The sequence below is a fragment of the Adelges cooleyi genome, unplaced genomic scaffold (genome assembly GCF_023614345.1).
Source record: "Adelges cooleyi isolate 19-005CV unplaced genomic scaffold, UGA_ACOO_1.1 ACOO_flye_CR_arks_rails_tigmint_CR_PRNA_108, whole genome shotgun sequence".
NCBI lineage: Eukaryota > Metazoa > Arthropoda > Insecta > Hemiptera > Adelgidae > Adelges > Adelges cooleyi.
In genome coordinates, this window is record NW_026095761.1 from 1,078,788 (window position 1) to 1,222,966 (window position 144,179).

General features: G+C 32.6%; 8 protein-coding genes across 9 annotated transcripts; 6 read left to right on the forward strand and 2 right to left on the reverse strand.

Moving 5' to 3' along the window:
- Positions 1-976: 976 nt before the first annotated feature.
- Positions 977-8,290, reverse strand: LOC126837983 (probable protein phosphatase 2C 6). Its single transcript, XM_050572039.1, has 9 exons — positions 7,867-8,290; positions 6,528-6,786; positions 6,130-6,336; positions 6,012-6,065; positions 4,949-5,267; positions 4,608-4,701; positions 3,149-3,383; positions 2,831-3,051; positions 977-1,389 (listed from the first exon to the last, which is right to left on the reverse strand). Exons 1-9 carry the CDS (start codon positions 7,975-7,977, stop codon positions 1,198-1,200), a joined length of 1,692 nt encoding a protein of 563 aa, XP_050427996.1. The 5' UTR covers positions 7,978-8,290; the 3' UTR covers positions 977-1,197.
- Positions 8,291-9,745: 1,455 nt separating this feature from the next.
- Positions 9,746-12,423, reverse strand: LOC126837998 (syntenin-1-like). The gene is made up of 5 exons (XM_050572062.1): positions 12,192-12,423; positions 11,818-12,036; positions 11,510-11,745; positions 11,180-11,443; positions 9,746-10,204 (listed from the first exon to the last, which is right to left on the reverse strand). The coding sequence occupies exons 1-5, from the start codon at positions 12,240-12,242 to the stop codon at positions 10,156-10,158; spliced, it is 819 nt and encodes a 272-aa protein (XP_050428019.1). The 5' UTR covers positions 12,243-12,423; the 3' UTR covers positions 9,746-10,155.
- A 57-nt stretch (positions 12,424-12,480) lies between these two features.
- LOC126837993 (xaa-Pro aminopeptidase 3-like) lies at positions 12,481-16,218 on the forward strand. The gene is given in 9 exon segments (XM_050572050.1): positions 12,481-12,945; positions 13,020-13,153; positions 13,581-13,881; positions 13,959-14,143; positions 14,259-14,562; positions 14,660-14,904; positions 15,621-15,696; positions 15,699-15,740; positions 15,825-16,218. Coding segments are annotated over 9 exon segments (1,503 nt in total). The 5' UTR covers positions 12,481-12,899; the 3' UTR covers positions 15,995-16,218.
- Positions 16,219-20,554: 4,336 nt separating this feature from the next.
- LOC126844095 (organic cation transporter protein-like) lies at positions 20,555-66,023 on the forward strand. 2 transcript variants are annotated; one of them, XM_050581968.1, is made up of 13 exons: positions 20,555-20,812; positions 24,145-24,351; positions 60,024-60,298; positions 61,797-61,964; positions 62,078-62,181; positions 62,889-63,043; positions 63,108-63,276; positions 63,368-63,497; positions 63,591-63,780; positions 64,032-64,160; positions 64,274-64,458; positions 64,956-65,089; positions 65,201-66,023. In XM_050581968.1, the coding sequence occupies exons 2-13, from the start codon at positions 24,252-24,254 to the stop codon at positions 65,277-65,279; spliced, it is 1,818 nt and encodes a 605-aa protein (XP_050437925.1). In that variant the 5' UTR covers positions 20,555-20,812; positions 24,145-24,251; the 3' UTR covers positions 65,280-66,023. The 2 variants fall into 2 exon arrangements, with proteins under 2 accessions (XP_050437925.1, XP_050437931.1); XM_050581974.1 differs by lacking the exons at positions 20,555-20,812; positions 24,145-24,351 and adding an exon at positions 48,683-48,946 and having other exon boundaries at positions 65,201-66,018.
- Positions 66,024-78,683: 12,660 nt separating this feature from the next.
- LOC126847537 (uncharacterized) lies at positions 78,684-86,528 on the forward strand. Its single transcript, XM_050587847.1, has 2 exons — positions 78,684-79,804; positions 84,427-86,528. Exons 1-2 carry the CDS (start codon positions 79,335-79,337, stop codon positions 85,196-85,198), a joined length of 1,242 nt encoding a protein of 413 aa, XP_050443804.1. The 5' UTR covers positions 78,684-79,334; the 3' UTR covers positions 85,199-86,528.
- Positions 86,529-87,682: 1,154 nt separating this feature from the next.
- Positions 87,683-93,355, forward strand: LOC126847538 (uncharacterized). Its single transcript, XM_050587848.1, has 2 exons — positions 87,683-88,636; positions 92,326-93,355. Exons 1-2 carry the CDS (start codon positions 88,158-88,160, stop codon positions 93,083-93,085), a joined length of 1,239 nt encoding a protein of 412 aa, XP_050443805.1. The 5' UTR covers positions 87,683-88,157; the 3' UTR covers positions 93,086-93,355.
- A 2,600-nt stretch (positions 93,356-95,955) lies between these two features.
- Positions 95,956-98,704, forward strand: LOC126847539 (uncharacterized). The gene is made up of 3 exons (XM_050587849.1): positions 95,956-96,660; positions 96,974-97,479; positions 97,840-98,704. Exons 2-3 carry the CDS (start codon positions 96,998-97,000, stop codon positions 98,594-98,596), a joined length of 1,239 nt encoding a protein of 412 aa, XP_050443806.1. The 5' UTR covers positions 95,956-96,660; positions 96,974-96,997; the 3' UTR covers positions 98,597-98,704.
- Positions 98,705-102,125: 3,421 nt separating this feature from the next.
- LOC126846531 (uncharacterized) lies at positions 102,126-108,781 on the forward strand. Its single transcript, XM_050586032.1, has 2 exons — positions 102,126-103,197; positions 108,229-108,781. Exons 1-2 carry the CDS (start codon positions 102,314-102,316, stop codon positions 108,632-108,634), a joined length of 1,290 nt encoding a protein of 429 aa, XP_050441989.1. The 5' UTR covers positions 102,126-102,313; the 3' UTR covers positions 108,635-108,781.
- The last annotated feature ends 35,398 nt before the right edge of the window (positions 108,782-144,179 follow it).

Genomic DNA, 144,179 nt, shown 5'->3' on the forward strand with positions numbered 1-144,179 from the left:
ATTTTCGTCACTTTAACACCTTCCCAACTTCGCTGTAGATTAAAAAATAAATGATATAAAACAGGCATGACTCAAAATAGAACTTCATAAAAAGGTGCATTAATTTTATAATTGTTCATCGCCATACTTTTTTTATACCATACAACAACTAACATAAGTGTATCGTCATAATTTTTATTGTACAGTAGCATTTATTATTTTGCAAACAAATCATACATCGTCACGGCATATATTTTCTGCTCGTCAATTAGTCTTCAACAATAATAAATATAAAAAGAATAAAATTAACATTTAAACATGTGTGGATTATTATGGACCTATAATACTTAAAAAAACTTTCTCTTGTACTGTTTAGGAGCTATTTTTTTATGCAAGTTGAAGAAGTTTAAATTTTTAAAAAACGTCAGAGAGTATTTTCATGATTTAAAAATTTGGTGTTTTATGCACAATTTATTTAAATTATGTAATTGATAAATTACAGTACAATAACTTTATCGTCGGAGAATATTTGTTTTAATCAATATGAAACATCATAACTTGATATGATATAAAAAATTACACTTTTTTTACAGACATTAATTTTGTTAGTTATAATATTAAAGCTACAAGCTTACCTTTTAAAAAAGAAAAATGTTGGGACGACAAATATTTTGGTCATAAAGTAAACTAACAATCCAATTGTTTTTTTCATACAGTATTATGTACATAATTTATTAATTTCTTTACATTTTTTTTTTAATTTCTCATAGTTGGGAAGGGTTTAGATAGGTCTCTTGAGATGATGCGAATTGAAAACTTATTCGCATTTTTTTTGTTGGCAAATAATTTAATAGTACATAGGCATGATGTTAACTTGATATATTGGTTTTACAATACGGCACGCCCTGTGCACTTTTTTAAGTATATGTTTTTGTATAAATATAAATCAAAGAGTTGTTCATGTCTAACTGTTAAAATTAATTATAAACTACATTAATATTAATAAAATAACTTTTATTACCATAAGAATTATGAAAAATATAATAGTAAACCTACACTACAATAATCTTACTGTTATGAGTCATTAAGACATGTTTTTTCTTCAATTTTAACTTAAAAAAATAAAAGTTTATCCATAAATCAGTCGTAGGTATTTGTGTATAATTCAGAAACAAATACAAACAGCTCGTCATACGTTCGAGATGAGAAGGAGGAACATTAGTGTACTGATTCGGATTCAGTCGAATCCAATTTGGGTCGTTTACATTCGGCCACGTCTTCAGCCGATTCCTCTTCGTCATCAGATCGTGAACGCTTCTGATTTTGTTTTAACTTCACTATGATACACGTCATGTTGTCACAGCCAGTTCCGTCGCCGAATGTGTTGGGAGCCAAACATTCATCAAATAACTTTAAAAAAAATATATAAACATCATTTTAATTTTTATCTTTATTCAAACATTCAAGTACAAGTTTTGTTTAAGTTAGTTTTAAAAAATGTCATCTCTGTCACACAAAAACTGCCAGACTAACCTCTATTTACCTTTGAAGCTGGAAAAGGTATTAATTTTACGATGTAATAAGTTTTTTTTTTAGTGTGTATCTGAAGTTTGAACCCACTCAAATATTTACTTGATCAGCAACTCAATTGATCAGAAATCATACCCGTTTGTCACTCCCAAGGGTTAAGTTAAAGAACTTGACCCTTAAAATGGGAATAACCACCTTCAAAAAATTGCAATTTGTCCATCTTTTAACTTAAACTAAGAATTTGAACAGTGAAAAAAGGTTTTTTATTGAATCAAGATTTGGTATGGAACTATTATAAATTATTGTTTGATTGAGAAAAATGTTCAAAAGGGACTTGTCAAATTTGAATTTTCCATACAAATTTCAATTTATTCTGACCATTATCTGTTACATAAAGTAATTTAAATTTAAAAATGATTGTTTTTAGTGGTTTTAAAATTCCTAAATTAAGGATAAGTTAACTTTTTCAACTTTAACTCCTCTTCCCCCACCCAAGCATCAACTAGATACAATTTCTGATCGATAGAGTTGCTGAACAAGTTAAAGTTAACCAATATCAATTAAAAGTTACAGGAAAATTAACAAAAATACAGCTTCAAAATTATTATTTTCTTATAAATCAGTTATTCGAATTCAAAAAAATTATCTTTAACATTAATATAGTTTTATTCAAATTGTTTTTCATTTTTTATTAGACTTTTGTTTCTCAAACATTATCTAAATAACAATTATTCCTACAAATGGAACATCTTACGACTTTACGGCAGGCACTGCATTTGTATTTTAGCTACGAAAAATAAAACTCAATTCACATTGGCGGTCTTAGTCAGTCCAATCACGGTCAAGGATTATGATGTATCATTCACATTCACGGTCACAAACAATCAAATCTAGACCAAAATCTGGTGGTCGGCTCCACCAGTTGCCACCAGCTGTTGTGTCGAATCCCTGTCATGATGGCATTTTCAATGCGAACTGATGAAAATCGCATTAATTTTTTATGAAGAGGAAGAAATAAGAGACAGGAAACGGAGTAGACGGTTTTGGTTTCACCCATTGATACAGACTAACGCGTTGATTGATTCACACTAGGCAATCTCGATCAAAAAGTTTGTGACCGCCGGGGTCTGGATCATGTGTTGACTGATCATGACCAAACCCGACTGGTCCATGATCTGATTGCGACCAATATTGTGAACTGTTCCATTAGATTATGCACTACCGATTTTGACCGGATAGTTACCTTGATCGGACCAAACCGAGACCGCCAAATGTGAATAATTGAGCTTAAGTGTAACCAAACAATCAACAAGTTCCTTACTTCTTCACAAATCGACGACAGCTTTATATCTGGCTTATTGATACGTTTGTCCACAAATTCAATGACCTCTTGGCTAGTCAGCGAATTCCAAATACCATCACATGCAATAACCAAGAAGTTCTCACATTCTGACTTCAAATTCAAAACTTTTACGTCGGGCAACGCGGTGATCATTTGTTCTGTATTTGGCAATTCTTTATTTTTCTTATAGTTATGATCGCCTGTTAATAAAAATGAGTAATGTCGATAAATTTTCAAAAAACACAGTGAGCAAAAAAGTCCTAACCCAAACCCTAAAGTATGAAAAAATTGTATTACCGAGAGCTCTTGACAAATTTAATCCTCCGTTAACTCGTCCATCGTTCGATACAGTGCCTCCAGCAGCAAGAATCCTCTTAAGTTCTGGCTCGTCTTCGGGTTTATGATCTTCAGACATATCTTCAGCTCTACTGTTTACAGAAACAACGCACCTCGAATCGCCTGCGTTGGCCACGTAAAGTTTGTTGTTTACCAATAGAGCCAAAACTGCCGTACATCCACTGTCCTTGCCGGGCTAAAAAATATTACATGATTATATAAAAATATTTTATTCCAACAATTAATAACATTTGAGAAAATATTCCAAAGATATAAAAAAAATAAAATAAAGGGATTTAAATAAATAATGTGTTATCACTTGTCACCTAACATTAAGTTCCAAATGATTTTTAAAAATAAGATTTGCAAATAATTACTGCCATATTACAAAAACATGTTTAAAATTAAATTAATATTTAACACTTAACTAACCGGCACTGAATCCGGGAAAAACATTTTACTGAAATATAAAAATTTAAGTTTTTAATGTTTACTTTATAAAATCAAGTAAATGAACTAAGCCCCCATAGAAATGACTACACATAATCATTCATTGACAAACACATGTTTAAACCTAGCTATTTAAACATTTAAATGATGTTAACAGTTAGTGAATTATAATTACATAAAATTATGATGTAGTACATTAACAAAATACTCAAATTTACTTAAGAAGTAGATTATTAGATATATGATATAAATAAAATTGTATTTAATTTAAAAAATTCTAATTTAATTTAAACAAAAAGCTAGCTTGGTCACGTAATAAGGGCCAAATCAATAACAAACAATGTTCTAAACTGACCCCACGGGGAAAGAGACCAATTAGAAGGCCAAAGCAAAAGTATTGATAAAAGCAAGAAGGAATGAAAACTGTTAGGGATAGACCATTTTAGTGAAGCAGCACAAAACAGAGAGAAATGGAGGGACGTTTGTTGTTTTGCAGCGATGGGCCTCAATGACCTCTAAAGCAGTATAAAGAAGAAAAAATATATACCAAAAATAAGTTATTAATTACAAGTTTTTTGTAAAGATTTATTTAAAGAACTTTTTTTTTTTGTGTAACTAATAATTAATAAAAATTATCATAGAGTGTGACTGAATACGAAACACTTTTCGTTCTTAAATATTTCTCAAAAATGTTGTATACATATTTTTTATACATTTTATATTAATTACAAATGGACAGTGTTTCAGTTCGTTGCAAAAACAGCCAAGTCAAGTTAAGTAATCCAATTGATACAACTTCACAATAGTTAGTCTTTAAAAGATTATAATATGTTATCTTATCTTAATTTGCAGAGTTTTAAATTATTTTATTCAACTAAAACTTGATGCCCCCCCCACTCATCTTTAATGATGTGTTCCCCCCTCATTAACAATAAATAATAAATATATACTAATATGTAAAAAAAATTACTTCTTCTTCTTCATCTTCATCATCACAAACTATTGAATCATCTTCTTCGTCATTTAAATCTTCTTCTTCACTTTCATCTGAATCTGATTCATCGCTATAAAATAAAACACATATTATTTTTTCTTAATTCGACAACACACATTGATAAAAATTAACTTAAAGGCCATGCAAAAAATTTAGTTTTTTTTTACAACCTTAAGAAAGCATCATATTTATGATGCTTTCTTAATATATAAAAAAAAAATATATATATATAAAAAGAGTCATAGGCTGCTCTTATTTAAAACCTATTCAAATTTTTTTTCCTATAAAAAATGTCACCGGGTAATATTGTTATTTACTTTGTGTTGATGGACGCTTCAAATATTTCATCATCTGAATCACTGTCTTCCGAATCTTCGGTATTTAATAATGTGGAAGTTCCGCCACTACTGCTACCACTGCCATTTTGACCTTTACTGCTGCTAGGACAACACTCAGCAACACTACTTTTTGGTGCAGATTCTTCAGCTCCGTTTTTGTTTTCACTGGTTTCATCTTTAGAATTACCATTAACAACCTTAGTGGTATCTGAAGAATCTGCAACTTGGCTGCTTTCTTCCGATTCCTTCTCACTACTAATTCCATTGGTGACAACGGCATCTGTAGAATCTGCGGTAGCTGGAAATTAAATGCAAATTTTAGAACTAAAATATTAGAACCATTTTAATAAATATCATTGGCCTAATTTGCAATTGTCCTAACACCAGTAGTGTAATCATTGAGGTACACCTTGTGTGTCGAGACTTCCTACTTTTCTTCTATGTATGCTTATACTACTGGTACAACACTGACTGTCAAATGTTGGGCAAAGTATTAATTAAATGGATATGGTTATTACATTACAGATGAAAAAATTATTTAAAGTTATTATCAGTGATTTATTCATTCAAAAATAAACAATAATAACTTTATTTGAACCTATGAAATAATTGTTCTTATATTTTGTTTGATAATTAAAAAAATTAGAATTGGAAAATTGCAATTTTCATCTTTTAATTTTAACATGCTATGACTTTGTGAGAAATTGTTATGGAGTTTATATTTGGTGATCCCTTTTTGAAAAATAACTTCAGATACAAATTTCACTACTCTCCTTTCATACAACTTTATTAAAAAAAATTTAGGTTCAAAAATTGTTTTAAAAGGTGTATGTAAAATTTTAATATCTATGTTCAATACAAATTTCAATTAGATCAGATAATTTTTCAACATAATGTAGTTTTTTCGGGGGTAGTTATTTCCATTTTAAGGGTGAAGGAGTGAAGTTATTCAACTTTTACCCAATTAGACAAGTTTGGAACTGAAACATTACGCAGAAGATTGGACAACTGCAAGTTATGATGACCAAATAATAAATTATACCTGTAACATTAGTACTATCGGCAGAATCACTTTCTTTGTTCGAATCGTCCTCACCTACAATTATTTTAAGAAAAAAAATGTATTAGATGAAAAAAAATGATATTTACAAAGAACTTACTACTGGATTTTGGTCTAGGTCTTAGTGGGGCTTTTAAGAAAGGTGACGCTGGTAGTTTGGACGACCCAGGTTGATCTATAGCATTTTCAACATCCAATTTTGACATAATTTTATTCTTGTATTTCAATATTATGTCTTCAATTGGCATATCGGCTTCTTTGTACAATTCATTCAACTCTTCTCCTTCTTCTTCTTCCCCATCATTATCTAAAAAATTGTTATCAAGAATGATTAATACATTATACTGAGATTCCAACAATATTTATTGTTACATTAAAATATGTTAACATAAGAAAACTGTTAATGAAAAAAAAACATAACTCTTTTTATAAGATTAAAGAAATTGATAAAATTAAAAAAAAAAAAATTAATTATTTATAAAATCAGTTCATTGTTACCATCTTCTTCGGTTTGATTGTTTTCTTCTCGGATGGCATTTAACGTTTCGACTACGGATGGTTCGATTAGGCTGTCATCGAATTCCAAATAAGCTTTGATCAAAGCTTTTTCATATTCTCCTTTCTCGAACCATTCGTTTTTAATAAGACCGGGCAATTTGTCCGCTGCGTACTGGGCAACTTCTGCACCGCCATGACCATCGAACACGGCAAAGAGTGATATGTTTTTATCAAAGTCTAGCAGGCAACAATGTGCGTCCTGTAAAATTCCACAAGCAATTATTTTAAACATCAATTAGATATTAAAATTAGGAAATGGTTGAAGATGGCAGCGCAATTCTAGTATAAGTAAAATTTTTACTGCGGTTTTAAATAATATTAAATTTAAGTCCAAAAATGGCTCTAACTTAGATTTTGCTTTATACCAGTTTTTTTTCTGCCAAAAAATTTGTTTAAGAAAACAACTGGGCACAAATGCACTTTACCAGATCTCTTTAGCCATCATGTAGTATTTTTACGCTGGTTCCAAATCTGAAATTTACGGACTTCTCAAGATCACAAGTTGTAGCTAGGTACTTTAACTGAGAATTACTGTTACACGAGAACCTGGTTCACCGTAGCAAGCTGTGGGAGTTGGTCACATCAGTGCTTCAATAGGGGTACATGCACTCGCTACTATAGTATAACCACTATTTTAAAGTACTCCTTACGCTTGATGGCTTTGAAAGCAGACTCGAGCCCTTATGAAGGCTCTTGGGACCTTCAGTGGACAAAAAAACCTTACCTAAAGGAAATAAATAAAGCTAACCTGTCACTGCTCTGTAAGCGGTAACCAACGTAACAGTCTAAATCGACCCAAACATAAAAAAAAAAAAAAGAAAGGACAAAAATTAGAGATCAACACAGGTCACAGAACATAAATCATTATAATATAATTACTATATTGTGTTATCAAACAAACTGCTGTGTTTTTCTATGTGATTCAAGCAGCACACGCGCTGTGGGCATTGCTAGCGACTCACACAACAACTAATATTCTCAAATTTCAACTATATATAAATCTTGAACAAGAGGAGCCAGCGGATATCGGATGGAAAAACACGGCAAGATGGAAAAAAAAGAAAAGTGCATTTGCTCCCAAAATTAATTTTCTGTTAAAAATAACAGCTTATAACTCGAAAAATACATTGGGAAAACGTCAAAACGCGTCGTTTTGCCTAGGAATCGTCAATGTTATACTTGAATGGTACGTATCGGGAGTAACAATTTTGAAAAGTGGACCGCTGTCACATTTGGAGGGAAAAACGCCGGTCGGTTTTTTTTGTTTACAAAATATTACCTCTTGACTCTCGCGCCATCCTTGCATGGAACTGGCGCCGCACGCCAACACGCCGTTTTCAAAGTCCTTGGACTCCTTGTCGGTTTTTGGTTTGCTCAAATAAGTCCCCATTTCTGACACCTAGATGATGGCGTTCACCCTGTAACTGCAACACGAGTTCGGATGGATATATTTCGACGGTGCGACGGGAGGTAAACAAAAGTATATAATGGCAACGGCGCGAATTCACGTCAAAAACAATAAAAACAGCAGATACGATTTGCGGTGCGGTGTCATTTATTTGACGCAATGCAAATCTAAACTAGAAAATAATAAAAACAAAATATCAACGACAAACCAGCACGCGAACCGACATGGACGGCGGCATCAATTATTATTTAACAATAAGAATCGAGAAAAACCCGTCGGACGCGGCTCCGCGCAATTGGTGGCGGCGGCGAATAAAAAAATTGACAATAAAATTATATATTCGACCGTGCAGTGTTACCAACTTGCGGCAACGTCGTCCGTTTGCCAAAGAGATTCGCGATGGTCTCGTTGCCGTAAATCCCTTTACCAACACTGACCACTGACCACCATTACAAACTTGAATTTTCTTTACATTACAAATGTTATCGATTATTTGGTATAATGGGTATTATATTAGTATTTAGTAGTGTACTTTCCATTTTCCATAAAATTATCTTGGTATAACAACTATAACTACACTTTTTGAAAGGGGCCAAGTGCCAACACAGTTTACCATGTTTTATTTAATTTGAAAATACAATTTAAATATTCAATATTCTTATACTTATTTAAGAGTATTAGAGTACCTACTTATTAAATTATTATTGTTATTATATTATACACTTTATATAAAATTATAAATAAATGTAGAATACACAACAACAGCTGTTACAATATGCAGTTCAGTTTAGCTGCCAATATTATAAATCATGTATTTCAGTACATTATATCAGTTTAGAATATATTTACATTTATATATTTTAATTAAGTATTTAGATACTATTTTATAATTAAATCTATATGTATTTTTTAAATACATAAGAGGCAAAAACATTAAAATTTGTAATAATTGAAGAGTGGAATCAATAAAGGCTTTAAGTGCCATTTTTTTCAGCCAAGTAGGATGTATGTTCCAATGCCAATGTAACACAATAAGGCAGAAATTTCCTCGTTGATTGGCACTTGCAGCTTTTTTTGATTCCACTCTTCAATTTAGTTAATTATAATAATCTAATCAATATTTTTTACTATACAATTATTATTCGAAAAGATATATATGACCAATGTCTAGTGGCTCAGCATGTCATTTCTTAATTGAAGTATTGGAAAAAGTTAATAGTTTAAAGAAGACTAAATATCAATGTAATTGATCGCAAATAATAGACAAATAACTTTTATAAATAGACTTTACAGGAAAAGAACAGTATTCGTTTTGTATTATGTCAAGTATTTGTAATTTTTTGAAAAGCATTTTAAAAATTGTTTATAGGAATGTATTTCTTTTAAATCTTTATTTAAAAATACTATTTTAAAATTATTTTTAATAGATTGCTATATATATTTGGAATAAGTACAAGCTGTGAAATATACTAAGTATGTAATTAAAAAATTAATTTTTTGTTTTTTTATCACTAATTCATTTTGTTCATATTTTAAATGGATCTTAATTTTTTAACATTATTGTAAATACTAATACAATTTGACTTTCAATCTTTTTTCATATTTTCCTAGGCGAGGAAATTTTACCAATAATAAAAAGGACAAGTAATGCACATATTTATTTCCTATAACATATAATTTTCAAATAAGTTTTTCAAATACACATAAAACATTATTGAAAATAATCTACAACATCTAAATAGTGATAGTTGTTTAGGCTACATAAAATATTAGAATATGAAAAAAAACTAAAAAGCATAAACAAATAATATTATACATAAAATCTTTTTTTAATATCTTAAATCAATTTAGCATACACCTTAACTAACAATAAAATTGCACAGCTATTGCAATAATTTGTTGTACTGTAATCGTAATACAAACAACAAAAGATAAAATAAAAAATATTAAATTTAAAAAAAAATTTGGCTTTTCAAAGATACTATTCGTAGTAAAAAAAATGTATATATATATTATGTAAAAATTACTAATAAGTAGGAATGGGTTTTTTGAGAACAGTTAGTAATACTTTTTTTCGTATAGATATTACTTTTACATGGAAATACAAACTATAAATAAACAAAATTTGTTCTCGTTTGTTTTTTCTGTTTTTTTTTTTTTTTAAATTGAAGAATGGTCCATAATATTTTTGATCAAGGACGGCGCAATTCTGAAAAACGACAAAACATTGTAAATTTAGTATTTATCTATACTTAACATAAGACGTAATATTATATTTTACAAATATTTAACCTCCAAGCACATACATGGTACATCGCTTTTAATACAGAAAAAACATGGGGGTGTAATCGCACCTCCATGTTATTAGTAGTACAATAGCTAACAAGATGCTTTAAGATGCAACTGCTTGGAAGTTAAAATAGAAATAGCTATAATATATATATTTCATCGTAGCTTGGTATAAATACGAAAAATAAACTCATTTATTCAAATTTTTTAAAGACCTTGAAAAAATACAAAGTATAGTTTAAACACATTTTTATTTGATAATATATTTTCTGAAAAATTCATCAAATAATTTGTTTGATTTAACTTTCATTATTATTTTTTTAATAACTACAAATAATCTACTTGTATACTTCTATTATAATACACAGCGTATTATAACTTTTTTTTAATTTTAAAAAATGTTTAAGTCGATTAATAAATATTTATTTTGATTTTGTTATTTGAACTTTTAATCACAAAAAAAAAAAAATGATTTATTATACATTTTAGCTTTAATGCGAAGCAGCGATACTATTTCTCATTTAAATTTGTTCAAATAAAAATTCAAAATTAATTTATTTTTGAAATGTTATAGTATATTTTATTTTTTTTTATAATTATTTTTATTTAAATAAAAACCAGATTTAGTAAAATCTACTTTATAATTTATGTGTTTTTGAATAAGTTATGAGAAGTAATTTTGGTTTCCTCAAGACAATTATTTTTCTAGCTTGTATTTCACCGGTTAATTGACACATTTTGAAATAAATGTGTTTAATTTAATAGACTTCAAGAATGTTATAAAAAATGTTATTGTTTATAAGAGTTTTTTTTTAATAGTTTATGTAAAATATTTTTTTAAATCTCTGTTTTGTTTTTTACATTTCCTTTTAACTGTCTCTTATATGTCACATACTTTTTGATCATGTGTTCGTAAATTGAAACTGGAATAATTGTTATGGTTATCTTTTCAGGAATGTTTGATATAATTTCTAGTATATGTTTGTCTTTCATGCCAACAACATTTTGTCCGTTGATTTCCAACAGCTGATGATCTGTAAGTACACCGTTTCGAGCAGCGGATGAATCTTTGACAATTGCGTTGATCTTGCCATTTTTGAATTGAAATCCCACTCTGCCAGCACGATCTTTGTACAAGTTAATAGATCGTTCCAAAGGTCTAGACAAAAATATCACGCTATAATAATAATAAAAATAATAAATACAGCCAACATTTTTTCCATACCTGTCTCGGACAATCACGTTAATGTCGTTCAGTGGACATTCTTTGAATATTTTGTTGACTTTGTCAACGCTCATACCGGCGACAAAGGTTTCATTAATTTGCAATACCTGGTCACCAAATCTTAATCCGCCTAACGCAGCAGGGCTGTCTTTGACCACGACGCTTACAAATATACCATTATTTATAGCTGACAATTTCAGTCCCACTTGGCCTTTAGCGTCTTTGCACAATACCAACTGAGGAAATCGTGGTTTATAGGCACATCAAAATAATTCGACCAGTAGGTATAAAAATATATAGCACTTTACCTTGCGAACCCCGTTTGTCACTTGAATAGAAGGACTTTGAAACGGTATAGCTACGGTGCCCATTTGAGCTATGCTGTCCAATTCCATTCCCGAAAAATCGTTCAGCAACGGGTATAGAGATTTCAACGACTGTTGATCCATAGCCGAAGGATGTGGCGGACATATAGCCAAATGGTATGGCGGCGGATTATCATTTTCTTGGATGGCGTTGAACTGGGCCTAAAATTAACCACACCGTCAATTAAACTATAAACAATTTAAACTATTCCTAGTAGATAACCATTGATTAATTTCAAAAAACTCATTATTGTTGTTGTGAACTAATTATTATTTTTTATTACTATAGTCATAGTTAATTTTGCAAAAACACTCACTTTGGCCAATTCGTTCAGTTTTAGTTCTTCCAAAGACGGATACAACGACATGATGTTCAAACAGACTAGTGTAATATGAAATATTTGTTATAACTTGAACGGATTACGATCGATTCTTAATTCACAAAATAAAACAATAGTAGCAGTAATAATAATGGACGACAATTATTATTCTAATGTATTAAAAGTTCAAATTGATAAGGTATTTTGATCAGTAGTTATCAGTAACAATATTTATGAGCCACTAAACTCGGTAATGATAAACGTATGGGTTTTTTTATCTGTAGACGGTGACTCACGTCCAGTCACCTTAGTCACCAGATTAGAAAATTAAATTGATGTAAAACCGGACTGATGCGATTTACCGGTCAAACAAGAGTAATGATACCTATCCGTTTTCAATTTTTATCAGTTTAGCAATCAATCAATAATTCTTTGTGCCAACTAGTTTTTGGAAGATGACATGTCGAAAGCACGATAAACTTTGTTGTGCTTCTTCTGTAAGCATTTTATGACTTATGAGGTCCGCAATTTCTTTAAGTTGCTTTATCAAGAAATAAATCACCTAAACCGACACGATTGCAATATTGTCTCTAATAATTGGACATAAACCAATATGTTTTTTTAAAAATAATTAAACACTTAACGCGATATAATTATACTCAGGATTCTTTTGATCAACTTTTTGACATTTCTTTATGAAAGACGATGACGTATCCCTATGGAAATTTATCAACTTTAGGCCGTTGCACAGGTGACCATAATTTATCCAGTTTTGTATGCAAGTTATTATATCCTAACATTTATTTGATTATTTTTATGACACAGGAAAGTTGACCAATGTTTGGTTAAAATATAGTAAAAGATGCAATCATCTAGCTAGTGCCAGAAAACTGGTGAGAACAATGACTTGTGGCCAACCTACTTATGATTCTCATCCCCATTTATTGTGTGAAGGCGAAGTAAGTGTAGAATTGATTAGCGTAATTATTTTTTCACACATTAGATATGTTTTTTTCTCTACCCAAAATTATCTGTAATAATAATAATGTTTTAAGTAAAATGTGTGTTATTATTTTTAAAATAAGATTAAAAAAAATACACTATACAGATAAGTGATTAAAAACGTCTCTGTGTTGTGACATGAGGTCCCTAGTATTTTGCCTACTAGCATAACAATAATTCCTAAAATTCAAATAGTTATAACTTTTAAAGTAGATTTCTGATGTGTAATCATTTGTAGAAAGCATTATAATTCAGTAAATAAAAAGTGAATTCATACCAAAAACTCATAAATCTAGTAACATATATAATTAAAAATAAAATATTTAATGCAAGTTTTTTTTTACAAACAGTAATTTTGTATACACACATTTTTTTTTTTTGCAGCTTGTTTCTGGAATAAAAAGGGAAGAATTTTTAGTCAGGCGACGAAAACTAATGAAGTCTGTGACAAGCACTAGAAGTGATTATTATCATATTATCGTAATACCATCAGCTGTTAGAAAATACATGTCCGATCATATCCCATATCCATTTCGTCAAAATTCGGATTTTCTTTATTTAAGCGGTTGTCAAGAAACAGATTGCGCATTAGTATTATTTGGTAATTCCGATGAAAATTTTTCTTCAACTCTATTTTTGAAACCGCATGACCCACAATTTGAGTTGTGGAATGGACCTAGTACAAGTAAGTTAATATTATTTAAATTTAAATTTTTTCAAAATTATTTTATGGTTTTTGTTATAAGTAGAAATGTATTTTAGGAGCTGATCAAGCACCTCATATATTCGGTGTGGATGACGGCAAAGTTTTGCCACAACTATCGGAATTCCTAACAGATAAAATCGGAACTCAAAAAAAATGTGTGCTATGGTACAATCAGAAACAAAAAGTTCAAAATTTTGTTGATAAAACTGTAAACAATGCGGCTGCCGAAAGTAAAATTTATGTAAGTTAAATATTTCGGAGTATTATAATGTATAATAAATTTGATTTTTTAATGAATAGATTATACAGTTTTTTTAGTTGTTCTCAGTCTAATGCATTTATATTTAATACTGTAGATTGACGACACTTTAGACAATCATTGTCATGAATTACGTTTGTATAAATCACCTGCGGAACAAACACTGATGCGTGAGAGTTGTCAAATAGCGTCCAAAGCATTTATTAGCGCTATGGCTTCTACAAAACCCGGGTCGACGGAACATGAGGTGTACGCTAGGTTAGACTTTGAATGTCGAATGGGAGGAGCCGAATATCTCGCCTATCCACCTGTGGTTGCTTGCGGCAACAATGCCATTACATTGCATTATATCGATAACAAACAAAAAATTTTAGATGGAGAATTGATTCTGGTAGATGCGGGTATAAAAAAAATATTGTGTTTTGTTTTTATTTTTATAATATTATTTGATGATTAATTGTACAATGTTCCGTTATTAATTGAAAATATTTTAATAAGGTTGCGAATATCATGGCTACTCGAGTGACATATCCCGTACGTGGCCAGCAAATGGAAAGTTTTCTGATGCTCAGAAAACATTGTACGAAGCCACTTTGACTGTACAAAAAGAATTGATCGACATGTGTCAAGCATATCCTTCGTTGGACGCTTTATACGAAGCTATGTGTTTTAAACTAGGACGAGTGCTATCTGATGCACACATATTTAAAAAGAATACCAAAGAATCTAAAGACTTGTCAATGGTAACTTATGATTATCTTTTCTTGAATAATTTCAACACCTTGAATTATTTGGCTTTATTTTTTACTGTTTTTGACCTGTCCGTTTACGTTTTCACGCAGATTTGGGCAACATTTTATTAATAATACATTTTTTTTTTTTTTGATAAATAATATTACTTGTAACTTGATAAATAATAGCTAATCTGTTTATTTACTATTTATAAAAAACATTAACATCTTAGTCAATTTGAAATACATTTTCATAAATAATTAGTATTTTTCTGAAATAACTTAATATTTTTAAACAAAAACTAACTTAAGTAACTTTTAAAACAGAAGACATTGTTCATTTTAAATATTTTAAAACTGTATTTATTATTTATAAATGTGTTTAAAATCGCTTCATTCATTCAAAAAATTAAATCAATAACCATAATGTTAATGAATTTTTATGAACCATTTTTATTTCATTCGGCAAGACTGTAATCTCAAAGTCAAACAATAATAATAAATAACAAAAAAAAAATGTATTTGAAATACATAAATAAATTGTTTGATCGGTTAATAAATAAAAAATAATTCGAAACAAAATAACGATTAGCAAGTAATTTTGTCTAAAGACAGGTATTTATCGTAACTGGATGTAGAATAATAGACTCTTATAACAACGTTTTCAATTGGTTCGTTTAACATATTTTTTTAAATATTGTATAAATATTAAGTTTTTGTATTTTCAGTTATCTCGAACATTATGCCCTCACCACGTGAGTCATTATTTAGGCATGGACGTGCACGATATCGGCACTATTAAAAAAATATCAAGGCTGAATCCGGGTTTATTTTCACTATAGAACCGGGTGAGTAGTTTTTATTGTAAATTAAAATTGGTTTTCAAATGAATTTGTTTGTTAACTTTTTTTTGCAATTTTCGATTTTTTAAGGTGTTTATATTAATCAAAACAACAATTTGGTACACGACGAATTTTTGGGCCTTGGTATACGAATTGAAGACGATATATTAGTGACGGACAAAGGCATTGAAGTGTTGAGTGCAAACTGTCCCAAAGAAATAGCAGATATTGAACGAATTATGATGGGTAAAATTGAGTGATTATTGATTTAGTAATATTAGTTAAATTGTTTTCGACCATGTCAAAATAATTTAATTAGTAAGTTTATTTAAAATTTTTAATATTGTTATTTTATGAAATTGATCACGAATTCTTATTGAAATTTGTTGGCTGTGCTCTTGTTACTAACAGTACATAATTATGTTTAACGATTTTTTTTGTTTTTTTAATAAATGTTATTAATAAACTTGTTGTTTGTGCATAAGTGTTTGATACTTGTTTTTTTTTTAATTATGACGTATTAAATGAATCTCTTTATTATTTTTACTACATATTATCATCATTGCCGCGAAAAAACCTCCTATGTTTGTGCCTATTTTACGATAGTGAGGTTTTGGTATCCCTGGATACAGAAAAAATAAGCTATCGTATGATGAAATCTCCAACGTGCTATCTCCATTGTAGAATAAATGAAAAATAAAACCTAAGTATTACTTACTATAAATCGTTTTAGTGTTTCCTGAACACTTGGGTTTTAGCACATAGGAGGGTTTTTCACGGCAATGACGATATGTGTCTTGTATCATTTCTACATTTGGAGTCTACGCATAGTGACAGTATGAGGTTCATTGTCCCACAACTGATGTGCTGTAACTCAAAATTGTAAATACAAACTGTGCAAACGGTCCAGATGTTAAAGCCTTATAAATACAGAAAAAACTGAATTTAATAAACGAATAGAAAAAAATACAGTTTTCCAATTTTTATTCTTTTGTTTTTTAAATAACGTTTTTATAAAATATTTTTAATTTTTAATTTGTATACAGAATAACTACATTGTGTATTTTTGAAGTTAATGGGATAATTCTCGTAAACAAATTTAAATGTATATTTGGTTTTTATAGAAAAAAATCAATAACAATTGCCTTTAGTTTAATTGTCCAGTACATTAATATATAATAGTTAAAAGCCTTAGTCAAATGTGAAGACTTTTGATTTTACATATTTCTTCAACTAATGTATAAATGTATATATATTTTTATTATACGTGTATGTTTTAAAAATTAAAGACTCCAAAACATGAATCAGTTTTTCGCGAATGATATATTTAATTATCTTCGGGAGCTTAAAAAAGGTATCGTTTTTACAATTATTAAAAGGTTTACTCTTTTCCCTTCGAAATCGAGTAAAACCCACAAATAATTTACATATTTTTCAACTTGAAATTACGGCGCGCTAAACCTTTTTTAAAACTGGAGTAGGATTTCACAGCCGTTAGCAGCAGTAAGCCCATACTTGCTTTCTGCAGTAATGGATGAACTTACAAGGTATATCTGAATGGCGTTATGCAGAAAGCAATTATCCATCAAAGTTGTGAAAAACGAGAGTTTAGTAGAACGAGATAGACAATTTTAGATTACTTATTTTACAAAATACAACCAAACCAACATTAAAGTGCAGCGCTATCTATCATTGTTTTAAAATTATACCCAAAAAGTACATTGTGGGATGGTTGCTTTCTGCATAACGCCATTCAATTAATACTTTTAATATAAATAAATAACAATTGTAACGTAAGTAATAACAAATATTATTATTTTAAGCACATAGCTGGTACATGTTATAATATTCCTCAATTGTTATACAGGGTGAATGTCTTATCATGGGCCAGACAATATCTTACTGAGTTTAATACATAATTTAATTTTTTTTTTCATAGTGTTTTTATATAATGTGATCTCAATTTTCCAAAAATTATTATGTTTCTACCCCCTCCCAAACTAGCCTTTTTAATAGCAACGTTTGAAACTTAAATGGTAACGTATGTATTTTTAAACTTATTAAATTAAGAATATTCTACTAAAAATGTTGACTGGTCGATAACCAGTTTTGGATAACTACTTTTAAAGTTATTGAAGTTTCAAGCTTAGGGCAGGAGGGGGAAGAAACATAATCATTTGTGGAAAATTGAGATCACATTATATGAACAATACTATGAAAAAAAAAATTAATTATTAATTAAACCCAGTGAGATAATGAGTGGCCCATGATAAAGAAATCACCTATATGTATAGATATCATCTAAAATCGATTTACCGATTTATCAATTGACTTAACTAGGTACCATGTAAGTATACAAATAAGAACATTTATATACATCCATTGTAGTACCATTAGGTTGCCTATAAGCTTTGCAAAATATTTTCCCTCAATGTCAAATCTACCTACACATACTTTTTTATAAATATAAATTAGGTTTACACAAAACCAGCAAACAATTAGACGATAGTACATCCTTGGGAATAATAATTAACATCATGAGTAAACAATTGCGGGGTGAGCAGCGGGAGCAATACAGTTAGATTCTTCGTAATGAAATTCCATAACATAAAAAACAAAAATCATTTATTACGATTATATAAAAAATAAATATTATATTGAAACAATGACAATAGTATCCTTGACCTTGTCGATAAAAAAAAATGTACATAAATTAGGTTAATGGTGGTCTTGTCTTAGAAAAAATGAATCACCCGAGAAAACAGGTGTTAATTATGTAAACATCTAAGGTACGATAAGTTTTTAAAATAATATTACATAGCACTTATTCCCTTCTCAAAATCGAGAAAATTTTGGGGAAAAGCGTGGTGTAGATTTGGCCATTCATACAATTTATATAGTTAAAATATAAATATAAAAATAGGTTTGTACATAAAAACTTAAGGACAGGTACGGACATTTATGCAGTTCGATCAATACAAATAATTACAAACTAAGTAATGTACTAGAAAGCACCAACGGAGTTCCTCAAGGCACTGTGCTATCTTCTATCTTATACATATCATACCTATCGGCATTAGGCAATCTAAATACACATGGTAAACTATTCTCATAATATACAGATGACACGGCATTAATTATATCCGAAACAAATTGGGCCAATACGCCGTCTGATATGTGTTTAATAAATGGATGGTTTCTTAAACACGATTTAAGACTAAATTTCAATAAAACAAAATGTGTAGCTTTTACGCAAAGCAAAAGAACTCGGCCACATTTTTACGAAATAAAAATACACAAACTAAACTGCAAGTCTAAAATTTATTTATGTGATGTAATTAAAAAAACTGAGAATATTTTGGTGTCACATTAGAAAACGCCCCAAATGGAAAACCACCCAAACAGAATACTCACATAACAAACCTAATTAATAAAATGCGAAAATTAAACTATTCTTATATAAATGCTAGGAAAGTAGTCGATAAATCAATGTTAGGTACATATGATTTATTTTGCCATGATTCAATGAATTCTCCAATACGGTGTTACAGCTTGGGGTGGTGTAGGAATAGTTGCAAGTAATAACCTACTAATAGCGCAAAGAAGTATTATAAAAATAATTACAAAAAAAACCTAGACATTAGAGAATTTATTTAAAGACTTCAAGGTCCTTAATGTTCAACAATTATTGTTTTATCGAAACGCCCTCTATTATACTTATAAGATACATTTATTAGATTTTAAGCCAATAACCTAAGCTAATAATAATTGTTTTAAACTTGTTTTTACAAACCATTCGGCCTTTAATTAATATAAATTTGTTTTTATTTATATCTCTATTTATTTTTATATATCTGTGGTAGGGTGGCATAATGTATTATGTAAAATCAGTTTTTACTAATTTTCAGGATATTAAAAGCTAATTGACACTAACATTTTAAAATCGTTTTGTGTTTTCTAAAAATATTAAACATGTATTTGTTACATGATTAAGTCAGCAATTTAAATCTGTTATAAATATTTATGTTTGGACAGTAATAATTCAATATAGTGTGTTGGGAGGTGAAGTATAAAATAATTGATTAAATGTGACGTTTTTTGTCAACTTTTGCCATTCTACCGCGGATATTTATTATACTTAAATTATTCGGTGACGTCACGCCGTTATTATAACAATATTTTGCACGATATCGATGAGGTATTTCATTATAATATTCTATTATTATTAAACATCGTCATATTATTTTATTTTTTTCCGTCGCAGATGAACGACGATTTGCTCTGCACGTAGGGTATCGTTATTTCTTATGTATAGTAACAAATTATTTTTATTTGTTCTTTATTCATCCGACGGTTTGTCGTAAACACAGTAGCGTAATACTAATATTATATTATTTATTAATTAACGCGACAACGGGTTTGAACCGGTAGTTGACAAGAAAAAAATGTATTTATTAGATGAAAAACAAAATTATATATTTATAATTAATTAATAATTATTAATTATTATTATTCTTATACAATTATTCTGTTTGGCTTGGTACATTTATTTAATCCTCTTTCCCCTCGAATGGGTTGGTTCGCGACTACTTGTCGTTTTGGTGGTGGCAGTGAAACGCAACGCGGCGCCATGTCACATATTATTACCCATGTGTATTTTTTTCCATTACCATTAACAATAATATAACCATGTATAAATAATTTTTTTTTTTTAAATTAGGTATACATGTATTAATATTATTATTATTTTACTCACCGCGCTTCTCAATGACCCTATGGCGCCGCACAAAACCGGTGTGAGCGCGTGTACACCGCCCAAGTCGGGTTTCTGATACGGTACGCACCGCATGTCCTCGCTCGACTCGCTCTCGCCCAGTGCGTAGAATTCTTATTTTCAAATATAATTGTGACTTTTTTCCCAGTGTTTCTCTTTTGTTTTTTTTTGTTAAAATAAAAAAATCCATAGACAAAAAAAATTAAAATTCCACAATCTATTTGGTCGCGATAGTGCGTCCGCCCGTCTGTTAGTGTTATTACTTTGTTGGACGTTTTCGGTGCTGGTAACGTCAATCAGTTAAGTAAGTCTACAATTTTGAAACGACACCAAAAGGGGTGGTTTTTATTTATTTTTTTAACCACTAAAAAGCATTCGGGTTTCGCATAAAGGTCTCTTACACAACGCGTCCCGTGCCCCCAGTGACCGTTTATTCACGTGTGAGCTGTGTCATTGGTCATTTTACTAGAACATTCTTTTCTTTTAAATATTTATAATAATTAAGAACATAGTTTTTGAGATGAACTGGTTTAAAAATCACACCGTCGTAGGGGCTGTATTTTTCAAGATTGTCCCTGACAAGTTGGACAAATTGGACGCAAGGAATTGGAAAAATCAGAGGAGCTAATTTGAGTCAGTCATGTAAAATCGAAGTATATTATCCGATAGATCCGATATAATTTTCACACTCTTCCGTTCAATTAATAGTGCTAAAAATAAAATTATGCATTTTTTTAACAAAATGGTATGAAGTCTTTTAGCCATCCATGGACATAAAAATAATTCTCATAACCAATTACATATTATGTAAAGACTAAATTATTTAAACGTGCTAAGACACAAAGAAATAAATTGGCATTTATTTAAAGCACAAAGAGGTATACATATATAAATCGCTATTTATGTTTTCAAATTGTCACTCAAGAATTTAAACATAAGATTTAAGAATTTAAACATCATTTTTTAATTTAATTATTATTTTTGACTATTTCGAGTGTGAAATGTAATTTTCTCCTGTACTAAAAATGACTCTGCATAAACCAACATATGTATTTACTGACAATTTATATGAGTAATTGGAAAAAAAACAATTTGACCGAATATATATATGAACTGACTAAGTAGGTGTTCCTATTAAAAATAGACCGTAAAAAATAGAGATTGCTATTAATGATTATTATAATTGACTTGCTACGTTTTCTGTTGATTCTGTTTTTTACATAGTTGTTTTGTCAGACAGCTTACGATTCCGAGAGACTTTAATAGTTAAAATGATCAATATCTCTGCAAATAGATCTAGAAAAAATTGTTTATTACACATACAAATAGACAATAGTATATTGTTAATTGTTATTAAGTTAATTACCAGTAGGTAATACTTATAAATGGTTGAACTCAGAATAATAATAATACAAATTACACAAAAAAAGTTAATATAGTTAAATTTTGGCTGTATAAGTATGGAATTTAGTCATCTATGTCACCAATTGTGTAATACTTGGACTAATGACTATTAAAACGACCATTATCTCTAGTTCTTGTAATTCTTATAATTCTGGCTGTTTATCTAACTGTCCCAGCTTTCGTTTTTTTGGTTACGAATGTTGATACAAATCTGATTAAAATATTAGCTCAAGAACATATTGAATCCCTAGACAAACACTATTTTTTAACGTTAAACAATTTGGCGAAAACATTAAAATTTTTCACCCGGAACAGATTTTTCGGGAGAGAGTAAACTGATAAAATGTGTCACGATGGTCTTTAAAGTTTAAACCTAATCTAACCTAAACTGAAAAAGGGTTGATAAAACGCGTTGATAATATTTAGTTACAACCAATAGAAACAACCGATTTCACTTATGATGTCATGGTTTTTTTAGCCCAATTGTACTAATTATAATTTATAAATAGACTTAATTATAGATTTATTAAATTATACTTCAGAGCTATCGACGACAAAACAGCTGTCCATGTTAGCAGTCTCCAAGTTTAATAGGCAGCAGCAACTGAAGGAAATTTTTGCCTTGTGTATTTTTTAAAGAATAAATATGTATACTCTATTAACTTGATACATAACTCTGTATAATATTTCATAAATGTATATACGAACTATTGTGATTAAGGTAATTAGAGGAAAGAAACCCCCGGAAGAAATTAAAACAATAACACTATTAAATCCATTAAAGCGTTTACCAAGCTCATTAACAAATATAAACCAAAAGTTAGGCCAAATAAATCGCACAAAAAATATTTGGACGATAAAATCACTTTCAAAGAAACACTTCGATGGGTCATAAAAACTGTCATAAAACTATCTACATAAAATCGGCGATAAAAAATATCGGTAAATCTTCTCTCGGTGGGATTTTGGCGCGTACGCACCGCGAGTGGGTAGGTCGTTTTCGCCGGACTCTGTGATGAACTTATCTCGAGTTAACCTTAATATACCACAGTAAAATGATAATAATATTGTAGCGGGACTTCATTACAACTGTTTTGACTGCACCCTGGAAGTATGCCGCGCTCAGCTGACGTCGGTTCGCGCGGTTACGGCGACGGCTATAATGGTAGACAATCAATGACACCCGAAACAATAGCGTAATCCGTGTGAAGGGTACTTAACACTGGGCGGTCGACGGAACGACGGCTACCGTGTGTATTTTATATTATGTTAATTGATTCGTTTCGGACGGTTGACGTGACCCCGTGTTTGTTCTTATGTAGTCGATTATTTATTTTGTTTCGTTGACATCTCCTCGGAGCGACGGGTCGTTTGTTTAGCCAAATTTGTATTATCCGAGTGGATATGTTCTAGAGGAACTGCGCCGAAGAGCCGGGACACAGCCCATGTGTGCAAAAAGAGCGAGCCAGGATTACACATATACCTACACGGCGAATCCACGACGCATTACAACAATAATGATTATTGTTTAATACCTTCCAAGTCCTTGGTATTTATACTCAGGTCGACCCGCGTACGCGATGTTCGACCGGCAATACTAATCATATTATTCATACCTGTTATATAACGTTATAGTATTGTTATAGCAGCATAGCTACTTGCGCAGGCGACGAGTAAGCGGTTCACCGAGGTACCCGATAAAAAAAAATGTATATATATAAATATATATATGAAGACGTTATAAATATCATACACATACAAAATAAAGGTATATAATATTGTATTATGGCCGAAACGGTCGCGCGCCATTCCTTGAACTAAATTTTATACACATTACACATGTTTCGCCGATTAAGTATACGCACAATTAAAACACGAATAATAATTTTTAAAAACAATAATATTATTATAATAATACAACGTGTAATTATTATCACTTGAGCGTATGTGTTTTGGCCCCGTTACATCGCCTACCAACGCAAGTGCGCGGCTCATTGTAGGTATTATTATATTATATTATTATAACGGCGATGGTGTGTGGATATAAACGATCTAATTAAAAGCCGCACGCTTAATGATAAACAGTATAGGTACGCTCATCGGAGGCGCAGTGTCGGACTTTGTCGTTTTGAAACTCATCGACATTTCCCCACCCTCTTCCCCTACGAACCCGTCTTCCGGGCAGTAGTATTGTACCCTTTTTCGATAACGCTGCGTTTTTGTCTTTTGCAGAGAGCTTCGGCGACGACGATAAAAATTACTGAATGGAGTGCGAGACATACGCTTAAGAACAGGCGGAAAGAAATTGGAAAACAAGAAGAAAACCCACGTAGGATAACATGACCGAAAGGTGGACCGAAGAAGAGCTGGACGCGTTCCTTTTGGGCAACGGACAGAGGGCGCCGCCCGGACTGGTCAGACAGAACCGACGGCTATCCGGTAAGTGTTCACATTAACACAGACTTAAACGCCGTGCAGACATAATAACAACAATATAATGTGTCGAAAATTGCAAGATCCTCCTTCCGGGAGCCGAAGTAGTTTATTCCGAGTAGTCCAAGTGTAAGCTTGGTAGGTGCTCAAAGAATGAAATACTAATGACTAATGAGTTTTTGCGTTGTAACAGCAAAAGCTTCAACCAAACAACATAATTCGTGTACATTTTAATAGTTACAAACTGTATCTTTATATAAAAATCAGAACAACCGAATAGACTTTAATAGTCGGGCCTATGTTCGCCGTGTAGAAGGTTCGATTTCTCGTCAGCTACGCGACAATACAACTTTCTGGTTTTTAACCTTATGCATAGCCGTTTGAAAACGTCTGCTCGGCCTGGAAATAAATGAAGTTATAATTGAAGTAATTTTAAAAAAAAAATCATAAGTATAAAATATCGTGTTACTATTTTTGCAAGACGCCTTCAGCGATCCACTTTTCCGAAATTGTAGAACTTTATGATTTACAATGCAACCGTCTCTCTGCATTTCGCTTTTCTGATTTAGATCAACTGCTCGAACATTTATTCAAAATAAAACCACAACCGCAAAGCTAAGATGTGATACCTATTACATTACATTGTCGCTGTAATCGTGGAATTGGATATTATGTGTTAGGTCACGGTTGAATGAATTCTTCTCCGCACTCTTCTGTTGTTGTTATAAGTACAGAGTACTTTTTATTTATATGCTGACAGTCTGACACTATTAACTTTCCCATAGCTACATGAATTTTGTTTACGTTTTTCCAAGTGCGATTCCCAGTAATAAAACCTTGACGGGACTACTTAAAAAAAAACTGCAAAACCTATAACCTTATTTGACTATTGTATACTATTTATATTTGTTTACTACCTGTACACTAACCTTGAGAATTAGTAAATTTGACAAAGTAGGTAACCAATTGTTTACTCTTATGCGAAGCGTTTTTTTTTTTTTTATTAACGATACCAAGCTGAGATGGGTTTAGGGGGCTACTTTTAAGTGAATTGAGTAACAGTTATTATTTTAAGTTGTTTTTATAAATTAGGGGAGACAAATTATCGACTCGAACTGTATTATGTGAATTGCAGTAATTAATTACTATACATTATGTCAGAGCTAGTCGCGTTTGATATAGATGCAGTCATGATCCAAAACGATTTTTTCAAATTTCTTACTATATGTGTATATTATGTATTTTTTTCAATATGTATATTTTTTCCAGAACTATGGTTCATTCGGGTATTGTTATCACTAGAAACGAATTGCCGGGAATAATATATTTTGATTTTTGTCACCGCATCGATGACGGACGACGGTCGTGTTGCAACCGCTTTAACTGTTAATTGCAAACCTGACGTGCATACAATATAATACAGGATAACATAGTATATTATTTTGTATTTTTATTTAAATGATTTCGATCATGCGCTTACTGCGTAACTCGTGCGCTAAGATATTGGGCAAATGCCATTTGAACTCTGCGCTGTTTCGATACATCAGGAAATTCATAGTAAATGGTTGATTTTTTTTAATTGCGATTCTAGTTTTTTACCCGATCGACCACTCGTTGCTTAGGAATGTGCTCATTAACTCGCACCTCCCGCAAACGGATAGAGAGTAGACCGCTTACCACTATACTTTACCACCATAGGTAATACACGGTTAATGCACAACGTCTTGCATAATAATATTTTTTCATGTAGGTTTTATATTATTAAAAAAAAAAAAAAAAATAGTAATAATAAACAAAACGTGCGTTGCAAGACAACGAGACTGTCGTCATTTGGGAATTCGGCATGAGTATCTCTTGGAAATTCGGCTTGTATATATGTCAAACGGTAATAGGTGTTTAGTAACTATTCTACTACTATGTGGTGAGCACATCTGCACTTGATTATGATGCTATAAAACAATAATTTTAAAACATTGTATTCGTTTGAGAATGTCACAACGTATTAAACCAACCGTCCCTTCTTCTTTCTCCTACTATTCCTACGCATAGTACCGCGTGGATTTAATAATGTGATCGTTTTTTCGAGCGTTTGGTTAATAATTATTATTATATTTGTCTGCCGGCTAAACCGGTTTATATGCTGTAAGTAGTTTGGGAAAATTACGGCTAATCATGTTTTAAGTTTTATTAAACACATTTATAACAACAATATTTAGCACGTGGGTGGGTCGACAGTAAAATATTGCCTTTGAATAGAAAGTGCGTGTACTATATATACATAGCTACTGTCAAGCCTGAGTATAAATCTACTGTCAAATAACTGTTGTATATTATACAATATACGTCGTGGAATCAGTGTTTTTGAGATTACTTACTTACACCTCAATCTTGTCTCTCTCGTTTTTCCTGTCATTGGCGCAACTCCTGAACCTCTTCTTATGTACTCATTCCTAATTCTGTTCGACTAAGCCACTCTGTACGTCCATCACAACGTTCCATTTTAGTTACTCCAATTTTCCTTTAATTTCTCTAATTTAACCGTTAAACTCACATGTATCGCATTTCTATCAGTCAACACCTCTGTTGAATCTTTTTAGCACATCCAACAACAATTTATTTTATTCGCCCATCTTCATAAATTCCTCCATACTTTCTTCATACATTATCCCGATTACAAAAGTATTGAATGTACAAATGATGTGTCTTCCTTTTCATTTTGTTCCTGAATCTACTGCAACTCTTTTTATCGCTAACCAATGACTGTTTATACATTGATTTAGATATAAGTTTTCTCAATAATTAATTGTTTTTGTAAAATCTTTGTACACCGGACAAATTTGGAAATATTTCAAATCGGCCAGCAACCTTGGGCATAAATCGAAAATCATTTTAAGACCATTACCTCACAGAATATACGATTATACTGTTGTATAAGACTATTAAAATAAATATACATAACATAGACTGCGGCTGTACAGTCACACGGAGCAAATGACTTGTGTTTTCACCAAAAAACACACAAATGTTGTTCAAAATTACATCACGTGTGTCTGAAACTAGAATCGGTGTCTCCACGCCAAGGTGTCTTGACTTGCGTCTCTTAACACTCGGTCATGGCAAATTAAAGTTAGAATTTTTTTGTATTTTATTTGGGACTTTTGAATTTTGTAAGCAGATAATTCTAACAGCACTAAAAACCAGTATTTTTAAAACTTTTTTTTTTTTTCAAAACCCTCAAATACAAATGATTTTGAACTAAATTAAAAATGGCCCGTTTTATATAAACTGTATCTATACAGAGGTTGAGTAAGTTTGGAGTTTACAATAAGACACTAGTTTTTGGTTAATTTTACTAATAAAAATACCTATAAGATAGAATATTATAGTTATACATTAATGTAGTCCTTAAACGGGTTTTTCGAGAATCGTGTTATGTTAGAGTAAAATCAGTTTTAAATGATTAAAAAATAAATACTATGATTTGTTGAGATTCTTATTTGATTACATTCTTTTCCTGTTTGTGCAAAAACGTTTAGCATAGATGCATTTATGACCCAATACGATTTTTCTAAATTTATTCCTATGAATGTATTTTTGTCAAGTACACAACAACTACGGCGAAGTCAGATTTTATCGGTTGACCTTACTATTTTTGTTCTTTACAAAAACTCCATATATTTCATTTAAAAAAAAAAAAATAGTAAAATCAACTTTTTTATTTTCAACGGAATAATTACAATGGTAAGTGCGTAATATCAAATGTTATGTTTAAATTATGACAAACAACTTTTTTTTTGACGCAATATCTTTGTTTTTCATTCAAACGAAGTGATGAAAAAAAAATACTTAAAAATGTTGAGTATTTTTATTTTATTTATTTGGTACCAATTTGTAGGGATCCAGTATGAAGACAGAAAGAACGACTAACCTAAACGTGTATTAAATAGACTCTTTTAGCATATCAGAAAATATTACATTCTTGTTGTGACAAGATTTAACAAAAGTGTCACTGGCGATAACGGATAACTTGCATTTGCTTACTTTAACAAACCTAATAAATCAGGCCTTTGTTGTAAAAGTCGTGTTACGGCTCTTGTATCATAAATTTCTATTGCAACAATTATTACATTTCCTTTTTAATTATATACTTGTATTTGCGTTTGCTGTCGTTTTGCCTCCTTTAGGGTAAGGAAACATTTTTTTTTTTAATTTTATAATAGCTACACTATACATAGGTTATGGATAGTTAAGAAAACGCACGATACGATATCCTACATAATATTATTAAGATTGTTGCGAACAAAGTAAAAGAATTTTTCTCCAAGGTTAAGCGCGCGATTTATGGGTGTGTGTTACGACAGATAAAATATGATAATGTTCTGAAAAATTGCATTTAATTCGGAGTCGGTACTGTATATTGGCCATGAATGGCCTAAGAATATTATCATTATGGTTTTGTGAGAAAACTCGAACGGAACTGAGCGGGTTTAAAGCCTAGGAATACCGCACGGTTTATACAATTATATTATTATATTATGTTTTAATATGGTACACTGTAAATAAAAACAGCTTAAGTAAGCGCACGCGCAGCGGTGGTGACTATTACACTCGAGAAGATAGGCACATGTAAAAAATTAAAATATAAAACGCAAAAAAAACAAATCGACACCGCAAATTCCGCAGGATGACCTTAATCTGTTCGGCGGCTGTGGTTAAAGTCTCTATAATAAAGTTGTAAAATCTCACCGCACCGGCAAGCGTACTATTATAATAATATGGTAAATAGGAAGTAACACGTAGTATGTACTTTTTCGAGTAAATTAGTACCAATAACAATAGAGACAATACGCGATTATTACGATTGTTTGCATTGTTAATATTCAATATCGACGGTTGGGTGACGATAAATACTTAATATTATAATAATAAAAATTTTGTTTCCAGGACGTCATTGGACACCGTCCGTGTAGGACGCGGTTGAAATAATATAATACTCATTTTTTATAGTATCAATACCGTCTGTGTATGTGATAATCATCATGTTATTGTTGTGCGGTTAATTTCGACGGTGTGACACACACACACACACACACACATATTAATATATATATATATATATATACAGAAGACTATTGTCGATAGGTGTAAAACGAAAATAATAATAACACACGTTTGAATGTCTATTGCGAAAGGCTAACCATACGATAGTCTCTGTGTGTATGTTCCAATTGTACTTTTGCGGGGTTGATCCTCGGTCAGGGGGTGTGTTTAAACTCGGCTGAGGTTTACCAGAGGGGTACACGGGAGGAAAAGTTTATATAAAACATATCTAACGGAAAAAATTACCGCTGGCTTTTTCCCGAGGGCAAAATCTGCGGAATTTTTTTAATAAATACACAATCGAGAGAGCATTTAAATTTGTTTATATGTATATTTTTTTTATTTCCATCTTGCACTGGGCGAAGCACTCTCTAGTGGAACCCGGTCGTCCTTGGCCGGCCGAAGTCACGACCGTCTGTATGAAGAGTGTGCTTGTGTATACACACGACAAGGCGTTTGTGGGCGGATTATTCGTGCACGTGGTTATCCGTGTATTAATTATTACACATTATTACGTTTAAAAAAATTATGCATTCTTTAAGAATGTGCAAAACAGCTGTAGACGATAACAGCTATTTTAGCTTCGGTGCGGGGCCGAGAAGGTATTGTTCTTACACTGATATGTCCGATTGCTTTGTGTCTGGACCCACGATGTCTTCCTGGCCGTTGAACCGATTCCTGCAAGTAACAAGTAGTCAAAGTATAGAATGAAAAATGTATTTGGGCAAACAATTAAAAAGTTCACCCCTTCAAAATCGAGAAATAAACCCAAAAAGTTTACATGTTTTCCCACTTAAAACCACGGAACGCTATAAAGGTTTTAAAAATAGCTAGTCAAATTAGTTCCAAACTTTTATGGAATATTCTTTAGATTTAGTACTATCGATAAACGTTGACAACCAGAAAAAACACCATAAACCAGTTCGCCATAGTTTTAGGACTCAACTTCCGTAAATTAGACCGAAGATGGGTTATAAAAAAAGTAAAAATACACACTTAGCCCGTGTTGAATTTCTAGATTGCTACATGTGAATAAATCAACAGGTATCCGACACATATATATTTTTTCATTGTGTTGTTAATCTGTCTATTGGTAACAAAGACAACGAAATAATAGAAAAGCGGGCGATCAACCCTAGTCTTTTGCACATTTATCCTAAAAATACAATTTTAAGCACATTATTGCTGTCGAAATGATTTTTGTCGATAATTAGATTCGCATCGAATATGTTGTCATCGAATTGTTTAGTGGTTCTTTTACTTTCGGTTACACTTGAAAATTCCTAAAAACCTGTGTCCTCCCCGATCCCATGTTCCGACCCTATTGTGCTGTTTTTTGATATCGAATACTTACTGTTTGCTATAATAATATATTATGACAACGTCGTGTATAAACAATGGCTTAGCCACACAAGCCTCGCGGGGTTTAATTTTCACAAAAAAAATTATTGTCCTCGAGCGTGGCAAAAATTTTTTTAAATATGATCGTATTTGAAATAACTGAAAATTTCCAAACAACTAAATAATAATTGGCCGATTTAGTATTTTTTATCGATTTTACACGACGTCAAGTTAATGGTGTTGAAAAAAAATAGCGGAATTTTCTTATTCGATCCTTGGCTTTCCAAATATAACATGCCGCCAATTGATCCACTTAGTATTTTGGTTTTATTTATAGATTTTTAATATTACATGTTACAACATACCTAGTACGTTCTTTGAAATTCCTTGAAAAAAATGTAATAAAAAAAAAAGAAGCACCTAAATAACTCTGGAGGCTTATTTCCTCGTTTAAAAGTATATGCATAATTATATTAATTATTATGTATTGGTATAGGTAACTGAATTGGTGACTGAATAATGAAAAAACATTTAGGTTTAATGACTGACCGGTTTTCGACCTATTACAATACCTCAATAACATTGTCTATTTCAGGAAAATACTATAATAGGAAAAAAAAAAGCTGTCAACCCATCTAAATAATAGTATTTCCTGTAATATAGCTGCCTCGTTAAAAGATATATCTACAATTAAATTGTTGTATACGTATAAAATTGAGATTTTTCAGAGCATTTTCCTAGTATTTCTGGCTACGATAATGGTTTTGTTATAGAAGATATACTTTGAAAATTGGATCAATTTGTATTTTATTTTATTAAATTTAATTACTGCCGTACCAAAAATCTGTTTACTAAGGTAAAAAAACTACATATTAAAATATTTATGTTATTGAACGTTGAACGGATATATTATTTATTCATATAAGGAGTTAAGATTTTGTTATTTGAATCGGTTTTACGCATAGAACATTTATATTATTTATTGTTCTATTTATTTTTACTGTCTCACAAATCATATATTCGAAATTACAACTAGTTTATTTCTCCTACAGCATTGCAAACCTTGAACTTTAAGACCTTGCAACGATCTGATTTATAGACTTGAACTAAAGAATTGTTGTGATTGAACTTTTATTGTACATGTACACAATTGTGTTTAGAAAATCGTGAAATAATAATTGTTTAGTAAAGCTTACAACTCCTGTTGAGTGTGTGTAATATTGCCTCTGGTTATTTACAAACCCAATTGTTCAACTGAAGTCTTTAAAAATCGAGTTTGGAGATGATGTTATTTTTTTTGAAGATGTTAATTTTCTGATGATTTATGGAGTGTTTTTTTGGACAGTACTATTATTAATTATTCTCTACTTATATTTTATAATTTTTCGGTTATACTACATCAATCTATGATCTACTAAAAATAATAGTTTGTCGGGAGTCGACTTAAATTTTATACCATTAACAAATTCATAAGTTGTGAGGCATGGGTTCTAATGTGTAACTAAGTGGTACCTATTAATATTCACTGAATATGACCATAATATTATGTACTATATAATTGCTTTTAGGGCTATTTTATTTATATTTTTCATGGCTATTTAATGGAAAAGTTACTTATACTCATTTTGCTTAATTGCTTACATATATACGTAGAATATTCTAATTCATACGGTTTGACTCTTGATAAACTTTGATTAAAAAACTTGAGGATTACTTTTTTAACGTTTACTTCTAAGCGTGCTAACTTTTGCAAAGAAAAAATCAATCAAATCGAGTAACCCAGTGAAACTGAACTTTGATTTTTTAAATCCCAAACGGCTACCGACTGTTGTAATTTATGAACCGGGTTAAACTCATGCAGGTTTATAGATCATAATATTGTTTCCATTAGTTCTCTGGCGGTCCATGGAAATCGAAAACTAAGATTGCGCGTCTCGTTAACGAAATTTCGAAATCTCGACAGCCGGTTCATGACAATTTAATGATGGGTTGATTAATCATAGCTTAATGTTTTTTTGTCACTTGTAAATTAACGTTGAGTTTATGCAGATTTCAAGACCGATTAGATCATTTTGCGTTATGAATTATGTATAATATAATTAGAATATTCATTATCCATTGCGAATGCATTAAAGCCATTAATCACTTTCTTCAATGAAAACGTGAAATAATATATACAATTTTTTTATTTTTGTTTAAAAAAAAAATCCACAATATATTGAACAAATCGAACTGGTTAATAGTGTTTGATATGTATTATATGATACTTTTTTAATGAAGTTGAGGCAGTTTCGGTAATTTTTTTTATGTCAAGTCCTTAGAACTGTGTTTCAGGTGAGCTGTAGCTGACTTTGCTGTCCCTGATATGTTTAACATCAAATTACGAAATTATCTATCATTCAACATGGTATGTCGATTCGGCGTATATCATACCTGTGCCTAAATGTAAATTTATTCTAATTCACAGTGAATATAAATTACATTCAACATTTATATTATTGTACATCGTTATTTAAGGTTTATATTTACCAAGAGTTATGATCGTTCATTGTGTTTTATAGTCGATGTTGATAAATTACTATCGATATGGAAAATAGGCGTTTGTATCTATTCTAATGTCATTTACCAATGTTATATTCATAGTTTCATGATTTTTTTTTGTTTGTTATGATTGCAAACAGGTTTTTATTTTATAGTCTTCTGTAATAGTACTAATAAAACCCACTTGGCATATAAATTTAAAATAATAAATCTGAAATAACAAAATAACAGCTGCTAATATTTTGTGGCACTTGATACTACACTGTATTAAGCTTTCATTTATTATTTAAGATGGTCCATGCATAACTAAAATATAAAAAATTGTTATTTACAATTTATATTTTTAAATTAAGGTTTTTTCCATTATATTTTTTAAACCATGCTATACTAAATTTGTATAATATGACTACATATTTATTAAACTAAAAAAATAATGAATATTATCAAACCACTTTAAACGTAAGTATTATTATTACGGCAATATTATTATGATGAATGATTCGTTTATAGTTTGTATTGTTGCCTAACCGTAACAAAATGTTCTTGAGATGTATTTCGACAGTGAAATTATATGTATTGTTTTGTCATTATTTTATTGTGATTTTATGGAATCGGAAACCCATAAAATACATTTGGTTTTATGATTGACTCGTTAAATACTTTATGTGATATATGGAAGGAAGAGAAAAAGTTTTGTTTCAGATTTCTTTTTTCTTTTACCTACTAAAGGAAAACTTTATTTCGCTTAGCCAACAGTTTGATAAACTAAATGGTTAACAATTGTTTACATAATGATATAAAAAAAAAAACAATTGATATAAGCTTAATAACTTCATTTGTTTCCACAACAATTTCGTTAAACAAATAATCAAAGAAAAAATAATTAAAAAATATTTTACTATAGTTTTTCTGTACAGCGTACTTGCAGGCGTACATATGTTTTTAACTGTAATTTGTGCATTCAAAGAGTATATTTTTTATACACTTTTTAAATAATTGAAATCAAATAAAAATATTGATAATAAAGTTAATATTTAAATTACCTCATAATATATAATATTATAATCCTCAATTTATAAATTAATTGTACAATGATGGAGTCATTGTTTTGTTTTCAGATTCTCTATTGCAAATTTAAATGTACTTCAAATTTATTGACCCGACAAGCCTCACAATAAATCGATTTATTATATCTTAATTTGTCAACACAGGGTAATTGATTAAGGATAAAACACTCATTTTCTTAATAATTACTATTTTATAGTTTTTTTTTTTGTAGAAACTTTAGTTTGCGCTACGGAAATTTTCTAAGAAAGGTAAATACTTGGTAGTTTTATAACTATGTACAATAATATAAATAAAAACTTTACTTGTAATTTGTTACAGGTGGGTTCAAATATATTTTTGTTATAATTCATTAAGCCTTCGCTATGAGTTTTTCTATGACAAGACCTTTCAGGACGTTGGTTTTAAACAGTTTCATTAACGATTTGATATTTGTAGACTTTCAACAAAACCCCTTACACAAACATGAATGCAATTTAACATACACTGATGTGTTAATTTGTTGCCTAAACAATAATCATCACTTATTGTTTCTGGTTGATAAGAAAATAAGTTTTTTTATAAAATAAATGAATTGTTTCAGCTACGATGTGATATTTTATAATGGGGTTTTATTTAATTTTTATAACTGATCACTTAGAATATCTTAACATCAGATAATTGGAATGCAATTATAATTTTATATTTTACTTTATGATCCTCAACAAAAATCTAACCGTGAAAAAATGGTCATGTTCCAAAAAAAGCCAGCCCATCAAAGTAGTGATATCTACATGTGACGAAGTCTGTTTTATGCCTCTTTTAGAAACTGTAAGATGCTACAACTGTTGTATGTTATACTTTCAATCGTTAGAGCGGAAGTAACATTTGGTTTGGTTGAGGTAGGATTGCTAATTTTATCTGGTACGTCATTATATAATGCATTATCAATTGATTTAAACATACACTAAACGCCAAAACACCTGAAAATATTATTATTTTATTAATATGTCGATTGGATATGGTAATTTAGTTTAAAAACAACATTTTATAAAAATAGATTTAGACATACCCGATCTTGTAAAAAAGACAGCAACTTGGCTACCAATTCGAAATCTGCTTCACGTGTCATAATTATATGGTCAACTATCCGGTTCTTTTTCTTTTCTCTACTCTAATCTTTTCTTATTCGTCAATTGTAATTATTTAACACCACAAATTATTGTAACTATTAAATGATACTATATAATACCCGTTTAAAGTTGGGTCTAATGGTGTAACTTAAAAAGAACTTTATGAAAATCTTGCGTCGACTCGTCTGCGACTTGTAGTTTCTTTTCATCTTCCTTCGGATATTGTCGATATTTCTTAAGCCGCAAGGCCCTGTTTTAAAAATATTTTTAGCATCTGTTAATTAGCACAACGATGATTAACAACATAATAATATATATCTGACCGTTAGTTGAAACCCCTAAAACAGACACGAATGCAACATATCAAACACTGGTGTGTTACTTTATACACAGTCAAGTGTAATAATTATGTATTTAGTATTACTAAACTAAATTGATAAAAAAAAACTTATAAAAAATAAATAAATTCCTTTTATTGAAATTTTTGAAATTTCGTTTTATTGAATTGTGGAATATAATTATTATAATATATTATACTTGTATAATAATAATATTATTTTGTTATCGGATATATAATTTTCAACTAATAGACACCTTAATCTGTTACGAGTAGACTACATAATATACACAACAACAGTAATTGCTGCATACCTATACTTGCAATGTTGGCATACCAAATACAAAGTTTAATAATTCGCTTGTTGTGATATTAATTAATTATTATAATAAACTATAAGATAAAACTATTTGTTTTCTAAGTAAGAAATGGCCAATAAAAAACAATACATTTTTTACATATTAGCTTTATTTGTTTTTTTCACGACTTCTTACTTGCGTTTGGGAGAATATCAGTTGTTGTATTGGTTCCTAGATGCCGTTGATATTTTCATCGCGATTTTTTGAATTAAACAGTTAAATTTTATTTTTTTTACTTTACGATAAATATTTTTAAATTTTAAGTAAACAAATTATTGTTACATAATGATTTTCAAAGGTAAGATGCAAAATTAGTATCTCAAAATTAAAATTTTATATTAATAAACCGCGTATAACTTTCGCGGTTTCTTCGGAAGTACCAACTATGGATAAAGATGATTTTTGTTAGATATTGATCTTAATGTTTCAATGATTAATAATGTGCCAATACCTTGTCAGCTTTACAGAACATACAAAATATGTTTCAAATGAAACGGGTTAAACCATGTCATTTAATAACGTGGATTGTTTTGATTTTAATAAAAAGAAATTCTTTAAAGTTTTTACTAGAGGGTTTGTCAAATTACAGTTTTACATCTTGTAAATAATAATACAACATTAACATCATCGCTTCTTTGTTAATGAAAGATTTATTGTAAGTTGATTTTCTTTTGAATGTTTGTTGTACAGTGTACTTTGAATAGTTTAGAGTAAAAAAAAACTAAAAGTGTGATTTATGGTTAAAGTTTGCTGGCGACGACACGGGTAACCCGGCGGCTTATATTAAAACCACCGCGGTGGTTTTCCCCCTTTTTAGTATCATTATTGTTATTATTATTGAAAAAGCCTGTCGACTTTTTTGACATGTCCATGACTTTTTTGTAAGCTCCACGATTCGGACTGAGGGTGTAGGCAAGTTAATTTTTTTACAACAAACAAAACGAGGGAAGTCTTATGGCTCGTATTCTCCCCTATCGTTTTGTGATGGTCTTTTTTAAATGGTATTGACCTATGGTCTTTGCCTGTGGATAAAAAGGGGTTAATGTTAATTATTAGATGAACGTTTACCGCCATCGTGTCTATATTTTACATCTATGAAATTATGTTTCTCTTTTTGTGGCCTGTCTTTTGACATAGATACTCATATGGGTAAGAAGAAAGGGGCAGAGACAAGTCTCCTGTCTGGAAAATACAAATACAAATAATGTTTTACTAGTCTTTAATTTTTGAACTCTCTAAATCAAGAGGCTACAAATTTATATAACAAGCCGGATATTCTCGGTTTTATCAAAAGTTTAGATAAGAATGATTAGGCATAGCCCATAGGCCTGGATAGCAGATAGCCAATTGCTAAGAAAAGTTTTTGAAGAAAAAATTTTAAAAAACAAGTCCTCTGGAGAAACTCAATGGATTAATTTAGTTTCCAAAGATGGGCAGTGGCAGCAATGGTCCTTATTGGACCGATTAGCGGAAGAAGAAATACATTTTTCTATGAAATAAATATTTTAGTTAAACATGTTGTATTATATAAAATATTTATTGAACAAAAAAAAAATAAATTTATATTCTTCAAATTAAGTCTATAATTGTTTAATAGGTGTCTAAGAGAGTAACATTTCAAAGCCAAATTTTAACGTACCGCATATGCAAATTAATTCATTTTTGAAGACCTACTAATAATTTCTAACACAAATATTTCGACACGGCTTAGGATTTTTTTCTAAACGATCATCTTCTAAAACATTGTATACAAATAACAGTTTTTGGTTTTTAGTTGTTTATAATTTGTATTTTCTTTGAGTTATAAGTTCCCCGTGTATTGTCCCTGTGGATACCAGACGTCTCTGCACGGACTCAATTGTAGAAGAGAACACTAAACATGACGGTGTAGGTTAACGACGGCAAAATTAAAAATACTACTACTATCGGCTATCATTAATATCATTCGCGTGGAAGAGAAACGCATTAAATCATATTAATATATGCACGTATTACGGTGTTATCTCGCAATAATTAAGGGGTGAACATTAAGTACGTGGGTCTCTTTGGGTTTAATTTCGACAACCATACTTGATTATTATTACTATTTATTAAGATTGATTTATCGTTTTCCATTAAAGCCGAATGGAAATTGCAGTTTATAACGTGAAGAATACTTGGAATTATTATGAATGGCATGTTTAATGAAAAGCAGCGTGTATAGCTGTTTGTTTGGTTGCAGTTGGATTCTTACCTCGAGTCGTCATTTAATAAATACCATATTATTCATCAAGAAATTTACCGATTGGCGGTCTAAAATGTGAAGGGTGCAGTCTGGTCAACAAAAGTTTGTATTTGGCAAGTGGTTACGATAAATTTTGAACCAAGGGTCAAAATCACATTTTACTCGCTAACTATAAAAATAGATTCCTTCATAAATTCCGGGGAGAGTAGTAACTCGGGCTAAAATAAATTATGTTTGAAACTTTAGGGTTGGTCAGCAAATATTAACGGTTGACATGAAAGAATTACTGGTCAAACCTATCATAAACTGGTTAGTAAATTGCCTAACTGTAATGGTATTGTCTTCTTCGTCTACTCTAACCTTATCCGCACTTCTCTAGTAGCATGATTCGTCGACTGCTGTTATTTCATCGACATGTCTATTGTGTACTATCATATTTTACATCGTAACAAATAAAAAGAATACAAATTATGAGTAGTAATAATATATATTTTATAGTCCATTAGGTTAGGTTACTAGCATTGCTATTTGGCTCATTACACATCCTGTACATATTTTGTTATACGCTCTGGAAATTTGGAAGGATACCATTATTGCGGGTTTCCTATAGTCTATAGGATTTAATTTCATAGAAATACGCTAAGCTTATCCCCTTAACGTCAAATCGTTCATGCGCATCTTGAGTGAACGAGGGTAGTACTCGAAAAGTGCTGTGGGCTACTTGAGAAATCGGCCATTAAGTCTATGAAAGGTAGTATACCAGCAACTAGTTTTCGACCCATCAAAGCCAAAGATCAAGAACATTGTTTAGAAGCTTAAATATAGTTCGAGACGGGCTCCGTTTTCAATTTACTGACATTTCCAAGTACATACTAATAAAAAAACGGCATTAAACATTATAAGCCCAATGCCCTATGAACATAGCTTTTGGTCTCGCTAATTATTAAGCATGACTTTTGAACTTGTAAAATAACGTAGCCGTCTTTATAGATACACTGATACACATAGTCAATGTGTTGTAAAATAATTAAAAAATATCATTACAATGTATTGTAATGATAAATGTAAGGTAATGAAAAATGTTAAACTTCGAAGCAGATGTCAAAAGGAAGACAAGAAGACTTAAACAATAATAAAATTGAAACCAGCGGATCTAACAAAGCTTGTTGTTCTTTTTGTTAAAAAATATAATGAAGGATAGTTTTATAAGAAAAAAACTCTGATTAGGTTAAATAGTATTTTTTCAAACTTTTTTTATATATATTTTATAAATTTGGTATTTTTTCCATTACCAGATAAAAACTAAGCTTGAAAATTACAAAGAAATGTTTTTTAGTTAATTTTATTGAATTTTTTACGGCCTTCGAACTGAAAATCGTACATTGCGCTTTCTTGGACAGGATTCCCGGAAGAGACACTTAATAATTCGTCTGTACTCGGCTCACGGGCATTGTCGCCACATATACCGCTTCCGCATAGGTTTATACACACACACATAGATTGTGTTTTGTTCAGTCGAAGCTTTTCTTTTACATCATCGATGAGGACGACAATAATTCGATTAAAAAAACAGATTGTCCTCGACGCACAGGCAAATTTTATATTGTCAGGCGCCAAACCTTTGGGGCCATACAATTTCTAACTACCAACCACACCGCGCTTGTTATCAAACGGCTCGTATCCCATTGACCGGTTATATTTGTATTGATTATCAATAGGAATACGATTATTGTTATCATTATTATTATTATCATTGATTTCAAAATATACAGATGCCATTTACCATCGGTCCGACCATATTTTCTATGACGAAGGTGCCTCCATTGACCGGGAAGAATCCCGCATAAAATCGGTCACCGTTCGGGTTACTAATAATAATATTAATCATAGATAAAAATATAATATGCATCGATGGATAAGATTGATTGTGCGCGGACGTGTGCATGGGTGGAACCGTTTTGCTCGGTATTTCCATGAACGCCAATGTGACGGTGAAACAGTGAAAGGGCTACATTGAAGTGTCCGGGCCTTCGATCATTTGTATCTACTAGATACTATATTTTATATATTATCATTGTACCTACTATTTTGCCGACATCGTGAAAACAATTGGGAAAAATATGGCCAATAGAAATATATGCTCAAATTAGCATTTTCCTCATCGCTGAAAAAACACGGACATTACTGTTATGTAGATGGAAATTGACTACTTTATTTTGCCACCCCAACATTGATATATTATCGATGTGCATATATAAAACTGTTATATTAAATCGAGGAACTCATTTACAAAAGGTATTATAAGAGATTTACTGTAATTAATCTTTAAGAGGGCGCCACACCGGCCATTTCTAAGGAGTAAAGTATAGGCAATTTTTCGAAAAATGTTAATTTAGAGTTTGAACTATAATGTATACTTATTAATACAGTAATGAGGATACTTTGTTGATTGCCATTTTTTTTGTCAGACTATCACAGTCATGACTATAGGATAAATTACAATTTTTTTCCCATCAAAACTGCTTAGCGCGGATTAATTTTTCTCAGGCTTCATATACAGTTAAGGAGAGAAATTCATACATATTATTTATGACAAAATTATCTGTGTTCCATCATCCGTATTTTTTCGATATACCTAATACAACTAACGCTATATCATTTTTAAAAAAGTCAAAAATGTCCTTACTTAATTAATTAATTATTCATTAACTGGTTGAAATATTAAAAAAGGGCCATGGTAGAAGACAGACAATGTTGTTGTCTATACTATGTAAAAATTTGGTTGCTTATTTTTGATTATAGCCTTTGTAAAATAAATTTGCGCAAGGCGGATTTTTTGTAGAAAATAACGGGTGTGTGACGTCCTCTTAACGGCCAATGAAACGTTTTTAAAGATATACTCTGTACATAATGTACTATAATATTTCATTGCGATTTTGCTGTAATACATCAGTTTACTCGTTATGATATTTCAATCGTCTCGAGTGTATGCTGTATACTGTATAAAACATATTATGTATCTATAGTTTTAGCATTGATGTGGCGCTGAGAAAGTATTGGCTGTTTTTAAATATCGTTCATATTGCGAGGATCAGCTCATTAAAAAAACATAACATTCCTCCGCCCTATTCACATCAGAAAAAAATTGGTTAAAAAAACTATGTATATGTAGGTATATATATATATAACGATAATTATTACGTCCTTAGAAAAACCGTTTTAGGTTTGAGCAAATTGGCGTTTACATTGACAACATAACGTAAATATGTTAGAAGGTCGATTTTTGGCGATTATCTTCACATAAATTAGGTAATGTTATACATTTGTTTGCTAAATCTACCTACTTATTTGTTATTTAATAATATGTAAATTAGTATGTTTTAGAAAATTAATTATATGTTTTAAGATTATAATAGTGGAATTGAAATATTATACAATTTTTTTTGCACGAATAATTCATGTAAACATATTTTAAAATATCATTTAGGTTTATCGCGTAAAACAAAAATGAATAATCGTTTGTTATGTCGTATAAAACATAATATATGTATGTATATATATTATTTTTTTTTCAGATCTTTTATTAAAAACATGTTATAGCTGATGTAAAATATTTCATCTAGTATTTTAACTTTAACCTGGTTTCATCGGTCATGCTAACTTTGTGCAGCTAATGATTTTATGCCTTAGTGTTTATTACTGAAAATTATGAGTTTTGTACGGTGTTAATTATTATAATATTGATAAAAAGTATATGTTGTACAAACGAGGAGAGCCTTTCAAAAAAGTAGGTGGATTTTTTCAATTTTGACTCGATGAGGCGCAACTAGATGGGGTGCTGAAAAAGTTCAGACGTTTTTAAAAATCTGAAAGCTCCCTCAGAATTTCAGTAAAAATTATAAACCTTACTTGGGGGATGTGTCAGACACATCCCTCAAGTAAGGTTTATAATTTGTATGTCTGTTTTGTTGCTGACATTATTTTAGAGCCTGAACGAGTTAAGAAGGATTTGACCTTTCTCAGCATCCCCTCTAGTTGCGCCAATGTCAGTCGAACTCGCATGTATTTATTTAAAAATTGAATTTATTCATTCTTTAATTCATGTAATCTCACGAGACCCCAAAATAATATGTTTATAGTTTTCTGGTTTGTTATCAACACTTTGTTTGACGTTTATCGGTTGGTTACGCAGTATGCGTGACCGCATGCATAGCGAATCTTTATGATACCGACGATAATTATATACGATAGCTATTTCAATTCGAATCTAACAAGTTCTAACTATTACATAGTTATTAGTCCTATACTTATACCTTAATTAGATAAATTAAATTACATCCTACTGTGAGATCAATATAATAATTGTATTCACCAAATTTTTCAGTGATATTATTTAAATTTCACTTTGTATTGAATAAAAATAAGCCATGGTTTTTTTTATAAAATTATACATTTTGTTATTATTTAATGCAAAATGTAACTCGCATTTTTATCATATTATAACATTGGTCGATTATAGATTTACAGAAAAGAAATCAGTTTCGATGAACAGTTCATTACATATTGATTTCCACTGTAAGGGTTGAATATTTTCCAGCCTCTGAATTTTTGCCTATGTAGGTTTATTATTTTTCAATAGACTATATTAGTCAATTTAAGACTAAAATTTAAAACTCTCTACGATACTAAAATGTTTGAAAAATGAGATTGTATAATTCACGGCAACCACCAACTCCTAACCTTAACTGACAATTTTAGCACTCTTAGCTGAATTTCACAGGATGAGTGATAAGGAAACATGATAAGATATATGAGTATGAGATAAATGAGTGATGTTAGATAATGACCAAATGCGAGCGGAACGATTAAAACCGTTATTAATCCTTGCCCCGGAGTTCAAAAACTCCATAGAAACGCAATTAATAGGTCGTAGGCGATCGTCGACGATAGTACTCGGCAACGGGAAACCTTGGTCGTTACGAATACTTATACGAACACCCGATCGTACTTACATAGGTAGTACTTGAAAAATCAAAGTAACTAACGCTATTTTCTGACGTGAGCATGGGCTCACATATCCGTGACCCGCTGACAGCCAGAAACTACGTGTTAACGATTAATTATAAAACCTCCAGTCGATATACACCGAAGTCGATAAATGGTACCACGAAACAGTGTAATTTTTTTTTCTTCTATAATTTCATTGAGCCAAAACGATCGGTAATGTGTTGTGTGGCTTGTCAAAACCAATATAGCAAAATCATTGACCCTGGTCACTGAGTAATAAGTAGTACTAAGTATGTGGGCGAACATCAACAACGCGAGAGATTTTGTGTCAATAAATAAATTTTGTTTTATAATAATAAAATTGTATTCATAATTTAAATTATATTCTAATGTTCTATAATACCACATTATGTATTACAATGTATAATTTTTAATCGAGAACCGAAGAACTAGTCTCTACTAAGGTAGTGACCCCGAAGTCTGTTTTAAGTTGTACGAATAGCCTAAGGGAAAATATCTGAAATAAGTGTCGCAACTAATTGTTTATTTTTTGTAATAACCCGTGGGTTCCTTGTCTAGGTCACATGTATTTTCAGTTGTTTTTAAATTTTCAATTACTAAATAATTAAATTCTCATTCCAAGGTAGTTAATGAATCAATTTTATGTTTTTTATTTTTCGCTGTATAATTGATCATAAAAACATAAATAATAGTGAATTAAGACAGTTGGTTAAAACCCAGCAAACTCAGTCATAAATTCAGTGAATATAGTTTTAGGGGTGTAGTTTATGTGGGCCACGTCGATTCTATCTAGACGTAAGTCTTGTTTACTAATATTTTTTGAAACCAATTTTGTAAAACATTTAGTTTTATTGTTTTAGCTCACATATAACACGGAAGTGTGCGGAGTAGATATGGATATATAGCTCATGCTAGGTTCGGTTATTTATTTTAAATTGTTCAAATCACTTCTTTTTTGGTCAACTGAATGTATAACGGATGAAATTAGCTCACATTAAAAAAAAATATCAGACGTTTTGGCTGTAAAGAATAAATACACATCATTGTAATACTAATACATTCTTGGCTCCGACCTCCATATCCAACCAAAATACATATAATATTATGTACGTCTTTTAAGACGTGTTTTTCTTTTATCATTGTTATATTAATAATTGTAATTCGAACAAGTATTAATTATAAATATAATAGTAGTACAACCTATCTATAACGTCACGCTTATTAGCAATATAAAATGTAACTGATAAATAATAATACTGAAATATTGTCGATGTATTGTGATTTTTCATCAGTCGCGCTGTGTCTGTCTAAAAAAACAACTGTAGCAAGATTTTATACTTGGGTCGATCTTAGGGTCTTTTCTAGTAATTCGTTGCCGTTTTATTACTAATAAACAACTATTGATATATAATAGCCAATAGGTACTCTAGCTAAACAATTTTAGCGCGCCGTAGGTTTAAAAAATAATTTAAAAATATCTAAATGTTTTTTTTACTATAGGGTCTAGACGTAATAAAAACTCAAAAAAAAAACACATCAATGTAAAAAGAACATCTTTTGAGCTCCGCATCGTGAAGCTAAAAATCAATCTGACCGACGTAAAAAAATTAACCAAACTGATTAAAGCACATGTAACGCGACAATGAAAAAATAATAATATATTATTGTGCAACTTGCCCGGACGGATATTGTCTTCATCGTTTCTTCGAAAATTCTTATACCCTATAGTTACATATATGTGTGTATAAAAAAACCGAGCAACTTTCACCCTGTGGGAGTCCTGAAATTATATCTACGGTCGTAGTGTGTACCTAATAATAATATTGCATTCAATTCCCATAAGACGGCTCATAACAATAATATGACACTACAAAATAAGATTAATAATAACAATATTATGATACCTATTCGCAATTATCATGATTATGCAGTCCGTTACCGTTATGCGAGGTGTCTGTCTTACACTAATCAATAATTATGCTTATCATTTTATATATTATTATCCTGGTCAACCGGTTTACAACAAAGTATGATGACAGTCATGGCGATGGCAAAAAATGATTTACCACGTCGATTGTAACTATGAAATAATATCATACCTAGTAATAATATTTATGTTCGTAGAGGGAATGCGGCTTGAATAGAAATGTCCATTTTTGGCATCAAACAGGGTTAAGAAATATAATCCAGGAGCGGCGGGTCTTGTGGGTTTCGACGAAAGCAAAAAAATACAATCGGTGTATACTTTGACCCAAAGAGGCGCCTCGGTCTGCCAATTCATGGTCATCGTCTGCAATGATAATATATAATAATACAATACCGCTAATCAAGTAGAGAAAACTACTAGTAAAGGCTTTAAGTGGAGAAAACAATTATTTCCGTTTCGATTATGATTGACAATACCGTTAATGTTTTTTTCGGATTCAAATTAGCTTTTGATTTTATCGGTTCATCGTGGCCAAATGTACAATACAATAATATCGGCTGGTCAGTTTTTGGGTCAAACGCGTTTTTCTTTATTTTTTTAACTCTCAAGTATTCATCAAACCGTATCAGAAAATAATAATTAATGTGTACTTTTGAGTGCAATTCAGTCAAAAGAAAGAAGTTCAACGTAACGCGTGTGATTATTATAACTCTATATTGTCACTGTCAAGGTTTTCCTTTAATATTGTGCATATTAGCGTAAACGTTGAATAAATTACTATTTTTTTTTTTTTAAATAGGCACAACAATAATAATATATATAGTTTTGTAAACAGATAGTCATTTTTAATATCATAACTTTCATGAAATTTAATAATTATCGATAGATAGAGGGGGAGAGATTTTTAGGTTTAAAATTTGTTAGGTAGAAAAATTAAATAATACTTAAAATAATACACAAAATACATATTATTTTAACCGATTATAAACTCAGTGTCGAAAAAGATAATAAATCTAAATTTATCATTTATACGGATAAAACATAAAAAGAAAATATGTTATTTAAATAATATAAAAATTAATTTAAGATAATAATCAATTTTTTTTTGTCTTCCAGGTTCTAGGTAATAGTTATTTGCTAATTCAAATAATATAGTAATTTTTACAAATTTATATTTTTACTTTTAAACTTTTAGCTTTATTGGGAAGAACAACTGCAGGTTATGTTAGTTTTGTAGAGAGAAAGTTTATCTTTTAGATTGTTTCAATATGAAGTGGTCACGAGTGGAGAATATTATAAATATATATATATTTTTTCTTTTTTCGATTTTCAACTCGACATACTTAAATAGTTATTAAAAGATAACGTAATTTTTCCGAGCTACAAGCTAAAATCTTGAACGTTACACGTTAAGACTTAAGAATCCGATAAGGATGCCAAATCAAGGGCGTTATCTTTATTATTTTATGCTCTTTATGGGTCTGCCACCGGCAATTATTCAATAAAGTACAGGCTAACACTGTGCCAACAAACGGTCGCCTATGGGTGTTCTACATAATATTATTATGCGGTGCATTTTCAAAAGTTTAGCGGCCATAACCAAGGTTGTCTTTGGCCAATTCATGATATAGATTGAAAAATTAAACCTCGCCGATGGATTCGATTGTGCGGGAGTGGTGATGACTGATGATAATATCGGATTGACTTTAGAATTGTCTCAAATGCGTCAACGGATAAGGTCATTATCCTGATGGAAGGTTTTTAATTTTTATTTGGTGTATATAATATACTGCGCGTTTCTGTACGTAGCTATTGTGCCAAATAATACAAAAAGAATTACAGGAAAGAAGTTTGTTTATATTTACAGCTGTTGTTAAATATTTGTACCGCCTTAACCAATAGATATAGCAACCCAAATTGTGTTAATTAACTGCGACTTAAAGCTATTTGTATTGATTCTCATCCTCGTTACAAGGAAATAAATTTAGATTGCACTTTAACTCACCTATACTTGTTTAATGTAAGATAATGCAATACAACAAAAAAAATTGCACATTTTTTCATATAACATTGGATTGTTGTACGGAATAAAGATTGAAGGCTGTTGATTTGAAATCAAGTTTTGAAGCAAAAAACTTTTCGTGATTGAATATGTTTTGCAATAAATCAAAGAAGAAAAGTATTAGGCATTTGTAAAAAGTAATATGGCTATAGTTTAATTTGTGAATTGTAGTAATAAACCGACAACATTTTTAAAAATTTTTACATAAAATAATAACAATAGGTATGGTATTAGAATTTACTAGGTTATAATATAACAAAATATATTCTATGAAAATTTATAATTTTCTAGATTGTCTGCCACAGTGCCCATAACGGTGGTTAAAGTCGATGGTTTCAATTCGACTTATTGTAAATGTAATAAGGTACCAATTTGGTGTAAAATAAAAATGTTACCAATTTTAATTGTAAAAAAATAGGGTTTTTGCCAAAATATACTTTCAAAAGGCATTTATTTTAATTCCTTAAAAAAAAACTGAGATCGTGACGATTGACCAATAGTGTGTAGACTAAATTTTTGTGTAAGCCAAAAAAAATGACCTTCATAACAATTATCATACTAATTATGCATGAATTCGCTTTTTATATTTTTTAACAAAACATCTGTTCATCAAAATGTTCAAAACAGTTAGTTATTTATTTATCTAAAATAAGTTTTTTGTCAAATAAAAAAAAATTAAAAGGTAGAAACGTAGCTGTTTTAAAAATGTTAAATGTATTTATATAAAAAAAACAAACAAATTTACAAAAAAGTACGCAAAACGGCAGAATATAAAACGAAAAGTTTTATCGAACTGGTCTTTTTTTTACGTACAATTTGTGCTTTTTTTCATAAGCTCGAATTTTCCAAACGTGTAAAAACACGTTGTTGGCAAAAGTCAAGTGTTTCCACGGCAAGTCCCCGCTGTGACCGGGGTAAAAAGTGCGTTAAGGTGCGGGCACAAGTTGACAATCGTTTCAGGGGCGTACAATATATTACGATAATACAAGACGTGCAATATCGTGTGTGCAAAATGTATATAACGTGCTGAGTTACGAACGCGCGCAATATAGTATTTTGTTTTATTTTAATATTATTATCATTACATACACACACACACACACGAGATGATAAACCGCTGAGTGCACAAACCAATATTGTTATTTCGAACGTACACTCTGTTGCCGTCCCCTCTCTTTGTGGTACCTGTACTCTCGGCGGCGCGTCCTCTTCCCGAGAATAATAATAATTGGTGCACTTGCCGGCCGCTATAATTCAGTCACATGCAACGTGCCTTTGGACTACTGTAAGCCGGGCGTACCGTAACGTCGGCAAATTTAAACGTCGGCGGTTATTAAAAAATAAATAAATAGTTTTTGTTAATATCGCAGTTATATTGTATACTGTCAATTCGAATCGACCGACGGGTGCAAAGCTCGTCGCCATGACGGTAATACCGACGTTCGTCATCGACAAGATATTTTCAAAAATATTCAGGAGACAATCGAAAAACTACACCGTTGAACGTGAGTACTTGCCACCTGTTGAATACACCAACCTGTCGCTGTCCGTATCGTATTGACACTATCGTACCGCGGTTTGGATAGACATCATAAGCATGGCAAATCGCACTCGAGGCTCTTAATGTCAGCTAGCGTTATCTCCGTAATTAGCGTTTGTGCACGAGATCGACCGTTTTGTTTTAATCATCTCCGTGGACCTTTTCTAAAAAAAAAAAACCAGAATATTGTTCGTCCCGCCGAATTACAATGTTTGAATAAGCTAACGATAATTTCGCATTACCGGATAGTCGATACGTATCGCAGGAATTAACGACCAGCTTGTGGGAAGCAAACGAATTAAAAGGGCATTAAGAACAACGGGCCATTATTGATAACACGGTATTAACGATACACAAGTTTAGGAACAAGTACAATTATTGCTTCGCCGAAATAAGATTATATTGTCGTTAACTGTAAACTTAGTATAATATAGGTATTTAAAGAAAATCGTTTAAGAGTTTTACAGTTTTTTCCAATACTCAACCCGGCCTAAGCGACTGAGTTCTTCGCGGTATACCGAATAAAAATATGTAAAAAAAAACACATCAGTTTCGATAGGCTTCAGACCGGTTTAAAAGTTAAAATGCTTTTAGCAAACAATACCTATATTTTTCTGAGGATATCGCGTGGTTTGCGAGATTTTTGACAAGTTTAAAAAGTATCTACTTTTAATATTTTCTATAGGTTGAGTCTAATTTTTTTTTGCTTGATAAAATTATAATAATGCACCCCAAACAATAAAAAAATAATTAAATATTTCGAATTAATCGAATAGTACGATTTATAAAAGAATATTTGGAAGGGCTTGATGGCCCGTAAATCGTATAACAATAATCATTATTTAATTATTAAAAACGTTATAAAAAGTGTTTTTTTGTTGTATTCAAATCTAAAAATGTTACTCTTACTTATTCTGTCAAATTTTTAAATGTGGATTTATTATGTTTTTGCTAATAAGCTTATAAGTTTTTGCAATTTTTGATGATTTATTAAGATCATAGCGAGTAAAGTCACCTGAACACTCTTCTTCTACTTTTTTTATTTATTTATTTTAGTTTTTTTTTTGGGGGGGGGAGGTAATAAAATTGTTTACAAAACACTTATTAATAAACATATAATGAAATGGCCTTTGTAACCGCAGGCTTCCCGGGCGACCGTTCCTGTTACTATGTATTAAATGATTGTTTTTTTATAAATTCCGGGATAGAAGTTCGAGGAAAAGAAAACCAAAGGGAAAATGTCGAAAAAAGTTCAAGAAAAATATTAAAAACCGTAATGAAGGATAACAAAAAAATGTAAGCACCACCTTGGCTTTACGAAGAAACTATTTATAACTACGATTATCCTTAACACTTCGTGGACAAGGTGGGACGTATACGGCCCCAGAAATTAATGGGGGCCGTATTTGCCCCACCTTTTCCACACAGGGTTAACACTTCAGAAAAGTTTTTTTAATATTTTGTGTATATTATTAGTGTAGTGTCGAAACGCCAGCACAGCTTTCGTTACTTTTGTTTTTTTTTTGGTTGTAAGCTTTGGTTTTTACATTAAAAATTTGTGTAGTAAACTTCTAATTGAAATCAATACTACTGCGATACAGCTAGCTTGTAGACGGTTTGACACACTAATAACACTCTTAATTTACATTTGATTATATACGGATAATAAATGATGCGAATTTCCCCTTTGATTTTTTTTCCCGTCCACTAGTTTGCTAATAAAAATATTAGTGTCACGCGTAGGTAGCACTATGGGTATTGGGTACAACAGATATTGAGTTCAAAATAATTATACCTACTATATTTCGAGCGGTTTCCGATCTGTTTGAGCTAAGTGAGATTACCGAGTGTGTCTACGCAGTGTGTCTATTTCGGGTAAAAGGGAATTATAACTTGTTTGATCCGTTTGGAAAAAAAAAAATAACACCTCTAAGATACTTGCGCAATGATACTGGTACACACGAAACAAGCATGTAACCGCTAACCCACTTGCCTCCTTTCTTATTTCTTATATATTTTTTTTTATTATTATTGTTACGCTATCGACAAGATTTCACTTTCCATCGCACACAGGATTGCCGCATGGACAACCGCACGCGGAAAGAAGATACAAATAATAATAATTATCAACACAGTGTACATATACATACTCCACCATAGTGACAAAATTAGTTTGGAAACCGATCTATACATTTTACTGTTTATTTACATAGTTGTTATTGTACTGGTTGTCTGGTAATAACAAAAACCGAAACGGTAACCTTATTTATTTCATAAGCAGGCTCGGTTCCTTCTATTCCATTAGGAAGTTAAGACAGTTTTCTTGAAAGTTACATTTTTAAGGTTAAGTTCAATAATTGTATGACAAATCTTGCATGTCAAAACATTGAACTTAGTTTCAGTCAAATCAAAAGCTTGTTAATGTTTACACGGGGTGATTCATTAAGGATAAGACGCTCGTTTTCTCTTAAACGATTTGCAATTTTAAAGTTTTTCAAATGATACCGTACATATTTAATTAATTGTTTAAAATAACAATAATTTGCTGAAAATGTTGACTGGTCGATAATTAGTTTTTTATAATTAATTTTAAAGTTATTAAACTTGGACTACCAGTAAACATTTTCAGAAAATTATTTTTTATTTAAAAGTTAACTAAATGTATACATTGCCATTTAAGTTTTAAAAGTCGATAGAGCTCTTGCAATAAATAAAAAAGATAACAGTTTTAATAATGTCTAATATTGTAAAACAACATAAACTAAATTGTCTTTAAAAAGATAACTACATAACTACAATTTTTTAAAGAGAGAATAAATGTTTTATCCTTAATGAATCACCCTGTATATAAGTATAATTTAATACTTTTTTAGTTTACAAACAAATATAATTACATTAATTCATACATATATAAATAATAAATATTGGTATTAGTGATGTAGTCAAGTATTACACATATTGTATTTATCAATTACCGGTTTTAATCTATGATAAAAAATAATCAATAATTAGAAGATATTTATTATAGAAAAATATAAAATAACGTCACCAAAATATGATAATTTAACTTGTATCATATTGTGTCGTAATACATGTGCAACAGTCTTGGCTACGTTACCAATTACAATTTGCATATATGTGTAAGTGTAGTGACATTTTATTAAAATGCTATAAACTGTTTAACAAACAAGATCTACTCTCTCGGCTTAAAAACTTTGCCAATCAGCTGGCATAAATTATCAATACCTCCATAAGTATCTCGCCATTAAGACATTTAGATTTACATACACATAAGTTTTCACAACAAATAAAACTGTATTATTCTAAATCGTGTTAGAAATACTAATGCGTTCTAAAATAGACATGCAGTAAACATTATACATCTAACCATCAAATTTTATACATGGATTTCTATACAAGAGCACAGCCTTAAGGCTAACCATGGCCGAAAGACGAACAGCTCGTTAGATTAACACTTGACGTTTGACTTGAATATCTCAAATTCACGGACTGTCTTGGAAATTGTTTCAGTGTCATTGGAATAAGTTGCAATGAGAACAATAGTTAAAAAAAAATTTTTTCTCAACCGTTTAGATTGTGAGGTACCTAACAACAATGCTTGATTTTTATAGAACAAGAAAATTTTCGTTGACTAGAGCGCGACAACGGAGTACTTTGCATTTATTTCAGGGTTTCGAACGACCGCTTAAATTTGAAACATAATCTAAATTATATGTACTGTTTATTTTTGTCACCGTGGTTCAAATGCAAGAAAAATTGTAAAAGAGAACAGTGAAATAAGCGAACATAAGTGGGGAAAAAGTGTTGTAGAGTTTATGGCGAAAGTATGTGCATGTAACAACAATAAAGTATTGTAACACGTTTTACTATATATATATAATATAATATATAGATGTATAATATATTATCTCAGCTGAGATCGAAAAAGTTTTCTTTTATGTTTTTCTCCTTGTTGTTCTATTAAGACAATCGAAAAATGGATCTTAACGCACGTTTAACCGACAGACGCAATATTTTCTTAGTCCGTTATACACCACGTACGATAAATGTGCTCCTACGATTTATTATACACACTGAAGCCGAGCACTTTAGAGACTTTTTTTTTTGTGTGTCCCATTTGGAATCATACACACACACTTACTCGACAGTTGTTCGCCGAGATGGTAAAAGTTGAAGGACGTGACCAAATTTGTTCACCCCAAACAACACATGGGTTCGCCCGTTATTCCTTATTGGTGGCAAGGAGTCGTGCTCAAAATCGAATAAGCACTTAAACACGCCATCAGCTGGTATCGAACTGTAGTTTTATTTATGTATCTCGAATCCCGCGTTGGTTTTTATGTGCCGACAGTAAACAAAAAATAATGTACACTGGATGTTTGTACGTCACCAGAAATGTGTTCATGGTACCCGTGATCGCTTATTATAATTAGCATGTTTTTTTTTCTGTATACACTCTAGTCACTGTGATTTTTTTCCAACTAGTCGGGCATGGTGTAATTCGCTTTTATGTACTTTTGTGTTATTGCGATTTATTTTTGTTTTTCTCCAATCCGTTGTACGTAATTTTGACCGTGAAGTATTCAAAAACATGACAGTTGCATGCTGACTAAGTTATGGTAAACTGTTACATTTTTTTTTTTTTTTTGAGTAATAAGTCTTGTAGAAGATAATTTGGTTTATATTCTAGGGAATTCATTTTGAAAGGTTCGACTTGTGTTTTTATGGCGCCAAGCTGTTATTATACGCCTAATATGTTTACACACAACTGCATCCCAAAAGTGTTTTGCAATTTTCTAGTCGGCATTCGTATGCATAATTCGTGTTATAGTCATGTCGATATCTTCTAGTCCTGTGCATACTAAATAGGTCAAACATAATATGCCTATTAGGCCGCACGTATCACTTCTATCGTATTATTGTTTGTCCGGCAAACAATCATTGTGTTTATGTTTTTTGCCTTTAGAAAATAATGTGTTACCAATACCAATAATTTGTACACATATATGTCCCACTGCGTCTGTGGATCAAGATGGTTCTACGGTAACGTCCCCATTGTGTTGGTATATTATAGAGTAATAACAATATTATAATCTGAAGTATCTTTTGAACAGACGATCCTATCTGATTGTGAGTTAACAATAGGGAAAAGTATTTGAAAACGTTTTCGAAAAGCATTTACCGAAGCAGTAATGACCTCAGTCTATTGCCTATTAATATCCTTCGCACTGTGTTTGTCGTTCCAAGTAGATAATCGGTCGGAACTCGGAAGTACAATACTTGAAATCGGAACAATTATTCTAGGATGTAATTACCCGGAAGCATAACGTTTCAGAGTTTTAAAATAAAAAAAATAATAAATAGGGTTATATTTATTTAATATTATTTGTGCGCGAAAACAACAATGTCCACATACAAGTATAAATAAGAAATCATCTTATTAACATGTTAATATTTTATCCACTGGTGGAAAGTTCTCTAGTTTATATCCCGTCTTGTAGAACATTACCATAAGTGCGAGCTACAATAAACTAGAAAGCTAATTTCCATAGAAATGAAAGTTTTCTATACAAAAGCTATAACCGTAAATTGTCTTTACTCTTTTATTTTTATTTTCGCGACGTTAAAAACAATACCTGCATTTAAGTAGGCGAATTTAAATTTGTATACAAGTAAATTTTCCTAATGAAATATCATTATTCTTTTAACGTAAAAACAAAATAAATAAAATCAGACTTTATACTTGGAGAAAAACTAGAATTGAATTACTCATAATACGTTTGTTTTTCGTTTAATTGAATTAATTTGTTTTTATCGGGTAAAGAATTTTTTGGATTGAAGGGAACATGGTATTGAGCATTTCATCACCGATAATAAGTCTTATTAAAACGGTTGAAACATTATGTTGAGCTGAAGAATAAATTGTGATTCTATTGATAAATAATTTTATTTGGAGCTTGTATGTCGTTTCCTAACACTAAGGGATTTAATACTCCATATTAAGGGGTTAATAAAAGTTAAAGTTACATAAGCTTTAATAGTGGATTCTCGCAGTTGCCTCTTCATTGAGTTATTATAAAAAAATATAAACGAGGAGTCTAAGTGCCATTATGTATAATAACTTATATAGTATACGAGTTCGACCGTATAAGATGATAGGGAACCAACGGTTTAAAAGTACGCGATAAGCCTATTACTACTTTTTTGCTACTTATAATCTTAGCCTTATTTTATTATATAGGTTACATTAGTATAGTACTAGATTTTTCTATTTAAATATAGGTACGCTGTAGTTACGAACGAATTGGATTGGCGTTCAAACGCATAATGTTGTAATAAATTATTTGTGTGTTGTACGCAGTTAGATATTATATAAAATATTAACGTGCATAACTCACAAAAAACTTACTGAAACGGCAATTAAACATTCAACGGAAAAATATCCGCGATAAAGCCATATCTTTAGTAATACCAAGAAGGTTGAATTTAAAATGAATGATGATTATTATTTTTTTCATTTTCTTCCTAGCTTTACCTCATATAAATGGGGCCACTGGCCAAATCTCTGTTCACATTACTCTACTAGCCTACTACTCTACTATATATTATATGTCATTTTTTATTTATGGCAATCATTTACTCGTTCTTTGATCTATCTTTACCTTTAAATCTCTCCTGCTATTTAATTATGATTTCCATTTTCTCTCTCGTCATGCCCAAGTCATCTAGATTCTAGAAGTTAAACCGAAACCATTTTCACTGTTAAAAACTTTTATTCGTGATACTGACGATAAAATATGTTTCATAAACAATTTATATTAATAATAATTAAAAATTGAATAGTAGTGTAAGTTACTTTTTTTGAAAGTAAATTTTAATTACTAACTAACAAAATATTTACTCAAATATTGTACGTGATCTTTTTAACTGTATACATTCGTACTTAAGCGCAAATATATTCGATTTAATTTAACTGTTTAAATTCAATAACTTATCATATACTTTTCTTTTGTTCTATACAATATTGTGTTTTTAATTCATTATGAGTTCATTCTATAAAACATTACTCTTAGTAATAAACAAACAGCACTTAACTGTGTGTATTGAAAATACAGGTCATAATTGGTGTATAGGTCATAATTGTTGACAATTAAAACCGTAAAAAGAAATTACATAATTGTCGAAGATAAAGAACACTAAGTATTCTTATCCTACGCAAGACTGATATTATATTTTCGTTCTATTATCTATTATATTCTCTAATGTAAAATCAAAGAAACGAAGTGAAAATCACGTGCAGTCATTAAAGTATGAAATGTTGCGATGAAAAATGGTTAGTGGTTCGAACCATGGGTTCAGTATTCCAATGTCCATTAACGTCATATTGCGTACCCTCGGACATCGTGGAAAGTATTAATGAACGAAACATGCTCAGCTTTGTTTAAACGGTCTTATGGGCACAGCAGGTAATGTACAGAAGTAGCCGACAGCTGTAGTCGATATTATTAGTGTCGTGCCCGTAGTCCGAACTGGCATTTTTATTTCGGCCTTAGTAATTCTTAATATCAATTTAGGTTGTAAGAGTTTCTTCACTCGAGTGTCCACGCGCTACAATCCGCGTTAACAGGTCTCACTCCTACTGCGGATATAACAGTTAAAGTCAATAGACGACAATGTAGGAATGAATGGAACCCGACTCGACCACGTTAAATTTAACCACTCTATTGACTCCGGCGAATCCAACACAAGATGTTATTATATAAAAATATACAATAAAATATGCGTAAATAAGCTGAACGTCTCAATAAACTAAATTTAAAAAAAAAAGGCTGATTAATTAAGAGCGAATTTTAAAGCCTGATAAATGTTCAGCCAATCTGTATATACAATACACATACATATTACAAACACTATTTAAATCGTATTTAATTTTTAATAAAAAAATAAAAAGTATATATATAATTGTAATAATAAAATAATAGTTGCCCTAAGTTCCGACGCTATGTCGGATAAGTATAAGAAATAATAACAATAAATAGGAAAATGTATGTATGTTAGCATCTAGACTGGTTCGGAATGTTTTATTCAACTTCTAGGTATAATCATAAATATTGTTTGTAGTCTCTTCGGGCACCGCGGTAAAAATTATTGCAAAACCTAATCCAGGAAAACTAAAGCGAGGAAGTGAAAATAATAATATTAATTATAGAACACATTTCAATGTTTTGCGTAAAAGCCGCAAAAACGGTTATTATAAAACTCTATTAAACATTTTTGAATACAAAGCGTGGGTATGGAAATATATCAAGGCCTCAGTCATCGCCGTGCAATGTTAATTTACGGGTTTGGGCTTAATAAAGTTTGAAAATTATTGTCTATCGCTATGTTTATAATAAATATACATATAAAGCTATAGAAATTATATTATGGCATATTTCCGTGCACATTTCACGGTACTTGAACACACAAAATAAACATACGGCCGTGACTTTGTAACGACACATAAAGTGAACAGTGTATGAATATGTATAATGTACATTTTTGTTTTGATCGGTCCGAGCTACGTACACACTAGTATAATACTAGTAAAAATGTATTTCTCACTGTAAATATGTGCAAGCCAATAATCTTTGTAATTGTGGCTTAATAAGTGTCTTATTTCGCGTTAAGAAGTGCCTGGTGGAATTTTTTTTTATGCTGGGGGCTGAGGTTGCTTTGTATCTTTAAGACTTTTCATATATTACTTATAACATAAAATAATATGTAAAAGTATTTTAAGAACAAAAGTTTATCATTATTTAAAACATTATTTTTGTGAAGTTCACAATACATGTTTTACTTCAATGGATATGTTTAAATCAAATTAGTAAATTTTTATTTTCATTTGGACCAATAAAATATATTTGATATAATTTATATTGTAAACGATTGTTGGTTCAGTGCACTATATAATTATTACTTAGAGAAGGAAAAATAAGCATTTTCAAAACGTATAAATTATAATATTGTCATGAATCATTGTTGAACAACGTCGAAAGAAGAAAAGACACATTGTATAACCATAATATTATTATGAATTATCCTTGACACGACCAAATCTATCGCAGCAGTAGTTAGTTACCTACAACGAATGTCAATGAGCCTTTCCCCGTATGTGTACTCTATTTTCCTACAATATGTGTAATAATGAACATTATGGAAAGCCTACGAATTCATTGGTGGTTAATTTTTATCGTGAGCGGACTAGAGGAACGGACTGGAGGAGGTACGGGAAGAACTAATAACGTCTTGTCGGTCCAATATGGTTTTTAACTCTTGAAATCACAGAGCTTATTTCTAATTCTCGGACATCCCCGTAGTCGCGTCCATGGCTAGGGGATTTAGCCTCGACGACCTCAATTTGTATTCATATAGGTAAAAATCCTATGGACAATTTAATTTTTCCCATTAGAAAGACACAGAAGATCGTTGTCTGAAATAATTTTTTCTACTACAGCTTGTCTCGAACCGGGCCATCTCGCGTTTGGTTCTAAACCCGTGGCTGGACTGTCGTGGTGGCATTAGTAGTCGACAACAGATCAATTTACACGAGGGAAGTCGTTGGACGGGTTTTCAATACAATACAAATAATTACAACATAATAATACGAAGTGCGGTGTTTTCAATGGCGAACCGAATAGAACGGATCAACGGAACCTGTACGACCGGAAACGTGCACTTGCGGCCTATTCCGTACCCTCAGGCGCAACGTGTGGACCACCGATTCGATTGTACAATAACGTTGTGGCCATTCGCCGGGTATAGATAGTTACACACACGCCGCAGACAATATGAACGATCCAAGGACCCGTGGATAACATAATATCAGTTCCGGCTGTTGTATTATTATGATTATTATATTAGGCGAATAATGCGCTCTTAATGAAGTACGATCGAGTTACGAATAAAAGAGCCACTCCAATATTCAGGTCATCGGTGGAATATTTTTTAACGTTTAAAAACCAATACCCTTGAATGCGCCGTATCTTGGCGCTAATATAGAATAATGATAATTATTGTTAATATTATTGTAAAAGTGTAAATACAACACTTTAAAGCAAATTACCTAACCCGTGACCGTTAAACTCGTATAGTATGTATTTGTATAGGTCCAACGCGTTATTTTCTTGCCGTTTTGATAAGTACACGATGTAAAGCGTACTTGCGCAGATCAGGTGGTAATTTAATATGGCGTAAGCTTTGAGAGACAGTAGCTTTCTATTCGGTTCACGTAACGGTCGGTCACTTACATGACTTTGGTGCTCTTAATAGCGTTTTTTTCGCGCAAATTCATCGAACAATTTTTGTTTTTTCTTTTTAACAACAGTCTGAAGCGCGATCGAATCCGATATAGAGTTGGAAGCGTGATAGTCCTATACAATATAAGGCGAGCAATAATTGTACATATAGGTATTGTTTTTTCGTGTGATTCCTAGTTGGATATCAATCGGTTTTAAATAAGAAATAAATAGCTACAAAATATTTGCAGATATTTATTTTATCTCCTGACTCTTGTCTTGTCGAATTTTGATATCCAATAGTAGATTCGTTTGTGTATTAATACTCAACAAAAAATGCTAATCGCCTTGCTAAGAACTATCCTGGTACCAATAAAAAACGTCTGCAAATTCGCATATTTTTCTATTATGAATAAAAACTTGACGTACAAACTGGGATACTCGGGGGATGAAATAAAAATCTGAAAAAATTAGGGAAATATTTTTGGGAAAACATTTGGAGCCGGATGGCGGCTATCCAACGTCGCGCCGTGTTTCATTTAGGAATCGTCCTAGTATGTATATTTATTTGTAAATTTACACAGCACTGTCTAGTCCGTATGGAATTTAATTATGCATAAAGTATTAATAATGTTTGCTAAAAATAATAATTATAACACCGAGCAATGGTCGGTCCCCTGGTGCAGCCTAACCACATTGTTAAAAAATAATGAAACAATTGACGTTTTGATTATTCTGTTCTAGGAAATGTGGCCGTCGGAGCGTTCAAAGATGAAAAGAAGATCGAGAAGTACGACGACCCCGTGTCGACGGCTATTGGCGAATTTGGCCGGTGGCAAGCGATGCTCACGATAATATTGTCCTTGCTCAACCTGCCTTGTACGTGGCACATATTCGTTCTTACTTTTCAAGGGTTGGATACGGACTTCTGGTGCGCACCGCCGCCTGGCCTCGAGCACCGGATATCCGTGGACCAGTGGAAAAACTTGAGCGGAGTGTTCGTTGTGTCACAAAACATGGTTAGTTTTGTTTTTGCCCGTTCGGTTGGGAGTTCAAAAAAGTAAACAAAATCCATAAATTGCTTAACGTTTTTTTTTTCGGAATCCCTCCCTTATCGTCTCGAGATTCACACGACTATAATACTATGTACATTATATGGGCCCCACGACGGCCGACCGTGTACGTTTTTTAAACATAAAGAATTTCGACTAGGTTCGAGGAGTACCCGCACTTGTTTGTGGCCATTACGATATTATTACAGTGTCCCGGGTGTACACGAGTGGTAATTAAAATTTGACAGTCCGGCGATAGTGTACATAAAAGAACGTGTACAATCGCCTTTTAGCCATAGGATTTTGTTGTACACTCATGTAAACAAGACGGTATAGTAAAAAAAAATTACACGCCACTCGAATGTGTGAATAATGTTTATACTTTTTTGTTTTATCTCTATACAGATGGAAAAGTAGTTTGCATAGAATGTAGAATTATGTAGTTGAATAGTTACAAGGTTTTCGACGGTTGTGCAAATTAAAATAGACCGGAATTCATATCAAATTCCCCATATATGGCGTACTCTATCAACATTACTTGAACGTTAAATAACGCGATTAGTGTATAATAACCACTGGATAGGTGTATCGTATAATAAATAGGTACCTATTATAGGCATGTATTTTTATTTTGAATGTTTACAGCATATAATATTATAATTATAAGTGTAGGTCTTGTTACCTTTCCATTAATAGTAGTGGCGGCCTAAGCTCATAATCCCTATAAGGAGCATGTACAGTTGAAACGCCTACATGAGAAAATTTGCTTGAAACCCTAAATCGGTTAAGATGAAAAATTTAACTCAACATTTAAACATTTTTGACCTACAATTAAACGTATTAAACTTCTGTTTTTAATCAAATATTATTATATACAGAAAATATCATATTATACATACACATAGGAAAGCCGAATAAACTTATACTTTTATCATTACAAATTTTAATAATAAACTACACAGAATATAATCTTTAATTTTAATATTAAGCATACAAATTATATAAAAATATATAATAGACTCCTTTTTTTGAATAATTGTTCATAACATTTCCAACAGATTATTCGTATGTAGCTTAAGTTTAGATGTATATACATACATTTGTACTCAACTCTATTATGCCTGACCTACCCCAAAGATACACGGCTACTACTTTTTTTTTTTTAAATTAGGACCATTCGCTTCAGGTCGTTTTTGATAGGCAGCTATTCGAACATTGATGAAATCGACTGTTGGCTAGTGGGGGTTATATCATTTTAAATGCGGTAGCGACTTTGAGATAACGATAGGGTAGGCAAATGAGTAAGAGTTACAGAATGGAAAGAAATAGTAATAAAAAAAAAAGTACGCCTCCAAAAATTAATGAAGTATGTAAAAACGCTTATCCTTCACGAATTGGTTTCCCATATTTGCTGACTAAGGTTTCATACAAATTAAATTACATGTCATTAACTATTGTTGTCTAGGATTTGGTCTACGACCCTTGCTATTATCGAGACATCGACTATGAGGGTTTGCTCGACAACCACACGTTTGAGAGTGTACTCCCGAGGGACTCGGACAAAGATGTGATTAAAAAGTGTTCGTCGTGGCAATTTAACACGTCCGAATTTGGTGACACGATAACTTCGGAGGTATTATAATAATAATAACAATTTAAAATTATAACGACAACAATGTTCGTACAACGAATTATCCCTAAATGTGTCGTCGAGCATTTTTACTTAACAATGTTTTTAATTCGCAGTGGAATTTGGTGTGTGACAGAAAGGATTTGAAGAACTTCGCCGAGATGATGTTTTTGTTAGGCGTTGCTTTCGGCGGTTTCTTCTCGGGTCTCGTGTCTGATAGGTAAGTCGAGTTTGGAATACTTTAAGGCGATAACGCGCAGACTTCTGTGGCGACACTGACAAATGCCGGCAAAATGGAAATTCAACTTTTAAAAGGGTTCATGAAGTGTGATTTTCGGTAGCGTTAAAATCCATCCCGTTTTAATTATAACAATAACTCAGCCGTGAAATTCAATAAATCACATTTTGCGGGGTTATAAGCGGCATAAAACTTGCAAAGTTACACGAAATATTATAAGGTTATGACTACAAAGTATTTATATTTGATCAAATGTTTTTTTGCAGCTAATAACTGCGCCGCGAGTAAATAATATTGTTTATCTTGAAATACGGTGAAAGTTTAGTGGTTAGATGTAATTTATAGGAATTTAATAAAATCCGATACTAATTATTTGATCTATATGACATAATAATATTACACTGAACGATAAAAATGATTCATGTGGTTTTTTTACGTCCAAGGATGTAGTGTAATAAAACCTGCAATGATCGCATGCAATGTCTTGTCCAAGAGAACACAACTGGTAATGTATTAATTTAGGAAAATTTTATTGTAAATATGGAATAAAACCCAAGAAATAATAATTGGCTTTAAATATGAACTAGTTAATACTACTTCAAGTTATGTATATTTTCAATTAAATTGCGTATTATCTTTTTAAATTATTCACTAAACATGTTTTTTGTTTTGCCATTTAACCGTTATAGATTTGGAAGGAAAAAAACTTTGATGGCATCTCTTATCATGCAGTTGACACTTGGCATCATGGTTGCTCTCTGTCCGTGGTTCGAAATGTACTTGGCATTAAGATTTGTCTTAGGTTTCGTTTGTGTCAGCATTGTATTCAGCGGCTTCGTGTTGTGTAAGTATTTTTTTAATTATCCGCCGATAGCATTGTACAATACCGCGTAAACTTTATTGTTTAGGCATGGAATTGGTCGGTGGTAAATGGTTGACAATTGCCGGAGTACTCTATTTGCTTCCTGTCCCGCTGAGTTACATTATAATTTCCGGTATTGCATATGTGTGCAGAGGATGGAGACTTCTTCAGTGGTGCGTCACTTTGCCCGCCGTGTTCTTTTTAGTTTTACATTGGTAAGTATAAAAATTATACATTAATATTATTTTTTTTTCTTTTTATTGGCAAGTCGGCAAAGTGCTTCATACGTTAAGTCCATTTGTATAGGTTCATTCCGGAGTCGCCGAGGTGGTTGTTGGCCATGGGAAAAGTGGATGAGACTATGGTCGTTTTGCAAAAAGCTTCCAAGATCAATAACCAACCGTTGCCGCCGAACATGGACAAAATCATTAGCTATGTAAGTAAATGACTCTGACAGTAAAATATTTCTGTAGTTGATACGCTGTCTGAATTTCGTGGCACTTAATTTATGATTTATCGGCTATTACAGAGTGTACGGAAACTGGAAACCACCGGCAAGCCTAAGGTACGAGTTTCAGACCTGTTCCGGACAAAAAATATCAGAAAAATATCACTGGTTCTGTACATACTGTGGTTCAGTTTATACTTAGTGTACTACGGCCTTGTGCTTAATCTGTCCAACATCGGTGGAAATATTTACATCAATACCATACTGTCGGGTTAGTGGCACAGTATACTTTTGTAATTTACTCAGAAATTGTACAACAAACCCGTTTTGCTATTTTTTACCTTTCTTTACGTGCCATTCGGGGATTTTAATGCAAAAGTATTCATGATTCAATCATATCATCACTACTCTTACTAATGAAAGTGTCGTAGTTTTATTTATTTACTATTTTTCAAATACGGACTATAAGTGTTTTTGCGTGGAAAATAATTAACTGTTTTTCGCTTTGTTTTTTTTTTTTAGGTTTGGTCGAAATCCCTTCGATATTAATCAGTGTCGTCATACTTTTGAAAATGGGTCGGAAAAAACCGTTGTGTTTAACTATGGTAGCCGGAGGTATCGCATGTCTGTTGACTACAGTACTGCCTCCAGGTAAAAAACAGAACAACAACTACCCACTAATTGCTGTTTCTCATGATCTGTTTACATTTAACCATTTAAACATTATATTGATTAATAGTAATCTTTGTCTAATAATTGTGTAGACACTGACGAGTGGGTGTCTCTATCGTTGGTAATGGCTGGCAAATTCTCTGTTTCATCGTCAAACGTTATTATGCCACTGTACACCGCCGAACTGTTCCCGACCGTCATCAGGAATTTGGGCGTCGGCACTTCAAATATACCTGCAGGAATCGCCTTAATCATGGTGCCGTATCTTTGGAACTTGGTAATAATGGTTGTTTTGAATGAAGAGTAGCCAAAAAAAAAAAACATTAAGGCGTAAACAACTAACGACATAATATCTACTCGCAGCATTGGCAAAAGTTTATTAATTAGATCAGCGCTAACCATTATTATGTAGTACACCAGGCAAACGTTATTTTTCGCTCCATCGCAACTTTATTTCCTCCCCTCTACCGTGATTTACGCTCCCTCTTAATTTATCCACCCCGAGACGACTGCCCTATTTATCATCAGAATTAACAAAAATCCAAAACATTTTTGCTCAAATTTTTCTGTACTAACGAGTTAGTGATGTGTCTGTAATTCTTGAATAACGTCACGCTAAGAGCTTGCGTAGATGAAATTATTATTTTTTTTACCCTTTGGTTACTTACATAAAAATTCCTAAAGCCAATTTTTGGTAAGCACATAATAATTAATAGAGCCTGTTATTTGTATCACATTACCAATTGCCAATCGTTGTGATTATTTTTGTCGTAGTCTTCCGTGAGCAAAGTTTTGCCGTTAATGGTGTTGGGAACGGTGAGTGTCATCGGCGGATTATCCGTCCTCATGTTGCCAGAAACCGGAAGTCATTTGTCCGACACGTTGGAGGAAGTGGAAGAATGCATTAAGTGAGTATACATAAAATCAGTAGACATGGAGAATTCTAAACACCGTTAAACTGTCGACAGTTCGAGCAATTTGAAATAACTTGTGTTTTTTTTTTACGTTTGTTTATATAGCATTACAAGTAGTCCTCAGAAAAAATACATTGACACGGTAAGTAGTCACGTGCAAACCACACCGACAGAGAAAAAATAGCGAACGCAAAACTGATAAATTTTGCATTTGCTATTCCTTCCCTTTACCCACTCCGTCTTCCTAATCTTTGTATTAAGTTTTAAGTGTTTTGCATTACGTGAAGTTATTGGGAATAACTTTGTATTGCTTTTTACGATTTTGACATATTTCTGTGATAAATATAAGTACCTAAACCATAAAAGTTAATCGACAATAAAATGACTACTCCATATTGTATTTATAGTCAATCAATGTTACTGTACAGCGTGTATCACGATGAGCAGAAAACCTCACTAACTTTTAGTTAGGTCATCGTGATACATCCTGTATAGTATTTGAAACTATACAAATTTGACTTATAAGAATATAGTTTAAAACAGTATTTAGTGCAAGAGTTGATTATAATAAGTCGGTACATAGTGTAGGTTACAGATTTATAAACGAAATATTCATAAATCTACCTAGTCCTCACGACCTGTACCGTAAAATAAAATATGTATTTCCTATATGGCTAATATTTTAATTATACATGATAAATATTATTATTATATAAGTATTTTATTTTTTAATTAATTGTAACATGTAAATATATATTTAAGAGTATAATAAGTTATGTACTAAAATTATTCGAGTTATATTATTTAATCTTTGTAAAAATAAATTAATTTAAACGTTAAGACTATTTTATACAAATTTTATTAATGAATCGTTATACATTTCAATGTTTATATTTTAATAATTTATTACATTAAGATAGTTTGTAATTAATTTGTTTAAAGTTATTTTTAATTGAATGAACGAAATTCAAAGTTTTTCTTTGAAAAGAAAACGACAACCATTATGTATTTTATATATTTTATGTATTTAATAAATGTAATATTATTTTCTAAGACTAAATGCATATTTTTTTAAGAGCAGTTTTACTATATTGAGCTATAACATGAGGTTTGACAAAAAATCATGCTACATAAAAATAAATGTAAAACTTATTATGATATTTCAAGTGTTGTAAAATAAGTTTTAAGAGTGGTTTCCAACAAAGTTTCTATTAATACTACAAAGCAGATTAAATATGTTCATGTTAATTTATTATCAAGATTAATTATTAAGTTAAGAAAAACAAACATTCTTTTAAAATCTAAACTTTATTTCCTCCGTCGGTAGCAATTTGGCGGCTCTTAATATTATTTCTTGGCGTCTGATGTACATCAAATAAATATTGTTTAATCTCAACAACAAAACGACCAAGTTAAACGCACACTTAAGTGGCTATTATCAAAAACGATATACATCTGACATGTTTATTTTAGTTTTATGACCTTTTTCATAGCAGCGCGCACCGTTAGAGGGTGTATTGAGAAATTGCCGAAAATACCAGTAAACAACTTAAGTGTGTTGAGATAAATGTCATCATTTTTTATATCTTTTCAGTTTTTGGCGGCGCCAATGGCAAACGGACTTGCCAGTCTAGAGATCGACGTAAACCGCACTATTGGAAATAATTTTAGTCGATGCAAGTAGTTGGACACAAAACTATAGCGCTTGTTATTTCCCATATGGAACGACCGATATGTGTTTTGCGCAATGCATTCAGGATGTGATAGTTTTTCTGTCGCCTATTTTGATCTATTCTTGACCTGGATATCCGTCGTACCGCGTTATGCACCTTAGGCATGTTTGAATTCTTCCAATGCACAAAAGTGTAAACCGTCTTTTTAAATGATAACATCATCGGTATGGATAATATTTGAACTTTGATGCGGAGCTGAGAAGGTACTGTTTTTATAACGTTTTTATTTTACAATGGTGTGTTTTTATTTTTGTGTCTGTATCTGCGATATCTTCCAATTCTCTGAACCGATTCTTTTAAGTAGCAAGATCAAAAATCGTACCTCAATGGTATTTCATAGCACAAAATTAAAAAAATTCACCTCTTCCCCTTCAAAATCGAGAAAAACACCCAAAAACTGTTCATATTTTTTATCTTAAAACTACGATGCTCTATAACTTTTTTTAAAAATATTATTAGAATTAGTTCCAAATTTGTATGGAATATTCTTTAAACATGTACTACCGATAAAAATGAACAAACCAAAAATGTATCATAAGCCTTTTTTCCTTAGAAGGGATAGAATTTTTTTCATTATTTTACTTTTTCAAGCAAAGTGAAAATCAGACCGAATATATATATAATAGAACTATAACATATACAAATTTATCAAAAATCTGTAGTCAAATTTTTTTCATTAAGCAAAAACCGCAAAAAAAAGGGAAAATTACCCTTTGACCATAGTAAATTTCCAGGTTGCTATGAGTGAGTGAATCAACAGTCAACAGGTAATGATCATATTTGAATTACATATAGACAGACAATCTAGTATCAACCCTAATCGTATTCACCCTAATACTAAAAATTCATTTAAAGTACATAATTGTCATTAGGTAAAATGCCTATATCGATATTTGTATTTTTATCTGTGAATCTTGGACCATCCTTACTCACTTGCGTATAAGACTTTGGCATTTGGATATTATTTATTTCGAAAATGTTAAGACCAAGTTGAGACAATTAAACAATTTTTAACAAGAAAAATACAAATTATACAAAAAACAATATGTACTATTCATAAAAAATAAATTATTTAAATATTAATTACATGGCGATGCGTATAGATTTTACATAACAAAAAAATAATTAAGTCAAAAAATATTATCCTATTAGTATTTTTATTTCTGGAAGGTAGGTCCCATTAAAATATCGACAATAATAACAGTTAAGAAAAACCATTTTTTTAAAACTAGTTTACTTTGAAGTTTAACGTACTAATAAAATACTACAGAATAAAAATTGAATAAGGCCTTTTTATTTTTACAATATAACATAGATGAAATTATCTGTGAAAAACTATTTTACAAAAATTAAATAATGATACAATGATTAAAGTTTTTAATGTTGGTTAGCGGGAATTGTTTCATCAATTTTAATATAATTAGGTTTTAAACCTTTATTTTTTTGTAAGATTAGGTACATTTTCCATAAAATCAATTTAGTATTGTGTACAAAAATGTTTACTTTTCAGTCTATTTTGAAAAATGTATTGTGTTTTTATACCAATGTTTCATACCTACATATATAATTATTGTACGTTTTAATCAATATACAATATATATATTTTAAATTAATTTGTCAGTTTAATTTTTTAAAAAATACAACAATTCGCAAGTGGTATTTTACATTGAATTGATAGCAAAACGTTATTTACTATAAAACTTTTCGAATGTAGCATTTAAAGAATTTTATTACGTTCAATTATTTAGTAAACACCGCTGAAGAGTATATTTATACTTTGATCTTTGTAAGAATCGATTTTAGATTCCGAATGTACATTTAGGTAGATTCAAAACTGTTACGCTATAGATAAAAGATAATATTATTACCAACGGATAAACGGGCGGGCAAAAAAAATCAATCGCTAATATAAAAAAGCCAATCGACTTCACAATTTATAGACAATGTGTGTGTTTACCGAGTAGCCTTATTTTTTGGAGCTACTCAATTCTATGGAGTTTTACGATATCAGTAATAATATTCGGTAATCAGCCGTCGTTTTTCCAAAAAGTATTAGGGCCGGATGATCAGGATTACCTCTTTTATCGATATCTATAACATTTCAAAGGCTCAGTGGGTACTTATCGGAAACGATACTCATTGTTCTCAATTGCATAGTTTGTTTCTCAATGTCGAAATGATTGTGTTGCAACATTACATTCAACACAATGGTTTATAATGAAATTGGCCTATTGTAATCCTAATTATTGGTTCCTGCGATTATGCCAAGTCGGATGTATTTACGATGTCATATAAATGAGATTAAACAAATTGACAATAATATTTTTCGAGCATAATAGTATTTTTTATTAGATTGCGGTTTTCGGAAATTTAACCATTTTTCAGGCATGTGCCACAGTACAGTCATTTTGGGATAAAAAGATAATTTCCGTTAAATAAAAGGGATGTCGACATGACACGGGCGTAAAGCCAAATTTATGCTTGACGCGCGAGTTTCTTCTACGAGCCTTGAAAAATAAAAACTAATATAAAACTTAACTTTGCCGTTTTGCCGGAGGAGAATGTTCAATGTACAGTAAAATTAGTGTATACTGTATAGTGTCATAGACGGCGAGGGGATGAATACATAAAACCATCTTTAAATGGGTTTCCTCTCCTTAGATTTAATTATCGATTCGGGGCTTAACGGCCAACGGGTCTATAAAAATTACGGCCTGGACAATATAATATGCGAAGAAAAAGCAGTTTGAGAATAATAAAACCGTATTATAAACAGTTTATATTTTTATTTCGTCCATAGCTGTTGTCGAAACAAATGATACATTCGTGATCCGCAAAATACATAATTTATCACAAAGAAACCGTCGTAAATGCACTTAAATTAAAAGAAAAGATGCTCACATTATTGTCTTGCGATGCACAAGACCGTTTGAAGAGAAGATCAGGATAGAGAACCGCAGAGAGTATCGTTTTTGTTTAAACCGTACCTAATACACGATTGACCGGTAAATGCGGTAAAATCAAATCCCACATTACGATCGGCATAAATATTATATAATATGTATAATATATTTTGAACAAGCGTTTCGAATAAAAGTATAAGCTAAAAGTGTAAAATTACTTGGGGCGTCGCGCTCATAGCGTGTGTGTGTGTGTGTGTGAAGTACCTACTTAACGTGGCGTGTTCAGAGCCCATCTCCCGTCACTAAATTATGCAATAAGACGTGGATTGGAAAATCCGTGGTAAAACACTGTCAAAACAGTTTTGAATATTTTATGCGGTTTCTAGTTTTTGCCGCCCCTCTTTGGCCGCCCCTACCGCCGGTCGTTCGCGCCTACCAGACAGGGCCGTTCATTTTTGTTATTTCACAAAAGGGCGACGACAGACAACACGTGCTCGACATTGGCGATGGGTTAACAAAAACGAATGAAAAAAAAAAAACTACTTAAGGGTGAATGTTTAATGGGCAGAAATGCACCGCGTCGCCGTGCCAAACTTACTGCTCCTATTTTTCAACATTGCCCTCCCTATTTTATGTGTAGGGTACGAAAACTTCCCCTAGCTACACGCGCGCCTCTCTATCGAGATTACACTTGTACATTAAGTCTCGACAGTCAACGGTTCATGGTGATATTTTCTTTGCACCGGAGCGTCGCGTCGTCACACTACATATAGTTTTTACTGCACTTGGGTAGGTATATAATAACAATCAATACTTACAAGAAGTGTACAAGGTCCCCGGTAGAAGAAACTCGTTACATATTATACTAAAATGTTCATGAAAAACACAAACAATCGTCGATCGCTTAACTCGCTTATCAAAAAAAAGTACAAATAATCAAACCTCTCACTATGAGTAAAATACAAAAGGCACACTAAAATGTTGTACACTCGACTTCTTGTTTCCACGATTCCTTTTAAAGTTTCTAAGGTTCTAAGAATTTCATTTGACTTCTGATATAAATCTTTACACTTCAATTAAGTGTAATAGTATTAACATTCCGTATTGTACAATATCTATATGGCATATCTTTGGCATTATCAAAAGTCCTTCAGATATTCTTGAATTATCTAGTTACAGTATATACATTCAAACATCGGCTACATGTTATAAAATTCTCTGAAAATTATCTAGATGTCCAATTACAATAGTTGAGAAAAAATAATGTTTAATATTTTAACGATAAAAATCTTTTAAAATACTTGGCAGTACTTTAAAAGTTCATTGAACAACAATTACGGATTCATTTCACGCCATAACTCAACTTAGTCTAATTATGTAATTCTACCGTCAAAATGTTAAGTGGCATTCGCAAAACCCATGGCCGCGTTTGTGACCAAATAAGAAAAAGCTTTAATACGTCTGTCAAGTCCTGAATCAAATATTGTATTGTTATAGCGCATTACAATAATCAAAATGTATAGTTATATTACCATTGCACAACGATATCACAATTTTATTCTGAATCAAATGCATTGTTATAGCGCATTACAACAAACAACATTGATAGTTGTAACTTGTATTATCATTTTAAATTGTAATTGTAAATATAAGGTTGAACACAACCTGCCTGTAACTTATGGTCAATTGTCAATATCATTTTGTTTTAAATATTTTACCCTCTATACAGTATACACTAGGTATTATATTTCAAAAAAGATTACTTATTTATTTATTACCTACCTATGAGGCGCTTTATCGTTTTTCTGGAAGTCATGTTCACCGCCAAAACGGCTACCTCCTAGGAAAAATTGTATATGCTAAAAACTACACCATATATAACTAATCTGAACATAAGCGACACAATTCTAAAATATTATAACAAATTTTTTCACAAATGTTGCCTATTCTCGAGCCCTTAACAAATAACCGACATCGGACTCTTTTATCAATATATAATATAACTATTTATATGATGAAGAAAAAAAAAGAAATTAAATTTTCTCACATTTGGCATTTGTTTTTTAAGCCAGCTTTTTTTTGCAGGTTCGATTGTTGGAATATGTATTTTTTTAAGTATGCAATTTTCTATACTGTAATAATTAAAATACTTCATTGTTGTAATCGGTGCTGTAACATTGGACAGGGATCCACTTGAAAATGTTTCATTGATGGTTTGCAAATACCTGGGAGTTTATTATCGTTAGAGAATTTAATGAAGAGTAGTTCGCCTCCCAAATATGTGCATAGCTTAAAACTAAAACCACTGCTGGCTTACAAATTATATTATTTAGCGTTCATTCTATTTGGACAAGTATTTCCACAACATAGTTGTTGTGCGCGATTTTATCACACAACTGTTTACAATAGCGGAACGTTTGCGTCTTGATGGGGTGTAGACGGGTTGATACAGTATAATATACTTATTCCCAAGTTGCGCGGTTGTTACACGTTTATCTTGCAGACCGGAGTCTGTTATAAAATAATCGGCTACGACCTCTTGAGGGGGTAGCGGGTTTGGAAGTTAGATAGACGTTCAGGTATATGCTTAACGGGAAGGTTGGCTGCTGATCAACTTCCTACGAGTCGGTATAAACTTTAGATTATCCAAGTTTTAATTGTTATGAGCGAAAAGTCATGTTTGGCCGTGTACAAATCACAATAATCAATTACCTTAATGCTCTCTCTTAGGCAAGTAGGCAACAGTGCCAACGGGCAACGCCGACCGCCAACTCATAACATCATGAGAATAACAGGGATGTGCGACACAAACTTAATTTACCCAAACCTGAAACTATTACCTAAAGTTCATGCAAAGTTTATAACAGCGCGTCGTTTCCTATTCGGCTAAGTTTTCGCTTTCCATATATTAGAAATGCGACAAGTGTTAGATGAAAAATCGCCACTTAAGTATTAACAAACAAAGTTTCGCAAATTAATCATCGCTCTACCGCACGTCGTAATTAGCACATTACATTACAATATAAACGCGTTGACGTTTTAAATTAATTTTAACGAAAAACACCACAACAAATTACGTCCTTCTGGCAATATTGCACACAAGCTAATAGAGAGACTGAAGGTTTGTCGGAGAAACGTTTGGTAGCTGTTCAATTTTAATTTAAAGCAAACGCATTAGTACGGCCATTATACTAGATTACTAGACTTTGATAACAATACTTTTAGCTTTGATGTGGGACTGAAAGGAAGTAACTTTAACGCGGTTCTTTGTGATGGTGAGGCTGATGACACTGATTTAAAGATATAATACGTCATAGGTTCTGACATTAGGCAATGACAAATTTTGTTAATGGCAAATAAAACAAAATTAAAGTTTAATATGAACTATACTTATATGAACATGTTATATTGTTTGATTTATTTCAAAAAAAAATATATCATAAAAAAAAAAATAGTTTTTTATCTGTTTATCCTAACATGTTACCTGATAATCTCTCAAGTGTTTATTATTATTATTATTATGTAAGGAGTCAAGATAGTTCTTGATAACTAGAATAAGCTTAGCTATAATATCAAATATACATGTTATACAATTCAATTGTATTCAAGTACATTTTGATTAATTGAGTAACTATAGAATATGTACCTTGTAGCCATGTTTATAACAACACTGTAATTGTATTATAAATCTAAATTTTTAATATTTATTTAAATAGATACCTTTTAAACCTCAATAATTATTTAAACAAATAAAAACCGAGCATTTCTATATTTATTTGAAAACAGCAAACGCCAAATCGCTGGTTTTGCCCGTTTTGTAAGCTTTTATTTATTTGTTTTTTTTTGCGGTAAATTGGACACACAATTGCAGCTGAACCCAAAAATTCTTGTTTACGCGAGAGCGGTCTTGTGAAATCTGCTACGCTACACCGTATGTACATATAGATAGAAGATTTCAAGTTATCAAACGACGTGGATTTGGTGGTCTCGCAGATTTCCTTGAAAGGTTTTTAGAGTTTAACATTACAGCAGAGCTTATCCTATTTTATGTCTTTGGTCGAAATGTGTGACATAAAAAACTGAAACCAATTACCTTATTTTAGATTTCCGAACACTTATTTTAACAACAAAAACGTCAAAGACCTGAAAGTTCAATACAATCAAAGTCCAAACTTTAGTACCACTCAACCAACAACAGTTTATAACATTATTATGTAATATTACGGAAAAAATATACTTGAATAAGCGACGACCAATTATTTAAGCCGAGAATTTTCATTTTTAGTCTCAAAAAAAAAAAAAATTATAAATTAACATCTTTAACGACGTAACTATACATATTTTTTTACAAATCCTGGCACGTTTTGTCGATTTTGTGTTTTTTTAATGCAGTACCTGTTGTAGTGCAAGTTCGGTGCTTGCATTAATAGCGTTCGCACGTGTACCTTGACCTTGCACCGGCGAGTCTCTTATCTTAGTTTCTTAGTTTATACGTATCTCGGACTGCAGTTCCTTATCTTCTCGACACTCGCCCGTAAACATCGAGTTACATATTTTACACAATTTCAATTCCTAAGTTTGTTACATAAAAGCTAATTATAAAAAAAAAAAAAAAAATGAACAGATATTGTGTGAAGCATGTATAGTGTGTGTTATGTGCCAGTTGCCATCACCATTTTGAGTTAGAGCTCAAAGTTTGTGTGCAATTTAATTATTGGATGATAATTTATTGCTTAGGCTTGACAGATTTAGTCGTTAAACGAAAATCAGGGTGTGTGTCATGGTTTTCAACCCGTTGGCAGACGTCATCAGCGCTACTGACAAACTAATGATTCACATCGGATGTTGGACTTAAAGGTACACAAGTCGTATGGACCAATAATGCAATTACTTAATGTCGACTCTGCTATTGGCCACGATTCTTCACAATGTGTCCGGCTAAGCAGATCAATATTCGACCTGGCCGCTGTAGCTTTTGTGTAAACAGAGAGGAATTGTTTGCTTTCCGAGTTTTCCTATACATACATAGTGTATACCTACAAAATGTTATCTCTCGCGTTTCCAATACCCCGGGGAGATCCGTATAATGATAATCTACATTGAAATTTATTAGCTTCATTTGTATCTGCTTATCAGATCTGTAATATAGCGCTATATTACAACATATCATTTTCCAGGCGGCCGACGTACGACAATTATTATTTGTGTTTGTTCCAATAAAAGAGACAATACAGGCAACAATACTATAATACTACTCTTGATAAACTCATCGAAAAATTTGTACGGCAAAAAAACAATTGCTCATTCATTAAGGCTTTCTAGCTAATCCTAGATCTTCTCATTTGACCTCAATTTTATCAATCACGCCTCTTTCATATTAGCTGTTATTTGTTTAAATTAATTATATTATACAATGCTGTCAATTAGACAAATATTTTAAAAGTAAATTTGCGTTGTTTAACTGTTTTTTTTTATGGTGAGCGTGGGTCAAGCGAAAACAATAGAAAATTAAAAACATTCCAGAATAACATCAGTATGCCTTTTGGTATTAACTTGAATAGAAATTAATCATTCCTTTATTCGTGTTTATGGTCTCAACTCAAAATTTTAAAGACTCAAACAAATCATAAATCTGCTCGCGCTTGTAAAAACAACATGGAAACTTAAGAGCTAAATCTAAGTGTAGAAACAGAAAAATCATAATAGAATCGATAATAATTTTTGCACATGACACGTTATCGTTGGCCGAGTCAATTATATCATTGTATGGACCCTTAGTAATTATATTTTCTTCGGGAAACAGCCGGCGGTGACGTCGGCAAGATCGACCTAATGTAGTGGTGTGATAAAATATAACATTGTTATTATTGTGATTTGCACATGATTCTGCCAATGACGTCTTAGGAAAAATGTCGAACACGACATTTACCTTATGCTACCTACGCCGTGGAATCGCTATATTGGATTTTTTTTTAAATACTCTGCGGTCACCGTGAAAGTTTCTGACTTGATGTCTGGAATTGAAGTGATATTGCTTGGGGACGGCGCACGAGGGGGCCGAGAAATGGTTTGCATCAGTTAAACGACCCGAGAGGGAAATTTCACGGTCGGACTAACACGGCCTGCGTCGTCTCATCCTGAGAAAGATACGGCAGTTAAAAGATAACAATGATCAATAAATTGAAACAAAAAAAATAAACAAAGAAGAAGAAAATATATGTATACAAGAATCGCTGAAATAGATGTAGGTATATTGTATTTGGCGAAATGCAAAAGAGCCGATTCGATCCGGTCGGGTGCATTCGTTTAATTTATACTTAACCGCCGTACACCAAAAATCAAACTACTCCAGTATGATTACTTATGTTTGTCTGCATTGCACCTTAACGAAGAAGGCATGTCATTGTAACTAAATTACAATTATTTATTTTACCCAGCATTTGTAACTGTATGTATGTATTTGATGATCGGTAATATTCAAAATGAGAGTTGAGACCATACTCTAAAAGCTTCTTATACGATTCACTAATATTACGCTAAACAAAATGGGACTATAAATACTAATGCGAGCCATTAAAAAAATAATACAATGTACAATTCTGCGTATAATAGAGATGAAAATTGTAATTGAATAAAAGAAAAACGTGATTTCTTTTAGTTGCAGAGATATGGCTGCACTCGATATTATTGGTTTCTTAAAAAAAAATCGAACTTAAACGCGAATAGCTTTTTTAAAGTCGGTTGTAATTTTTTTTTGCATAGTTCAATATTATATTAATTACGATGACCAATAAAATACACACTGAAGTAATTTTATTTAATTAATAATTATATTATTTATTTATTTTACACAAAGCGGGTATGTGATAAAAAAAAAAGAAAGTTGTTTGAAATTTCTTGGTAACATAATTTATGGACACATTCTAATGAAATAATATCAATTTTAAAAACGTGTATTTACCCATAGTTTAGTTTATGCTTTCAATTTAAAACGTATATACCTACTTTGATTTTGAAAGTCTAAAATGGAATTTGTAAATTAGAGCACAAAAATGTCTAATCAAGCAAAACAGAAGTTACTACAATTCATGTTTTTGTACCTGTAACTTCAAAACTTCCTTTAAAAAAAATACATATCCTGTATTTAAACCATATCATGTATTGTATTTTATAAAATAATTACTAATTAAGATCAAAACTGTTTCCTAAAAACTCATTACTAAGTTGCTAAAATTTCACCTCCATATTCTTTTAAATGATAAAAATAAAATGCACGTATTATTAATTATTATTATTTGTTTACTTTATTTACTAAAGCTATCCTAATCTTTAAATAACCTGTAGGCTGAAAAATTTGCAGCCTGAGTCATACTTTGTGCAAACATCGTTATCTGAACATAACAATTGTGTTTGTTATATTATGTATTTTTTAACTACCGAGAAATCTGAGTAATTCACTCATACAACAAATAATCTCATTGTTTTTGCAAATAAGAACAACAGTACTATCGTTTTATGGCGTTCAAAACAAAATCTTCAAATCCAAATAGAAATAGAAATTCAAAAACACATAACCACGGTTCTTAAGAATCACTATTTAAATTTAGGTTTTATGTATCATAAACAAATGCGACAGACTTTGCTGGACCATTAGCAATATAAGTTCTACATAGTATTTATAAAATTAAATTAAATCAATTAAAGTATTGTATGAAATACAAATTTCTAATCATACAAACACGAATACAATTTTAATAAAAAAAGACTGGAGTCGTGATTATGTTTGTTACGAATTAAGAAACCAACACAGGCGTCTCCAAAATGAAGAGGTAACTTTGTACCCATCTAAACCTTCCTTACCCATTATAACTAAAATATAATATTTGAAATTAAAAAAGTGGCGTCAACCATTCAATATCGGCCTGTGGCCCCACTGAATGGAATAAATAAGCCATGAGCCCGTTTGGGTTATCGTTTATCACATTTTATCGAATAATTCACGGTAGCACACGAAGTGATGACTGTCGGTTGCCTAATACGGTACAAAAGGTAATTTAAAATGGGTTAGATAGGTAAATACAGGTCATGGGCGTGGACAAATTTTCTTGCCAAGTATAACGTTATTTTAAAAATCAAATGTTAGCTTTTAGACACAATTTCAACAAATGTAAATGCTTTTATGTACATCAATTTTGGGCTTACTCGGGTCAAACAGGGGGAGGGGATCCCGTCGGTCCCTATTATTCTCCGGGTCATAAATCCATTACTGGTGCAATCCTGATGGGCATCGGTCGACGGCTGTTTGTGGTCAACCGGACGCTTTTGATATCCGACCGGAACTTTGGACAGCGTCAAGTATAGTGTACATTATTATGCACATCGTCGCACTACTGTCGCAGTGCTGTCTCGACTCGACCCGACCCGACCTCCTCGTCCGCTGTTCCCGTATTTGTCCCGCGGGCTATGTACGTGTAACGCGCGGTCTTGACAAACGCTACTCCGGATCCGGGATGTATAATTAACGCAATGGATCCCGGTGTTCCGGGCAAAGTGCATACAACTATGGCAGTGCAACATGTCGATGGCTGTGGCCGGAAACGTGGGATCACCGACAGTTTACTGTAACATAACACTATAGAGTGTTACACAGAGTATATACAGTATATTTATATTATACATACAGTGTACAGTATATATACGCATATTATTGCCTTCTGTCCAAAGTTCATATAATTTATTATATTATGTATTATTATTATTATTTTCTTATGCCACGTCCGGCAGTGGAGCGTTCAAAAGCCGGTTCGGACACAATAATACTACGGTAACGGCCATTTGCCGATAACATTATTATGCGAGTTGTCGATAGACCTCCCTTTGGGTTTTAACGGCGAACCGCGAACGGCCTCTCTCTGTATACATACAACAATACTATATAGTATGATCCTATGGCGAAAAACAATAGCCGTTTTACTCCAAGCTCAGCGTATCGTTATTGTACACGCACCGATATTAATATGCGATAATTAATCTTGACCAGCGGTCACAATCGTTCGGGTTGCGCCAATGACGACACATACATATTACACGGATTAGTTTTGGATCGTCCGACATTTTTTTGTTTATCATTGTTGTTGTATTAAATTATCTTGAATACTATATTAATCGGGTTTCAGCGTAATACCGGCGTGTAAACGCGTTTGCCGTCGGTTAAAGATCAACCGTTAAACCAACAATATTATCGTACATAATATTAAATAAAGTATTTATTTATTATGATATTATTTCTATTGCCAATATGCGATTGTGCTTTCGCAATACTCGACGAACACGTTTGGACGATTACAGTTGACGTTAACAGTTGCGCAACATGCAAACTAGTATTTTCGACAACCGACTATTGTTTAAATAATCGTCGTCCGTGTATTTTCATTGTTGACCGTTGACGTTTTGAGACAATGTTTGTCTCACCCGATATCGATTCGCACAGTGCCGGTGACGCACAGATAACCGTGAACGCGTTCGGCCGTCGAGCGCCGCAATAGCCGGTCGCATTGTCGATAAACGGTCAGCGCGGCCAGATACAACCGCAAACGTACGGGAATGACGTGGACGTGGCTGGGCGAATTGGTGTTCCCGTCGCTGGTGGCCAACGGCACGTTCGGTCCCGGCTGCCGGTATCTGTCGTTCAAGCCGGCCGGCCGACCGCCGTGGACGTCCACCGTGGTGTACGGCAAGGTGCTGGTGGCCGGCGTGCCCGACGAACACAGCGTCGTGCTCAAGGTGAAACACCGGTGCCGGAAGATGCGTCACGTGCTCAAGTGCGACATGCAGTTCCACAACGAGATCGCAGCCTACGAAAAGATCCTTCCGTTCCTCGTGGGAGCCGGAGTGGCCGAGGACTACGGGTGTCTGTTCGCAAAGTATTACTACGGCCGTAACGCGTGCGGCAAAACGGCCGAACAGGACGTCATAGTGTTGAAGGACATGCGCACCGAAGGATACGAGCTGTTCAAAGACAGCCTGTTCCTCGACTATGACCACGTGGTCGCCGCTCTACGGGCCTTGGGCAAGTGAGTTTTAACTATATAATAAGACAGACAACCAAGTTCCTAAGCCGGATCGACGATCGTACAAAAAAATATTGACATATTTAAAGCAATACAAATTACATTAAATAACGTACTATCGAAATAGTGTTTATATTTTTAGGCGATATTCTAGGTAAACGTAAAATAATTACAATAAATGTAAGTATGCAGTCAAATCCGGTTTACATTTTTGGTTTGGTTTTAACTTTAAAGATATTATGAAAAATATATTTTCCATGTTATTCGGGTTGACCAGTTGTTTTACCTTGTTTCGTATATAATATTTTATCTCTATGGTTATCGGCGATAACATAATGTTAAACCGCACATCGATTTTTAGAGTAATCAAAATATATTTGATATCTACATTGATTACGAAAATACAGAATGTACTGCATGTTGTATTGGGATTTTTCTTTCTGGTACTAATAGTTGTGTTCTAACTAGTTACCCAAAAAATGAAGGACTTTTTAAAAACTTTTATAATTGAATCGGATAACCCGGTAACGATAAAGCTCAAATGTGTCATGTCTCATGTGAATAAATTGTTATCCTATTTGTACGACGAATGCCGCTTACCTTGAGTAATTATGTTATTCAATTGTTATTATTATACCCAGAGTCGTCAAGAGTAAATAAATATTTCGCACTGTCAACGACTTTAATTTATACTTTTATTACTAATTAATAATAATAATTGTTATTGTAGTGCAAGGTGGGAGAAATCGCAGATAAAGGGCAATACGCGACCTTTGCCTTATCTAAAATGCCATTACATAACACTCAGGTTAAAAATGTATATCTGGATAGAATAAAACATTATTATAAAATCATTTGTTTGAAAACGGTTTTAATTGTGTTCTCTTCAACGTACGCTTTGAATTTTTTTTTTTACTTTGAAAGGTAGGGTTGCGTTGATATAAGACGTACCTACGGTTAATTTTTGGTTGATACATTTTAAAGCTAGAAAATTAGCTTAGGTACACTTTTAAGTATTTTAGCAAACCGAGTACGGAGTAAGCATTCTATATGTTATTTATTAAGTTCAATATTATAGTTTATCGATAACTTTACTTTTAAATATTATTTTCATATTACCTATACCTTTAATAAGAAATAAGTGTAAGCTAATTCGTACCTATGCCTACGGTTTTGGCCTTATTTGGCCCGGTAATTCAAAATAATTGTTTGTGATAATTTATAACAAACATAGGTACATAATATTATCGAATTATACGAGTATGATAAAATACATTTATTAAAACTTACAAAGAAACACATATAAGTATCCGTTTAATCGTACCTATTGGGATACCATTTGTTTGTTAACTAAATGTGAAGATATTATTGTAAAAAGAACGTCATAAAATATTCTCATTTCTCAATGCATGTAAATTGTATGACTTAATGCCATTTCGCGTGTTTTTTCGTGCTTACTCAAATTTCTTTTATTTGTTTGTAAATATTATGTTATAACTTCTGACCTACAACCAGAGTCTATAGTCGTGCTACCTATTGGAGTATTTATGTTTTTTTATATCTCATGTATTCCTTTTTAAAAACAAGAATATAGATTTTCTATGTACTCATACAATTTGGTCAACGTAAAACTCTTGTTTACCGTTAGTCGAACGAATCAGCAGTACAGCAGTCAGCCAACTATATTAAGCTCTAGCGGATATAATAATATTATTAATGTAGGCCTTTTAGTCTCATCAACTAAAACTTGACGTTAACATCCGCAAACAATTCCAGTTAAGACGCTTAACCATTTTATGTTAGGGTTCGCCCCTTGAAGATCTTTTTACTTTCACTGAGAATTCACATATCGATAGTGTTTTATCATAAAAATATTATTATTTTTTATTCAAACTTCTATGTGGGCTAAGTGAAATTTTGGCCAATTTTTCTTCGTTATCGTTTTGTAAATAATATTCGAGAAATCTCTAAAAGCTTTCTCGAATTCCGTGAGTTATGATGTCCCCAGAAGCTTTATGCCGGACCCTGTTTGCCTTTGTGATTTAAACGGATAACAGACCCGTTTAACATTGGCGGCTGCCACCAGGTGTCGACCTAATTTTCACTAATAAACGGATGCGTTAATCCGATTAGACGAGCCCCAGCACGTTTTCGGTTCTCGCAAGAAAAACATGTGTATTACTTCGAAAGTTTTCTAAATATTATGTAAAATCATAATGAGACTACACAATAATTGATTCATCTACCACAAAATATTAACGAAGAGGTCACACGTTTGGACATTGATTTTAATATTATGTTATGTTATTATATTATGTTTAACGCACAATTTGTATTTATTAAAATGCAGTCATCGACCTCGCGGTCGCGGTTTTTATTTATATTAAATATATCTATATTTACACAATATTTTTAAATTTCTCTAATTTTTTATTTACACTTCGCATTGAAATTATTTTTATTTATTTTTTAATATCAAATATAAATTTCTAGAATTAATTTGTAAATACTACTGTGTTAATAATACAAATACCTAATGTATATACAATATACATGCACTAAGTTTACTAGACGTTGGTCTGAATGGAAACAATAATACAAACTTTGTCCAAACATGGTGATAAACATTATCAAGCAATACATTTTTTAAATAGGTGTCTTAGAGGATAAATATTAATGATATAATTGATTACAACCTATCGTTAGAATAGTAAGACAAAACATATAATAAATAATTGAGAGGATAAGACTTCAACGAGGAAAAAAATGCTGTCATTTAAAAGATTACATAATAAAATACTGTAAGATAAAACTAAAATAATAACACGTGTTGTAAATTAAAAGTTCACTATTAGATTTTCAATTTTCTTCTTAAATTGCTTACAAAAAAAACCATGTGCAACAAAATTCGATGACATTTTTTAAAATTTAAAGTTTTTAAAAAAGTAGTTGTTTTTTTAATAAAGGATGCAAATTATTTGTATTATATGAAATAATACTTTATAAGAAATCGATAATGTTTTATAAACATTTTTTAAACTAGAAATTAAAAAAAAATGTATATTAATATTTGCATGCAATTAGAACATTGGCAGGTTTTGAAATTTACATCGTTTTGTTAACCGTTATTTTTTATTTTTCCGATTTTCGGAGGATATATATTATTGTAATAGCAAAAATAATTTTCAAATATTTATATCTTGTTTAAAATAAAACAATTTCAGTAAAAACCAATGGGTAAAAGTGAAATGATGTACGATTTAAATATGTAGAATTCCTCTTATGTTATATTATTATAATAAAATATGTTAATATAATTCAAATTACGCGATAAGATGCGGTGTACTAAAATGTTTGTATAAGTTGTGTACATATTTTTAATTTTCAATATTATTCTAAACACCAGCTCAAACATGACGATATAACAGTTATCATAAAAATTGCATCAACTTATTATGGATGATATATCAGACCGTCAAGTATGCATATGTGAAATCAAGACATTAAATAGTTGTATACTTCATATTTAACTGGTTATATTATAAAAAAAAATTGTAACTTGTAAGTTTTCGAGATCATAAAAAATAATATTTTAACATTAAAACCGTTCTCCTGTTAACAGTAAATGTCATTGTTACACGAGTTTTTATATATACTCGGGTACTACTACCAAAAAAACTTTGCATTATCAATTTATAAAAGTGATGTGAAAGCTAACGCCAAGTTTAAGTAACAAATTATAATTAATTGACTTCATGCCTATGTTACCGACATGAAAAGTTTTTTATTCATGTCGTACCCCATAATACCGTGAAAATACTGTAATGTTGTAGGCTAGCCGCTAGTATATTAGAACAGTAACGATTATAGCCAGACATTACCCTAACGGTTATAGTACACTGTACACTTAAATCTGTTTTCTTTTGAATTGCATTTTAAAAAGTTAATTAAAAGAATAACGGGTTCTCTTATATTTTATATATTATTTATAATATTATGCAATTTACAATGTCTCGTGTCATTACATTTATGTTGGCCATCGAAATTCTTTATTCAAATATGAATATAGAGCAGTCTGAAGGAAAACGGTTTTTAACAGTTGACATGTACTTGTATTAAGCGAATACGTTATTTAAATAATAATTACCTACTACCTACTGTTCTCAGAGCGAGACTAAGCTCATTAACGGTTTAGCGAGTTTGATTTAACTCTTAAAAAAACCCATTTAACTATCTTGTCAAATACCTTACATTACTTTTGTTATTGTTCAATCATATTTGCTAGAACACAACATAAATATGTTTAACAATACCGTTATTGCAGTAACTACAATTATAAGTCATGTCTAATGAATAAACTTACTAAATAATAATTATGTTTAATATTTCTTGCTTAAGTTTTATTATTCGTTATGAAGAACTTATATATTAAGTAAAATTAACAATGCTTCTTTTACTCGTCTTCTTGGCTTTTTTATATGTTATTCTAGTGATGTGTTTTTTTTTAATTGGTTAATCATAATAAAAAGCCCATGGTCAAATTACGCAATAAAATAATACAAAATTAAGTAATTTACTGTCGTAATTTAATAAAATATTTATACGGACTTTTACTATTTGTATAGATTTCACGGAATGTCGTACGTCGCTAAATCAAAAAACCCGTTGCGGTTCCGAGAGCTGTCCAGGCACGTGTTGGACACTCAATGGGACGCGGAAGGACGATGGATATTTGGTGACGCAGAATTGCGGACGTTGGCCATGCGCGGAGTCCGTCCGCTGATGGAACGGCCTGGGTACGACGACGGGCGCATGGACGCTTGTCTGGAGCTGTTGGCCAGCGCCGAACGGAACCTAAGACGGGTGATGCGCAGCGACGGCCGATGGTCGGTACTGTGCCACGGCGGCTTTTGCCGGGACAACCTGATGTTCCGATACGACGTGGTGACGGGACGGCCCACACACGTGCTGCCGTTCGACTTGGCCGGAATCCGGTGCGGCTCGCCCGCGCTGGACCTGTCGTTTTTCTTGTACATGAACACGGACAACAGGCTGCGGGAAAACCGGTGGGAAGATCTTCTGGACGTGTATCACGAAGCGGTGTCGCAAGTGGGAGCCGCCGAGGGTGTGGCCGTGCCAGTCAGGGACGACCTGGACGCAGAAATGAAGACGCACGCCTTGTATGGACTGGCACACGTTTCGTACTTGTTAGCGCTGACGGCCCGCGTGCCCGACGACCACGACATGGTCAGCGAGTGCAAGCGTGAGTTCGACATGGCCACCGACCAAGAGAAGGTCAACCTGAGCATGGATGCTGGCGGACAGGCGAGCACCGACCTGCTGATGGACGTTGTCAAACATATTGTCGACAAAGGTTATACCAAAAAGCCTTTGTGAAAAAAATACCTACTTCATAACATTCTACTCTTGAACAATAGCACGCGCAGTGATCTAGACCATTTGAAACGAGACCGTCATCGATTAGATTTACCTCAAAGTTTTCATGTAAAAATAATTATTTCGGTTTGTATTGAATTTGCATATTTACTCAAACGTTTTATATTATACACGGTTGTTAAGTTTTTTCTGAAGAAATACACCTTAATGGTACCATTTAATCGAGTCTCACGATTCAATCTGACTACAAAAAATACAGTCTAATCAACTATTTATAGTAAGTAAGTAATTCCAACATCGTACCCTTTGCTAAAATTCAATAACGTTAAGCTTGATGAAGCTGTCTTTAAACGCAGAGGTATTTCCATTAAAACTGTAAAAAAATATAATGTTCTTCTTATAAATAACATCAATAGAAATGTTTAATCAAAATTGTTCCACAGAATATGTGTTAAAATTTCAAATATTTTAATGTACAATTTACATTTATAATACATATATTGTAATTTTTAAAGATGTATTTTGCTATCATAAATATAAATTAACATAATTTTTTTTAAGATTTTTTAATTTAAAAAAAGCTTAACGTTAACGTGCTCTTGCTATTTGGTTGTGAACGGTTGTCCACCTCGTAAAAATGAAATTGTACTTAATATTAAGGCGAATGGGCTCAGAGAAAGTGAGAAAAGATTTTAAACGCCAAAGTAAAATTGTAAAACACGAGCTCTTACAATAATTTAAGACAAAAACCTAAAATACTATGAATTAGTAGCACATTTAAAAATATAACAAATATTTTCTCAGCTTCTCAGAAAAACTAAAATATAACCAAAATATTTGTTTAAAGTTATGAAAAACATTATTTATTTTTATAGTAAAATACAAAAATAACTATACAGGTATACATAGTTTATAAAATGGTGAATATAAATTAAGATTAATATTTAATGTAATCTCATTTTATTGCATTTCAATCGAACGGTACACTATATTTTTTTTCAAATTCACAGTATCAGTTTTATTCCAAAAAATGTATACTGAACTGACGAGTCACCGATTTGATTATATTGTAATGTCAATTAAATTCATATTATTTTCATTCAATGGAGTAAAAATAATATGCTCTTTATGGAGAGGATAATCATTTTATGTAAAACATGATAATAGTTAATATTACAGTTTTGTTATGTATTATTATTGTAATTATTTGTTTTTTTTACTTCCGTATGCGACGATGCGTTTTTTATAATATACCTATCCGCTTGTTGCTAAACATACAATATTGTAAGTGGTACAGATATAATTGTTAACCTTGAAAACTATTAAATTATATATTGTATACATTTGTTATTGTGTAATTTTTTTTTTTTTTTTATTGTATTTTTCTTTCAAATACATATAAATAATATAACGAGTTGTCAATAGAGTATTTTTATTCTAATAACATTAAATACATTACATTATATATTGATTATTATTTATTACACCTTTACATAAATATGGTAAGTTAAGTTATTCTGGTGTACTGAGAATTAAATAAAAATATTACTTTAACAGAGAATATTATATTGCTCTATTGCCAAATGTAGTTATTATAAAGTCTGAAATACAACTCTGGGATAATCGTTTACTGAACATTAAGCTTAAAAAATAAATACTTAAACGTAACGTCGACAGAGATACTTCCGCAAATATATTTTATTTTGCATAAAGTTCAATCATTTATTTTTCCTCTGAATTCATTGTCATTAGTCCAATTACTACTCGCGCAAGTTAAGCTGATTTTTTATTTTAAACATCTAATTGATTAGTATAGCTGTTTAAAATCTAATATTAATTCAACAAATCAAATAAAATCATAGTTCTATCTATTTTTTCATACTTAAAATTTATTTTTGTTTGTATAATAATAATAATATTTATATTGTTAAATATAGTCAAGTTATTTTGATAGTTAAAGTCGGTAGTCGTGGCTATTAGTTGGGGGGCTAAATATTTGTCAAAAAACTAATAGCTTCTCAGCTTCGCCACGAAGTTCAAAAGTTGTTTTAATGAATTTCGATCATGCCAACTTATTTTCAGTATTATTTTTTATTAGCTTTAGGGTGTAATTTTTAATGTACACATTTTTTACAGCCAATTACATGATGAAGTTAAATATATAATATTATTATCAACAATTCATTGTTATCCAGTACGTACCTAATATTTTTTCATTGATCTTAGATATAATTCTATTTTAATTAGTGATGTCATGATTTCAGTTAATATTCGAGAGTTACGAATATAAGATCTTATATTTTATATTAAATGTGTTCTTGTTAGTTTACGGTTATAACTGAACACAATGGATGTATGGTGCATTATAATTTGCCTAATTATCTAGATACTGACTTCGATTTGTCTCGCGGACTCTGCACCGTTTGATTGTGCGTTAATCTATAGACTTCAAATGTGTTAGTTAGGTAAAATAACAAATCAAATTGTTTCGTACATTTTGTTGTATATTTATTTTATTTTTCGTAAAAAACGTGCGTCCTTATAATATTTTATTTTTTCTTGTAACCTATTCTATAAAAATGTTATAATACTTAACTTAATAGTTAAACGAATAGCCGTTGTGTGGTATCAACCGTGTTTGATTTTTGTCAGAGCTGTACAAATATTTTCATTGCCAATTTATTGTAAAATAGGCATATATTTTTTTAAAAAAAGTGAATTCCTTCGTTATAGGTTTAAGGACGTTACGTAATTACTCGTTATTTAACATATATTATATTATTAGTACATCGAAATAGATACCAAGGACCGGTTTTGATGCGTTTAGGTATGCCGTTGGTCGACCATCCGCATGCTGACCGCCTTAGTTGAACAACTACGGCCGAGCGGCACGCTCACCCCATCCAGGTGTACTGTAGTCGACGAAATATCGTATTGAAACAATTTTTTCCTCCTGAAAATGACGTCCACGCTTTCGCTGGTCAAGCAATCGTTACCGGACATCGTGGAAGCCGGTGCGTTCGGTACCGGTCTTCGGTTCGAATCGTTCGTGGAGGACGGCGACAAGGCGGGACAGGATCAGTACGCGTCCATCGTGGTGTTCGGCGACCTGTCCCTGTCGGGCGGCCAGCGTCTACAGTTGGTGGTCAAGTTCAAACACCGGTCGCCGTTGCTGCGTCTAGTGTTCAAAAGCGACCAGCAGTTCCACAACGAGATCGTCATGTACGAGCGGATCATACCGTTCCTGGAACAGTGCAACGGCCCGGCCGCAGCACCGATGTTTCCGCGTTACTTTTACGGACGCAACGTTTGCGGCGAACTGGCGTTGGAGGACATGGTCGTTTTGGAAAACGTTTGCCCATCGGGATATCGGTTGTCCGAGGAGCGAGTCTTTCTCGACTATCAGCACGTCAAGATCGCGTTGATCGCATTGGCAAAGTGAGTAAAATACAAAATGTATAAAACAAATAAGAGGTCACAAAAATGTAGAATCATTTAATAATTGCTCGCACATAACGATCGGTTACGTTCATTGAAGTTTAGGTGTTCCATAAACATCATTTGAATAACTGATTTTTTTTTTTCACTATACAATATATACAATATACGTACAATAAGTATAAGTATTACAAGTTAGTAACTTGGTTGGTTCGAAAAATGAAGCTACCCACAGACGGTTATACATTTTCAAGGGCGCCCGCAGGGGGAGACTACTCCCTCAGCTTCTCTGCAAAAAAAAAAAAATATCCAATACCCCAAAATTCACAAAATCTATTGCGAAATCATAGTCGCCCCCCCCCCTGAATTTTCACTTGCGAGCCTTTTTGTAAATTTGGCTCTTTAATAGTTATGACGTAAGAAGGTCTCTGCACCTCTTTCTTTTTAATATTTTAGGTGGATTGTTGGCCATCGTAGGTAATGTAAGGACTTTTACAAAAGAGTTTGGGTGGTTTTGCAAAGTGAATAACTCACTTAGTCGAATAGAGCTGAACTAGGGCCCTTGTCAATATGCGCTACAAGTACACACAATATTGGGCGCATAAAATCTCCGCCACAATGAAATTTTTTTAGTGTAAGCTCTGCCAGAAAAAAAACAGGTAAAATTGGGTATAATATACATATTATGTAAACTCCGCCCGACAAAAAAAAACAGGTAAATTTGAATATATGTAAACTCCGCCAAGACCATTATAAGACCATATTGGTGTTATTTGCAATAATAATTTATCAAGTATGTAAAATATGCTAATATGTGTAAGTAACATAAATGTATGCGTAATAAAAAGTAATATTTGTATGTACTTGGTCAAGAAACAAATAAAACAATTTAAAAAATGTTTAGAACTAGTAAGAGTTTGTAATAATAATTTATGTTTTTTATTTTTTTAATTGAAACTGAAATGTAATGAAACGGTTTTTAAATATTCTAATTATTGTATTTGTCCATTATTATAATCATAATACATAGCTTTTTCTAATACTTGCATTTTTGTGTATGACATGAACTAATGTAAATATTTTTGGTTGCATTTGTTAACATAATATTTCGTTTCTCCACTTCTACAATTTTAATGAATGCACTGCAATTTTTATTATTGCATCTCCATTAAATTTCATCGGATGCGTAAGTAATGTTCTTGTTGTACTTATAATTGTTATATAAAACTAATAAATTGCCTCGTTGGCCAGTTATTTAACTTAATTCAAACATTATAATTCAACTGATATTTTACTACTTTTGGACTTCTATTGGAGTGAATTTAAGTGCAAAACAATTAATATTAGAATTTTTAATAACTCTAGTATAGAAGATGACTAATTTTACATATTTGTAAATCCACATTTATACAATTTTTTTAAGTAATTATTATTTTAAGTTCAACTATTGGTTGAATTATGATATTTTATTGTAAACTCGGTAATTATTTCTGTAGTATATTATGACTATGTTGACGTGGACTATATAAATAGAACGTCTTTATGGTATTAGTCAATGTAATACATGATTCCAATTAGTTTTTATCAAAACAGCTAACTTATGAGCACTGTTTCAGTATTTCAATACAAAATCAGAATATTGTTCCCACTTAAAAGATAACCAAGGTTTTTTATCAGACGGTATACCTCACTAATCACAAATTTAGTAGTTGTTTTAAATTAATAACATTATTAAAATGTGTAAATCGATAAGAAGAATGTAACATACATGAGTTCACATTTGCGTTTAATTCGTATTCGAGGTCATATAAACGCATTTACGATGGGTTAATGAAAGTCATGTCATAGTTATTATTTCAATTTTATTCCAACCAAAAGACATATAATAAACGCGGTTACCGGTTTGGAAGAAGTTACACAGATTTGAAAATAATCGTTGTTCACATTCTTTGAATGCAAATGGCTAGCGGTTTAAAAAAATAAAAGTTTAAGAAATAATTTTTTTCCATAAAAAGGAGTGGTTAAAAAGGTGGTTTTTAGTGGCAACAATCCAACTTGATGAACACGATTTGCAATCTATCCCGCAGGCGTCGTAGTTAGGTATCCTATTTAAATGTCTGTACTTTAGTTATACAAGTATACAACCAAATATTTATATTGTAGTAAAATGTCATCAATTAATACAGCCTACACAAGTGGTAGCATTATTTTTTTCGGATAAATTATTATTTGTCTATATTACAGTCTGGTATTTTTTTTTTCCAAACGTCTCGTTTTGTTAATATATAAACATAATTTTGTATATAAAAACAAAACAAACTAGAATAAGCTAATTTATTAATTAGGCGAGATTAAAATATGAGAATTTATTTGAATGTGTCAGTGAAACGATTCCTATGGTTAGGTTATCCAAAAATAATTTGTATCTTATTTGCTCCGAAACAAGGTTTAGATATTACTATTTCAAACCAATAAAAATGTGCATAGTACTGAATAAATATATAGTGATTTCACTAGGACAGCGTGACACTAGGAATGACTTTTTTCTTAAAACTATTCTTATAGATGAATATAAAGATCTTAGGTACATATAAGTCCAATGCCTATATCTATTAGTTGTTTCAGTCGGTTTTGAGAATATCCGTATAGATTCCGTATGATGATAGTATAGATATATAGTGTATACTATTAAAATGTGTGTTGTACCTAATCAACAAAGCGGTGTGCCAAGTTAAACACGGAGCACAATAAGACCCAGATTATTACTCCATAATACGTGAATATGCATTAATTAAGTTTAGTATAACGTTTGCAGTTATTTTAATAATTGGATTTAAAATAAAAACACGTTTATATTAAACAAATTAACAAAAATGTATTAAAACCTAGAAAGTAGCCATGACAATGGAAACAAAATATTAATTATTGTTGAATGTTGGGTGTTACAAACATATATACGAACTTTAAAAAAGACGTTTGAGACTAAGCTCATCACAGGGTTAGCAACAATCTAGGGCTATCGATTGAAGACAAAAATAGTTGTGGTTTAAACAATAGTAATTGTCAAGTAGCGATTGTGGTGCTATTTTTTTAGTATTTCTTCAAAACTTTTATTTGTTTTATTAAACATAAATTGAATTATATACAATTTTATAGAAAATCGGTAATTATAAATGGCACGATTGACGATTTCATATAAAAGGTATTAAAATGTTGAGTTAAAAAAGATGTATACATATTTGATTCACAATCTCGACTCTATTTTAACGTAACAACTGTCGACTAATTCCAGTGAACCCAAATTTTGAGTTTTATGATCCTATGGCGTTTTCGGACTAAAATGTAGATAAATACGGATACCGTTGAACCTAGAACAGAGGAATAGAACGGTGTCAACATTGAAGCCAAGTACATATGTAGTTGTATATTATTATTATAATGATGGATATATTAGACGTTGACTATCAAGGTTTTCTGGTTATGGAATTGCTTAGTTATACAATTGTTAATTAAGGAAGAGTAATTATCGTAATATAAATAATAATTACTGTTTTTTATGATGAATTATAATTAATTCATTTTTTCAATGACATTTTATCGTACTTAACCGTGGATGCGATTTTGATTTTTTTGCATTGTGGACGTCGGATTTATTTACTTAATTTGACGACCGTTTTTTGTGTTAATAGATTTCATGGTCTGTCGTATACGGCAAAGCAGAAAGACAACGAGAGGTTTTTAAAAACACTCGCCGATATGCAGGAATCGCAGTGGTCCGAAGACGGCCAGTGGGTGGTCAGGGATAACGGTATGACGAAAATGGGCAGAAGGGGAGTGGACCTGCTAATCGAACGAGACGCGGAAAAGTACCGGGACAACGAGCACGTACGGAGGCTGTCCGAGTTCATGAAAGACCCGGACAAGAACTTGCGGCGAATGATGAACGTGCACGATCCGCTGTCGGTTCTTTGTCACGGCGACTTTTGTCGGAACAACATGATGTTCAAGTACGACGAGGCGGGCAAGCCGGTAGACGCGCTGCTGTTCGATCTGGCCATGATCCGGTACGGGTCGCCGGCATTTGACCTGTCGTTCTTTTTGTACTTGAACACCGACAGGCAGCTGCGGAACGAACGGTGGGACAGTCTGATTGACGCCTACTGTTCGGCACTTGCCGAGTCCGTGCCGGACGGCGTAAACGTGCCGGATCGGGCGCGCGTGGACGCCGAAATCGCCAAGTACGCCGTGTACGGGTTGTCGCACGTCACCTTCTTCTTGCCGATCATGGTGGACACCGAACACGTAATGGACCTGAGCAAGTATGGCACGGTGTCCGCAGACGATTGGCTAGACTTACTGATGGCCATGGGCGGCGCAAAGGGTAAGGCATTGGTAGCCGACGTGTACGAGCACGTGGTCAACATGGGATTCACCGATTTTGAATTGTGAGGATGACGTGGTGACCGCGCATACAGGATGATTGACCAATGGTGAGTCAAGTGCTGTGCAAACCACTGAAGGATAATAACGTTTGTATACGACTTAGGCTCGCCCTAGTAGATCACCTTGTATGCGTCACGAAGGACAGTCGCTTTTGCAGGTAACATAGCGATACGATAATATATGAGTTTATTGTAAACTATATTGGAAAACCTCTTCAAACGCGCTACTCTTAATCGTGTTAATATTTTTATAAATAAACAAATTTCAGCAATTTTATTTATTATTTATTTTGTTATAATATTGTAAGAGTATAAATATTGATGTTTTGTAATTTGTTTTATCATATAATAATACAAATAAATCTATTTTCCATTCGGAGTTTAGAACCTTTTCTTAGAGTAGTATTTACAATTTTTATGAAGTTTACAAGCTAAGAGGGGGGGGGAATGTCAATACTTTAATTTTCTTGGGAAACTTAAATATATTAAAAACACTATAGGATAAAAATTTTAGTTTTTATTTAATTAATTTATTAAACATATATAGGTTATAATATAAAATATTTTTTTTGTAAAAATGGTTATATTAAACCTGCTTTAACGATTGTACAAACTTATTTTGTTTTTAAAGATTCTTTTTCTTTCGTTGTTTTCCACTTTGACAGCTGTAGTCATTATCGGGGTTATTTGATTTTTGGGTTGTAATTAATTAGGTTTCTGGGACGATTAAGGGTTTTTAACGATTGGCTGGAATAGGTATTTTTGCTGAACAACAATTATGGCTGACCAGTGACTACTGAACTACATCATGACCTTTTTTCTCCCGTTTCTTCCAATACAGTGTCCATACCTTATAATTGTATATATTAAAAAATATTTCCTAAAGCTAAATCACATTAACCGAAAAATTAGTTGAAATTATCAAAATGTATACAAAATTTGTTTTTGTCTATTATTGTCATTACGTTGTCACTCCCTTCCCTTTTTTGCCTTTAGTAAAAACCTAAATTAAGCTAAGCAATAACTTATAAGGTTTAATGTATGAAATGCAACTCAGTCACCTAAAATATTTTAAAAAAAAATTTACAAAATATAGCTATTATTTTTAGAAATAATAATGAGTGATTTACGTCGACTGGATCTTCCTGTACCTATATAAACATTGATACCGAATTTAAATTTAAACCTATAATCTATTTTGATACTTTTTAAATTTTAAATTTGCGTAAAATATGCTCATATTATGTCATATCCAATAAATATAAATTATATCAAAGGTAAATGAAATGATCGAAAACCACGCTTTATACAATGTAGTATCTGATTAGTGTAGTTTATGGATGGGAACACTAGCAAAAATGTATGTGGCAACGGTTGTATTGTAATTTGTGTATAATGATAAATGACAACACCACGACAGACGGGCTAATGCTAAACCGTTGTTGATTTTGCACTGTCGATTTTACACTTATTCCGCTGTTTGACATTTTGCAGGCCTATACCGTGTTCCTGTTACCGAATTTGTATAGCAGGGCAGGCGGGTTTGGGACAGAATGTTTGAGGCTCGTGTTGGTACGTACTCCGGCCAGGTTCTCCCTGCGGCAATACCAAAAAACGACCAAATAAACCAAATAATAATAATAAAACAAAAAAAGCTCTACACACAGTCCCGGCCGTACAGTTTTACGTTAGTCGGCTGTGCCATACAACTCGGGGACAGCTCATCATTACAGCGAAAACCATTGTTACGAGCCCATTAACACAGGCCATATAGCCAACACACTCGTCGCTATCCGTGTAGGATGTGTGCAACGCTGTTGTTTAACGAGAACCGTATTGTGTACCCATAATATTGCAGATAACGACATTGCGCCTATCCGTGTCTATGGTTAAGTTTAACGACATTTCATATAATTATACAGCAAAAGTTTACAGCATGTACAGAGTTATTATGGATTCGTTGGGGACAGCACGCTCAGTTTTTATTAAAAAAATTTGCAATTTTGAAGTTTTTGATTTTGTAAATATTTTTGTTTATGTCATTTCACAATATTATGAAGTTACTAAATATTTACTTTTTTTTTAGTATTTTCCACGGCTCCGTCAACTTTTGAAACTCAAATGGTAACGACTGGTTGACAACTAGTTTCGGATAATTATTCTTAAAGTAATTTCGGTTTAAAGTTTAAGATGGGTGGAAGGGTGGTGAGTAGTGCTATTTTTATCTGCACGCAATACTCAACCACAATTCCTCTCCCGTCCTAACTTTTAAACTTTAATAACTTTTAAAGTAATTACTTAAAACTGGTTATCGACCTGTCAACAATTATTCTTAATTTAAAAAGTTAATCAAATATACATTACCATTGAAGTGTTAAAATTTATAGAGCTCCGGAATAAATAAAAAATATACAAACTTCAATATTGCCTTTTATTGTAAAATAACAAAAAACTAAAGTGACTCCAAAAAGAGAAAAACTGCAAAACTGTAATTTTTTTTACGAGAAAATTAGTGTGTTATCCTAAATTAATCACCAGTGTAGACGGGAAGCTATTCGAAAATGTACCCGAGTTTCTTTAAGCACTGCATAATATTATGTATGTATTCACGCAGTTGTGTCCTCGCAGTTTGTTCTGAATTATTTCGCAGTATTTACTCCCCGTTAAAAATCATACGACTCCGACAATGTTAGTTATTAGATAGAGCATTGGTGCCGAGAAATACGGCTACACGAGTATCCTACAAATTTGAAAAAAAATTAGAAGTATTGTCTATACAAATTATGGAAGTTTTAAATAACCGTTCCCGAATAAATATCAATTGCAATAACTAAAAAATAACATTTATTTAAAAGTAGAAAAATATGTATAAATCTTCAAATTTCTATAAGATATAATTTTAGGATTATGTATGATTCTTTTTCAAATTTTGATCTATTATTATTTATCCAAAATTCGACCGCTTAGGTCACTAAGGTACTACTAAAGTCTAAAACGTTGCTCAATCACGACGCACGACAATTGGAATTCAAAGACTTACTTGTCCGGATCTATGCCTTAGAGCTAAAAAAAAAATACTACTTAACAATCGATATGTAATTAAAAATATTCAGTCATGCACTCAAAACAAGTCTTAAAAAATGAAAACCTCTGACCTTCCCGTCCCTAATATGCTACATTCCACTAAACTAACCGTCCATTAGAAAATCTACATAATTGTATCTTATTATGTCATCATCATCATCAACATCACATAGCTTTAATTAGCACGAATTCGCTACCTGGGACGGCCCATCAGTCCAGGATGGGGATTCCTTTTCACCGTACGATTGTCAAACCTGCGACAGTGAGCGCTAACATACTGCCGCATTACCCACTCCTCCTCTTTATTGTTATCTTATTATGTGAGTAATAAAATAATAATCTTTGTTATTAATTGTATTAATATACCAGGTCATACACTAAAAAAGGTACTTATAGTGATCATAATAGTTTAAAACGTTAATCATATAAGACGTCGAGCCAAGGCTAGTCTGTCCTAGTTACACGAAAAATTATCGAGTAGTGGCAAGATACAACCAGGTTAGATATAACATTTTAATTAACAAAACTTTAATAGTAAATAATATTAACTTATACTTCCAAATAAATAACATCGAGCTTGCTACTCTCCTCCCCCATATTATCATTAACTTAATCTATTACTTACTTATAATTGTTGTTAAATACCTATTATTTTTCGAGCCTATTACATTTACGAACAAGCACTAGTTGATAAATACAAATTTGTAGTGAAAAACATAATTTGGGATGTTTATCAGCAGATTTTTATAATTTCACAGTATTAAAAATTAAATACACACCAAATTCTACAGTTCTAAATGTCATTTTTTAGGGTTTCTTTACAAAACGTTGAAGAATGATTTCATTGTTGAAGGACAAATTATTTCCGAATATCGTGGATAAGGGCGTGTTTGGCGAAGGCCAAAGATTCTTGTGGTTCAAAGAAGATAATAAGCAAGTGGGAGAAGACCAGTTACAGTCCACTGTGGTATTTGGTACTTTGGCGGTATCGGATGGTCAACAGTATCAATTGGTGATTAAATTTAATTTCGCAGAACCTAAAGCTATCGAGATTTTTAATACTGATATCCAGTTTGAAAATGAAATAATTATGTACAAAGATATCATACCGTTTTTAATGTCATACAGCGAAGATGTCACGAACGGGCTTCCGTTGTTGCCTAGATTTTTCTACGGGGCGAAAAAAAATGAAGATGCTTTAGTGGATAATGATGTAATCATTTTGGAAAACATGCGCTCTTTAGGGTTTCGACTATCCGAAGAACGCGTATTTATTGGTTTTGACCATATATCTGCAGGTCTTCAAGCTATTGCAAAGTAAGATTTTTAAAATTTTTAGTATATTATATTTTAGATCAAACTCGCCAGCTCGGTAGTCATTTTCTCGTTAACTATAATATGTCTTTGAAATATTTTACCTATTTTTTATAAACATTGAGTACAACAATTATCAATTGGCACACTTTGACTTGAGATTAATGTAATGTAAACGGGTTTAAACATCTAATGTACTTTGATTCGTATCATAATCGTCACGTCTAATAAACAGGACTATATTGCCAGAATATTTGCGGTTCGTTGTTAGATACAATTTTGACGAGGCTACTCATGGTCACCCCAAGATTTGAAGCTAACTACTGTGAATTTGTAATTATCGTTTGTTTTTTTTTTTTTTAGATTCCACGCCTCGTCTTATATTGCCAAGCACAACGATTTCACTCAATTCCAAAACAAAATTGTTGGAATACGCGACCATTCGTGGAAATCGAACGACAGATGGACAATTCCAGAAAAAGCTTTACGAGCACTTGCCTTTCGAGGAATAGACAGATTGCTTCAGAGGAGCCCAGAAAAATACCGCGACCATGTGCATTTAAAACAATTCATTGCACTTGTGGACAATTTTTATAAAAACTTACGGTCGACTATGGTGCCACGACAACCTCACGCCGTAATTTGCCACGGTGACCTATGCCGCAATAACATTCTGTTCCGGTACGACCATAGCGGACATCCGACTGACGCTTTGCTCTTTGACGTGGCTTCGCCCCAATACGGGTCACCAGTATTGGATCTATCGTTTTTTTTGTACTTAAACACCGACAAAGAGTTACGGGAAAGCAGGTGGGGCGAACTGCTTGACGTGTATCATTCACGGCTTTCCACGTCTGTTCCAAAAAATGTGCGCATACCCAGTCGATCCGAACTCGATAGTGAAATGGCTTCATATGCGTTCTACGGATATTCGTGTGTGTCACATTTCCTAGTTTATATGGTTGACGAAAACCCATTGCCGGTGACCGAACTGATTGAAATGCCTGAAGAAAAGTGTTTGGAATACCGCCTGCGAGTTGGCGGAGACACGGGTACAGAATTACTCGCAGACGTAATTCAACACATCGTAGACATGGGTTACACCAATATAGTATTATAATTTCATAAAAACTGTCCTAAATAAATGTAGTATACATTGTGTGTCTAATCGAAAATTTCACATTTCGCGAGGCTATAGTGGCTACGAATAAATAACCTTACAAGATAACAGGTTATTGTTTTAGTTTGTTTTATTTATTTAAATTATGATTCAAATTTTCATTCTTTTTACCACTGAAAATCACCGGTGCGACGCCCTCTTAAGGGGATTGCATGCGGTAGGTTTTTAAGGAGTTTTGTATAGGCAACATTTAAGGAAAAAGTGGTTTTACTAAATTTCGACCATGTCAATTAATTTAACGGTTAATTTGTATAAGCTTTAAGGTATTATTTTTTATTTAAATACTGTTTTCTATGACTAAAAGCCATTCTAGTTTATTTTAGATCAAAAAGCCAGGCAAAAAAGGATAGACCAATTCTATAAAGAAACTCAGGTTCTTCGGCTACTTTACTATGTTATGCAGGAAGCCGATTATCATTTAAGAACTTCAGTTTCTTGTAATTAAGTATTGACGGTTTCTTCACGTTTGGATACGCTTGAAATTATAAAAAAAGAACTAACTATTATTAAATAAAACAACTATTAAGTAGTTGCCATCCATTTTAATCGATGCTTTACATCCGACGGCTGATGTTCTGCAAGGCAAATTAGATTTCGGCATTTTTCTATTACTTACTTTATTATTCTAGTAAACAAAATACTAAACAAATACGTATGCTGCGACTTGCGAGCACGAGATGTCAAAATCTATAATTTTGTTCTAGGGGGAGGGGGGCTATGGATCTCCGAGTTGACTTAGGACAACACAAATAAGTCCTGAAATTTTTAGCTTGATCTGTTAAGGGGTTCTGAAGATATGGACATAATAATATAATATGTGTATAAACAAACACACATTCACATTTGTAATAAATATAGTTATATTTATACAATATATCTGTATATAAGAGAAATAAACAGTACAACGTATATTATAATACATATTATATAGTGCCATAGTGGAAAATAAATTATATTTTAACTACGGAAATAATATAATTTAGTCGACTATGTAACCTGATGCAAATAATTAAAAATCCTAAACGGCGTCTTGGTAAGGCAATTTCGGCGCACGGTTGCATATTATTATAATGTTGTATTCGTATTCGCCGGACTGCCGCCATGATATAAAATTAATACCACAATTTAAAGATCATACGAGGTATATTAAGGTATTATGGTTTTAAAACAGTATTCAGCTAACTTTGTTGTATATCCTACAACTATATACACTTATTGTTTTGCATACAATTATTTTTTTGTAGTGGGACTAAATATAATTCCTAAATAAAATAGTGTATCATTTTGTGTATCGCACGTAATTTTATGTTTTTTCTAAGAAAAAAGAAATGTAATTAGGTTGATTAGCTTATCAGGTATATTATTTAAAACTAAGTACATACATTTTTACATATTTTTCTTTTGGAACGTTTACTAATTAAATATTGTTCCATTTGAATGCGATTTGTATCTGGCCATTTTGACCTAGAATTAACAAAATATCAATACAGGAAGGTTAATGTGGTAATAATAAATGTGTTTTCGATTTCCACATTGCATCTGTTTAATTTATGTTGAATATAAAATTAAAACAGAACATTATACTGGTATATTACAATGTATATATAAGGTTATATTAGAGTGTATAGATAATAATTTTTAATTTAAAGACAATACAAATGTTAAGACATATAATATTATTGTATAGTCAATAGTGTATGTATTCATTAATTAATTAACTACATAGTTCATACTATGTTTATCCCGCTGCATCTATGTATAAATAATATCTATTTTATAAGTATATATAGTGGATAGACCAAAAAACAATTATGAATACAAATGAAAATAACAAAAATAATAAATCGTGAACCAATCATCGGGTGCAATCATAGTAAGAGCACAAATAAACTGCACTCCATACCCTGCCTATAATTTTGGGCGTTTAGAAATTCAACCATATATACATAAATACAAGCATGGATTCAATACACTATAGATAAACAATGCATATTGGAAGCTCTTTTTGATGTTAGTTTTTCTGTCAATAAGGCTCAAAATGGATTTCAAATACATGCTTGCCGGTGGATCACACATGTTTTATTCTGTCTTTAGCCATGCCTCACGTATCCACCACTCTTCCCACCATTGAGTGCTCCCAGTGTCCCAAATCCACACTAAAATATTTATATTGTATGCGTTTCCTATCATAACATGGACATTGTATATTTAATCTATGATACAAGCTTATTATCGGCGAGTCGACAATTCAAATACTCTTTTAAATTGCTATCATAAAATATTTATAGCCTAGGCCCTAGTATAATATCTTATTTTTCTGTAACCAAGAACTCGTCCGCATTTCAACAATTTTACCATAAAAATAAGATTTATTAAATTATAGACAGCTTTTAGAGTAGGCACATATAAGTACTTTCAACTATCACGGGAAATCCGCACTATTGATTTCGATACGGTTTTCGCTAATTAATCTGCAACCTACGGTTTGGATTTTAAGCTATTTCATAATGTATCACAATTCTAGGAATCATCACTTAAAATGTATGCTACAAATACTATTTGGCCAATTCTGACGTATACTTAATATAAACTATAATAATATTACTATTTCGTGAAAATAATGTTATGCTGTATGTCATTTGTAATTGGTATTGCAATGAGAAGATTGAACGACAATTGACTCCTCGACGATTTTACTACACCATATCGGATTTTGACAATAAGAACATTAGAACGACTATTATAATTATTTTTGTTGCATTATTAAATATTAATGAGTTGCTTTTGTGATCGATTGAAAATAATTGAATACAGAGTGACCCATTTTAACGTAACATACTCATTTTCTCGAAAAATAATTACAATTTTGTAGTTTTACTTTTTGAAAATATTTTTGTTAATGTTATTGTAGAATACTACAAAACTACCGAATATTTAACTTGTTTGGTATTTTTCATAGCGCTATAAACTTCTGAAAGTCAAATGGTATATTTATTTAATTTTCTAAAATTGCCGACTGGTCGATAACCAGTTTGGAATAGAACTTTAATATTTATTATAGATCAAACTTTAGTACGGGAGGAAGGTTGGACACTAGTATTATTTTTATAGGCATGCATTACTCAACCGCACTCCACTTCCCATCTTAAATTTTAAACTCCAGTTATAATAAAGTCATTATTTGAAACTGGTGTAAAACTAGTTAAAAATACCAACAACTTTTATTAAAATGTTTTTAAAAATATCATCTACAAAATAAATTGTAATTATTTTCCGAGAAATTTAGTAGTTTACCTTAAACGGATCATTCTGTATGTTACATATATTAATATATATATTTGTTATTATCGCTAGAATAAACGCGAGAACCTCATAATAAACGTCTTGGAATTATTGCGTTCGCTATTATAATATTATTATAGTGTTTATCTCGTCTTACAACGAGTATTATTTCAAAACGACCCGATGCCGCTCGACGTTGTTATCAGTATTCGTTGACTAACCGCGAGTGTCGTGCTAAGCTAACGGACCATTTGAGTGCCGAATCATACGCGACGTTCGTGTGACGTTGTAATAATTTTTAATAATACAAATATGTCGCGCAGCGCGGTGTGACGCAATAACTCAGAACAGCCGTTTTCAGAAAACGCGACCGACATGATTATGAGCTGCGAACTTTTGGAGGGCTGGGTGTCCAAAACGCTATCGGCCGATGGGGTATTCGGTTCGTGCGGCGCCCACCCGGTCGTGTTCGAAACGGAACGTGACCCGCGACACACGAGCCGCACCAAGCAGGTGCAGTGTTTGTCGTCGTTGATGGTGTCCGGCTACCTGAGGATGGCCGGCCGCGAACAGTTTGCGCCCGTCCGGGTGACGATCAAGCTGAAGCCGACCATCGAGCTGCTCCGGACGGTGCTCAAGTCGGACAGGCAGTTCCACAACGAGATGCACGTGTACAAGACGGTGGTGCCCACGCTGTTGGAGCACTTGCCGGACGGCGTGGACGGGCCGTCGTTACCGACGTTCGTGTTCGGCAAAAACGACGGCGGATCCGGCCACAACGAGGACATGATTGTACTGGAAGACCCGCGGGCCCTCGGCTACGCGGTGTTGGCCGAGCGCGAGCACAAGCACCTGGACTACGACCATCTGGCGGTAGCCATAACCACGCTGGGCCGGTTCCACGGCATGTCGTTCACGGTCAAGCAAAAGAATCCGGTGGTATTCCGCAAGCTGGTCGGTAACCTGCGCGAGATCCAATGGGACGAGGACGGGTGGCTGGTCAAGAACAACGGGCTCAAGTCGTTGGGCATGCGCGGCGCCAAGCCGCTTATGGAGTTGGAACAGTACCAGGACGGCAAACTCAAAGGGTTCTTGGCCATGATTCGGGAGGCCGACCGCAACCTGAAGTTGGCCATGACGCCCAAGGAACCGTTCGCGGTCATATGCCACGGCGACTTCAACAAATGCAACATAATGTTCAAACACGACGAATACGGGAAGCCTTACGACGCAATGATCACAGAATTCACCGCCGTAAGGTAACAACAAAACAATGTTCTTTATTTTTATTGTTTTTCGAGATTGGGTTTAATCTACACATATAATAATGTGTGAAATACGTCGCATAAAAAATTACATTCCAACAAAAAGCGATTTCATATCAATTCATTCAATTAAGCCTGGTAAATTCTTACATTTTAGTTATACACCAGTAAACATACTACACGAATACACAATTATAAGTTAGTTGTGCCTATGTAAGATATCTCCACTGGTGTTCTTACTCTAATTTTTTTTTTTTTTAAGTTTACACCTGTTATGGCTTTTATGAACAATTCCCATCTGAATACTTTTACTCGGCCAATGATCGCATGCTGAAAATCCGTTGCTGCTGAAAATAAACCAAAATGTTGATGTAATATTGTACTCTTTATTCGAGGTTTTATATGTTGTCTTATCGTCGAGTCTAAAACGCTTTTCTAACTTATATGATAGTAACATTAACGCTATTACCGGCTAGCCTGGCCCGTGCAACTTCAATAATGCATTACCGCCTACCGGTAAAAACTTACTACACGAAGCGCATTTCCAAAATATTCTAGACGTTTAACTTAATTATTTATCGCGTTTGCCGGCGAAAAGTTAGCCGGCCATAATATTATTATTATGAAGCCAAACACGTCCATTGGGTAGGCCAAGTATCGTAATGTAGTTTACCGGGTTAACGTTATTATCGCCGGAATTCTTTATTGCTGTTTAAACCCGCTCATCTTTAAAACGTTTTTCTAATTTTCGTACACGAGGTCCGTTTAGTTTATGTTACATGACTTCCTTGTTTGATTTTGGTTTTTAAATGGACGGCGTTATTTTGGCTTTACGGTAAAAATCAACAAGTGAAAACGTCTTTCGTTGAATAAAAAATGTATAAAATATTAAAGTGCGCAAGTGTTTGGTGGCCAGCAAGATATCGCTAATTACATACATTCGCTAATTTATATTGTTACAAAAATGTATTTTTATTTGTTTATTGAAAAGTGTGTTTCACTATTGTTATTTTAAACAAAAAAATACACAAATGCCTGGTTGCTGCATGAACCAATTGTAAACGAACATTAACAAATAAAATATTTAGCGGGCCCGTGATAAGCCCATTATAAATCTAAAAAAAAACCGACCTAAGAATTATATTTATACTATAGTAATCTAATCAGTGATATTTTGTAGAAAAAAACGTTTAAATTTTTATGTTTATTAACATAAGTAACCCCCAGTCTAAATAAAATCCTGGAAAAATTAATTATTTATACTATTTGTTCGTGCCAGGTATTTAAGATTGATTTTTACTCCTTATAATGAGTTTTACAATATGTTTAAATTAACATGACACTATAAAAATGTGTATTTGCAACTTTTTTTATTATACCTATACAGAACCAACTAATGAAGGGCGATTGTTAGTCACGTGGCTTTCACGTGTATTTTTCAGCTTAAGCTTTGGTTTACAATCAACCGAAACTTATTTTGGGTAGGTAATTGGAAAAAGGCTTTCAATTATGTTAATAACCATGAAATATTTGATTTTACTTCTTTTGCATCAAAAAGTTACAAAAATGAACTGGCAAAAGCGTTTGCACTTTCTTCTATCGTTACATCAACAGCGCATGTTTATTAAGTAGTTTTTAATGTAACAATATATTATGAAAATGCATAAAAATGTTTTTATTTATTTCATTTTGATCATTTGTCATTGCAATTAGTATTATACAATGAATTTTTTAATCAGTCTAGACCGCCTCAACACGTTCCAAACACATGACGCTAAAAACGGGCGCACACTGAAGTGTCCAAAACAGTTTATATTTAAACAACAATAGGCAGTTAGCGTGTCTTCTCTAATGGACCGGCCTGGGTTTAAGATCGTTTCTAACCCATTCTTAAGCGTTTGATTAATTATGCGCAAAATTAAATTCACGCCCTCTCCCTTCCGGGTTAACTCGCCCAATCCCTTCTCCGGGGGCGTTGAAACAAAACAAAGTGTATCTTTTTTTTGTATTACAGCGGTAAGCCTTATAATTGGCAAGCATAACCTAACCGTATCGCGAATATAAAAACAAATGCCAATGCGACTTTTTCGCTGACTCTGTAATGTACCTACGCACTATCTATAAAATACGATATTATCGTGATGTACCTACGTACACTTAAAACGTAAAAATTGACTCGTTTTTGTAACACAATGAAAATATAATACAAATTAAAAAAAAAAAACACATCCCTCGGTGTACAAACCACCGTTGTTGTTGTACATCTGTTCGATTCAAAAATTAGATGTTTGTTTTTGAAATGAAATTTACTAAAAAAATATTCCAAATTCGAATAAAAAACAAGTACCGAAAACAACGGTCGTTTGCCGGGATTATGCGACGGTGTGAAAAAGGTGTGTTCATTTTACCGAACGTTTAAATGGCAAAGGCCATTGAGTCGTTTGTGCGTGTCCCTCTTCGGTGAAATCGCATTACAAATTGATCCCGGTCGTTTTCCCAAGAAGTGAAAATATCTGTAAACACACAATTCCTTGGATTACCGTGCAGGGTGTACAACAATCGGTCGAATAGGTGTGTATGATTTTTTTACAGTTTATATCAGTTTCACTGCCGGACTCTTCTCTATTTGACTTCGCACAACAAACGATACGACAACAATATTATAATATTATTTTTACACGCCATTTAATAATATATAATATTACTACTGCACGTTTGGTATGGGAACACGTGTTTTGCGTTAAGACCGAATGCAAAACGCAGATAACGCGTTAAATTGTGCGAACCGTTTGCCGTGTACACGATAAATCAGTTTTCCAAATTTTTGTTTTGAATTGGCTGGATCCGGCGCCAAAAGTAAACACACGGTGCCGCACAAAGGAATGCACACCCCATACAAGATAAAATATTTCTCCTATTCGACGACTCCGTGAATTATAGTGCTGGCCACCCTCGGAGGTCAGGGTGGCGTTTTTTCTCCGACGTTCACCTATTATCCAATGTTATTATAATACGTGTACAGGAGACCTGTAACGGCGGCTGTAATCACAACAATGTCCTCCGAGTAATACAATTACTCGTCAATGGTCACCGTTAACATGGTTACACATATTTTTATTAAAATGCAGTTAAGATTGATGATCATTTCAATCAGAATTCATATGTCATACCATCGGTGGGGTTAGGTCGATAGATACTACAGTAAAAAAACATAATATCGTCTTAAGTTTCTACGGATCGTTTTGTCATATTAGGTATTCTAATTTACAGTGTATTTTCAAATATATATCGACGTGTTAAGAATTCAGTTGTTGGTCGACATTTCGGTAATCGGTTCCGTTTCAAAAGTCTATGTCCAACTTTTTAGAGCTACTAAACACCCTGTATAGTAGTGACACAGGATACTGATCGTTACTTTTAACAATGGCGCAGAAACATCTTAGTTAATTACTGTAACACTGAATACAATCTTCAATCTACAAAATAGTCTATAAATAAATGTAAGGCATATTGTTTTGTTTACAAACATTAATTTAAAATTATAAATATTTAATCATATTTGATCGTTAATTTGTACAGTTCACATTTGTCTCATCATTTATATTATGCTAGCGATGTACTCGCAATATTATTTAAAAATTCTGACTTGGCATAAGATCTTTTAATGATCGAACGATTGACAAAGTTATTTGAATGTAACAATATTGTCGGCTAGACAAAAACTATAAATGCATTAGGTTTCTGGTATTTTAATCGTATTGCGTTTGCCCGACTTTTAATTAGATTACATTTTTTTAATTGGGAAAGAGCGAACGACTGTCAGGACGATCACTACCTACTCTTTTTGGCTTCTATGATGCTGCTGTTATTATTATTATTCCTGTGTTGTTTTTTTCAGATAAAAAATATTGCACAAAAAGGGGAGTACCGGGTTATTGTTGTTATTTTTTATGTTTGCACTTTGCATTAACTGCAGTCGGCGTTTGGCAGATAGGGTAGCAATTTTGACGTACCCGCATTTATAACCGGTGAACTATATATATATTATGTAGTGTATAAAAATTATACGATGACGGTGCTAGGCAGAGGTATTTAAAATTATTATCAACGCGGCATACGAATTAACTTAATTTTATTTGATTGCCAAACGAAACAAAGCCGAGTTCATAAATCTATTGTTATACTACAATAGCGCGGGCAACAGCATCGCTAAATATGAAAAAATAAAATGTTATCTACGAGCTGCAAGCGTCGCCATGACCCGTTTTGTAAGTCACCTATAGTATTGACCTGTTTTGTCACCCTTTTTAAATTAAGAATAAACATTTTTTTTTTTAAACAACCATTTGAAAAACATCAAGTTCTCACAATAGTCCGTTAGGAAATATTAATGATTAAAAAATACCTACCTGGATTTCGAAAGGGACGTACATATAGTGTATAATCCGGTGGCCATATAATATGGTCAGAGGCTACTTTGTACATAGAAACCTAATCGAAATGTTATTATATGTAAACACCTTCCTGTAAAAAGAGATATTTTCGGAATGGTTTTAGATGGTATAACTCGTCCAGTTCATCTTGACACCTGGCGATCGTAACGGCTTAAAAACTGTAGGTGTTAACAAAGCAGTATAAGTGAAGAGGTGCTGCCAACATATTTCTTTTAAAGGTTGTAATATTTATTGAGTAATACGGTTTTTATAAAAAAATCTAAAAACAAACATTATTGTTGGTATTTGATTAACTCGTAACAATGTCAGTCAGTGCCGCTAAACAGTGGACCGTGGTTTTATATTTCCCTTGAACTGGTAACACTGATGCGCGACCATGAGTTTCGAACCCCTGTACCGTACAGACGTGTGACGTCACGAAGTGTCAAGATGAACTGGACGAGTCGTACGCCATATTATCCAAATTGGGTTTTTTAATGGTTAATCTCGACTTGCTGATATAAAATAGCTGCTGAATATTTTGTGTACTGTGTCTATCTGTGATTTTTATCTGTTCCGTGTTCTTGTGCAGGTATGGCTCTCCCGGGTTGGACCTGTCGTACTTCCTGTACAAAAACGCCACGCAGGAGGTGCAGAACGAACGGTGGGACGACCTGCTGGCCGTTTACCTGGACGCGGTCATGTCGGTGCTTCCCGAGGACGTTAGGGCGCCCACCTCGGGGCAGCTGCACCGGGAGCTCAGGCTCCACGCGCTCTACGGGTACGCGCACCTGTCGTTCGCCGTGCCCAACATGATCAACGAAAACCCTCAGGAACTGCTCGAAGTGGATAAGCTGACCCTGCAGAACCAACTGGCCAACCGGATGGAAGCGGCCGACGAGAAGATCACGGCTATCCTGTCGGCCACAGTCAGGCACATCATCGACCGCGGGTACGCCGAACAGTATGAGTTCGGCAATCCGATTGGGTTTATGTAGACTCCATCGTTGTAATTGTTATTATATTATACACAATATTATATTTCTACTAAAGTATGTAATACAATTATTTTTTATAGCTATTTTCAAACGACTACAATTATAGTAATACTATTTATAAAATATATGACCGCGAGTATTTCAAAATTACAATGATAATTAATCTGTTCTTGTCAAAACGAAAACCTATGGTTGACCGATGGTATTTATGACATTTATCTACGATAATATTATTGTATAAGACCGGGAATGAAGATGATGATATTAATTTAAACGATTGTTCAAATTAATACACTGTGCACACATACAAGTTGAAAAGTTGTTGAAAAAGTGGAAAGTTCTTATTTTTTAAGGCTAAAAATAATAATTAACTTGCTGTACGTAAGGAAAAGTTTGATACTCACATTTAAGTATAAATAAACGTCAGTATGTTTTTAAAATGATATTTCCTTTGTTTATTGATGCGCTATCGTGAGAATGGTGAAATACTGAAGTGAAGTAATCTACTTCCAAAGATATAAATGTTTAGTGTTTTTATTTAACTAATTAACTATACCTACTATTGATATACGTGATCTTAAAAGTACAGTGAGATATAAAATGAATTAAATAAAATTGTCTTTTTTATAATAACATATAAATATTAAATATTTCGTTATTGATTCTTGTGTTTAAATTTCTAAACCCATTTTAATACAATAACATTTTATTTTATTAGGATAAACAATGATATTATAATATACTATATATTCATTCATCGTTCATAAGTGTCATACATCACATCACAACACAATGTCCACTCTATGCGCACTATCCATTTGCATTTTAAAAAACTTTCTACTTAATAAATTAATTATGTTAGTACTACATAATAAATAATACAACATTTAGATCAAATAAGAAACATAATTTTCAAAATACAATTCAATACAACGTAAAATACTTAACTCTTCGAAAGGTGTGGCACGATGTTTGGTGTATACTTGGCTGACCGTTCAACCGAATCCATTGAAAGGTCTTGCTCGTAAAACAGTATACCTACAGTTCGATCAGTACTGATCAGTCGACTGCCGTAAAACCAGGTAAGTTTTGAAATGTTTAAGAAAACTTTACTTTTTAACTGTTAAACTGCCAGTATCAATCAAATCATGGCTACACTGCTCGAACGTATAAGGCCGACCATATTTTTCTGTCGATTGTTTGGATTGGGATTTCAACACGAAGACTCGAAAATGGCATTGTTGGAATACTGGTTTTTACTGGTTTCCAACTCGACGTTTGTGTGTTACTATATATTTATGGACTTTCAGCATCGGTACATCATGAAAGATTTTATGGATATCATGTCGTTCTTGGCTGTTATCCGTTACTTCGCGAGGACCTTTATCCCGGTAATAGCGATATGCTCGATATTTTTCACTAGAAACATTATAATTAAAACAGTACAAAAACTGGACGACCTTATACCGTCCGTTGAACACACTCCGTTGTCGCTTTATTCGCGGTACTTTTATGGCTGGGTGTCGTTGAGCGTCGCAACGGATTATTTGCATTTCCTTACATTTTGGATCACTGAAAATTTCGGAGTGTACTCATTCTACAGCTTGATACACATTACGTTTTACAACATCTGGGTGTCCGTACCGCTTGCTCAATACGTGGTTCTGATTTTGATCATCCAAAACGGTGTCCGTCGAATGAACGACGACATCACGTCGGTATCAAAATGGAAATCGTATCGTAAAAGATGGAAGAAGCTAAAAAACTTGGCCGAATACCTTACCAACAATGTATTCGGCGCGTTCATCATCGTCTACGTGATATACAGCATGTGTGAAACGTTTTTTTTCTCATTTGTCTCGGTTTTAGCTTTTAGAGAAAGCCATAAATACCGTTCAAGTGCCTGGATGATAACAGCCTTAATTCGAGTAAGATTCGTCGTGCACTTATTTCAGATTTGTCAAAACTGCAAAAAGGAGGTAACGTTTCCGGTCTATTTAACACAGTAACACTAATAGACCAAACATTACCGATTTTAGTAAATCCATTTACTTCGTAATTTTTTATGCAATAGACTTTACGGTAATATTCGGGCTATTATAAATATTTTATATTTACAATGTTTATAAATATTTCTATTTCTGAAAATTATTATTATTGCCAATGTATTATAATGTAATATTCATAAATGTCTATAGGTCATGAAAATTCAAAGTATATTAAATGATGTCAAGAAGTATGGAAAATCAGACATTAAATCAGTAATAATATCAACGCTTAATTTGTATTTTCACTCTATAGTAAGAACGACAAAAAAAAAACGATTATCATTGTTGTTTTTTAGGTACAATATGCTTCTCTATATATGTTACATACAGACTTTAAGCTCATGCCGTATGAAATTTTCGAGTTGTCATTTCGACAATTACTGACTGTGAATAAATTGATTTTTAATAATATTACAATGCAATCATGAGTTTATAATTTTTTTTCCGACATTTTAGATTTTAACAGTGGTAATTGGTTTCTTGATATTTCAAATTCAAATGAAACTTGAAACAGTCAAAATCGACAAAAAAGACAATTAACAATTTAAATGCTTAACAAAAACAGTCCCGTCTCGTTATAATTATAGCGAATTGTATTTATAAATAAACAAAAAACAATCATTTGAATATTATATACGAATATTATTGTACTTCAATATAATGTTATTATTATTAAAACCTACTTATACAATCCTTATGCCTACTTAGACAATTTTAATGAACTTACGAAAAGCTAGCCACTTACTGGCTAAATTAATTTCATTGTTGCGTTGGTATGACAATATCATTAAGAAATGTAATTTTGTATAATAAATTACTCTTTAGCCATAACGATACGCATTTGAAAGTATTATTTATATAGTTAACAAAAACATCGTATTCTAATTATTATAGTCATAAATCATAATATGTAAAAATGTTTTTTGTCAGGACTCCGAACTAATAATACATGTTTCGGTAATTATACCCTGTGTTTGATAAACGTTGATAAACGTGACTAAAACAAAACAAAACAAAAAACAAAAATCATAATATTATTTTAGGGAGATACTCCATTGACCGGTATTACCGTGTTACCCGCTGACTGGTATTCCCCCATTCTCCCATACTGATAGCGTTAAAATTATTTTTTGACTATGAGATGATACTACCTATTGATATTCTATTTGATTGCTTTACCTGCAAATAATAACGATTCCGACGTTGTGTGTTGTGGAACGAAAAGCGAAATTCAAAACCGATAAACTGTATATATGTATAACAAAAAAACAATATTTTTTAGCTCAGCCCTTTGGTCACTAGTGCGAGCCGTAACACACACAACGGTCGGTGTCGCGGAAAAAAGCACACGCCGCCTTCCCCTCTGGCCCTTCACCCGGTCGGTGTATCCGATTTTAACTGTACCCCGGCGACCAATAAATCTGAATTCAACCGTCGTAGTCCCCGCATAAAACATTTGTCGTTGCCGCCGGCTAAACGCACATTAACAACCAGCCCTCCTCCCCGGCAAATTTGTGTACGACCACCGGGAAGTCGTGTCCCCGTGTACATATATACACACACAAAAAACCATCTAGAGAGATAGGGGGTGGTTACCCCTCCAGCGGCCCGAAGGGTAACGCGATACCTTTCGCAGATGTCGATCCCCGTACGGTTTTCTTCTTGTACACCGATAACCGAAGAAATTATACTTGTTCCTTAGTAACGAATCGGTTTAAAGTTTTATTTTTATTTCTTTCATTTTTTACACCAACGATATAAAAAAAAAAAAGACACGGAAAAAGTAGATTTTCATTCGCTAATTGCCTCATAACTCAATAAATTCGAAAAAAAAAAATATTTGTCCACGAATTGCTGCGCATTTTTTCCTCATCGGCTGATGGTATTGAATATTATTCTATATTTGGAATGTCATGTTATGTTTTTTTTTAAATATTATATTATCCGAGTGCGTTATTATTAAAGCTCGAGTTTTGAATTTTATTTCGATTTAGTTTAGCATAAAATAAATATATGGGCCGCCGTAAAAAATGTCCTGGAACTTTTCAAATAAAATAATTTCAATTTCAAACGTATCCTTAATCACCTCGACCGAGACTAAGTTATTATTGTTTAAACAACAAAACCATTTTGAACGAAACGCAGAAACTAATGAATCTTTTCGCTGGACAGTGGTCAAGGCAGTCAGAATTAACCAAGAGTATAAAAAAGGTATATACATTTTTAAGAAGCGCTTTGAGAATGTATTAAAATTTATATTCTAATTGATAGAGTATGAAGGCAGTTCATTACACAAATTGAGTAAAATGCGCATTTAGTTAAATTAGAATAATTGGGCTTTGTATATGGAGACATTTGAGGCACATTGATTATTCCAATTATCGTCTGCTTGTTAATTGAAATAACCAATTATGTTCAGATGCCTCTATACAAAGACGCCCGTTGTACTGTGATGGATTGTATAATCAACTTATTTTAAATCACGCAATTTATATCAACACTTTGATTTCTAGAGATAGGTACCATACAAAATATTGACATTTTGTTGATGTTAAAATTTGAAAAAAAATATGTTATTGAAAATTAGAAGCGCACAACTAACGTTTATTATAAGTATTGAATATTATTAGAATCTACAATCGTACAATATTATTCCGTGTACAAAAATCAAATCGCTGTATAAAATATAGAGTGCGCTGTTGTATTGACACTATTATACTTATAAACATGTAATCGAGATCATTAAAACGAATTGCGCAATTAACTAGATAATAATGTTGTACTCGAACCGAATACATGATAAAAAACGAACACGCAGGTCGCAGCGTGTACAAGTTCTATTAGATTATATGTTCAATTAAAATGTAAAAAATATTCCTATAAGGGTTTAATGGGCTCTATGATATTCCAAGTACGATCCTGGTTTAAGAGTCATATAGATTATTATTAAAGTAAAAACTACTGGGTAACTGGAAAGTATAGCTTATTGGTAAGAATCGATTAACTCATTTTAGATTTTTTACTCTTATTTGTGTTGAGGTTTTAACTGAAATTAATTTTTTTTTGTTAAAATATTTATGTTAAATTATTATACAGTTCATTCTGAACTTTTTGGGCACCGTACAATAATAATCGATGAATTCTTTAATTGTGATTAAAGCAAATCGACAAAATGGTACTAGAATTTATGAATTTATAAAAATATGAGCGTTAATAGTTCAAGTAATTTCGATTGTGATGGTTGATAAAAACTATATTAACGCACGAGATAAAGGGCTAAGCCGGAACGGTAGAAATACTTATTACGCTTTCGAAACCACTTTTTATAATGCAGTTTAAATACTCGTATATAATGGTATTCAACCCTCTAGAGGTAGGAACGTTGATTTGGTGCTTTTAATTTCTTTATTAAGTTTTTTTTCACCCAAAGCACGACACGGTAGACAAGTACGTTAAATTTTAGATGTCATTTGAGGGGTTCGACCCGAATAATTTATGTTCGGGTACTGTACAGGGGACGCTAACCGAATTCAGTATGATGTGGTTTTTATGCCGTAATTGGAAAATAAACGAATACCGTACATCGTTCGTCTTCCTCTTGATCGGTTTTCAAAATATTTAAAATATAATATTATAAATGCGAATTTATTAAAAATTATCTTAATTAATACATTATAAATAATATAAATTGTATTAAACTATAATGTAAGTTTTACGGATTTAACATAACTGATGAATACAATTTGTATACATCTCTGTGTGATTGGCCAATTGGTGCATACTTGTCGTTATCGCTCGATTAATTGCCAAACCATCATATTGAATGTCTTACCACTATTGCGTCCGCCGTTGTTATCAGCAGTCGATGACTAACGTCGAGTGTCATGCTAAGCGAATAGATCATTGGAGTGCCGAATCATACGCGACGTTCGTGTGACGTTGTAATAATAATAACAATAATAATTACACGTCGTGCGACGCGCAGTGCACAAAAACGCAGACGCAATAACTCGTATAAACAGCCGTTTTCAGAAAACGCGACCGACATGATTATGAACAGCAAAATGTTAAAGGGCTGGGTGTCCAAGAACGCTAGCAGTCAAATGGGTGTTCGATGGGCCACACTAAGCAGGTGCAGTGCCTGTCGTCGTTGATGGTGTCCGGCTACCTGAGGATGGCCGGCCGCGAACAGTTTGCGCCCGTCCGAGTGACGATCAAGCTGAATCCGACCATCGAGCTGCTCCGGACGGTGCTCAAGTCGGACAGGCAGTTCCATAACGAAATACACGTGTACAAGACGGTGGTGCCCACGCTGTTGGAGCACTTACCGGACGACGTGGACGGGCCGTCGTTCCCGACGTTCGTGTTCGGCAAAAACGACGGCGGACATGATAGTACTGAACGACCCAAGGGCCCTCGGTTCCTGCTCTGGGCCGGTTCCACGGTATGTCGTACGCGGTCAAGCAGAAGAACTCGGTGGTATTCCGCAAGCTAGTCGTTCACCTGCGCGAGATCCAATGGGACGAGGACGGGCGGCTGGTCAAGAACAACGGGCTCAAGTCGTTGGGCATTCGCGGCGCCAAGCCACTAGGGGAACAGCAAGCTCAAAGGGTTTTTCGTTTTTAGTTATGATGTCCAAGAAACCCAAACAAACCAAAACACGGAAAGCCATACGACGCCGTGATTGAGAAAATTTGAATTTGTAAATGAACAATGTTTGAACGTGAAAAATGTTTTTAAAAATAGCGAAAAACTTAAACGTAAATTATTAAAAAAAATTCATTTTTTCATTTTTCTCAAGCCTGATTCTTTTGTCTAGAAATTTTAAAATTCAAGTTTTTTAACTTTATAAGCTAAATGTTACATGCATTTTTATATATTTCCGTGTGCTCATTTCAATTATTACCATCAAGCTTTTTGATCGATATTAATTCATTCCTAGCAAAATGAATATTCAATTTCTCCATTGTTCGCGGATAACGTGATACGGATTCCACGTCAAAATGTCAGTTTTACTTATTATCCATTTGGAATGGTCAACACGATAGCCGTCAAAATGTATTATTATTGTTTTAAAGTCACTTTGCAAATTATCGATGGAAAAAATATGTCGGGCACAGTTCGGCGGACGATTACCACCGTTAGGCGGCTCCCATAAAACACATACTCCAGCGTTATTTATCGTTTCCGGAAAGTCAAATTGATTGGCGAAAGTTAATTTTTTTAACGGCCTTAAAGCTTTAACGAGGCCCTACGCCTCGGCTTACGCTAATTATTGCTTTTGCAGCGGTCCCAACGACGAAACCGTTCGTAAAATACACAAATGGAAATCCGGACAAGAGTCCCAACGGCAAAACAAATGATGCCCGAGCACTTAAGTGGGGAAGGGGGTGGCGGCATAAAGGGGTAAGATACTCTTTCTGAAGCCACCCTTTGCGATCATACGCGTATTTACAAGCCGACCGTGTCTAAATGGCCCCGTATGACCTATTCGAGAAATAAACCGCGGCCGTAAGAGACAAGAAATGCGGTGGACCCGCGGGCGCTGTAATTTCGTGGCACGCGATCAAACAGACACAGGAAAGTAATGTATAATATGTATATATATATATAATAACCGCCCACGACAACGTGTATACGTCATGCAAATGGGAAAGGAATACTCGAAGATAACGCAGGCCTAGGGTTTTTTTTTTGTTTTTTTACAATAAATCGAAAAGCTATCCCGGACCGGACACGTGTGCGGGCAAAGATAGCCGGGCGCAGGGTTCGGGGCCGACTCCGTGGAGAGAAATCCGTAAAGATTAAAAAAAAAAAAATGTCCGTTCTGATTTTAATTGCAGCTCAACTCTTCCGGACCGCATTCTGTTATCTCGGAAACGCATCCCGTCCCCGTCCGCCGCGTTTTATACCGCCTCCGAGGAGTTCATAATATATAATATATATATATATATTGTTATCGTATCCCAGACACGGTCAAATTTCAGTTTTCGTCGCCATACTCTTTAACTTAATGGGGGCCGAAAAGCACATACGATAGTATCTACTTCTGACTAAACGAATAAAACAATAAGTTGTTGAAGACGTTAATAGCTTTTCGTCGTTTATATAATTGTTTTCGACTTGGGCCGCCGCTTTACATTCACGTGTACAGTATTAAAAAAATAACATATTATTTTTTGTACAAAATATTGTAAAAATTATTATTATGAAAAAAAGCGCGTATAACTGTTCTTTTATTCGGTTAATAATAAAAATTAAAGTAACAATACAATCAACAATTATTATTGTTTGTGGCCGTGGCTCCTTTAGTACAGTTTTTAAGGTTCACTATGAATTTATCGAAATATGAATTTTTTCATGATACAATTTCGACGAAGACTTATTGTTGCATTTTAAGGGAAACGCGTAAAAACAGCAATAACACTACGGCTATCAACATTAAGCGACTATCAAGTTCGATTTGGCGTAACGCAGAAAGAATGAAAACGTCACAATTTTCAAATCCAGTTAATCCGTTTTGTAAAACAAATACTATTTTCCACTTAAGTAGAAAATCAGCTCAACGACAATCCCGTTTACCGCAAATAACCTTGCTCTGCTCTATGGCGGTATCCTCGACAACGTTATTATTATTTTATTATTGTCATTTGTACCCTCCGTGGAAAATAACCTTAACTACTGTAGTATTCATGGTAAGTCATCGTAAGAGATTACTTCTTAAAAAATTCATTTTAAGCACTCGATTTACGCGATGAGTTTTTATAAAAAAAAAAAAAAAACTCAAGATTAATACAAAACAAGCTACTATTTTATTTTCCAACAGGAAGACTCAATATAAAAATGGGACGGGAGCGTTATAAAAAAAATTAATATAAATGGTAAATTGTAACACCTTTGATAAGTCGCCACGGTGGATTGACTGTACGAATGGCACCGACGAAAAACAGTGCATATTTTCACGAAAATAAACGATAAAAATATATTAAATTATACCGCTCACTTTGAATTAGGTTTTAGTTGTTTGTATAAAAGTGAATTTTCCTTTGAGGCTCCTTTAGCGATACAGCTCTGTTCAGATTACAACCCATTATTTACGTTTAATCGACTGGCATAATGTCTTACCGTAATAAATTTCAGATTTAAAAAAAAAAAAATACTAATCCAATTTCGTCGTTTTATTTTTATTAAAATAACCGAACAGTTGAAGCATGTAATAAGCACACTATTATTGTATGCACGTTATACTGTACTTACTATAATAATATTTTTCCTTAAATTCAAAACGTTACAATATTCAGATTCACATTTCACAAATCACATGTAACTCAGACGATTTTAGTAATAGTAACATGTTAAATACCATAAATTGGAATATTAATAATGAAGCCAACATGGTTATTAAGTACAATAACATGTGTTGTATTTATAAAATATGTACACACGGTAACTGATAATAGCTACAGGCGATATTGTGTTGGATATACAACTTTCATAATATATCTCAATCTCTGAAAAAAAAATACAAATACTGAAATACAAAAATACAAAAAATACAAAAGTAATAATTACAATTAGTCAAAAGTATTTTATCTACCAAAAAGGAGTGATTTAATAATTTAAAAAAAAAATACGTTTAATTTGTAAACGTACATTATTAAAATGCAGGTATTTAAAAACGATTCAATCACTGTCAACCGGTTTGATTGGAAATTTGTAAATTGTGTAAGACTCCAGCATAATAAGAAGTTTGCGTCATTCAAAGGATCGCATCAAAGCGTTGGCTTGAAATTTATTGTATTACTATTTAGTATTTAGATCGTCTGGCCTGGCATGGCTTAAAAATCTCGGTACAATGTACAACACAAGTACGATAAAATCAAGCCTAACAATGTTACCTCTTAATAATACAAACATAAAAAGTTGTAGATTTTACTTGGATTAGATTTGATTATTTTTTTTCTCTTTATGCAACGATCACTAGTAGTTGTTTTTAACTATTATTCTTTTGTTCGTTTCCTGGTCGTCTTCATAGTTTTAAGACTCCATTCGGGAATTAATTAAATACATTCCGGACGTTATTTAAAGCACGCACGCGTTTAAAATATCCTAAATGATTATATTATTTGCCAATGCATTCCCAAGCGAGTGCGTGCAGAATTTTCCAATTCAAATAAAATATCAATACCATTCCGCTTTGGGGTGTACAGTGTACTCCCTTTACTGATCGGTGAAATGCCGGTAATTTTTTTAACAATATAGTTGAAAACATATTTTCATAATTATTAGTTGAGCGTTTTACAATATTTATTATATTCAATTAAAAACGTGACTTTTTTTATTAAAGTATAATCCTTGTGTTCCATCCTGTAATTAAGTATCGGTCAGTACTTATTACTGACAGTTATGGTAATCAGCAGAAATTATTGGCTAAGCAATTTTAGTTCAATCGATATAGTAATAATAGCTGTTATGAAAAACGTTAAGAAAGTGATAATATTTAAAAGTAATATTTTGATCAACCTTTACTAAAGTATAAAGTTGCGAGAACCAAAACGGTATAAAATATTTTTTTCCCATAAAATATTAAATGAAAGATAATTAACATTTTTTTAAAATTCAATGTGTAATATCTTTAAAAATTTTAAAAAAATGTTATTAAAACAAATAGAAATAATAAGGGTTTCTTGACAAATACTATAATAAAAAAAGCTTGATTTTGAAAATAATGTCACTTGAAGTTGTTCCCTTGCTTCTTGTTACTGTATATTAAAATTGGCACGAGTTAAGACTAAATCAAACTGACATAGGTATAATGAATAAAATATCATCAAGCAATCATTCATATCAAACTATAAATTATCTTGTGTCAACGATAAGCGTTGAGATATAATTTCACTTACTATAGTTTGCGTAGGGCTGAATATTCAGTGGTTGTCTAAAACGCAAATCTTAAATCAGGGATCTCATTGAAACAGCTATAATGATTTACTTTAATTAATAACATATTTATTAAAAAAATGTAAATACTTTAAATATCGGTTACTAGTTAAATGTAGATTATTGTAAGTTTATAGAAAATAATACAAAATAGAAAACTTCAAGTGGACATTGATTGACAGCGATCGTCTGGTTGACGAATACCAGGCTAACAATTCGTTCTGTTTTGCGTTAACTCTTAATGCTATGATACTTAATGGTATGAATCTTAGCGTGAGAAAATGATAAGTATCAAATTTGATCATTTCTCGTATGTATGTAATTAATAATTATGCACAATGAGTGTAATAGTATCGGAGTTGTGCACCTGTATAGGTATTTTAAAATATTGTTTGAAATCCATAACTAACAAATGAATACAAATCCCGAGAATATTTTTCACTGGATTCTCACTAGGCATAGCCCATTGACATGCTTGCGCTCCATTGCGCTGACAATGTCTACGTTATACGGGTAAAACGGACGTTTGTATTTAGACACTGTGAAGTATATTACAATAGAAATACGTCCCGTAAATAAATAAACTTTATTATTAATTTCACAATGCCCTCGGCCACGGTGTTGCCGACTTCGTCTACTATGTTCGTTACGGCGTAATCGAATTTGTTTGCCGAGTGGAATCCATTACAATGTAGTGGTAGTAGAGAGGGGGTGAAAATAAAGACACCCCTGAAGAATACGGAGGGACGGTAGGCAAGGGGTCGAGGGGAAAAAGTTGAAACAATAAAAACATCTGGTCGGCTTCTGCGGTTCAGCGTTAATTAGATATTCAGCGGGAGAGACGTCGCGTGGTGTAGCTTACGAAATTCGTCCCGCAGTTTTCGTACTTAACTTTTCGTATAGGGTTACACGGTGGACAAAAAAAAGGCGGCGTAGGAGATTAAAATACATACTCGTGGCCTGGACTGCAGAACAGTAGTAAAAGGATCGAGCCAATGTGTCGAAAGGAGCACGTATACATAACACCTAGTATGGTCGTTGCCAGCTAACTTTGTCCTGTGTTTTTTATGTCATTTGCCAAATTCCTGACCGATGTTGTTAATAGGTGATATATCTGTAACAACTGTGAATAAGTGTGGAAGTCGATTTCAGTGATTTTATACAGAGGAGCAATAAATCGACTAATACACACAACTTATTCACAATTGTTACAGATATATTATGTTATTAATTTGAAACCATTTTGAGATATGTGCTCAATGCTGTAGATATAATATTTGTACAGATTTCATTAATAATGAAAACTAGTTTGGAATACATACTTACTGATAAACGCCACCGCCGTGCCGTGCCAGGTTATCTAGCAGCTACTGTACTATGTAATGATTTTACCGGCTTCCCTTTTTTTTTTTTTGTTTAAACCCAGTAGTTCTTAAGTTTAGTTTTTGACATAACAGGTGCGACGTATTAAAGTCAAACTTTAAGGCGGCAAAGGTGATTTGTGCGCGAACAACGGCCGTATTTAACCGTCTGGTGACTGATTGCAGTGGAAAAATTGGCTTCTCGAAATAATATAATATGTTATAGTTGAGATTTCCAGCGAGCCGGGGATTATGAGTGAAAAATTACGGCAAAAAGTCGAAACGTTTTAGCCGGGATTGTCGGATTGTCGTGGCCCCCGTGAACGAAGGGGGGGGGGGTGGGAAATAAAGTAATAACGAAAAACTTACTGACAAAGTACAGTTGTTACTTGATAAATGGTCCTTAGGTAGGGTTTTTTTTTGAAAAAAATAAGTCAACACATTTAAAAGAAAGCCCGCCATTTTTTCGAACGTCGTGTTTTTACCCCTCTCGCCGTTCAATTTTACCCGCTTTAGAACGTTAATAAAAATACATACAACTTTACTTTTCTCTTTTTCTTCCACCTCCCCTTCTTGATCCTCTCTAAAGATTTCTAATTTTTTATAACAATATATATATATATATATATTTGGAAGCGCGCTAACGCACATCCGTTAGCTGTCGCCAAAGTATCGCTACCGTGCCCGTGATGTATGTTCGACCATTAAAAGTTTCATAACGGAGCCTAGACTTGGGTTCGAGAAAACCGAAGACAATAGACCGTTTAACAGATGAAAGTGGTACACATAATTTCATACAAAACGCGCGGTCGGTTTCTAGATACAAGTTCGCTTTGAAATAATGTATAGGGTTTGGGAATCATTAAAAGTTTAGGGGTCCATTCATACCAATTTGCATCTCCTATGGTAACGACAAGTCGTGACCACAATTACCCATATTATTTACCCATAAAATATAATAATATGATACGCGTCCATGTACAGTAATTACGCGTTAAAAGCTTTTACATGATAATTTACGAAATATTCGATAACACACACAGAACTGCTGTTGTACATAATATAACATAATACACGAATAAAAAATCATCAGAAGAACTTTTTTAATTTTGAGTGACCTGTAGTCCGATTTTGAGCTGTTATAGGTGCCAAATTTTCGTCTACAAAAAAAAACTCTCTCCCCATTTTAGGATGGAGAAGTTTTGATAAATTTGAGTGTAGAATTTTTTAGAGTGGCGGAGGATGGGGTCCGGGGTTAGTGGGGAATTCTTAAAGAACGGACTTTTGACCAACCAAGTATAAACCGCTTGCAATATCTGATCGATAGTCTATAGAGATGTTAATCGAATAAAACGGTCTAGAGGGGAAAACAATTAGGAATGGTATTATAATCAATTCAGACTATAAATACCCAATGATTCATTATACGTGTAGTCGATTAGCGTTTAAGTTTGAGCCGATAATTAGTGAGGTATTAAACTTGGAGACGTTAGGGTACATTCAAATATTAACGGACCGGAAATTAATGGCTATTTAAAGTAAGTCGTGTGGGTCAAGTGGACGATCCACGTTAAGACGATCTAACCTTGCGGAGTTGTTACGAATTAATGGTTTGGGGTAGTCTCGAATAACACAAACACATTAAGCGATTTGTCGGGATTCGGTTTAATGGCGTATACTATGACCGCCAAGAATGTCTGCTCTTTATTTTAATCCCGTAATAATTGAAAACACAATTTACTCGCCAATTTCAAATATGTACCATTATATTATAAAAGAACTTATCAACCTGACTAATCTTGACCTTATCTCTCATTTTACCTTTTTTGTATTGGGCCTGTTAAAAGATTGAACTATTCGAAGAGACAATTTGGGTCGATCAATATTTATCAACGCACTATCGACCGTTCTTAGGGCGCCAACCGACAAAAGCGCGGAAACAAATGTTGGATATTACAAGCAGCGTCGGCATTCAGTTGTATAATAATGGCCTATGGGATGTTAAAAAAAAAAAAGGTTGGAATTGCCAAAATCCATTTTGTCCGTTATTGCGCCGATGACGCGCGAACACGGCTGGTGGGCTAAGCAAATAAAAGCTATATACAAGTCCTATACCGGGTTCGGTTGTTTGGGCATCAGGTGTGCTCGCACTCGAGAATCCGGTGAATGCCAGTTTTGCCCGTATTCCACTCGAAAACGTTTAATATCGTTTCGAAGCAAATGGACGAAAAAAAAAAAAAAAGGTGAGAATTGCTCGTTGGCGAAAATCGAATTTTCGCCGGAGATGAAAACGATCGAACGCTCTTCCGATAAACGTGTCCGGACGACCGATCAAAAGCGGAAAAGACAAAAAACACCCAAAAAAAACCAATAACCCCGTTGTGCTTTTTTTTTTCAAATAAAACCATTGTCGGTTTTTACAAAAAAAAAAGTAAAATTGTTTATTATTAAAATATATATTATTATATCTTCGCCTCCGTACGGTCTCGACAAAAAACACTTAAAAAAAATGCAATATTCCGCATTAGCATAATGGCTAGGTGTGTGCGGCCTACCTTATACTCTACTATTATTACTATTGTTATTATTGTTATTGTAGCGGATTGCCCCGAATGGAATAAGTAAATCATTCGCGTTAACGACCGCCGTATAGCGGTTTTTCTGCAGAAGATATAGTTTCCATCCAGCGCGAGAAATCTGCGGCCAAAAAGAATTTAAATTCCGGTATCTTCTCCCCGGGCCCAAGTACGTGTACACTGTGCTATAGTAATAGCAGTATGAGAATTTCGTCGCACATATTGGACGGCGTAAGTGTTTTGGGCATAAAAGTTTTTGCCTTAACGACATATTTTATAATATAAGTCGGCGAGCGCCTTGTTTTCGATAAACTATAAATGCCGTTCGTTTTTACATTGGACATCATAAGCCGTTCGGTTCCGTTTGTATTCAATATATATTACACACTATCACTATAGCTATTATTATTATTATTATTATTATTGTCGTTATTGTATATTTTCCTAGGCGGTAACGACCGAAAAGTTTGTTTGTCGACAAAAAAATATCAAATAAAGCACATGTGAAACAAAATAACGCGATTCGTATATAGCTCGCGTCCGGCCCGGGTAAAGGGGAAGAAAATCGCTTTGGCGTGTAACACAAAGTTAAAAAAGGAACTTTTTTATTTTACCTCCCCCCCCCCCTCTTTCGATCCAGCCAACGCTACCCCGTGAGTGTCGTTGCACGGTTATTGCGATTTCCAATGATTTATACCGGCCGTTCGTATCGAATGGTGCACACGACTACTGCAAGTGTATATATAATGGAGTTGAAACAAAAATAAGTTTTTCATATTATATGAGTTGGCGCAGTGCAGTTTGTACGTGTAGGTATACACGAACAAAAGTCTTATATTATGATGGTAACCTGACGTTCTATTAAGGCATCGACGGCATGGGAAAATGTCAATACGCCTTCCCTTACAGCCACGCCTTTTTTTTTTTGACAATTATCTGATAAGCGCAAGTGAGTACGCTAAAGCAGTATAAGTAATTTAAAATTCTACAAAGTACTAAAAAGGAGCTATACAACCGTATTTATTGTGTATAAAACTGTTTCAATATTAACAGTCTCGCTTTTATTGAAAAAAAAAAAAAAATGTTATTATTTACAGTGAAAAATATTAATTTGATAGCTGCCAAACATAATATAAAGCGGACTCGCTCAGAAAATCACTCAGGAAAATAAAAAAAAATTAACGTTTTTAACGGTCGTACCAAATAGCACGGATAACGGCTTTTTAATGACAAGTTACATATTATTATGGTTAACTCGTAATAACAATTTTAACCAACAGCAAACCGCTTAAGTAAAAATGAAATAGTGAAATAAATAAAAAGTTTCCACCCTTTTTGATATTTTTTTTAGTTTGTCAAAGTATAGTAATTATAATATTATGTCTCAAAAATAATCCATACAAATTTGGAGCTAATTAAATTATTTTCAGTTGTTTAAGACTTAAGTATATCCAGATTCAAACACAAAAAAATAAAAATACATACCTTCTCAGCTCCGCATTGAAACCAATTTCAACGATTTAAAAAAACACGAGAAACTTTTATATTATATTATAATAACTTCTTATTTAGCTGCTAGATTAAGTAAGTACTAAATAGAAAATAATTTCTAGTAATATTTAAAACAATAATAAATTTAAAAAAATTAAAACGAACATAATAATATCTCTAGGTAGGGACAGAACATAAAATGGAGCTTATTTTTATAAAAAACTGAGTTTAAATACCATTTATTAAAATTGATTGCAGTCGCATCATATTAATTTCGTTTATTTGTTTTGTATTTTAGTAAATACGTCATTTTACCATAATAATTCGATTAGGTATTTTTATGAAAGAGTTTCACTTGAATACAATTTAGAGATTATTTTATCTTAGCCTTAAAAATATACATAATGAAATTATATTTTAAATTTATTTCTGACAAAGAATACTGAGTCTTACTTATAAATTGATTTTTCATAACATTATTTTGTAAAATATAATTATAGGTACTATACACAATAATATAAACGTACACATTTATTGATACGTACGAAAATTGAATTTTCTTTGCACATAAAACGTTTTAACGTGAATTTATGGAAAAAATAAATCCTTATACTATGAAAATTGAATTAGTTACTCATCTTCGTAGCAAGGAAAACATTATTCACGACGTTACGTTGTAACTTTATTTATAAAAGTAAAAATAATAAAATTAATCTTTTCAAATGATATTTGAATATTGTTTATTTATTATAGTTTTACTTGAAAAAAATTTTAAAAAAATTGTTTGTAGTTTTATCCTTTCATGGATTTATTTAAAACACATTTGCACCGTAATAGACTATGGTTATGACCACAACTAAATTAGTCATTCGATTTATACAACATAATAATAATAGTTTTAGAAAGGGTTTTGGAGAGAAGATCATTGTGGACAAATATAAAGAAAAGGCAAAATGAATGGATAGGTCATATTCTCAGACACGGAGGGTTACTAGGACTAATCTTGGAAGAAATGGTTGATGGAAAAAAGCCCAGAGGAAGACCATAATTACAATTAGGAGCCAGGTTATAAAAGACCAAGAAGAATGTAATTCATACCAGGAATTGAAGAGGAAGGCCAGCGACAGAGAATCATGGAAATTGCTGCAAACCAATCCTTAGATTGAAAACCGCAGAAGAATAATAATAATATATTAATATTAAACGTGTGTTAGTATAAAATTATAAAAATGAAAAACGTTAACAGAGAAAAAAACACACATTTATCATCTCCGCATACATATATTTAAATATAATTATATATTATACGTGTACAATATCTGGCAAAAACATTCTCTTGTCCCATCAATTTAAAACCATAAATAAGATATTTTGATAATTTTTGGCGGACAATAATATTCAACCGTTCTTACGAAGACTAACACCGTTCGTGCTATTGGTTCCATTGGTGCCAACGGTGCTAGTTATGATTACAGTGTCCCATAAAGCTACAAAATATTAATATTTTCATAATGTTAACAAAAAATTGTTTAATATTTTAATGTCATACTTTGGCATAAAACCAAATATCGATAACTCAAATGTTTAAAAAAAAAAATGGTGATAATATTTAAAATTATAATAATATATAAATATATTTAGAAATTATTTTCGGAGACGCGATAAACATTAGACGGAAAACGTTTGTATACTGTAAGAAAATAATACATATTATTTCATCAAACACAATCTGATAGTGTCGCAACCGTGAAGTAATCCCGCAAGTACAGAGACGACGAACTTGATGTTTCACTAGAGCATTACAACATATATTACACCCAGTGTGTAATGTGTATCTAGCAGACCCCTACATTGCACACTAATCACGAATATGCAAATCTCTATCGTCCTAAAATGGGTTTACAGACCCTCGCCGAAGCGACACAATATATTTTCCCTGCCTATTTACAGTGTGCGCACAGACACACATGAATATGTAAATATATATATATATATTTTTAAAATGCCACCTCAGGGCGTTCAATTCCTCGCACCTAATCGAATCGTTTTTTATTTTTTTTACAAACCGATGAGGATTGATTTATGCGTCCGCGGATTCATTAAATCCCGTTGGGCCGCCTTCGTAGTAGATACACACACGCACTTGCAATAGGGATGTATATTGACGATTGTTATTATTATTATTATTATTGTTATTAGATCCGTCCAGATGTCGGGCAATATGACGTCAGACGTCTCCGCTGCGAGACGTGCCGGGAGGCGTGTGACCGTACTCCATTATATTATATACTTGCGTACAACCCTTTCCAATTAAAATCTCGGCGATTGGTTTTATTATTCGGTTTTGACTTTGAAAGGAAAAAAAATAGTAAAAAATAATGTCGGGGGTAGGTTAGGTTCGGTTGCCGCGCACTTGCTTAAATTAAATTACACTGATCCGTCCCTAAAAATAAATTCTATGCAAGGCGACGGCAGCGCCTATATAAAAGCACATGCGACTCCGACGAGCCGGCGCACAATAATTGTTCGCACTGGCAAAAAGTCAGATTCCATTTTCACACACGGTGCATAATATACACAGCTGATACAATCATTTATCTGCCCGGTCGAGACTGTCTCTTAAGTTCCAGCTCTTAATTTTGTATTTATTTCTCCTACAACTATAAATTTACATAAATGTATACATATATATATATATCGGCCGACAGGCAGTCGCTAAGTTTGCCACTTTAGGCCCGTTAAGTCGAGGATTTTTTTTTATTTTCGTTCCTGCTCCGAGGGTAAACACGCTTTCGAGAATGAAAGCTATGACTACTACGACCGTTGTTTATGACGCCCAAAGCCAAACTATAATTTCCCTAACCAAACATTGTTGCCGTTAACGGTCGCAATAAAATATTTTTATACCGTCGACTGAGCTATTAAAGGTGTTCTAAATGTGATTATAATATTGTTTATTGTTCGATGTAGGTACATAATGTATCTAACCACAGGCTCTTTATAAAAAAACGTAAGGCCATTAATGTAATAGTCATTACATTGATCACAGAATGACCATTCCGATTTATCCCACATAGCATACATATTTAAAATATCAATATTTGTTTTTTTTTTTTAATGTTATGTTTGTAGAAAACCTGAAAAATACTATAACATAATATTAGCGTTTGGTTAGACATTATGTAAAAATGTTTAGGCAACATTTAATATTATAAATTATATTTAAAAAAAAAAATTTTTCTCTGTCCTATACAGCAAACTATGAAAAATGACTTCAATTCAATCATAATGTAGTAATGTTGTTTTTTTTCAGGAATCCGAAAAATAATTTACAATTAACCTAAACTACGTTCCAAACTACATGAAACAATCCTAAGCTTAAGAAAATCGCCATTTTACGAATTGTTTTTCTAGTTTTCTTTTTTAGCCATATTGTAGCTTTAAGCCCTTGAGCCATTAGTTAGCTTATGTTTTTTTTTTTTTTGCTCAGTTGGTCTCCGTATTGACGAGATCGTTATTGGTTTAACTGTATACTGCACACAAAGTCTTTAAATCGAATTGACCTCTCAAGAACTCGAATTCAAACCCAAGGGTATCTTTTATTTAGTTTCTGATACCCGCTATAAATTTGATTAGTGGTTATATTGTTTTAACCTTGTACGCACTATGAGTGTAAAAAATACCACTTTAAATATTACCAACGTTTATTCGGTCTTTCGTTTCATATTCTAATTTACGATAAATAACAAACATCCAAATTTCGTTAACGAAGTATCTATAATAGTCTGTATTTAGTTTTACTATTATTCTGTTTAGGTACAGTTAACTTATACCTAACCGAAGGTCTACCATAAAATACAAAGAGACATGTATTGTATTTGCTTTAATTGGTAGAACCAATTATAACAATATCTTCCTTATTTTCATTAAAATTACTAATTTAGTTTTTTCTGAATAATACATAGTTGTGACCTAAACCACGTAACTCTATTAATATATTACTCAAAGAGACTTAAACGCTCAAGCTAAAAAAAAATTTGTAATTCATTCTTTTCCCTGTTTGAGCAAGCATTTTAGCATAAATGCGTAGTTATATATTATGTCTCTAAACTATTTTTCCAATTTATCTATTTGTTGATTTAAAAAACGACGGTGATGCTATTTCTAATTTACCTTATAAATAATGCGACGGGTAAATTTCGTATTAACCCCTTTATAAATGTTTTCTAATAATATTACATTATTTTTGTTTGGTAGTAAGTAAGTTGAGTTAGTAGTTTAATAAGTGACAACTTCGACGATTGACCAATAAGGAATACTATACTAATCATCAAGGCGTAGTGTCTCCGGCTAAAAATGTACATTTTAAACTTGAACTAAAAATATATATCTAATAGCCGTATTTTCACATGCTAAAACAAAAATTCAAATGTTTTTTTTTATACTGACCCATAATTCTGATAGAATATATTATTCCGGATCAGTAGATTAATTTTTCTCAAAGCCAATTCAGTAGAAAATATATTTTAAATAATTTCAAATATATTTTAGAATGTTATTAAACAAATAAGGACAAATACTAACTGTGAAGCGGTCCTTTATCAACAAACTCGACCAAAGTAAATACATATTTACTTTGATCCTTTTAGGGTAACGTTCGTATTGATTATGCAAGTGGTCAGGGAACTTAATTTGATAAAAAAAAAAATCTATAACGTATCAAGAAGTAGTATAAAAAGGCATTGTTGATTTTTGTTTTTACAGCCCGCTCGGTTGTTCTTTACCGTCACTATCCCTTCACACCTGGACTTGACAAAAGGGTGTGTTTACAGGGGAATCTATACGCCACATACATATACAGACTTGCAGTATGCGTTATGTACACAAGCATAAGCGAGGTAGGTAAAATACAATTCGACGCGTCATGAGGGATGGTATTGTTCAAAATGAAAGCGCCCGGCGATTCACCGGAAAAAAACCAATAGGACTGTCATTTATACAATAATAATAAAAAAAAAAAAACAGGGAAAATGCTAGTATAATTTTTTTGTCGAGTGAGGTGTAAAAAAAAAAAAGAAGAAGAATAACGTTCGTAAATTTGGTATGTACACGCCGTTAAAAATAACCCTATGTCGTACATATTTATAGGTCTGGCCACCTTTCGGAAAACCTTTTTCGCCCAAAGGCGGTGAAATCATGGGCACGAGAGGCGGATACAAATTTGAACAAATAGCCGCAAACGTTCACGACACAACACGCCATAAATTATGACCGACCTAATAATAATTTATCTTTTTTTTTTTACGGTCACAATTTTTAGCTTATTTCGGTTGAATTTTTCTAGAAAGACACTATATTATGTGTACACGCTCTAGGTGACGATGGGTCTGAATAAAAAAATAATGTATACTACATATACAACATAGAATAGTAATTCTCGAACACGACTTCTCGGAACAGAAATAATTTTAACACCTCAAAATAGTATGTGTGGGATATTAAATTTTCCTTTAACCAATAATGCGCATATTTACCGCGGTAAAAGAGAAACGATTTTAAGTAAATTAAAAAATAAATAAACCCATGTTGAAAATGAATTACAACAAAGTACGGTATCAGTGTACAACGTGGTGTTTGTTAAGTGGTGGGAACATCCTTACTGGCGTTAAGGTGAATTCGAGTAATTTATTTTCGTCGGAACAAGATTTCAACGTTAATCTTAATTAATAACTTAATCGTTTTCAAACGGTACTTCAGATACTAAAAGGTATCAAATCCTCTAATCCTTCTTCTCTAAATGCTAGAAAATCCACTAAATTGTTTTCAGATTTTCTGAGTTCCAAGCTTGTCATGCTACACTACTGTTTGCATATCTAAACTAATGACGCCCTTTTTTTAAATTACATTATTAGCTTTAAATGCAAATTCCTAATCAGTTATTCTAATATAAAATCTATAAAATAATTTTAAACGTTTTAGCAGGTGAATAATAATAAGATATTATCTCAGATTTTGATCTTCAATAACTGAACGCCTCTGCTGTCCGCGATAACACCCTAGCTCCGCTGTTAAGGTAAAAGCTTTTTAATTTAATCGATACGTTTAACCATGTATTATATATAGGAAGAAAGTGTGTGGTATATGATAAGATACGACGGGTAGACAATTTAAATCGAATAAAAAAGAAATACCGTGGTATAATATTAAAACCTAACCGCGGGTGTGAGTAAAATATATAAACACACTTAAAATGCGGTTAATCGAAAAAAAGTTTATATCCGAATGAAACCTCTTTTATTTTGTCATATATATATATATATACTTTCGCCGAATAATTTTCTGGAATCGGCGTGCGCTAAAGGAACCGCAGGAAACTTTTTATTATACTATATAAGTTTTATTTTATAAATTTGGCACACGACCTTCCGCCGGCTCGCTTGACACCGGCAGAGCCCTCGAAAAATGACCCGCATTAGGCTTTAACCCCTCCACTTAAACATTGGAGACCGGATAAAGCGTTATTATACCGGAATAAAAAAAATGTATCAGATCTATCAAAACGGTGAAAAGGTTTTTTTATGGGTTTTTTTTTTTTATTTTTCTAATATTTGCATGAGAAAACTTATGAGCCGGTACCGCAGCGATACACCCACACACACACACACATGTGGTAAAAAATTAATAACCAGTCTCGTCGTTGTTGTTTGTTCGTAGAATAACAAAACTCACCATACTCGAATAAAAAGTAAATACACCGTTTAGGAAGTATTATACAAATAAATAAATAAAAAAAAAAGGTAGTTTCCCCTCAAAGCGTCCTCTTGTGTTCATTAGCTTCGACGAAAATACCTGGTGACAGTGTGGGGGGAGGGAGGCAGGGGGGAAGAGATTTTCTATTTGTATTGATTGTTACCGCACGGGTACATCATATTATATAAATTGTCTACGGCCTCTGATTGCACACGACGACTGTGGCCCAGGTTTGTTTTTCGCTCCCCGGAATACTCAAGTCGTCGGCATACAAGACAAACACGGTAATAAGGGGAATAAGAGGAAGTGACACCAGACCGTGATTGTCGGTGGACGACGGTGCCCTTAGTAAAGAATCAGACGGACAATGGGCTTAGAAAATAATGGAAAAAAAAAAAGAAACGTTAGCGGATAAGTCGTACGGACGAGATGTGTTCCTTTTAATTTACTTTTGTTTAAATACATTTTTTTTTTTGTATTCGTTTTGAAGACTATAATACAAGGTGATTTTTTTTATCGCGAGCGACTCAATATCTCATCGGGTTTAATAAGAAATTTAATTTCAATTTTTTTTTATACAATGTGATCTCAATTTCTCACAATTTTGTTTTTACTCCCCTTCCAACTTTTGGAACTTAAATGGTAATGCATACATTTCGTTAACTTTTTAAATTGAGAATAATGTATTTAACATTTTGACTGGTCGATAACTATTTTAGAAGTTATTGAAGTTTCAAGTTCAGGGCAGGAGGAAAGGTGGAGTGTAGTATTATTTTTATCTGCGCGCATTTCCCAACCGCACTTCTCAGTTCTCCTCCCATCCTAACTTTTAAACTCTTATAACTTTAAAAATAGTTATCCAAAACTGGTTATTGACCATTTAAAATTTTAAGTACATTATTCTCAATTTAATGAAATGAATGCATTACTATATAAGTTTCAAAAGTTGCTATCAAAAAAACTAAGTTAGAAGGGGGTAAAAACAAACAAAAAATAGTGAAAAATTGAGATCACATTAGATAAAACAATATGAAAAAAAAAATTATAATTTCTTATTAAACCCTGTGTTATATTGCTTGGCTCATGATAAAAAAATCACTCTGTATAGTTACAACTTACAAGTAAACGAATTACAAAAAAACAATGACTTAATAACTTTCAACATTTATTTTTGTTTTGTTGGTATAACTTGTAACTTAACTGTAGTTTTTATAGTCAGATATGAACAGCGTACTTTTTAAATTAAATATGTTCGGTAGATAAACATTCATATTTGATTAGATGTTGATTGAGGAAGGACCCTACTATAATATGACCAGCACCATGCTATCTATTATAAGTACCCCAAAGCACTCCCTTTGACGCCCATTTCAAACTGGAAATTTTCTCCCCTTCATAGTTACTATTATAAAAGTTGTTATCCCTTAATTCATGCTATCTTTACCGCTCAAGGGCATTCACTCTATTTACCAACCCCTCCCCTCCCATAGCACGATCCTCAATATTACATTATAGTAAATTGAGTTTCTTTGTGTTTTATAATTATAATTACCTATTTTTTCCATGTAGGAGAAACTTTTAAAACGTATTATCCGTTGTCTTTAGACAAATTATACTTAAAGTTAATTTCAAATTGTTAAAAATATCTCAACAAAATTTGTTTCTCCTAAAAAAGTTTTTCTCAAAAGTTTCTCCTACATGGAAAAAATAGGTAATTGCTCTAATCGAGTAACTATGTAAGTATATTAAATTTCAACTTTTACAAGTATAAGCAATGTTTTAAATCAAATTGCGTTTAAAGCTTTTCTTACCAGACTTTTAAAATTTTACTTTAATTAAATATTTTTTTTTCGAAAAAGACAAGGATAATTGTTTTTTTTTTTTAAGAAAGGGACCAACTTAAGAGTTGGTAAGTGAATGAATATAATTTGGAAGCCATGTCATGAGATTACGGGCTATTTGTTGACACTTACCTCCTTCGATCCCCATCTAGTTGCGCTATAGGTAATAGGATGTAGGAGACAATGTATAAATCCTAAATAGCTTTAAAAGAACACAATGTTCAAGTGAGATCAATGTATGCGCAGTGTCAAAACAAATTGTCTCGTCTTGCGTGCTTCGTCATTGTATTTATCACGTTGCCAAAGACAAAAACCAGGAGAAGGCATATCGATGTGCGAGCTGGTCTAACATGGATAGGCGAAATCGACGGTCCGGATAAAAACTCGGAGAGGGGTGTGAATTTTAACCCCGTTTGAGGGCACACGGCGATGGTTGTCGTGGTAAGGGAGTGAAGTAGGGGAGGGCACAGGCTGCGATATAGTCCTGGGGGGAAATCGTCCGTTTTAAAATTCCGCGACCGTGCCGCCGCTGATCCGTCTAACACGCAATTGTTGTATCGGGACGTGACGACCATCGTTGTGTATGTGTAGTGCAATGGGCAGCAGTGGGCTGTTTGCCCTCCCCTCTTGCGCCTATACAAAACCGTGGAACCCTCCCCGGCACCCGCGGTGGGGAACGGCGCACATACGGTTCAACAGACGTTTTTGGCGATTTATATTGTGATGTAATATTATATAAAAAATATAGGAGGTCTGCCGACCGGCCAACATATAACGGTGGCGGTGCACAGGGACCTCGTTTGTTATTTTTATTCTTATCGTACACCGGACACACGCCAGGCCGTGGAAGACGGTATTCGCGAATATAATGTTCGCCATTTTTTTTTTTTATTCCTTCTTTTTTCAGCGTGAACGTTTGTTTTTTCTCAAATGTACATTCAACGCAGTTGCTGGAAAAAAGGAAGGGGGTTAGGAGAAGAAAACTGCAAAAAACCGCTGTCAAATTCGATGGCACCGGTAAAAAATAACAAAGTACCGGAACCGAGTATTTGGCAATGTTTACAAATCGAGGAATCACTCGATTGCTACAATAATATTATGGGGGCATGCAGTCCATGGTAGGGCAAACCGATCAAAATAGATTGGCTCGGAAAAGGTAACTGTTTTCATCTCATCTCACATGAGTCCGACGGATCAAAAAAAAAAAAAAAAAAACTACCGAATGGTCAAAAGTCGTTTCAAAAAGCGTCGAACAATAAATATAGCTTGTCGCCGCAGTAGTGGCCTGCAAAAGCGTTAACTAGACTGTTGATTTTGAAAGTAACCTATTTGGAAGTGAATATTTAATCGTTTTATGATGCATTGAATGGTTAACGATTACTGAAAATGTTTTCTACAATCTCTCATTAAAAAAATTCTGTAAAATCTTTACAATCCTGTCTTCAATATTTAATGAGAATAAATAAGAGTTTTTGATTTCAAAAGAAACCCAAACAAAATAACTTGACTTACGGTATTTTTGAAGGGATACCGTTCACCGAACCAATATAGAGCGTAACTTAGTTTCAATAACGAATTTACATCAACGTCGGAATTCATGTAAAACAACAATGTTTACAAAGGATTATAAATTCTAAAATTCTAAAAGAACATCCGCATCAACAAATTAACGTACTCAAAGCTAAACTAGTTATTTCAAACCGTGGGTAATACTTTGAGTTTCTATTATATTATTACATTAATAAATGCGGAGCAAATATTTTAATTGTTTTGTTGTTTTCTTGATGTTTCTTTGTGAAATTCCGGTTCATTACATTTTTTTCAAACACAAAGTAAATGTATTTTGCGTATTCCTGATAACTCGGTTCGTTAATATTACTATCCGGGTTGGCCAACGCGTTTTATATATTTTCCAATACAGACATACTGTCCCAATAGAGTTCAAACGGCGGTATACGATATGGTGAATACCAAGGAAAACTCATTATAAGAAACTTTCTTCGTCTATATCCAATATATATATACACTGCGTACCGTAAATGCATTAGGTTTTATTTTCTTTCGCGGGGAAATTTAAATTAAACAAGAACCGTTGTAAAGCTTCTAAATGTTTGTAATTTGATACGATAAGTGCGGTTTTAATTAAGTCTAAATGCTATTAAGCTTATTTAGTTTTAAGATATGGTATGTACAATAGTCATAAACAAAATATCTCATCCCATCATAGTATAAATAATCGGATTTCATTCATTACTTTTGAAATATTTTTAAATTAAAATGTTCTCCTGGTCTCAACATACGAAATTATTAAATTAATTTGGAACTTTAAGAATAAATTTTACAGTTGTCAACAATGCACATTATTAAATATAACTACTAAGTATCAAACTCTTTTATGATACTTTATGGGCTAAGACCATACATACTAATTATAATCTTACAATTATGTACCTACACGATTTTATAACATTTCAATTACTGTTATTTTAGTTTTATAAGATTTCCTCGAGAATACAGTTTATAAAAATTAACTTACGCGAGTTATGTTGTTAATTGGGATTTTTACCACTAATTATTTTTCTCTCGAGATATTATTACAAGCCAGCTGAATTTTTCTCCACGTGAAGCGACCGACGAATAATGCGAAACGCTGTAAATAGTTTAAGAACTACTAGTGGAATTAAAAAATAACGCAATACTATATAATTTATTATATTATAACATTCAATTACGTTCAACGTAATACTTATGGTTTTTTTTTTTTGCTCAAATGTTTCTTTTCTATATTATTTTTATTGCTCTAATAAATAGCCGAGAAACTGTCGTTTTTATCAAGTTTCACCCTTTTATAAATTGTAATTGTATATAATTTCTAGAACGCCCCTACGTTCATACATACTTTACCTTTTATTTTTTAACAGAAACTGTTTTTTATTATATTATAGCTATTACAATTACACTTATCCGTTTATTAATTTACAGGCGATTCATTAAGGATAAGACACTAATTTTACCTTAAAATAATTTTAATTTCGTAGTTTTCCTTTTTGAAGACGCTTTAGTTTATGTTATTTTTCAATATTTTACAATATTTAAATTTTAGTTTTTTCTATAGCTTAAGTAGCTTTTGAAACTTAAATTGTAACGGTTACCTATTTTTGAGTGTTTCTTCGAAATTTCTGTTGTAGTATAAAATTTGAATGACCCTGTATAATATAGTAACTCCATGTCATTATAAAATAAAAATGTACGTGTATGAATACTTATAGTATTATTGATTATAATACAATTGAGTTATCTATACATTTTTTTGACAAGTGATTTATGAATTATTTTCCAATAAATGTTACCATTTTAGACCTATTACGATATAAAGAAATATAAATATAGTACATTCCGAAACCATACTTACAGCTATGGACTTTCATAACAAAACAATAGTGTTTTCGAAATGTATGTTTATTTTCTTTATTTTCTAGAGATACTAGTCGCTATAAGTATAGTTACAACAGTGACGGAGATGGTTTTTTTTTTTTTGGCGGGAGTTAAACCGTACCAATAATTATTTCCACGCTCAAACTAGAGTGTAAAAATAGTATTAGTGTGAACCGTTGATCGAATTTCATATTCAATCGACGTGCGAGCCAAGTGTAAATTTTACACTTTAATCGCATACCTACCAGCTATTTCTCGCCAACGGAATCGCCGTCATTACACCCTGTATACTAACTAACGAGTCCGAGGCCGGCCAGCGATTTTCGCGAAAACCCATCCCCCTAGGAAAAAGTTATTCGATTAAGAACGTTGTTTTTGTGCGGTATCATTGGGGCGTACCGAGCTCGCAACTTGTCCTCCGGACGACAGACGCACGGACGAGCAAGACCCCCCCCCCCCCACCCCCCGTACTTACTACACGGATTCTGGTCGGCGAAATTTGGCAAACGAATTGAAAAATATAATATTCACGTCCTCCGAGTACGTCTGCGATCGTGTGCTGATTGCTAAAACGATAAAACGACTATACTGTACCCAAAATACACAAAAGAGAGCAACCCCCCCCCCCCCCCGCATTGGCTACAATGCGCCGATATTGTTTGCACGCGCGCCGATCACGATGATTTCGAATTTAACAAAAAAATAATTTCATCCCGCACAGAAATTTAGATAAATAAGCAATAATATTGCTAAGACTGAATTATAAAAGACTCTGTTTTTAACAGCCAATATCAACACTAGATGGCGTCAAGACCTAATCTGCAAATAATATTCAATAGGTTCGAAACAATTGGGAATTGTCGTATTATTTAAACTAGATTTTCTTGGAAAATAATATTCATTTTACGATTTGGAATAATACATATAATTCATGATCCTAATACCTATAATTTTTATATTTATACGGTTGACATGATTGCGGTAAAAATGTTTCATTTCTCATCAATAAATATAATGTAACAATAATTTAACAGTTATTATTTTCGATGGAATATTATAAAAATATGTTTTAATTAATGTCTAACACCTTAAATTTAACACTTTAGATTAATTAGATTAAATATTAAAAATAGTTATTTTTCATGTAAGTATATCAGAAAAAGTTATAATAAATATCCAAAAATTGTTGTCACGTTTTTGTGAGAAATAATTATACATGTGTCTTGATGTTTATTTTGATCTACTCTTGTTAAATATATTTTGTGATAACAAAAATCTAAAAAAACGAATTTGTCCAACCTACTAGTCGAACGATATTGCCGAAAGGATTATACCGAATCTAGTTTAAATATTATGTAATTTTTTATTCACTTTGAAACAGTTTTGGTATTTTGTCATTTCAGTTTTAATACAATTTATTTATTTAAATTTGAAAGCCATAATATTGTATGGGAATTTAAAAAAAAAATGCTGTTCATTTTAGTGCAGTTTTAGAAAAAAAAGTTGTATTGTTATTAGAAATGTTACTGATATGTTTGCAGGAACGTACAAATACTTTTACGAAATATTATATTATATTTAAACAAGGTTGTTTTCGTAGGAATTAATCATCTCTTTTGTTATAACGGTATTAAGGCTTAAGTTCTTATACATGTGTGTGCAGTTATTCTAATGACTCGATTAAAAGTTTCGATGCTAATTCCAAACCGGAAACTTTGGAATACACGTGTACCTATTTTCGGGGAAAAGCGTTGTGTAATCCTGTGCTAGTCTGCGGTTTGTTTTCGAAAAGTTTCAACTTTTTTTTTTTCACTTTGGTTTGACCGTCACGTTCACTAACTGATGAACTTACAATGACCAGACATGTTTTGCTACTGCGCAGCTTAAAGAGGTGACAAAGACAAACGACCGCAACGTCGAGACCACGATTATTTCTTAGTCTGTCTTCGTTTCAAGCATAATATAATTTTATACCAACAGCGGTTGTACCTATCATAAGCGACGCTAATAACATGGTTCTACAAAATTTAGGGTGGGTTTTTTTCCAAAAGATGAAACCATCACTTTTCCATCGATTTTTTTATGAGAAATCTAAACCTGCCTTTAAAATCATCCTAGCACGTCAAATTCCCGATAAAAAAAACTTAAAAACCAGCTATTTCAAACAAAGACAAGATTGTTCCCATAAAGTTGAATAGCGATGAAAAGTATCCAAAAATAATAAATGCGTCATGCAAATTATAGCATAGTCCCTTTATTGTTCAAAATTAATAAAACAAAAATACATTGATTATAGGCTGATTGTTAACCTGTGCAGTGCGCGCGGGGTAGGTAAATTTCTACATTTCTGGGGTAATTTCACCTCTCGGATTAACAATTTTTGATAAATGTGTTTTATTTTTTTAGTATTTTCAGGGGTTTAAACATTAATGGGACTATGTTATAATTTTTATAAGGCATTTATTATTTCAGGGTTTTTTTTATCGTGATTCAACTTGACGGAAAAGGTTTTGTTGTGTTTAATTGTACCTATCAATTAAAAAACAAAAAATCTTAAATTTGTGGTCAAATTCTCTTTTACCGAAAAAAACAAAATTTTAGTGACGCTTCTTGTTTTAAACTCATTTATTGTTTTCAAATTAATCATGATTGATATTTTAATACCTTTTTAACATAAGAAAAAATCATCCAGTTCTAAATCAAATCAATTTTTTTGTTAGTAATTTAATTTTATATTCAATATTGGTATTTACCTCTATCTGATTGGCTCAGACGGGATTGATACGGTCGGACGGGATTACAGCTTAGAAAAAATTTCATTATGACCATATAATAAAAATATATTATAGCGGTCAGACGTCTGGGGTACCGGGTATTGACATCATACTCGATATTTAGATGAACAGATTGCATTTAATATAATCGATTAAACTACTCGTTTTTAATACTCTGTAATTCTAGATCTAAAAAACTCGTCAATATTTACTTAAAACATTGACACCTTTAAACTGACATTTCAAAAATAATTTCTTTATGTATTAATGCTTGTTGGATTAGTTGTCTATCAATATGTTCTGCAAGTGTGATTAGTGTTGTTAAGCAAACCGGATTGATTCGCGGGCAGAGCTATCATATACGAGTAGACTGACCACTGTAGTCCAAATTAATGTACATGGTCGTTATACCGTTATATGGGCTACATGGATAAACTACCGTTGTTTTGTCCGAAATGTCCTGTTTTACAACGTGTAATATTAACCGTGCGGTAGTCTAAAATTAATTTGTGGGTCCATAAGGGTGCATAACGGACGGACGACCACAGGTGAATGCTATTCATTTCGAATGGTCAACCGGGTTATGGAAATTATTAAACGCCACAATTTGTAGCCGGCGATTGCATAAAGTAAAATATTGTGTTGTTATTTCGATTTTCGGGTTTTATGTATAGGTAATGTTTATTGGACAATTTTGAACCGAATAATAGGTACAACGCAAAGTTTTTTTCCGTGTATTTCATACTTTATTGCAGTATGAAGTACGGCGATAACCGGCTAAACGTTTTTATTGTAATGTGTAAATGTAAACAATTATTGTAATGCAGTGGACTCGGATAAACCAATAGGTGGACAAACTCCATATTTTTTCAGGTCGATACACAAGTGTTCAATTTTACAGTGTATGTGTGATATATTCCATCATGAAAATAGTTATTTTAGACATCAATCTCGCGTGAGCTAAAACACTGTGTGTACATATAATATTTATAATATTAATATATATATATATATATACTGTTATGTGTGTGTAATCACATTCACGTTTCGTATTCTATTGCCTTCGGCGAATTGCAAACTACCCACTCAGAGTCTGCGTTCAGATAGAAAAAACATAATAATATTATACTAAATTACCCGAATAGTAGTGGCACTTCCGTCTTTTAGGTCGCTGCAACACATCCCCGTGCCAACTGTAGTGGTTACATTACATTGTCATAAAATACGTTATCCTCCTAATGGGTGGTTTTTATTGTCAAATGAATTTATTCGACGTTAATTTTATGTGTCATCTGTCACCCGCGCTGGCCATTTGCAAACAAACACATCACATACCCGTAAATACAAACATTTCATATTATTTAAATGAATAGATTCATTCGGAGTCAACGTCTGGTAACAAACCCGAATATTAAATGTTTAGGCCCCCGGAGGGATTCAACAAGAACGACATGTTTGGGTATTGATTGGTAGACTCCAAAACATATGGGGAAGGCGCTCCCCTCCCTCTAAATCGCATTCCGGTCTAATATAACATAAATGTTGTGCAATTAAATTTAAGCGCCGAGACGAGTATTGAAAAAAGGCCAGATTTCTTAATACCGTGCTACATCCAAATATATATCTTCGTGTTTTGAAGAAAATGTGTTTAATGTTGTACATTCAGGAGAGTTTGTCATAGTTCATAAATATCAAAGAGTTTACTTTAGGTCATTTATTTTGTTAACAAACGCTGAACGCCGAAGGTTACTGATCTTCTGGTAATGCAATGCGCTAATTAGGTCAGGATTTGAAGTTTTACTATTGTTGTTGGTCTTAGATAGCTTGTTATAAGTCTGTAAGAGCATTCAAGAGTCTTATTAATCTCATCCCAGGCATGCGTAACTTAAGTCTTAACCTATCCATAGAATGATTGCATGAGTTTCTCAAGCGCCCTCATTCGATTGAGGCAGAACGCTGTTATGCATTAGCTCGGTATTATCTTGCATTGTTCAATTTGACGTATATTATTAAGGTCCTATCTAGTTCCATGATCAAGTATTTCAGGTCCGTGACAAGTTCTAATCTGATTCGCCTCTCCAGGGCGTGGTCAATTCCTCCTTTAGCGTTCATGTTATTTAGCCGAAAAGCCATGGCTTTCAATCTTTTCCGGGTTCAATCTCAAGGATTATGCAGTGTGTCGATGATTTTTTTTTTTTTCATCTATTCGGGCAAGTATTGGATATTAGTTCTTTGGTCTATGAGTAATTAATGTTGAATAACGCGTAAATAGCGTATATAATTGTAATCCACTATTGGTTCAACATTTTGTCGTATTTCGAAATTCAACCATAATGTTTGACTCGTAGCAAGTGAGGGTAAGTCATAATGATATTGCCCCTACTCCGATCATTTGGCGCCTCGTTGGTCGTTTTAGGATTGCCCGTCAACCCCTTTGCGATTTGGTTGGAAGCAATTTATGTACAGTTTAATTGGCTTGTAAACTATCGCAGTTACACGGCGATCTCATTTCAGATAACCTGGGCGACCGCCTCGCGCCAAGACGCTCTGAGGGTCGCACGTATAATTAATTTACAAGCCGGTTAATCTTGTGTGTATTATAGTACGCTCTAGCGCCAGAGGAACAGACGCATGCTGTACACCTCCCCTCTCGTCTCTGTACACATTAGGCATTTAGGTATTCCGTATGGATATTATTATTATTATTATACGGTAACCAAGTTAAAATTAAATTGGTAAATTCCGTACGATTAATGCTCATATAACGGCTTTGGAGCGTATAATAATAATTATATACACTGTACGAAACTATCGATCATGTGACCAACCGTGTACCGTGCGAATACCCATATGCACCGCCCAAAATAATCCCGTTAAGTACAAGCAAGTCGGTGTACAAGTAAGTCATAATGGCCTCGGTACGACAACGACCGCGTTCATTACTTGGGCCGTGTGCGGGTTCGCTTTGAAGTTAAATCGTGGGTATTAAACTATTACGCAGCCAACACGGATCCCCGGGCTTTGCTCCCGGGTTAATTCAAACCGAATTCTGTATGTTGTTATTATTTTATTTGTATTTGCTGTATACCGGACGAGTAATTGAAAACTCTCGTTGCCCCGGATCGCCAATGGTATTTTATATATTATATTCGCGGGTATCTACCGTGTACATAAAAGTATGTCCGGTACGCGTTCCGACATGGCCGTCGGCTAAAACGAATCCGTTTCATTAACTATACTCACTTAGGGCCGGTAAATTGATTACGATAACTTATGGGCCGTGCGCAATGCCAACAACATCTCGAAGGGCTTAAAGAGATTTTCAATTTTACCCTAGTACCGACAAATCTGCAATATTAATCATAACAAAAATGTACGGAACCATACGAGTGTCTGCTAACAACTTTTTCTTCAATTCGACACCTTTAACTTCAAAAATAATATACGTTAAAATATATATTTTTTAAGACAAACCGTTTTATGACATTGTATTAATACTTAACTTTACATTACTTCTATCTCTCTTTATATTTATTAGTTATTACTGTGTGTGTGTACACTGTACAGTAATTTTGTACCCGTGTTTGAGACTAGATGTTATCGTATAGATTATATAGAGTATAGTTTATATATATTATATTTGTATTGTCTTCTCGCCATCAACCGAGTAAACGACCGATGAGTGTATTTTACAGCTGAAAGGGTGATTTAATAATAATTATTATTTAATGAAAGCATTTGCCGTGAACGAGAATCCTTTCTCCGCGCGGTTATAAAAATTATTCGGCTCATTTACCGAGTTTCGATGGTCGGTTTGCGAACAAAAGCATTTTGAAAATCAAACGCGCAACACCGAAGACAGCGGCGATATTACTCTTTCGCTTTGTATACTATAATTATTATAATATAACATAATAATACCGCACTCGGATATTACGCAAGGACCACAATATGATAATAACAATCAAATTATAAAACCCAATATCAAAGGGGCGGCCCGTCAAAAAGTCATTTACTGATTTTTCTTCCAAGGAAAAAAAGCCGTATACGTGCCGTATATTGTTTAAGACAACAAAAGACCTGGTAATTATTGCTACGAGATTAACGCTCCGGGACGGGGACGGGGTCTAGTGTATTCCTCGTGATCTCCCGGCCAATTGTTTTGCCATTTCGCTCTCTTTCCCGTTAAGCACAACTCGCCCCTACCCCGCCTATCTCCCTACCCTCTTATCACTGTACCGGCGCATTCCGCCGATATGAAATCAAGCCGTATTAATATAATAACCAGCTGGCGCAGTGGCTTTTGGACGGCCTTTGTCTTATTTATAC

Coding starts and splice junctions, on each gene's coding strand:
- LOC126846531 (XM_050586032.1), top strand. CDS start 102,314: ATGATTATGAGCTGCGAACTTTTGGAGGGCTGGGTGTCCAAAACGCTA. Junction 103,198..108,228: donor ACAGAATTCACCGCCGTAAG/GTAACAACAAAA, acceptor GTTCTTGTGCAG/GTATGGCTCTCCCGGGTTGG.
- LOC126837998 (XM_050572062.1), bottom strand. CDS start 12,242: ATGTCGTTGTATCCGTCTTTGGAAGAACTAAAACTGAACGAATTGGCC. Junction 12,037..12,191: donor AACTGAACGAATTGGCCAAA/GTGAGTGTTTTT, acceptor GGTTAATTTTAG/GCCCAGTTCAACGCCATCCA. Junction 11,746..11,817: donor TGACAAACGGGGTTCGCAAG/GTAAAGTGCTAT, acceptor CGATTTCCTCAG/TTGGTATTGTGCAAAGACGC.
- LOC126847537 (XM_050587847.1), top strand. CDS start 79,335: ATGACGTGGACGTGGCTGGGCGAATTGGTGTTCCCGTCGCTGGTGGCC. Junction 79,805..84,426: donor GCTCTACGGGCCTTGGGCAA/GTGAGTTTTAAC, acceptor CTATTTGTATAG/ATTTCACGGAATGTCGTACG.
- LOC126837983 (XM_050572039.1), bottom strand. CDS start 7,977: ATGGGGACTTATTTGAGCAAACCAAAAACCGACAAGGAGTCCAAGGAC. Junction 5,268..6,011: donor CGATAGTACTAATGTTACAG/GTATAATTTATT, acceptor TTTAATTTCCAG/CTACCGCAGATTCTACAGAT. Junction 3,052..3,148: donor AAATTTGTCAAGAGCTCTCG/GTAATACAATTT, acceptor TTTTATTAACAG/GCGATCATAACTATAAGAAA.
- LOC126847539 (XM_050587849.1), top strand. CDS start 96,998: ATGATTTCATTGTTGAAGGACAAATTATTTCCGAATATCGTGGATAAG. Junction 97,480..97,839: donor GGTCTTCAAGCTATTGCAAA/GTAAGATTTTTA, acceptor TTTTTTTTTTAG/ATTCCACGCCTCGTCTTATA.
- LOC126844095 (XM_050581968.1), top strand. CDS start 24,252: ATGACCGAAAGGTGGACCGAAGAAGAGCTGGACGCGTTCCTTTTGGGC. Junction 61,965..62,077: donor GTGACACGATAACTTCGGAG/GTATTATAATAA, acceptor TTTAATTCGCAG/TGGAATTTGGTGTGTGACAG. Junction 63,781..64,031: donor CATCAATACCATACTGTCGG/GTTAGTGGCACA, acceptor TTTTTTTTTTAG/GTTTGGTCGAAATCCCTTCG.
- LOC126847538 (XM_050587848.1), top strand. CDS start 88,158: ATGACGTCCACGCTTTCGCTGGTCAAGCAATCGTTACCGGACATCGTG. Junction 88,637..92,325: donor GCGTTGATCGCATTGGCAAA/GTGAGTAAAATA, acceptor TTGTGTTAATAG/ATTTCATGGTCTGTCGTATA.